Source organism: Vitis vinifera, chromosome 8 (genome assembly GCF_030704535.1).
Source record: "Vitis vinifera cultivar Pinot Noir 40024 chromosome 8, ASM3070453v1".
In the NCBI taxonomy this organism is placed as follows: Eukaryota; Viridiplantae; Streptophyta; class Magnoliopsida; order Vitales; family Vitaceae; genus Vitis; species Vitis vinifera.
In genome coordinates this window covers 11271089-11388423 of record NC_081812.1, presented here as the reverse complement: position 1 = coordinate 11388423, position 117335 = coordinate 11271089, and the positions used below count along the sequence as shown (strand labels likewise).

The window sequence follows — 117335 nt, the reverse complement described above, 5'->3', positions numbered from 1 at the left end:
TATCTCATTGCATATGTTATCTTAAAATTTTATGTATATATCCAATAATATCATATCCCATTGGAAATTATATCATGAGATATTGCATATTTTATCCAATAGGATATGATATCCTAGGATACATATTCTATCCTATTTTATCTCGTGAACCAAATATCAAATAAGAGATAAAAGGAATAAATTCATTATCGTCATTTATTTTAGATCCTTATTATTTTTCCAATTCGTTTTCCTTGCACGCCTTAGACGCAAATATATGACACCAATGCTATAGATGTGATGAGTATAAGCAAATTTAGGCTTATCGTCGACACCTTCACTATGGTTATATAAGACGAAAGGCCTCATGTAGTAGCATATTGTACCCACGAGTATTTATGACAAGTGAGGCATAAGTCTTGTTGGTAGAGGAAAAAACAATTTTTGTATTAAAGAATCACGTATAAATGGTATATATATGAATGCACAAAAAGAATAAAGATAAATGAGAAATACAAAGGCAACCCAAATGGCCACAATCAGGTAAGCACAAATCAATAAACCAATAATCATGGAATTTATCAAAAATAAATAAATAAACCAATAATCATGGGATTGGTCGACTAATTCTAATAGTCCCGCACAACAGCATGGTGGTGTTATGAAAGTCAACCTGAGTTTGGAAATACAAGCAGTGAAACGACTTGAAGTAAGGACTCGATAAAGGAATGTGTTGGTTGATCATTGCAGTTAATCAAACAAAACTGTAGATTGTCATTTTAAAGATGATGTTGCACAGAATGACAATATATCTTAATATGCCTTCTAGGTTCAAGAAAAACATCATTTGAGTGACACTTTGATTGTCATAATATGTTGTAGGCACTGACGAAAGCAAGACACCCAAATCTTCAACTAACCACCATAACTAGAGTAATTCAATTATAGTATATGTTAAGGCTTGATAATCTACTTCTCTCTTAGATCGTGCTATAATTATTTGTTTCTTGCTTCTTTAAGAAATCAAAGAATACCCAAAAAGAAACAATAACCTATGGTAGATCATCTATAACTAGGATCACTCACCCAATTTGTTTTAAAGTAAGCACAAAGATAAAGAAAGGAATCTACCTAATAATGGAGCCCATGAAAAATAAGACCTTTAATGTAATAGGATAGGATATGCAAAGAACAATTTGTTGGCATCCTAGATCGCAATAGAAGCAATACTAATTTTTCAAAAAAAAAAATCCAAAATTTCAAATATATATATATATATATCTTCAAGGTTAAAGTACTAACATTTTAGTTTAGATGTTTCCAAACCTTAAATTTCAAGTGTTGAAGATGACCTCAAAGTTATTAGAAGTCTCGTAAACCCATAATCTTCCACTCAGTAACTCAACCTTATTTTTGACACACTTTCGATGAGAAGAAAAGAAGGGCGGAGGTTATAACTCTCTTTCTCTTTAGATGGTGAAAGACAAAAAGTGATGGAAACCTTAACCCTTATGGGGTATTTATAGGGTTTTTAACTGTGCTTAAGTGACTTGAGTCCACATTGAATTGAGTCACTTAATCTAGCCCAAATTGGGTCATAATTGATTAATTAACCTAATAAGGTCTAGTAATTAATCAATTAGTTCAATCTAGAGACCTTGTTCACTTACCCCTATGCAACCTTGATGTAATTATCAAAATGCTTTTATGCACAAAAGCAAACTTAGAGTCAATCCGACTCTCATAACTCATGCCAACAAGGCATATGAGCTTAAAGCGACGACCATTGGGACCCATAGGCATATTGACTCCCTTAGAATCTAATTTTGAAATTGATATAACATCTTACTACAAATAATCAAATGAACTTCAATATCTTATGTAAATAACAACGAGACACTATGTGCTCGGGTTTGTGATATGCTATCCATTGTGTTTAATCTCTCCATGAGCTAGTGTCTATAGTCTAACAAGGTGAAAACTCTCAACATTTCAAAACTACATCTACTATCCTTAAGTTACTGATTCTTTTATTGTGTGTTCAACTAACATATCTTAGTTTGCTAAGAATATAATGTTAAGTTCTACTTAAGAAACTACTATGATCATAGTTTTCATAAACACACCTTTTTATGATATATCATGGTGCTTCTATTGAAAATACCCAATGTTTTCGGTTTCCATCAACAGTGACTTAATCCATAAGGAATGTATAATCAACTTACAATCTTACCCATAGGTCAAAGCCATTGGTAACTTTAGCATAAACTCAACATTCTCTCAAGGTTAAAAGACAACTCAATGAAGCAGCTTAGTGAGATCATGACTACTTGATAGTTTTAAGTCATGACTCACTATAGGTCTTGTCCAATGCGTAACCATACACACTAGTGCACTCAACATGAAAAATTCATCCTAATAACCAAGACTAGTCATCCCTCAAATTAGGAGGTGGTGCACTATAACCTCTAATGAGTTGTTTAGAGCTATGAACCGATTGTGAACAAGTCATTTATTTGCAAGGAACCAATGACTTGGATCTTTCGTTCAACTCCTAATGCACCCAAGTCACGTACAATGCAAAATATGCAAACAAGAATGCTCATAAAGTACAATACATAGAATAAGGATAGATAAAAGTGAAACTAAAATATCATTAAATAAAAAACAAATTCCAAATCTATTATATGACATCATGCTTTTAAAGGTTGTATCCTAACACAACTCATAATGCACGATCCAAGGAACAACCATAAATTGAGTGGCAAAGTAGATAACATATGTGATGTTTGGATAACAATAAGATACACAAGGCTTCCAACTAATCGACAATAAAGTGTGACATCTTTAAGAGGTTCACCATTTGTGTCATGTAATTTGACATTAAGCTCAATTGTATTAAAAATTCTATTATCAATAATGTTAGCTCGAGCAAACATCTAACCTAACTCAAATAGAGCCAACAAATAAGGAAAAAACTTCAAGTATTACAAAATAGCTAATAGAATTATGATCCTTTATTTGAAGTTGTTGTTTTAGAGTGCTTATAGGCTTTTGAATTTCAACAATATCATCACTAGTAGCAATCATGTCATTTACATAAAGTAGAAGAATTGTACTTCCTCACATTGTTTTTCTTAGAAATAAAAGAGAATCATAGGCACTAGATTGGTTTCTAAAAGCTACCATAACATAGCCGAACTTGGAAAATCATGCATGGGGAACATGCTGGATACTATACAAAGTTTTGCATAGGCAACAAATCTCATTCGGTGGATGTTTATATCTAAGAGGTGCCTCCTTGTAAACTTTTTTAGAAATATAACTATTTAAGAGTGCATTCTTTACATCTATTTGATATAGATTCCAACAATATCTGATAGAAAGAACCATAAGGGTTCAAACAAAAGTTAATTGAGCAACTAAAATAAAGGTTTTTGTATCTAAAAGGCATGCACAAGAGAAAAATACAAAGATAAAAGGGAACCATAGATCAAAGGGTTTCCAATCAATTCAAATAAAGTACACAACAAATATATCCATGTGAAATGGGAAAAATCATCAACAAAAATAAATAATAATGAGATCCATGCATAATGGCAATAAGGTATGGTCCCTATATTGGAATGCACTAAAAGGTGCAAAGGCGATTGATTGGGAAATAGAAGATCACTTTGTTTTCCCATTTGACAAGACATGCAATGAAAAAAAGTAGAAAATATAGGACCTAAGTGGCCACTTTATACCAAAGGCATTAAGCGAGACACCAATGCATAACCCAATTGGAAAAAATAAAGTCTTAAAGAAAGCATTAAGACACTACCTTAGTTAGATGCAACAACTGAAGAAATGATATGAAAACAACTGAGAGTGAATAAATGTCCAATCATATGCCTTGTCTTAATGATCTGATGGGTCTTTGGATTCAACATCATAATCAAATAATCTATGGAAATAAAATAAAATTTTACAAGAAAACTTGAAAATGTATTAGGGAGTTTACAACAGGATCTATGAATAAAACAAAGAAAATACTCATTCCATTCAATCATCACAAAAAAAAAAAAAAAAAATACATAGGTCTTTTGGCAAAATAATAATAGAAATACTACGACTGCAAAAAAAAGGTTAACACATCATAAATAAATATCTAAGTATGGTTATAACAAATATTTCAATACCAGTTGTTGGCATCTTAGATCTATGGACAATGGAAGGAATATCAATTTTTAAAAAAAATTGATTTTTAGGATTAAAATACTAACCTTTAGGTTTGGATGTTCCCAAAGCTTAAGTTCCAAGTATTGAAGATGACCTTGAAGACCTAGAGATCTTCCACTCGATGACTTGTCCTTAAGCCTTGACATAGATAATATGGAAATCTTTAAAGATGAAGGCTATGGCTTTCTCTAGAATGTAAGGGACAATGGTGGAAGGTTGAAACCCTAACATCATAAGGGGTATTTATAGGTTTTCTATTGGGCTTAGGTGACTTGAGTCCATCTTGGGCATGAATCACTTAATCTTGCCCAAAAAGGCTTCAATTAATCAATTGTCATAATCCAAAGGTGTTATCCACTAATTATTGTGCAACCTACATAATTACCAAAATGCTTTTATACACATAAGTGAAAAAAAAGTCAATTCAATTCTCATAAACCATGTTGTTAGGGTATATGAGTTTGAACGAGGACCACGAGGACCACGAGGACCCAAAGAATAGTACTAGCTCTCCTATAATCTAATTTTGAAGTTAATTCAACATTTCACTATAGAGAGTTAACTGTACTCTAGTACCCTATGTATATTATAATGAGAGTTAACTGCACTCTAGTACCTTATGTATATTATAATGAGACACTAAGTGCTCAAGCCTAACCTACTATTGTATATAGTTTCCTAATAAATTAGTGTTCATAATCTAACAAGGTAAAAGTTATCAACCTTTCAAGATTATCTCTACTATCCTTAAGTTCTAGATCATCCCATAGTGTGATCAATTGATGTATTTTAGCTCACCAAATATAATGTAAAGTTCCACTTAACTATGACCGTAGTTTACCTAAACATATATCCTAAGGATCACCTAAAGAGATACATTATTTTAATCTTTGAGATATCATGGTATCTCTATTGAGAATACCTATTGCTATCAGTTTCTATTAATAGTGATCAATTTTTTTAGGAAATATGTGATCATCTTAGGATCTCACCCATAAGTCAAAATCGTTGTTAACTTTTACATAACCTTAATATTCTTTTAAGGTTGAAAAACAATATACTATTGCAGCTTGCTAAAGTCATGACAACCCAATAGTCTTATGTTATGCACTCACCATAGGTCCTATTTAATGTACATACTAGCGCATTTATCATGCAAAACTCATCTTGTTAGTCATGACCAGTCATCCCTTACATAATGAGGTAATGCACTACAACCTCTAATGGATTGCTTAAGTCCATGAACTAATTGTGAACAAGTCATTTACTTGCAAAAAAAACCCATTACTTAGATCTTCTAGGCAATTCTTAATGTACCCAAGTCATGTACAGTACAAGAGATGCAAACAAAAATGCTTATAACATGTAATGCATGAAGTAAGGACAAATTAAAGTGCAACTGGAACTTTATTAAATAAATAATAAAATCTGAATTTATTATATTATGTCATGCTTTTAACAACTCTATCCTAACACAATCCTTGTGACAAATACCATAGTCAAGTACATCTCTCTTTCTTTCTACATTCTCCTTAGTTGAAACCCCTATAAAGAATTGTAGATATGATCAATGACCCGAAAATCTATTTACATGAGTTGGTGGAATCCACCACTAAACAAAACTCAGTTAAAAGTGACTGAATTATACATTCCTTTTTCTTCAAGTAGTTAAGGCATTCTTTGTTCTAATAACTCTTCTTGCCATAAAGGAAACAATTGTCCTTTTTCTTAATCTTGTCTTTCTCGGCCTTAGAATTTCTTTACTTGGTGTACTTGAAATTGTTTTTTTTTTCTTGAGGGAAGAACTTGAAGAACCCTTCACTATCATATGAATTATTATGATAAAACTCTTAAAAGTATGACATGATGTAATAAACATGTGTATTTTTATTATTTGTTTAGTAAAGTTCCTGTTTATTTTTATCTATTTTATTCTCATGTATTATATCTTGTAAGCATTCTAACCTACATTTTTTTGCATTATATGTGATTTGGGTGCATTAGGAGTTATACGAAATATCTAAATCATAGGTTTCTTGTAAATAAATGACTTGTTCACAACCAGTTCATGAGTCTAACAATCCATTAGAAGTTGTAGTGCACCACCTTTTAATTGGAGGAATGACTAATCTTGGCTATCAAAATATGTTTCCCATGATGAGTGCACTAATATATATGATTACACATTGAATAAGACCTATGGTGAGTCATAACATAAAACTATCAAGTAGTCATGACTTCACCAAGCTGCTTCATTATGTTGTCTCTCAACTTTGAGAGAATATTGAATTTATGCTAAAGTTAGAAATGGCTTTGACCTACCGGTAAGATCGTAAGTTGATCATATATTCCCTATAGATTAGGTCATTGTTGATGGAAGTCGGTAACAATGGGTATTTTCAATAGATGCACCAATGATATCTCATAGGATTGAGACAAAGTGTTCTCTTGGGATATCATAAGGAGGTGTGTTCAAGTAAATTATAGTCATAGTAGTTCCTTAAGTAGAACTTGACATTAGCTCTAGAGAGTTAAGACATGTCAATTGAACATATAATAGGAGAATTTGTAACTCAATGATAGTAGAGGTAGTCTTCAAAGGCCGATGGCTTTCACCTTATTAGATTATATATGCTAGTTCATGGGAAGACTAAACGCAATGGATAACAAATCACGGACCCGACCATATAATGTCTCATTGTTATTTACATAAGATTAGAATTGGATTATGAGAAATCCAGTACTCTTATGGGTCCCAATGGCTCGCATACCAAGCTCATATACTTTGTTGACATGTGTTATAAGGGTTGGATTGACTCTAAGTTCACTTTTTAGACATAAAGGTATTTTGATAATTATGTAAAGTTGCGCAAGGTTAAGTAAATGAGGTCTCTGGATTAGATTAATTGATTAATTAGTAGACGTTGTTGGGTTAATTAATCAATTAAGATCTGTTTTGGGTTAGATTAAGTAACCCAAGCCTTTGTGGGTTTAAGTCACTTTAGCTTAGTAGGGAACCCTATAAATATCCTTTTAGGGGTTAGGGTTTCCATATCTTTTCCTAGACAGTCGTCTTCCACCTCTAAAGAGAAAGAGAGTCATAGCTTCCATTCTCTCTTTCATCCCTATCAGAAGTGTGTAAAAATCAAGGTTTGAGTTATCAGGCGGAAGACTCCGGGTTTGCAAGACTTCTGCAACTTCATTCTTTGACTTCACCACATAAATTCGATTTGGGAACATCCGAATCTAAGGTATGTTTCTTGTTAGCACTTTCTAAATTTATTTAAAGTTTAAAAATGATTTTTTTTTTTTCGTTGTGCATAGGATTTAGAAAAACCTAAGATAGTCAAGCATGTTTATAACCTGATCTGGGTTTGGGAAACGAAAATATACAAGATTTTTCCATCATAAACACTTGTAGGATATTTAAAAATCCCCTCAACCATCCAAAGTTCCCTCATTAGTTTAGGCAAGCTTATCATTAACTTACTCATAGTATAATTGAGCTTAAACTGCTTGAAATAATTTGTAAGGTCTTTAAAATCTTATTGACTTGGGTTTTCCTATCAATCTCAACTCTAAGGGTCTCCATCTCATTAAAGAGTGCAATCATATGATCTTTAACGAGAGTCTTTCTGTCATCTAGGTATTCATGATGAACTTAAGGGTAGCTTGCTTAGCTAGCTTGCCCATGTCACTAAACATTTGCTACAAGCTCAAGAGAATATCATAGGTAGTGACATTGGTCATGTGTTACTATTGCCACACATTATCAAGTGACCTAAGTATAATATAATGGACCCTTTCATCAACCATTTGCCACTAAGAATAAGCATTTTTCTCTTTCTATGTGGAAAACGGATTAGGAATGGGTGAAGCTAATTCTTGAGTTTCGCCCTTTAGATACTATGTTATGAGCATTTTATTTAAGTTTATTTTCCAACCAACATAATTAGGTCCTATTAACCGATTATTACTAAAAAAAAATGATTGGGTTATATGACATGATTCCTATAACGAATAACAAAATTCCATACAGTAATAAAATAAAATAAACATTCAAGGTAGAATAGTAAAAATTAGCTAATATGGCGTGTTCTCAAACTACATGTACCTATGCAAGGTATCCCAGTATCATAAGGATCAATACTATTTCAAGCAGATCATGATTCTTATTACTAGGTAGAGTCCCACTCTAATTAATCAATCTGCTTCAAACCTTAAAAGGTTATCATAAGACAGTGATTAACATACCTTTTAATTTGGCCCTTAGGTTGTACAAGTGGGACTATCTTTAGGTAATTCTACCACTTCACACCCAAGTTAAGTGTGTAATCAAAATGTTTGACATTAATGTTACCAAGTAAAGAGTTTCATCTTGAGAATTGGTCATTCTCACTACAAACGTATAGAGTCTTGTTCATTAAGGATAGTTCATATAATTTGATTCCTTAGGCCACCTCATCTTCATGATGAGAATGTGTCCAAAATCAAGATAGGCTTGATCTTGGAGGCTATGGATTTACCTATGCCGTCTCTCCCAATGAATATGTTGGAATAAAAGACTCCATATATTTTTTTTTACCTTTCTTCAAATAAATTCTCCATCATGCAATTTTCCAAATTATTTTTTTTCCCTAAATTGGAACACTTGTGATACAAAGGATTGTTCTATCATTCTTTATCCTTGAATTTTCCTTATCTCATACAATCTTTCTTCTCTTATGAAAAATAACCTAGAGAACTTTTGGTGTTATCCTCATTTTCTTAAAGAGAAAAAACCTAGAGAACCATAATAGGTGTCATTGTCCTTCTCTTAAGGAGAAGAACTTGGAGAACCATAAGGATTGTTTAAAAGGAATAGAAACCTAAATTAGCAACTTCGAGTTTTCAATAAATAATATTGAGAAGTAACTTCTAATGAAAATTTATTTTTCTTAAGAAAACCCAAAATTACTTTTTTTTTTTTTAAGTATTTGCATTCCAAATACCATGCAAAAAATAAGGAAATAAAATAAATAAATAAATTTCTTATGGCCTTAGGAATCTTGTTGCATATTTGGTAAGCCTAAACATTGGGATTTTCAAAATCCAAAAACACCAAATTAGTCTTGAAACAAAATAGGCTTGATAAAAATTACAAAATCTCTAAAAACACCCTCAAACCCTAAAATTTGTCGTTGAAACTACCAGAAGGGCTAGAACCATTTCTAGAGTGTTGGAAAGGCTTATGACATTGGATGAGCACTTAAGCACTTAAAAACTGCTCGAGCGTTGTCGTTGCAACCACATATTTCAAAACCAGTTTTCTACATCTTTGACCCATTTTTCATCCAAAAACTCACTTTTTCTTGTTGATGAATCATCATGGATCCACTTTCATAAATTGATAAAAATCATACTTTTACATGGAAAACAAAAAATAAAAAATAAAAATAAAATCTTATACTCCTTTCAAATTAGAATTTACAACAAATATATAAAAATAAAAATGAGATTTTTTTTATTACATTCAACAAAAATCCTACTCTCTTTATAGGGCTTACAACCCATCTTAGAGAAAAAAATAATAATTCACACCACTAATCACAATAGATAAATAATTAATAATAATCATACATTTATCCTTGAGGTCATGGGATGAATACCAAACCCTAGAATAGTTCTAACATGCCAAAACTTAACTCAAGGTTTTGATAACAATTGTAGGGAATCTTGGATGATTCTATTTCTTGGCCCTAGATTTGATTAAGTGCATGTGATTGTCCTAGGGAAACTAGATCCTAACAATGGAACTATTAAAAATAAAACTAAATCTAGTATTACAAGTTAGATGTGCTTACCAAGGATCTAGATGTTCCTAAATTGTCTCTTGTCGGTGTAAACGTGTATTGAATCTACGACAGCCATCATAGATCTTGTTAACTCACTAATCTTCCACCCTTATGACTCCTCCTTAAAACTTGGTACTCAAATAAGGAAAATCTTAAGGGTAGAAGTGAGGGTTTTCTTTTTAGAATGTAAGAGATAATAACAAAAGTCTAAAACCCTAACCCTTAAAGGGATATTTATAAGCTTCCCATGGGCTTAAATGACTTGAGCCCACTTAAGGTTTAAGTGACTTAATTTAGCTTGAAAATGAGTCTTAATTTATTAACCTAATAGAATTCCAATTAATCAATTAGCCAAGTCTATTGATATTTATTCACTAACTCTTATGTAATTTTGTGTATTTGCGAAAGTGCCTTTATGCACATAAGTAAATTGAGAATCAATCAAACTCTCACAAACTGTGTTATCAAATAATATGAGCTTGAACGAGGATCATTAAGACCCATAAAACAAGATTGGCTCCCTTATGATCTAATTCTAAAGTTCACTTAATATTTCACTATAGAGAGTCAATTACTCTCCAATACCCTATGTAGAAAATAAAGAAACACAAAATGTTCAGGTTCGTGACTCACAATCAACCATGTATAGTCTCCCCATCAACTAGTATTCATAATCTAACAAAGTGAAAGCTATCAGTTTCTCAAGATTACCTTTACCATCCTTGAGTTATAAATTTTCCCATTATGTTAGTTGACATATTCTAACTCACAAGAGCATATGTTAAATTCCATTTAAGGAATTACTATACTCATAGATTTCATGATAACATGTCCTTAGGATCACCCAAATGGACATATTATCTCGAAGTTCATGAGATGTCATGATGTCTCTATTGAAAATACTTGTTGCTTCTAGCTTTTGTCAATAATGGCTCAATCCATAGGGAGTATATTATCACCTTAGGATCTCACTCATAGATCAAAGTCACTACAAACTTTGGCATAAACTCAATATTCTCTCAAGGTTGAGAAATAATATAGTATAATAGTTTGGTGAAGTCATGACTACCTAATCGCCTTATGTCATGACTCACTATATCCTCTTGATTAGAGTCATAATTTGTGATCCAATGGCATATATAGGAATGAAATATACAAATATAAAGGCTCAACTTAATTTGAATTATTGTTAAGACCCTAATCATAGATTTAACATATATCTTGAGTTAAACCTCAAGTTTGAATGATGAAAATGATGCAAGTTGAAGAAGTCATTTTTCAACCAAAGTAGGGAAAAGACTAAATATGCTTAAAAGGAGCTCCAAGAGTGTCAAGCTTGATCAAAGTCTCAAAAAATGAAAATGGAACAATTCATAGCAAGAAATATGATAAATTAAGGTTATGTAAAGAGTTGGAGAGCAAGCAAATGCAAAAAAGAAGGTTGAAAGACATAGCTTAAAGTTCAAACATTCAAATTGGAACCTTAAAATTTGGCAACAACTTATACTATAATTTTAGGTGAAATATGGAGCATTTCTCAAGGTTGCTATATATTTTTTTCTAAGTTCGGGAAGTTAGGAGTCTAACATTTCAAGCGATATGGAAATCTAAGTAGAAACAAGGAAGTTATGGCTATTTAAAGACAATTGAGCAAAATTGAAGGAGCATAATGGATTCAAAACGGGATTTTGTAATTCAACTTATGATTTCGAAATCACACAACCACTTTGACATTTTGCTTCCTCCACCTTAGGAATTACATCTTGGGCACTCCATATACTCTAAGTGGGTCCCATACGACTTGAAATCAACAGTTTTTTAGTCATTTTTAGATAATTATTTGAAAAATAAATGGCTAATAAGAACAAGTTACGTGTTGTCTTTTTGCAGAAACTATAAAAACTCAATTTGTAAGTTTTTCTTCGGAGCTTTTGGATTTTTTAGGGGAAAGAAGATGATATTAAAGGTTTTTTTTTTTTTTTTCTATTTTATTAATTTAATCATGAATTGTTTCCAATTTCTTTTATTCAAGATGGTTCTTTATTCTTTGTTTATGGATTGTGTGAATTAAATCATCACCATGAGAGGCTAAAAAGTCATATTGGGGTGTGAAATATGAAAACCTAGGATTAGAGCCAAGAAAAAACAATGGAAAAAATTGAGCTAAAAATGAAATGAATAAAATGTTAAGGCATAATAAATAAAAACATAAATATCATTTAATGTTAGTTTGAATTAGAGAATGGTATAATAACTCATTCTTTGATACTCTGGATTTTTAGTAATTCTTAATCTCTAGTTATCTGAGGTTTTGTTATTATTATTTAACATAAAACAAATCTACACAAAATGATAAAGGCCTAAATCTTATATCTAAACTCAAATTTCATATTCATTCATCCATTTAGTAGTTCAATAATGAAATAAAATATTAAAAGTTAGGATACGAATGCAACCTTGAGTTATGAAACTCGAGTTGATCTCGTTTGACCTCACATTCTGAATAGTTTAAGACTAACTAAAATTGATATCCTTGTTTTGCTTGAAATGCTATGCCTGAAGTTAGATTGTGGAACCCTCAATCTTGAATTATTTGAATTAAAATCAATAATTATGTTGCAATTTAATTAGGTTTATTTTAATGAATTCTGTTTTATTCATATCATATTTTATACTTACTCGATTTAAGAAATGAGGGAAAAAAAAACAATCATTTAAACCTAGTTTAACAACTTCTATAGGTTAGTCATTGAGGATGATACCTAAAGTACTATAAAAGTTGTAGTAACTCTTTCTTTGATTTTCCTTTGCTAGAATTGCTATGTAATTTAGGTTTTGTATTTTGGATAACAAAGAATAGCAGTTAATCCTATGTGTTACCATCATGGAGGAAAAAATCGCGAAATATCGCCGATATATCTTGTATCGGACGGCGGCGACACGACATATGGAGGAGAAAAATCGGGGGAGGATATTTCGCAAAAAATCGCCAATTAATCGGGGATAAATCGGCGATATATCGGCGATATATCGCCGAATCTCGATAAATCGGCGATTTTTTCATAAAATCGCTTGTGGCCGCGGGAAATCGCCGATAAATCGGCTATATTTCGGCGATAAATCGCCGATTTTTCGCTCCTCTCTCCACCTCGATCTGACGGCTTAGATTTCCCCCGCGTTGATCCAATGGCCCAGATGCGATTCCAACGTTAATAATGTGATCCAACGGCCAGATTTGTCCCAGTTTGTGATCCAACGGCCAGATTTGAATTTCAAAGGTAAATTGGTGTTCCAACGGCTATTTTGGCCCAAATTTCTTCTATAAATTGCCATTTTTCCATCAATTTCACCCATTGTTGCTTTCATTCTTCATTTGCTCTCTCGTTACTCCAATTTGAAGGTATGTTTATTTTAAATTGTAATTAATTTTGTTTGCAATTATAATTAATATGGATGATTTAATGTTATTTTTATATTCAATAGTAATTAATTTGTATATTTTTATTGAATTGACTTAGGTTAATTTGATTATTTAATTATAAATTGATATGTTTATTTTAGATGATTATTTGTGATTTAGTTTCACATTTAATTAATTTAATTAACATGCTAAATTATTTAATTAATTTAATTAACATGAACTAGTATATTTTGAATATGAAATATGTTTATTTTTATGATTATTGGGATTTTTTTTCATATGCAATTATGATTAATTTTTAATTTAGTAAATTTATCATAGAATTAGATCTAGATTTAAAAAATTAACTTAGCTAAATTATTTAATTAGTTTAATTAACATGAACTACTATATATGGAATATTAAATATGTTCAATTTTTATGATTATCATGATTTAGTTTTATATCCAATTATGATTAATTTTTAATTTAGTAAATTTTTCATAAAATTAGATTTAGATTCAAAAAATTAACTTAGCTAAATTATTTAATTAGTTTAATTAACATGAACTAGTATATTTTGAATATGAAATATGTTCATTTTTATGATTATTGGGATTTTTTTTCATATGCAATTATGATTAGTTTTTAATTTAGTAAATTTATCATAGAATTAGATCTAGATTTAAAAAATTAACTTAGCTAAATTATTTAATTAGTTTAATTAATATGAACTACTATATATGGAATATTAAATATGTTCCATTTTTATGATTATCATGATTTAGTTTCATATCCAATTATGATTAATTTTTAATTTAGTAAATTTTTCATAAAATTATATTTAGATTCAAAAAATTAACTTAGCTAAATTATTTAATTAGTTTAATTAACATGAACTACTACATATGGAATATTAAATATGTTCAATTTTTATGATTATCATGATTTAGTTTCATATCCAATTATGATTAATTTTTAATTTAGTAAATTTATCATAGAATTAGATCTAGATTTAAAAAATTAACTTAGCTAAATTATTTAATTAGTTTAATTAACATGAACTACTATATATGGAATATTAAATATGTTCAATTTTTATGATTATCATGATTTAGTTTCATATCCAATTATGATTAATTTTTAATTTAGTAAATTTTTCATAGAATTAGATTTAGATTCAAAAAATTAACTTAGCTAAATTATTTAATTAGTTTAATTAAATATATGGAATATCAACTATGTTCATTCTTTATCATTATTTTGTACATTTCTCATATATTTAAATTTAAATATTGACTTGATTTTTGTTTACATTGAAATCACATTCAAGTGTATTTTTATTGCAATAGATTTAGCATGGCTAGTGAAGGTGGTTCTGCCCTGCCAGGGCGAGATCCGGCTTGGAAGTATTGTTTACCGATTGAGGGTAACCGAAATGGAACAATTTGTAATTTCTGTGGGTTGGTGATGAAAAGTGGAGGCATCACGCGATTCAAGTTTCATTTAATGCAAAAAGACCCGCATAACAACACCAAAAAGTGTCCGAGAGTGCCGCCCGAAGTGAAAGAAGAGATACGATTCCTAGTGCATGACAAAACAAAAGCAAAAGCAAAAGCAAAGAAAAATGCAGATATTGAAGAAATTCGTGCTCAATTACGTGGCACAATGGGGACTCATCATACACATTTGGTAGACGAAGATGATGATGATGAAGATGTTGAGAATGAAGATGTGTATATGTATCCGGCAGATATGCACCCAGATGAGCGGGATGCATATCGATCTGCAGTTCGTGCCTCGAAAGCATCAGAATGGGAATGTGAACAATATGAGAATATTGTAGGAAGTAAACGCAAAACGGGGGAGTCTTCACAGTCTACTGGATTACCGTCGATGATGCGAAAATCACATAGTATGCGACATTCGCAACAATCACCCCCTATTGCCCTTTCACTTTACAAGTCTTCTGTAGCAAAACAAAAAAATATCAAAGATATATTCAAGGGTGGTGCAATTAAAGAAACGATGGGACGCTTAATTAGCAAATTCTTCATTTATGAGAGCGTCGCACCCGCAAAAGCAAAGTCTCATCACTTCAAGAATATGATTATTGGTGCACAACAAGCTGGTAATTACTAATTTTTTAAATGTTATACTGTGTTATACTTTTAGTAAGTATAGTCTTTTGTGACATGTTTTACATTTTTTTTATATGAAGTGCAGGAATGGGAATCGAACCTCCATCTCCATTTGACATAAAGAACAAGTACTTGGAAATGGAGTACAGAGAAATGGAAGCTTATGTGAACCAACAAAGAGAAAAATGGAAGACATATGGGTGCACAATAATGTCAGATGGATGGACAGGGCCCACGAAATTAAGTATTATTAATTTCATGGTTTATTCTAAAGGGAGCACGGTCTTCCTTAAGTCAGTTGATGCATCGAACTATATCAAAGACCACAAGTATATATACGACCTATTGAAGACTGTTATCAAAGAAGTCGGTAAAGAAAATGTGGTCCAAATTGTCACAGATAATGGGTCGGCGTTCATGAAAGCAGGGAAACAATTGATGAAGAAGTATAACTTATACTGGACTCCGTGTGCGGCGCACTGCATCGACTTAATCTTTGAAGACATTGGTAAAAGACCCAGTGTTATCGAGGTGATAAACAATGCTCGCAAGATAACTAACTTCATTTACAATCATGGTTGGTTACTAGCACAAATGAGACTGTATTGTGGTGGAGACATTGTTCGACCAGGAGCTACAAGGTTTGCTACCAATTATATTGCTCTTGACAGTCTTCTTAAAAAAATGGTCGATTTGAAAAAATTGTTTATGAGTGATGATTGGGCACAACACAAGCTGAGTCGAACAAAACATGGACGAGAGTTGGAGCAATTATTGTTTGACCATGCGTATTGGGACAGAATGACAAATATAGTTTCATTATATGAGCCATTATACGTGGTGCTTCGACTTATGGATTCTGAAGTTGTTCCCACAATGCCATTTGTGTATGAGCTTATGCACGTGATGAAAACGAACCTTACGCGTCAAGGAGCTGGAGATTGGATGTTCAAAATAATACAAGATATTTGGGAGAAAACACTAAAACGTCCACTTCATGCAGCAGGTACTTAAGTACTATATATCTTTATAAGTTTTTACTCTGTATTTAATTTTGTTTAAAAAAATACTAACTCTACTTAATTTTATTGTAGCATACTTCTTGAATCCAAGATTTCAATATAGGCGTGGAGTTGGTAGTGATCCGGAACTACTTCAAGCGGTCCATGATGTTTTTGCAAAATTAGATCCAACTACTGAATCACTTGGTCAATTTGGAAATGAGGTAAATAAAAAACTGTTATTTGTCTATAAAACAATAATTTCATTCATCAATTTATTTGAACGTTTACTAACAAATATGATATTAACAAATTAAATGTTGAATACATAGCTTGTGCTTTTTCGAGATGCAAAAAGAGGATTCGGTGATCGAGTGGCAATTGCAGCAAGGTCAACCATGGTGCCCGGTGAGTCTTTGTAGGAAAAAATTGATTATCATTATTGTAAATTCACCACATAAGTATTTATATGATTATCAAATTGGTTGCAGCTGAATGGTGGTTTATGTATGGGAATCAAACACCTACATTGAGAAAGTTAGCCATCAAAGTTCTCTCACAAACTGCGTCATCTACTGCCTGTGAGAGAAATTGGAGCACGTTTGCTCTCATCCACACAAAGCAACGAAATCGTTTGGCTTACTCTCGATTGGAGCAATTAGTTTTTTGTTACTATAATATGAGGCTAAAGTTACGCGATATGGAGGCAGAAAATGATCGAGTTGCTGAAAAAGATTATCTTGATCTTCTTGACATTTCAGCCGAGGTGGGTGAAGAAGAAGATAATCAGTTGTTCCAATGGGTGAGACCTATACACTTGGATGACGAAGTTGGAAATCCCGATCCACGAATTGCTGCTCATGCTCGAGAATTTGGAGTTAATGTTGAACGTGTGTTGTCTGAAGAAGTTCACTCTGAAAGTTTTAGCAAAGATACTGATGATTCCCACCAAGAGATTGACTCCACAAGTGCTGGCCATAGTAGTAGACCTAGTGCTGGAGGTACTTCTGCTTCTGGTTACGATGGTTCAAGAGGTGGAACTGATGATGAAGGTGATAATGCGGGAGGAGATATTAATGAACGTCAACATAGTCAATATCCAGTCAGCCAATTCACCTGTGAAAATACTTTCACACACTGCACACAGGATGAAGACCATGGCTCTAGAAGAGCTGGTCCAGGCATAGGAGCTATTGGGAAGCCATATAGAGGAAGAGAACGAATGATGGAACCATATAATGAGGAGTTACTTTCAGGGAGTTTTGAATCTATGAGTATAGGAACTCAATTTAGTGACTCCTCGAATGAGGCTAATGTCTACCCTCCTCATGTGATGAGTTATGGTCAACCTTCAAGTTCAACAGATGAAGAGTATGGTATGTCGTGTTATTCACCTTCTAGACAAATGTCTTACCAAGTTCCATATCAGATGGAAGGAGGATTGGGCATTAACACATGGGTGAACTTTGAGTATCCTATCCATGTAGAGGCAGTAGGCAGGACTCAAGAGATATATGCATGGCATGTTAGAATTTTTAAGCAATATTATCGAGGCTCATTGAGTTGGTACCAATACTGTCTCCAACAGCAAGACGGCGTTCCTTCATCTATCAATCCCATTGAACCACATCGATCCTCATTTTGGTATTAAAGGGACATTGTAATGTAATGTGTACGAATTATTGCTATTTAATGAAATGAAGTATTTTATGTGACTTTATAATGAGAACAATTACAAAATTAACATTTCTTTAGATCGACATGATATAATTACATTTAATATCGCAAATTATATCATATGTATATCAATTTTTTCTACAAAACAACTTTAAAATGTCTATTATACTTCTAATTATATTATTATGAAGTTTTCTTTACATTTCCATGAGTTTTTAACAATTTTAAGCCTACCGATTTTTTTTTCCAAAATATCCGCCGATATATCTCCGATATATCTGTAAAATCGAAGTACCGATATATCCGTGATTACCGATATTTTCTTCCATGGTTACCATACACACTAGTGCACTCACCACAAAAACCTTATCCTAATGACCAGGATTAATCATCCATTCAATTAGGAGGTAATGTACTACAACATCAAATGAATTGTCTAATTCCAAAAACCAATTGTGAACGAATCATCTACTTGTAAGGAACTCATGACTTAAATCTTTTATGTAACTCCTAATGCACCAAAGTCATGTACAATGCAAAAAATGTCAAGCCAAAATTCTCATAAGATATAATGTATAAATTAAGGATAAATAAAAGTGCAACTACAATAATATGAAATAAATTTTAAATTTTAAATTTGTTACATCATGTCATATTTTTAAGTGTTATATCCTAACAAGGAATATGTCACATATTAGGTTTTTTGCCCTAGCTATAAAAACTCAAATTTTAGGTTTTTCATTATGATGATTCTTATTAGATTTTTTTGGAAAGAGATGAAGAAAACATTGAAGGATCTTGGTTGGGTCTTTTTCTTCTATTTATATTAATCCAAGTATTTTTTTTTTTTAACTTTCAAGAATGGTTCTTTACTTTTCTTTAATGGAATGTGTATGTGAAAACACACCTATAAGAGGTTAAAAAGTCATATTACGGTGTGAATCATGAAAACCTAGGGTTAAAGCCCATGAAAAATAATGGGTGTAATTGAAACAAAATAAAGGTCAGAGCATTAACATAGAAGTCAAAATGTCCTCTTATGTTAGTTTGAATTGGGAGATGATATAATTATCCATTTCTTTATACTAAGAATTCTTGATAATTTTTAATCTCTAGTTAGATGAGGTTTTGTCATTGTTATCTACATTAAGGCAAATCTACGCAAAATGGTAAAGGCTTAATTCTTAGACCTAAACCCATATTTCAAATTCATTTATTTATTTGGTATTTTATAATAGAACAAAATATTAAAAGTTGAAGCATGGATGCATCATTGAGTTATGGAACTCAGGCTAGTCTAATTTGATCTTATATTTGAAATATCTTAAGACTAACTAAAATTAGTATCCTTATTTTGCCTAAGATCCTATACCCGAAGTTGGATTGTGGAACCCCCAATCTTGAATCATTTGAATTAGTAATCAACAATTCTCTTGCAACTCAATTAGTCTTACCTTAGTCAAATCTAAATTCATTCAAATCAATTTTTTACATTCCCAATTCAAGAATCTAGCCAAAAAAAATAATTATTTTGACATAATTTGACAACTTCCATAGGCCAGTCTTAAAGACAATACAAGGAGTACTACCAAAGTTATAATGACTCTTTCTCTTCTTTTTTTTAACCAAAATGTTTACATAAAAAAGGCAGTCTTTTGATACAAAAGAGATTTATGGTCATTAGGGTAGAGGAAGTCGTTAATGAACTCTTAAAGTTCATAGGAACTTGTTAGAGCATCATGATAAACTCATTAAGATTTATAGGTTAATGTCAAGGCTATGATGGAGTTCCAAGCCAAGATATTGTCGCTTGAAGGGGAAGTAACTGACAAGGGTTCTCATTTGAGGCATAGTAGATGTTACATAAACAGCCTAAACAAACGTGTGATCCCAATAAAAATAGGTAAGTTACCATTACCACTATGTACATGTTGGGTGATGCAAAGCTATTATGGTGTACCAGAAGAGTGATGGTGTTTGAGTGTTATAGACCTCAAATCAACACATAGGAGACCCTTAAGAAAGAGTTGAAGGATCGATTCCTTCTCATGTTATAGCTTGTAGGGGAGAGTATCTAAATAAACTTAAGCATATTGAATCTATCAAAGACTATAACGAGGAGTTTAGTTATTCGATCTTGTCATCAAAGATATGTCATAGGTATAACAATGAGAGAAATAGAGGAACAGAGGAAAGGGAATATGCCACGCACAGCTTCTCATTAAAATAGCATATATAAATACAAGAGATTGTAACAGATTGGAAACGTATCCCTAAAGATAAGTGTAAGTTGTAACTTAAAATAAAAATTCAAAAATTAAACAAACTAAAGCAGTTACAACAATTTATGAGAAGAAATCGAGAGACATCTTTAATATGCCCCCTCAAGATTGGGGTCATGTGACGAGACCAATCTTGGATTTAAGTGAAAGAAACCGAGACTTGGGAAAAGGTTTGGTAAGGGCATCAGCAAGTTGATCATCACTTGAAACATGAGAAACACGTAAAGTGCCATTTTGAACTTGCTCACGAATAAAATGAAAATCAATGGCGACATGCTTCATCCTGGAGTGAAAAATTAGGTTTGAGCATAAGTTGGTTGCCCCAATATTGTCACAATAAATCACAGGGGATTGAGGAAGAACAATACCCAGTTCTGTCAAGAGAGAACTGACCCAGTTAAGCTCTGCAGCTATGGCAGCTACCGACCGATATTCAGCCTCCATAGAGGATCTAGCAACTGTTCTTTGCTTCTTGGAACTCCATGAGATAGGATTACGGCCAATGTAAACAACATAGGCACTAGTAGATGTGAGATCATCCTTATTTCCAACCCAGTCAGAATCGGAAAAGGCATGTAGAGAGAGGGGGGAGTCATGGTAAAGCTGAATGCCATCACTAGAGGAACCACATAGATAGTGCAGGAGACGTCTCACAAGGATCCAATGTTTTGTAGTCGGCTGATGCATGTATTGAGAAAGCTTGTTAACAGCAAAGGTAATGTCTGGTCGTGTGATCAGTAAGTATTGTAAGCTGCCAACAATTGTTTTATACTCTGTGGAATCCTTGAAGGAAGAACCTAAGTGCAATGTAATAGGACTGGTAGGTAATGGAGTATGTACTGGTTTAGCATCCATCATTTTTGTGTGAGTAAGAAGATCAACAATGTAACTTCGTTGAGAGAAGAGTATACCATGATCAGTTGGAATAACTTCCACACTAAGAAAATATGATAAGTGCCCCAGATCTTTTAGATAAAATTGGTGAGCAAGCAGTTGCATAAACTTGTGAACCATAGTATCATCATTTCCGGTAAGAATGATGTCATCCACATAAACCAGAAGATAGAGAAGGTTACCACCAGTGTTTAAAACAAAAAGAGATGTATCGACATGAGAATTGTGAAAACCCAAAGCAATAAGGAATTTGCGAAGCTCGTGGTACCATGCTCGTGGAGCTTGTTTAAGCCCATAAATTGCTTTCTGAAGCTTGCAAACATGAGTTGGATTATCTAAATCAACAAAACCTAGAGGTTGAGACGTATAAACATCTTCAGAGAGATGACCTTGCAAAAAGGCATTGTTTACATCTAGTTGTCGTAGAGACCAACCACGACTCACAGCAAGGCTAAGAACTAAATGGACTGTAGTAGGCTTCACCACAAGACTGAAAGTGTCATGATAGTCAATTCCTGGTCGTTGATGAAAGCCTTTCGCAACCAAGCGTGCTTTGTGCCTATCAACAGAACTATCAAAGTGACGTTTAGTTCGAAAAATCCACTTACATCCAACTATATTGTGAATAGAATCTGATGGGACAAGCTCCCATGCCCCATTTCGAACAAGAGCATCATATTCTTCAGACATGGCCCGACGCCATTTTGGATTTTTGAGAGCTTGGGTCATAGTGGTTGGTTCTACATCGCAAAGGTGAGAGAGTTGTGTGGAGAGATTAAGTTTCTGGATTGGTTTTCGAATGTTGTTTTTGGCTCTAATGGTCATTGAATGTGTGGGTGGTGGTTGTGAAGTTGTGTTAGGGACAGGGATAGATGTGTTTAGTTGGGTGTTGGGTGAAAGCATGGAGGTGGTTGGTTGGATTTCAGGTGAAGGAAGAGAGATGGTTGGTTGAATAGTAGACTTATGTGATATGTGTGGGGTTGTGTTGGTAGCAGGGAACGAAGCATCACATGAGAGCTGTCCTTGAGGTTGAACTGCAGATGGTGTGTTGAATGTCCCAGTGGAAGCTTGGTTGGTTGGAACTATGATGATGGGAGGAATTCATGTGGAGACAGTGTCGGGTTGTGGACAAGTAGATGGCATGGATAAATTAAGAGATGGGAAGACAGACTCAACAAATTTGATATGACGAGAGACATACATTCTAGATGTGGGAGGATGATAGTACAAATAAGCACTTTGAGTAAGAGAATAGCCGAGAAAAATACAAGGCTTGGAACGAGACTCAAGTTTGTGAGATGAATAAGAACGTAACCATGGGTAGCACAAACAACCAAAAATCCTAAGTTTAGAGTAGTTTGGGGGAGAGCCAAAAATGTTTTCATATGGAAATGATAGATTTAGTGTGGGAGTGGGCTTGCGATTTATTAGGTAAACAGCAATGGCAAAAACATGAGTCCAAAACGTTAAAGGAAGTGATGCATGAGAGAGGAGAGTGAGACCTGTTTCGACAATGTGACGATGACGTTTTTCAGAGTACCCATTGTGTTCAAGAGTGTGTGGTAGAGTAGTAAGGTGAGTGATCCCATGGGTAATAAGAAAAGTTTGAAGAGCCAAGTATTCACCACCATTATCGGAATAAAGTGTATGAATTTTCTTTTGAAAGTGTGTTTCCACAATGGCTTTAAATCTGATTAACACGTCTTTAACTTCATATTTTTGTTGAAAGGGATAAAACCAAATGTATTTAGTAAAGTGATCAACAAATATGACATAATATTTAAAACCGTTATGGGAGATAACAGGGGAAGTCCACACATCAGAGAAAATAATTTCAAGTGGTTGAGATGAGACAACAGTAGATGTAGAGAAAGGTAATTTATGGCTTTTATTGTAGTGACAAGCCTTACACAAAAAATCAGAGATAAGAGAGGAAGACAAATCTAACTGATAATGCAAAACAATGTGTTTTAAAATGGGAAAAGCAGGATGGCCTAATCTATGATGCCACTCAGAGGAAGAAGTTTTGACACTAGAAAAGGCTACTAATGGAGTTGTTGGGGAAGAGGAAACCGGTCATTCATACACCCCATCCTTCATGTGACCCTTCAAAAGGATTGCCCCCGTGCGAAGTTCCTTCACATGAAAAGAGGATGGTAAGAATTCAACAAGACATTGTTAGATGTACAAAATTGAGAAATGGAAATTAGATTTTTTCTCATGCTAGGGACACATAAAACATTGTCTAATTTAAATGATGTGTTATGAGTGGTAAAAGATATAGAACCAGTGTGAGTTATAGGAAGACTTGAGCCATCACCAATCATAATGTCATCGGAACCAGTGTAAGGTGTATGGAGAGATAGATTACTCAGGTCGGCAATGACATGATGAGAAGCACCACTGTCTAGTAGCCATTGCGGAGTGGAAGGAATAGTGTTGGTTGCAAAATGAGCTCGAGGTTGCCATGGTGTCAGAGTGTTGTTCACTGGTGCAACTGGAGTTGTATTGGGTTGATTTGGCACCAAGCGAAAAGAGGAACATCTCTTGGCAATGTGCCCCTGTATTCCACATATCTGGCAATAACCAAGATAAGGTCAAGAAGGAGGTCGTTGGCTGCGAGAAGAGTTTTGTCCAACGTTAGGAAACGCGGGGGAGCGATTATTGGTATTAGGTGAGGGATGCCAATCTGTTCTGTTGTTACTAGAGTGTGTTGATGGACGCCAACTTGTAGTGTTACGATTTGCAGGATTTGCTGAGGCTGGAAAATAAGAGGGTTCAGATTTTGCACCTTGAAGAGACGCTTCAAAATTTAGAAGCTTTTCGTGGAGCTTATCGAACATGATCATGGTATCGCGAGCTTGAACTGCACGTATAAGCTCTTTATAGTCATCCCCAAGACCATCAAGAATTTTTTCTATGAGGTCATCTTCATTCATTGGTGCCCCAAGAATAGCAAGTTCATCAACCCGACACTTCACCAATTGAAGAAAGTCTGTAATAGTTTGAGACCCCTTGGTTAGATTTTTAATTTGATCCTTTACCTGCTTGATGCGCCCTCAAGATGGCTTGGCATATGTGTTTTCCAGGATCAACCAAGCTTCTGCTGATGTTTTGGCTCTAGCAATGAACGAGATAATTGTGGGAGAAAGAGATCCAACTAAAGCAGTAAGGATCAGTTGGTCTTGTCTAATCCAGGTATTGTGAGTAGGATTTGGTACAGTGGTGTTGTTTTGAGTGATAGTGGAGGGTGGACAAGGTTTAGATCCATCTATATATCCTAAGAGGTCATAGCTGACAAAGAGAGTGTGGAATTGAAGTTTCCAAGCGATGTAATTGGTTGTGGCGAGTTTGAGTGGGGCTTGGGCAAAGATATTGATGGATATGAGAGATGTGTTTGGTTCATTTGTATTTTGAATAACAGGTGGAGAGTTGGAATTATTGGTTGTTGTCATGGTACTGGTGGCTGGAGAAGAGAGCAACAACAATTAAATGCTCTGATACCATATAACAATGAGAGAAACAGAGGAACAGAGGAACAAAGGAAAGAAAATATGCCACGCACAGCTTCTCATTAAAATAGTAGATATAAATACAAGAGATTGTAACAGATTGGAAACATATCCCTAAAGATAAGTGTTAGTTGTAACTTAAAATACAAATTCAAAAATTAAACAAACTAAAGTAGTTACAACAATTTATGAGAAGGAATCCGGAGACATCTCTAATAATATAACAATGAGAGAAACAAAGGAAGGGTAAGTTGTTAACTTGATATTGGGCTTCAAGGGTGGGTTGAGATTAAGCTAATGCCCACAACCATGATTGTAGCATAATACGTTATTAACTACAAATTAAGTACCGTTTCTTCCTCATGTTAGAAGGGAAAAGGGGAGTTATTAGAAGCAAAAACCAAAGGAGTCGTCCAAATCCTTCGAGAAGATTACATGGAAACTAGGTAAGGAAATATACAAGTCTGAAGCCAAAGCGATGGAAAGGAGAAATGGAATGCACTTATGGCTTTCTGTTTAGTTGGGTGACTGGAAAATTATAGTTAGCTCACTCGATGTGTCTTTAGATAATTTCGACATGATACTTGGCAATGAGTTCTTCATCAAGGCCATGGTGGCTTTGCTGGCATACTGAATAGATTAGTAGTGATGGCTTCAAAATTCCTTTCTTCCAACTTTAAAAAGATTAAAAGCGATGACCCAACTTCGAAACCAGTGATGTGACTCTTAGAATTGTGGAGAAATTAAAGCCTAAAATCATATTCTATTTTGACTATTACTGGGACACATAACACCCGTTAGTGTTGTCAAAATTGGGTTACGGTACCAGTCCTAGTAATCAAAATCAATTTGCCTTGCCTCACAGGTATAATTAGATTCATTTTCTCCGAATCAAACTCAAGAATGATAGTTTTTTATATTTATAAATTACTTTTTGGAGTAAAAACAAGCTCTACCGAACACGACAACAATCAAATCAAATCTACCTCACCATGCAATGTCATGCGGCCATGCCATGAAGATGTTGTAATGGGTCCAGATCTGCACTAAGCTGAATGTGAAGTAGGAAGTATCAAGGACGGGCCAAACTGACCACGTACTGGGGAAGCCACCATGTGAGCAGGTGTGAACATTAAGGTTGGTGAAAGAAGGGCAGTCCTCATCATTGGTTGTACACTAGAAAGCCAGCATTTTCCTCGTATTTCATGGGCCTGAGATAGAAGAAATTCATTGGTTGCAAACCACAGGACGTGGTTCCCATGATTGACTGAAAACCACAGTTCTTTGAGTAGGGTGGACATGTTGGACCCTGTGTTGAGCTTTGATGAGAGCATTTGGTATTGTGAGGCAAAAACCACGCTGGCTACTAACCGGCCTGCTAATGGCAAACACTTCTATCATTTTAGTGTCGGTCCGGAGGTGCAAATCCTGCAATTGTGCACGCCCAATGCAAATCCTGTAATTTGTTGGTCAACGTTGGGACACTCCAGACAAGGTTGTGCCGGCCATTCATGATAATCTACCCCAAATTTCGGTATCATTCATAAAAGTTAATGCTTAATAAGGTAAGATAACTTCTTAAAATTTAGATGTTTCCGAAAAAAACCAATACAAATTTTGAGCGATTATCTTAAAAATAACTAATATTTTATATATATATATATATATATATATATATATATATATATATATATTTTGTCAAATATACCATATTTAATCATTCAGGTACTAATTTTAATCATTTTTGATATTATCTTTGAATGATAACTATATGAAACTTGAATTATTTTTAAAGGATTTCTATTTTGTAATTATTTTTATATGAGCGGTATGAAAACTCATTTTTTCCTTTAATAATTTATGTCTTTTAAGTGTTTAATTTGATTGTTTTTTTTTTTTTTGAATTTGAGGCGTAAATTCTTTTTCATTTGTAATCTTTGGACATGGTGCAAATTATATATAATTTTATTTTTTTTATAATCCTCTTTTCATTATAGACTTTGTGGAATGATTATGTTTCGATTAAGGGGGTTGTTTTTAGTGTTTCTCTATGACATCTTTGCATTTCTTTGTATGCTTCCTACATATATTAGAACCTTTTTTTTACATTTCTTTTTTACAAATTACTTTTGTTTACTCATTAAAAAAATAATTAATTATTTTTAAAATTGTTAAATTAACACATTTACTTTCGCATTAAAATTGAATAATGAGCTTATAAAAAAAATATGCAAAAATGAAATAGGCAACTAAGACAAATGACAATTAAGATTTCAAAAAAAATATTTATTTTTAATTGTTATTTTTAATTTTAAGTTATAATATTAAACTATTTTACCTAACATATTTAATGTGTTTAGTAGCTTAATTAAATCATATTAAATCATTAAATCAGTGTACTAAACATCTCCCTACTCAAAACCCAAACCGCTATCTGTCAACCAGCTCATCCTAAGTTGCTTTGAGTTGCATAGGGTGGTCTTCTTTTGTATACAAAATTAAAAATAAACTTTGGTGGTATTTGTTTTTTTTTTTGCTTTTTGTTGAAAGTAATTTGTTTTCAAGATATAAATTGTTTGTTTTTTTACTTTTTCATAACTTATTATAAACTTTTTACTAAATAGAAAAAACCAAAATATGTAGCTTTTTCTAAATAAAAAAAATAACATATTAGTTTTTATTTACTTTTTAATACTTAATATAAATAAAATACTATAAAAACAAACAATCTAATATTTAACACTATTAAGCATTAAGGTTCTATTTAAAAATAAGTAAAAAAACAAACATCACCTTTAAATCCAAAATCTCTTCATCTTTAAGATATTATAGTATGTAATAATTTGCTGACAAGTATTTTAATGGTTTCACAATAATTTTATTTTTTTTTATGCCAAACAATATCTAGTTTTAAATTTTCATTGCCACCTATAAGCAAAAAAAGTTCATAACATGATTAAACCTAAACTAATAGGTGTGCGCAGTTCTGAAACCCCAAAAGGTTTTAATTTAGACATTAGCCCAACACTATGGAACCAAACCAGGCCCAATTTCTGAAACGTTGGTTGGCCCTATACCCTAGGTTCATTCTAAGATGCAAAAATTAACACAAGGGTTCAATGGCCTCAGCCACAAAGCCCTCAACGACTGAGATTATATATATGCAATCCCAGTTGATACATTGAATCAATGTATTCTTGGTTTACCAGGCCATTAATTCTTGAAGGCTTCAAAAAAAAAAAACTAGAGATCCACATCACTACCCACACGATTCATTGAACTGGGAGCATAGGGACACTAAAAAGTAAAAACAACAATATTGTTTGGCTTGCTAACAGCATGGAGTTTTTGTTGACATAAACACACTACCTCACACCTCAACTCTGCAGAAATCCAGGAATCATTTTGTCTATATCACTGCAATCCCGCGCAGATTGTCGCAATTATATGATTATATAATTTATATTGTGTTTCGCCTTAAGGCTTAGACCACCAAATAGTGCTCCGGCCCCTTGCACCATATATATATGGCGCGTCATTTCACTGGTGACCTATGCGAATGCGTCATGGATAAAGAGATGGTAAGTCCGGGACTCATTGAATGGTGCCCCATCATCCCACATATCCTTAATGTTGGCCATATAATTCTATGATTATGAGGCACCAATATGGTGTTTGTGGTACAAGGAGTGAATGTTCAGACGACAGCTTCCTAAGAGAATTCAAGTATGAGAGTGAGAGAAAGTGAGCGTCTTCTACTCTTTTGTTGTTGGTCAAAGCATATTAAGAAACGAGGGGCATAACATAAGGTAGTGCCACATGAGTCAGGCATCTTTTGAAAATGTTCCAAGGCATGTGAACGCTAAACAAGTAGAATCCCCCACTCTCCCATGTCCTGAATGAGACCACCCGCCACTCATACGCGCCTACATGGGCTTGTAGGCTTGAACCCCAGCTGGTGGGGACGCACCCCACGCAATGGTTGGAATGTGTTCTCACGCGGGTGCAGGGGGCTTGGCTCTGCTGGCTGTTGCTGCCCCCCCTTTTTTTTAGTGTATGATGCACAAAAAGCAATGAAGAAAGCAGGAGATGAGAAAGTTGATAAAGTTATTGATACTTTTTTTTTTTTTTCCTTTTTTTTTGTAAATTTTGAGACTTCTAGGTCAACCTTTCTCATGTCCCCTTAAAATATTAACATGAGGATGGTTTGTCTATGTAAACGGAAAGAGATTTCTCACACAAGTTCAGGATGTTAAGAAGGGTGGCCGCTCATCCACTTGATCCCCTACCGGCCAAGAAGGGTGGCCGCTCATCCACTTGATCCCCTACCGGCCTTTGTCCACTTCATTTGGATTCTTGTAGACCCACATGACTCATCTGAATCCTGGCTTGGCTAAGTTGATGCTTAGCTCAATTACGTATAAGTGAATTCCATTGGGGGCATGACCCCACTCCGCACCAACTCCACCACAAACACTACTTGATTGAGATTGGATGCGTTGTGATTAATATTTTGACAATGCACCCATTTATATATCCATCTTCACAAAGCCTCTTGTGCCTAATTCCTAATGCCTAATGCCTAATGCCTAATGCCTAATGCCTATGCAGTATGGACTTGGTCTTTTTGCAACCACTTGTGGCACTAGCTCGATTTTCTTGATGATTGCACACCTTGTATATATTAGCTACATTTGCACTGCACATATGTCGTGTGAAAACACATTTGCGCCCCAACTTGTCCATGTGTCCTCCAAGCCTACCCATAGCGTATGTCATGTAAGGGCTTTGAACTTCTGTTTTCTCGGATTGAAAAGTCAAGGACAGGAAAATGGCACCGCCTTCCTCGATGAATACAGGGTAGAGGAAAATTAAGGCATGGTTGAATCTTAGTTGCTGAAGGCTTGTAACTTCTAAAATTCCACTAATAATGCTCAAGAGAAGGCGGCCCCGGTCCCAGACAAGTAGAATACAATTTGAGTGGGACTTTTCATTGAAGCCCTCCAGGGAAAGTGCGAGAGAACAGCTCTTTTGATCAACCTGGCACAAATTAAATATTTAGTCAGAAGTAAACAAATAGAGAACCCAAATTCGGCCCACATGAATGAGAAAAATAAATCCAGACTCAGATTGCCTTCATTCTCCCTGTAAATAATTCTGTGGCAATTGGGTCAGTACCCCTCACACCCAATAATGACCAACCCCAGCTTGGCATCTCAGCATTAGTTGTACAGATGAAATATAAAACTGCAAAAAGTCGGTTTTGATCTTTGAAAGACTCCACTGCCAGCTGTAAATAGTCACATGATGCAAAGTCCAATCACTTTCCCAATGGGTTTCGTCTCATACTTGCCAGTTAGCCAGTTACCTCCCAAGATCCTGCCTGTAATTTTTAATTCTATGTGTGGGTCAAGCGATGAAAAATAAAGATCTCTCAGCCGGTCGGCCCAACCCATCAACCCTAAGGTTATGTTTTGTCCAGAAAATTTTAAGAAAAATGTAAGGAAAAGAAAAAAAAAATTATTGAATTTTTTTTTTTACTTCAAATTCATTTTATTTATTTTAACTCATTAATATAAAAATTAAATAATTTTAAAATATATAAATTTTTAATTAATTTTAATTTTATATATATATATATATATATATTTTCATAGAACAACTAAAAATAAAAAAATCATTTTTTTTATACTTTTTTATTTAATATTTTCCGGAACCAAACATAACATAAAGCTGTCACCTCCTTTACTAGAATGATCATAGACAATTATCTTAAATCTTGAAAATCTCTTTAACATTCCATGGATGAAGATGTAGATATAGGGTCAAAAACCCCATAAAAAAAAGAAAGTTGTATGTATCAGTTGTCAATTTTGGAAGAGTCTAGTCCCAGAAAATCAAAGGTATGTCCACGTACTTTCTTAAATCCACAATACTTGGCCATGAAATGAGACAGAAATAAACACGTGGACGGCTAGCATGCGTGAATATAAAATTTGTTGAGTATTGTTTTTGAAATCAGCTTCTTAATCATTGAATTTAACTTTGTGTATAGGCACAGCTGAGTGAGACCTCGTAAGGTCACGACACACGACTCATAGCATATGCCCTTTACCAAGTCTTTATAAGCATATGCTCATTGTTTGAATTCTCGAAGCGTCGCCCTTTTCCTTTGAAAATTCAAACGCTTTGTACCCTCTTTTTTAGATTCTTCTCCTGATAATGTCTACGGCGTGATCTGTGCTTAGATTTTTTTTTTTATTCTAAAATAATTTCCATATAAAATATAGGAAATGTTTATGCAGAAAATGTAAATTTATATTATATTCTTAAATTTTATTTTAAATTTTAAAGAATTAAAACATTTCTAATATCTTAATACCACGTTTAGTTCCTGGATAATTTTCTCATATTTGATTTCAACAAAAAAAATATGAAAGAAAATATAATATAATTAAAAATTTATATAGTTTTAAATTACTTGATTTTTATGTTAAAAAAATCGTGTAAAATATAAAAATAATTTATTATATTTATTAAATCACTAAAAAATTAATACCATTGATGTTGATGATTTTCTTTTTCCATTTTGATATAACTTAAATTTCGCCTAAGTAATTGGTTTTGACATTAAGGAATATTTTAGATGCAATGAATGATATCTTTTCTTTTCTTTCTCTTTATTTTTTCCTTATTTTCCCTTGTGAAGATTCTTAATCATGAAAAACATTGAATGAAGTTTTGACTTAAACAAAAAATTCTAAATATTTATGGATAATTTCTCATTTCAATGAGTATTTGTAATTATAAAAAATTGATTCTAGCATATTGTGGTATCTTCATCCATGCAACTTGGACTTCAAGTTGGATATGTGGTATTACAAAACATTAATTATAGATTGAAGTGTTGATATCTTCATCCATGCAACTTGGACTTCAAGTTGAGCAGCATAATGGTTTCCTTATTTATTTAAGATTTGAAGAAATTTTATTCTCGTACCATTGTCCCAAAAATGTAATAGTGGGATTGTTGGTGATTTGGAGATACAATATTCCATCACATGGTATATGAAGAGGTTTTTGGAGAGAGTGCTCACCCCTAGGGTTCACTCATAGAACTTATTTCCATTGTATTAAAGGAGGCAAAGAAAAATGGAGAATATCTTCACCTTTTGAGCAATGTGATTTTCAAATTGATTAAAAGTGCATTCGATAGTCATTATAGAAAGTGTTTCTAACCTCGGGGTGCATTTAATAGTCATTCTAGAAAGTATTTCTAACATATAGAACACTTGAAATTTTTCATCTTTCAAGAATTAAAAATGTTAGAAGCATTTTTTATAATTACCGTCAAATGCACTCTAAATTGTCTGAATGTTGACTTAGTGTTTTTATTTAAAATATTTTTAATAAAAATATTTTTTTTAAATGTTTTTAGGAATATTTTCTATCAAGTATTTTTTTCAAAAACAAAAAATAAATAATTTTTCAACATTATAAATGGTTTTTAAAATTTTACCATGCATCATATAATTTTTAAAAATACTATCAAACAGACTCTTAATATTATCCATTATATTAAAATCATGTTTGGTATGTAGAAATGAAAACTAGAAATGTCTTATAAGTGATATTTCAATTTATTTCTATAAGGTATATTGATTTATTTCATGCAAGTTATTTGAAAAGGAAAAAAAAGAAAACAAAAAACGACTTGTTTGGATAAATTATTTTTAATTTTTTTATTTTATAAAGAATTTATAAATTTAATTTATCGTAATATAAACTAAATTTAATTCAAATATTATTAAAAATACTTTTTAATTATAAATAAATTAAAAAAATAAATAGTTTTTAATAAATAAAAAATATGAATATTAATATTACAATAAAATCATAAATTATATTTTTCTATAAATATTATAAAAATTATATATATTAGCATCATCCTCAAAGAATCATAACTGGTTTATTTTTAAAAAATTAAATAATAATCGCTTCATTTTAAATGAATTTAAAAACAATTAAAGTTTTATTTTTTAAGGTATAAATAAGCCAAGTTTTTCCTCTGTATACATTTAGTAAACAATTTTTGGGTAGAGTATTTTGAAACTTTTTATTTAGTTAATTAATTAATTAATTGATGTTTTAAATTTTAAATTATTCAAAGCATTAATTATGTCTCACTTGATTTAAAATATAGCTAGTAAAAAAAATTAGAAAATATAATTATGTGTATAGAAAAAATAGTAAAGTCATGACTTATATGTATTAATTTTGGTTTATTATTTTTTATAGTGATTATATATAATTTTTAAGTTTCAAATTATTTTTGAAAAATTATTTAACTCACTAGTAAATTCAATATAAAGTCTCATTTGATTTGAAATTCATTGCTTTAATGAAAAAAAAATCAGAAAAAAAATATGGTTTTATGAAAAATAAAATAAAAACAATAGAATTATTCTAAACCAATTTTTATCATAAATTTATATTTATTTGATCACTATTTGAATTTTAAATTGTTTTTCAAAATCATTAAACTCATTAGTAAATTCAACATATTAAGTTTTGCTTAGTTTGAAAATTTATCTGGTGACAAAATTCACAAAGTTATGATTACATATAAAGAAAAATTTACTGGTCATTTAAAATGAATTTAGGTTTGTTACTTTCTAGAGTTAATTTGATAGATGTTGAGTTCTATGACTTTCTAATATTAATTGAATCAGTTTTTGAGTTTCAAATTATTTATAAAAATTAATATATATATATCAAGAGTTGCTTTATTTGGAATTAATTTATTTACAAAAAAATAGAGAAATTAAAAAAAATCATTAAAATATATATAATTCAAAGGAATATTATATTTTAAGATTTTTTGTTATATTGACATTGGATGTCGAAGAGAGAATGAAAGAAGAAATATATCATGTTCTATTTTATTTATTTATTTTAAATTTCTTCATATTTTCTTTTTGTTTTTAAAAGCTAAGTGAAAATAACTTTTACTTGTTTTTTAAAAATTATTGTTAAATACAAGCAAATAGTGTTGTAAATTTTTAAAAGCAATTTTTTAAAAAATAATTTTTTTTTTCAAATCACATTTTCAACACAAGATTTTATCATTCAGCAACAAACAAAAAAAAAACAACCACTCTTAGAAGAATTTTTAAATGAAAATAAAAAATTATTTTAAGTTAAACATAATTTGAGAGTTTTTTTAAATGAAACTAAATAATTATTTTAAACCATATGTATAGATGCTATTGTTTTCTTCTTCTTTTTCTTTTCCATTGTTATTAACATTGAAATGAAAAAAAGATATCATTCCAACTTTTCATTCCTAGTGCATCCAAACATAAGAATTAAAATCATCAATTTCATTCATATTCAAAGAAAAATAACAATACAAACAAAATATTTATTTTCATTCATCATTCTTATAGATTAAGTCAACTAAAATAAGGTTTGATATTGGTCTTGATTTTGCCATCTAGCTAGAGAGTATGTTTTTAAAACCCAAGGTTTAATAATTTTTACCATTGCCTTAATTCCATGATTTCCATCAAAGTGAACATAAATGAAAATATACATCTAAATTTACTAAGCCTAACTCTAGTTGTTTCAAACAAAAAATGGGAATTGGTGGAGAGAATAAACCCTATAACCTACTCTTAGTGAATAACACTTCTCACTATGATCTCAAAATGGTAACCATTATGGACATGAGTAAACATGTCTAACACCTACAAAACCAACCTTTAACGTATTTAAAGAAAATGTGACTTATATTTGTTATTTGAATAATGTCATGCTTGGTAGGAACATTATTTGAAGACTAAGAACTTGTTTGATAACTATTTTCAAAAATAGGTTTTTAAAATAGTTTTTAGAAACTATTCTCTAATATTTTGTAAAATAAAAGTCTATTTAAAAACCTAAAATGTTTTTAACATATTTTAATACTTTTAAATATATTTTAAAAATAATTTATATATAATGTTTTATTTTTAATTATTTTACATGTTTGTATAATTATAATTTAAAACAATCCTTAGAAAAGCAAGTTAAAACAACATAAAGATATTATCTAAAAACATCATATTTTATGTTCTTAAGAATAAAAATAGAAAACAATTTTTTTATTATCAAACATGCTTTCTTGTTTTTTTGTTTTAGAAATCAAAAAATTGTTCTAAAAAACGGTTATCAAAGAGACCTTAACTCATTGCTAATGTTGTTAGCCACACTAATAGTTTTGAGTTCTTTTACTCAAAAAGTCTATACAATGCAAGGTTTGATAGTGCTCTTGGTTCTATGATCTATTTTCCAATGTCTATTATTTTTATTAGATCGTGAAGAATAAATGAGTTATTTTAAACATTTAGATAATTTTTTTCTAAACCTAGCACATGACCCGAGTCAACTTGTCAATATTTTTGTTGATCATGCTTATAATATTGAACTCTTTAATCACAAAGCTTACACATTCCAATAGCTATTAGTCTTCAATTTGTAACTAAGTTTTACTTATATTCTTTTAATCCTTTTAATTTCTACATCAATACTTCATGGTTCCAAATCTCTTTTTCTTCCTTTAAGTGAAAATAACCATTATATGACAATACTTTTCTAAACATTTATTAGTTCAATATTTCATTGTGCAATAAATAGAATCATACACACCCTATCAAGTTGGCTATTCATTTTAAATTTCTATTCATACTAATTAATATTCCCTTGGCCCCTCAACATCCACCATCAATACTCTATTGCATCTTTTATCTCAATTCCATCTATCCTCCTTTTTTTAGTTAAAACAATATCATAATAGTTACTAGCCTCTTCTTACTAAGAACCTACCATTTCATTAAACACTTTCGAATTTAATGTTTTATCGAATATTAATCAACATGAAGCTTGCATATGGCTTAAAGTTGTAGTTTTGTTGACTAATGACCCAAAAAAACCAACTATCAACACTCATTTTCATCCTTCCTTTCAAATCCCTCTTTCTTTCTTTAAGTTGTGATTAACCATTTTTTAGTTAAGAACCTATCAGATGTTTTTCTTAATAATTTTGAGTTTAATGTTTCATTGGTCGATAATTAGAGTCATACACACTATAAAGCTTTTTGTTGATCTTATATTAGCAATTAAGTTGGTTGATATTCTCATAACTCCCGATGTCCACTATTACCACTTGAATTTTGTCTTCTCTCTAATATCCTTGTATATTTCCTTTAAGCTAAAACAATAATCATAATTATGACTCAATACCTGTTCTAGTTAAGAACTTATCATTTTTTAAAACAATTTTAAGTTCAATGTTTTGTTATACATTTACTATGATTCTTCATACAGTCTTAAATTCATGATTGAACTAACTAATATTCACTTAACTACTAAGTTAACACTAACACTCTTATCTTCCTATCGGATCCCCATTTATTTAATGTAAAACGATCATCCTTACTATAACTCATTTTCTAGGTAATAACGCAAGAGAAAAAATTATATTTTTTAAACACTTTTTGAGTTCACCTTTTCACTGTAAAACTGTTTAATATTTAATTGTGCATTAATTAGAACCTTAGACATTATGATGTTGGCTATTGGTCTTAAAATTGTGATTAAGATATGCTATATTCTCTTGTCCTTTAAAGGCCCATTATAAAAGGTTCATCTCCAACCCTTTTTTTAAGCACCTTTTGTCTTCATTTAAGTTAAAACAATCATATGTTAAAAACCCACATAAAAAATATTTCTTTCTCTTTAAAACACTTTTAAATTTAACATTCGATTGTACTATATACAATAAAAATGACTTTTATGTTAAAGTCTCTCATTAAATTGACCAATATTTTCTCTAATCTCTTGACCTCACTATCCGTGATCTAATTTCATTTATACCATGGCTAAGCTCTTCCGATTAAGAGCCTAAGCCAAAAAAAAGACTCTAATAATTTTTGCACCCTAATTAGGATCCAACAAAAATCGAGTTGACAATCCATTATCAATGCTCTAATTTTATCATTTATCTCTAATCTCTTTGTTTCCATTTAAATTAAGGCAATTATTGTTATTAAAACTAATATTTTTTGGCAAAACAATTATCCTTTTCTTAAATAATTTTAAAGGTTAGGGTTTCCTTTTCATTTAATTGGTCTTGATATTATAGAATCTTCTACCAAATGATTAGAAATCAAACCACAAACTTTTAAAATGGAAAAAAATCTTCAACTTTGCTACTTTGCTATGACAATAGTACATTTGTTTTGGATTTCAAAAATAGTGATAAAGAATAACAATCAAATGCATCCTTTTAGATCTAAATTTAGACCATGGAAAGCATCATGTATCATTGCAGTGTAGACATTGGACATACTGATACTGGAGGCCTGCGTCTCCTACATCATTCATACTTCAGATGCAAGCATCTTCAATGGGAAAATGTAGGCATGTACAAGTTGTGAGCTGGTGGCATATAATGCTAAGCCGACGTCGTTGAGTCGGTGGCTTCGGTTCACTTTACCATCAAAATCAAAAGGTGGCTGGCTAAGCACACAATATGATGAAATGGGTTCCTCAAGCTCCTTGGATACCATAGGCTAGCAACTGCCACTTTATCAATCAAGAAACTTCTACCTTCCCTCCCAAATCATTCATGCACTTTTTGCCCTATTCCTTCCCCCCCCCACAAAAAAAAAAATAAAAAAATAAAAAAATCATTCATGCACTTTTTATTTATGAAATTTATGGGTTATGCTCAATTAATTGGGATTTGAAATTGTAATTAAAATATTATATTCAATGACTTGGGAGTTTGAATTTGAGTGAAGAGTGAGATGCAAGTCGAAAATTACAGACAGACAGTTAAGAGAAAGTAACAAAATATAAAATTTGGCAAATTTTGATAGTTAATTTTTTAGGAAATGATGTGTTATATTTTTAAAAATGTCAATAGCTAATAAAGGCATGGATATTTTTTAAACAGAATCCACGATTTTATTTATTTATTTTTAATTTAATTTAAGATATCCGCGTTTATTTGGGATTAATGCGATTATTTTAATAATGAGAAAATAAATCAATAAAATAAAATAAAAATGGTTAATAAGGGAAAAAAAGGGAAAATAGGCATCCAAGAAAAGGAAAAAATAATAATAATAACAACGGAGGAAAGACAGCAACACACAATGGACATAAACCCACACCCACAGCCACAGTCCTCTATTCTCACAAAATCCTTTTTCTCGGACCTCCTTTTTGCTCTGCCGCCACTTCTATATGCGCCTCCCTTCTCATCATCATCACCACCAACACCACCGCCGCCTAGGGTTTCTAGAGTTTTCGGAGGCCCACTGGTCTCTCCTCTTCGGCATTTCTAGGGTTTTCCGAGCTGGATTCGCTCTCCTTTCTCAGGCGAATCTCCATGCGCCGCTGGTTTAGCGGCTTCGTTGATTAGGTTACAAAGGCCTCCTCTCGATCGCGTGATTGCGGACAAAGCGAGGCCTTTCGTGCTTCTTCTCCTTCTTTGATTTTCGTTATGATTTTTTCTTGTTTTTGCTTTGGTGATGCGCTGGGCCGTTGTCGATTAGGGCAAGGTTGATTTCGGTTGTATCGCTTTGCGTTGGTTCTCGATTTGAATGGCATTGGGAGATTTGATGGCCTCCCGATTTTCGCAATCTTCGGTGGCCGTTTCGAACCACTTGGACGAGTGTTCCAGCCACGAAGATGGGGATTTGAATTCAAATAGGAGGGATAGGGATTCTGATGCTGCTAGTAGTAGTTATACTAATGCCACTGCGACCACTAGTATGGCCTATTTTCCTCAGAATATTGTGCTTTGCGAGCTCCGGCACGAGGCGTTCGAGGCTTGTGCGCCATCCGGTCCGTCCGATAGCGGATTGGTCTCGAAATGGCGGCCTAAAGACCGAGTGAGTAATGGTTTATTTGCGTGCCCTCTCTGTTGGATGTCCTTCCTATCGTTTTTCCTTTTATCATTAATTAGATGATAATTTCTTTCTGGGTTTTATTTGCTTGATCACGGGGTTCTCTTGTTTACTACAATCATCCCTCTGGTGGAAGATATACCTTTCACAGGAGAATGTAGGTATACAGAAGTTTGTTTGGAGGTTTAGATTTATCAGTTGGTAGGAGTTTTAGTTTTATCAGTTGTTAACTTCTGGGCAATGGGTGTCTATGACTCCTCGGCTGAAGGCAAGGATGTCACTACTTCACAGTTTTATAAATCAGGTTTGGTTGTGTGGGGAATTTAGGTTAACTAACATTCATGGCCAGCAAGCATAACCTTCTTTTGAGAAAGGCTTCAACATATTTGAGTTATCCATATAGTGTTAAACTATGTAGTTTGATCATTGCAATTGTGACATTATTCAATGGCCTTTGACCATCCTAGGCACCTTGGTAGTTTTCCTGTGTACACATCATATCCGGCATTTGAGGCATAGCACAAATTGCAATTTTTTTTTTCCTACAAGAGTCATTAATTGGGTAAGTAAAATCTACATTGCATTTAATTTTTTATGGATGAGTACAGGCTGCACCAAAAATCAAATATAAGCCCCGAGGGAAGAGGGAAGGGGGAGGGGGGGGGGGGGGGGGGGGGGATGTAGAATGTGAGAGAAGTAGTGCTTGCAGTCAACAGGTAGTTTCAACTCTTGTGAAAATCGTGGGTATGGATTTCCCATCCAATAAGAGCATAAAAAATTCTCCATGTTCACTACAAGTTGTCTGTTTGCTTTAGTGGGTAATTTTTTCCTATCTTTTTGGTGTTGTTTGGAGTCAACCAAGAACCTCCCTGTCCCCACCCCAACCCCTTGCCACTTGAGTCAGGCCTCAAGGGCGTGTTTACCATAAGTTAACAGTTACTTCTACAAAAAAAGTGGTCATTTTTCCCATCCAAATTCTAAAAAGACCACAGGACTGCAAGATGAGTTGTAATTCTTAATACATGCATCCTCCCTGCATTCCAGACCATCCACTAGTTCTCAGAAAGAAATGGGCATTGCACAAGAAAATCCAAGTCCATTTGTTAAAGTTTCATTGTGATAGAGGAGAATAGGCACAGTGAATAAATTAATGGTTGACATTTCTCCAAATTTTTGAAATTAAGCAGTTTGATGACAAAATTTTACACAATGTCATGATCCACACAATATCTGACTTCGCCGGACTTGAAGATTTGTGAATCCGCTTTGCTAGAAGAGTTCATCTCCATTATCTTCCATGGATGTATAAAATGATTTGACAGAGAAAGTACCTGATATATTCTGAGTCCCTGTGTTGACACCCATTTAAAAGGGCTCAATTCATCATTCTTTCACTGGGTTCAAAGAATTCACTCCTATGCTGGGGATTTCAGCAGAACTTGGAGACTTCTCTAACCCTGTCAGTGAGGGAAGTAGACCCTCATCCATACCTTTGTTTTTCACTGCTTTGCCATAAGGATTAGGAAATAAGATTCAAAGAATCCTATGGAACTTGCAGCACCATCCCAAAATCTTGCCCAGATTCTATTTAGAACCTTATATTAATTCATTTTATGAAGGCTCTTGTGATATGCAAATGGCTTTTGTAATCAACTTCCATAATGGGTGGCAACTTTCTGAGATTCCTCTTTTTGTGGTGTAGGCTTTGTTTTGCAAGTAACATACATCTTTCTCCATATTTGACCAACTTCCACCTTGAACCTCCATGTCTATTTTGCCAAAGTGATTTCTTGTGACTAATATGAATCAATATTTGGAGCCCCTCAATTTTCTTAATGCAGTAGGCTGTGTAGCACTTCTTGAAATGCCATTTTAATCCCTCCCCTTACTATCCACTAAAAAGACTCGATAATCTTTCTTATTTCTCTGCAATTGAGGTAGGTGCTGTAAAATAGAAAATATATTGGTAAGGTAGTAGGGAATATATATCCTGATGTGTGGATATGCTTTATATGTGACAAAAGTTCCTCATTTTTATGATCTACCACTTGCTTGCATGGAAATGCCTGTAGTATCATATGATTTTATTCTTAGGCATGTAATTTTTCTTTTCTTTCTTTTTCTTTTTTCTTTTTTATGATTGATGTTGTGTACCTGTAATCCGATCTGGTCAATCATTGTGCTTGATGCTTACAAATTCATTATTGTACGTATTTAGGTCTGCTTTGGTTTAACTCCCGAGTTTTAATGCAGATGAAGACAGGATGTGTAGCTCTTGTTTTATGTTTAAACATTAGTGTTGATCCACCTGATGTAATTAAGATATCTCCTTGTGCCAGAATGGAGTGCTGGATAGGTACATTGATCACACTGCTAACTCTTTCCTATCGTCTTTATTTGTTCTGTAGATTGATCATAAACTTTTTCTATTAGTTTTTCTGCTGCTAAATGCTAACAGAAGTTTGCACATAGTTTTCCTTGGTCTGATGTGAAGTTCTTTCTCTTTGTCACACACACACACAGACATGCACATGGAGTCTATGAGTGAGTGATAGGAGTCATAAACCATGAACACTGTTTTGTGTTCATCTTAATACACACAGCACATATACACATGTGTATACCTGGTGTTGAACCAATCAACATGCTTGTTGAACCAATTTGCTTGGTCTATGACTTTTCTTGTTCAGCTTTAGCTTTTGAAACTAGGAATACTATGGGCCTTTTATTCTATGCCAGTCCCCTTTATATTGAACGTTATTTACTTAGGAAAACCTTATGCTTCATATCCATTTGAGTTCTCAATAATTCATTCTAGATTGAAATGCAAGAAAAGCTTCTTTCTTCCACATCCATTATTTCCTATTCTTCAAATAAGTTTACTAATTTGTTTTAAATTATTTTTATTTTTTATTTTTAAACAAGAGTGTGTTCTTGGCATTGATTGAAGTGATATAATGGAGTGAAGTCTCTTGAGCTTGGGTTAGGGTAAATTATACATATGAGCAGAGACTAGTTTGGCTTTATTCATAGAAAAGATAGTCTAGCATCCCGTAAAAAAGGATCCTTTTTTTTTTCATTTTTAAATTCATTATCCCATATTATTTTTGTAATAAATAGGAATTAATTAGCAATGCAAGGTACCGATTTCAATGTCCTTGTCAGTACAAATCTCATTGCCAAACCTCTTATGAAGATATCTACTTATTTTCTAAAAAAGACCGTTGTGTGAAAAGAGGAGTGTTTAAATTTATGCCTTGTTGCTGCTTTAGTATTTTTTATGACTGATGGACTTCATTGCTCTTTCCTGCTATATTCAGTTGCTTAAACACTATATATTAATCTGCTTATGGGTGCATTATCTCCATATTAGTAATTTTACTATTTGTCTACTGTCTGTGGGTGGGTGGGTGGGTGGGTGTGTGTGGAGGTCTTATGTTTTGGCATATGTCACCTTTTAGTTTCTAGTTGGCTGCTTAAAAAGGGGAAGAAAATGCTGGAAATTTGGGAATCTTTATGCTACAATTCCTACTGAACTGAGTTCTATTTCTATTCCTTGACAACCAGAGAGTAGAGTAAAAATAGATTGTATTTTTTGAGAAACTGGATTAGTCACTTTTGTCATTTTGCTAATATTTCTCATACTTTGCAGATCCATTTTCTATGGCTCCTCAAAGAGCACTGGAGATGATTGGAAAAAACTTGAGTGCTCAGTATGAAAGGTGGCAACCCAAGGTGAGGCCATTCTTGCTTCGAATTTGTGTTTTGCATTGCTGTATCAATTTAATTTTTAATCCAAGTTGTTGGGATGCAAGCAGGCCCGCTGTAAGTATCAACTAGATCCTACTGTGGAGGAAGTGAAGAAACTTTGTAATTCGTGTCGTAAATATGCCAAGTCTGAGAGAGTTTTGTTTCACTATAATGGACATGGTGTACCAAAGCCGACTGCTAATGGTGAAATTTGGCTTTTCAATAAGGTATTTTATTACTTTGAAGTTCTGCCGTGCTATTTTATTGATATCGCCTTTAGATTTTTCTCCTATTCTGACTGGTGTATTGGTGAAGAGCTATACTCAGTATATCCCCTTGCCAATCAGCGACCTGGATTCCTGGTTGAAGACACCGTCAATATATGTTTTTGATTGCTCTGCTGCTGGGATGATTGTCAATGCCTTCATAGAGGTATTCAACAGTGCCTTTTCTGTTAAATGCTTAATTTTTTAATGTGGTGATTTTGGTTGTAATGATGCTAGAATTGATATCATTATTCTCTGATTCTCTGGATTTTAATAAGATTGGTTGATCTTCTGGCAGCTCCACGATTGGAATGCTTCTGTTTCCTCTGGATCTGCAAGGGATTGCATTCTGCTTGCAGCCTGTGAAGCACATGAAACTCTTCCTCAGAGTGCTGAATTTCCTGCTGATGTGTTCACATCTTGTCTCACTACACCTATCAAGATGGCATTGAGATGGTGACACATGTCTTCTTGTTTGGTTTCATTTTAATTATTAGTTTAAGCTATGTTTGTAAAGAGAAATTTACTGTATCTGACTATTACATTCTTTATTATGATGCTTCCTTTGAGTCTAGCATTTTAAAGTCATGTTTTTTATTAGTTTTTATTTTATTTTTTGACTTTTCCCCCCACTTGAAATATAAGAAATTGTTTGTCTCCTGTTTATTAACAGGAATGTATAACTGTTGCCAACCTATTTCTAAGAAAGTGGTATCTTGGATGAGTAAAGGCACATTCTCTCACTTTGGGGAATGATAAAACTTGTGACTAAATCAAGTAGCAATTTTCTTGTGTGCCAAGCACAATATAGGAGTGACGGTTTTCTCATTCTTTGGATTGAATATGGAATAGTTCTGTCTTTTTGGGCTGGTTAAACTAATCCTTAAAAGCATTCCTTTTAGGGCTAGATTGTTATATTAGTCACTAACTCATAATAGATATTCTTGTAGGATTTTCATCATTTCATACTTGATTTTAGATGTCATGCTTCTATTCACTATATGCTTTGTTTGTTACTTATTGTTCGTAGGAGATTTTTTTAAGAAGTTGTTTTCTTATTATGAAGTTCTATTAGTGTATTATTTTATCAGTCAAAGCAAAACACCTAAAAATTTAAATATTAACTTATTTTGTAAGAATATGATAGTCAATACTTTGTAATCTTTTTGACTAATATGTGATGTACTGTCTATGTGATTTTATTATATGGAGAACATTTCTTCATTGCAGCATTTTTTGTCAAACACTAGCCTAGCTTCTGTGCCCACTATCAATCCATGTGCAGCACCTTTTTTGGAGACTTATACTGTATATGGTCTCTTTTATTTGCTTCAAATAAGTTCTAAACAAATTAATTATGCATTATTTGTCACATGACTAAGTATTGCTTAAGAATATCCTGAAGTTCTTTCATCTATACAGACTCTGGAACAAATGCATATTTGTGGTGTGTATATATAATTATTCATCTTTATTTATACATGGACACACTCACATTTGCATAAGAGACAGATATACATACACTGTAAAATTCACAAACAAATAGCCATGTTCTTAAGATTTTAGTGAATTTTCTGGTCCCACTGCCTAGTGCTTGAGTGAGCATGCAACAATTGTGCATGCAATTACAGGTTGCAGTCTGTTATTACTGAAGGTAAATAACATTCATGTGATGCCCTTTTTCGTTAACTCTGTGTCAAGGTACATTGAAAATCATGGAAATGTTGTGAAAAGTTTTAAAACAGCCCAGAAACTAAAATCAAGACTATTTTCAATTGATCTGGCTTTTGTTTTTCAACTTTTTAACTTATTGGCTGGGCCTTTCATGGTCTTTTTGGTTCACCACCAGCTATCTAACTGCTTTCCTTGTTATTTTAATATTCTATGGCCTCCTGTTTGGTAAATGTGTACTTCCTCTTCTAACATAGGAATGCGTAAGTGTGGATATAATTCATCCCCCTGTCACTTAGATAAAATCTTAGCCTGAACTTTTGTACTGTAAGAGTTATCTGCATTAAAAGTCTACACTTTGTTTTTCTTAGGTTGAATCTTCACAAGTTAGCTGTATTTACATTCAATGTAACAGGAAAGAATACATACATGTAAGAAATTTATTATTACTTTGCAAATAATTTTGCTTTTTGCTGGGTTTTGTCAATGGGGTGAGCACAGGTTTTCTGTCCTAATTTTAAGTTTTAAATTTCTTTAATATTTTTCCCTGTATTCTTTGGAACTGTTCTTAGAATTATTGGAAATATGTGAGTGTGATATGTTAAATGGTTGAAATAATTGATGACTTTCCTTATTGTTATTTTTGTTTATGATGTTTTTTGTTAATTGATGTATTGAGTATCATAATCATCGTATTATTATGGTGATGTTTCCTAGGTTCTGTACACGTTCGTTACTTCGTGAATCCCTTGATTATTCACTGATAGATAAAATTCCTGGCCGCCAAAATGACCGCAAAACACTTTTGGGAGAACTGAACTGGATCTTTACAGCAGTGACTGACACCATTGCTTGGAATGTTCTTCCCCATGGTAATTTAATTGGCTTACTGATTTTATGCAGCATGAGCAATCAGCTGTTAAATTTTTAATTTGTTTTTATTCTCCTTACGGTGGTATATGCATATTTATTTTGTGCTGCAGATCTTTTTCAGAGATTGTTCAGGCAAGACCTGTTAGTTGCCAGTCTGTTTCGAAATTTCTTACTTGCTGAGAGAATTATGCGATCTGCAAACTGTTCCCCTATTTCACACCCCATGTTGCCCCCAACTCATCAGCATCATATGTGGTACCTACTGGAAATACTAGATAAGTAATTTTGTTAAGTGTTCAATAATCCATTTGTCTCATAATGTGCCATGCATGTGTGCTATAGGGATGCATGGGACATGGCTGCTGAAATCTGCCTTTCTCAGCTTAAGTCATTGGTTGATGATCCCAATGCAGAGTTTCAGGTGCACATTTCCTTAAGTTTGTGTTATACAATTATGAATCTCTTATTTTGGGTTTGCTTGGGTACTTGAAACGAGCATTTAGAGTACCTAGAAGAATGTTGTGCTGGTTTTATCATCTCATATGCCCAGTTACGACATTGATGTCTATACAATGTTTTTTTCAGCCAAGTCCTTTCTTCACTGAGCAGCTGACTGCTTTTGAGGTATGGCTAGATCATGGATCAGAACACAAGAAACCACCAGAGCAGTTGCCAATTGTTCTTCAGGTAGGATATTTTCCTTGATTCCTATAAATTCCAGGACTGTAGTTTGGTCTTTGTTTTTTCCCCCCTTATATTATGGTGGTTTTTAAGTATATTTTTATGGGATGTAGGTTGCATGATTCCTGCATCTCCCATCAAAGTTCCTTTTCTTTATTTTTTGATGGGTAAGGTGGGATGAAGATATTCCCTCTTTGTTGCTGTTCATTGGCTAAGTTGGTACTCATTCAGTCAATGACTCACTATTGATGGGAATTTGACTTGTTCATGCTATTTGTTAGCCGGAGAGGTGTACCTGATAGTCTGGGTGTATCAAGCTTTGCTTATTTGTAGTATTAGTGTTTATTTTGAACAAATGGAGAATATAATAGGCTTGAACAGAGTGTGAGGACATTTGCCTTGAATGCTGATGGTATGGGAGTAGCGCCTTCTGGCATAGCCATTAAGTCATGTCTGGTGACAATTGCCTTGTATGGCATTGTTGGAAGTGCCAGTTGCTGGCATGGAAGTCAGTTCAAGGTTTGATTTGGTACCAATATTCAGTGTATGATGCTACATTAATTGAGTTTTTGGACTTTTTTTGTAAACTTAGGTAGTGACCAGATAACTTTTGCTATTTGTAAATTCTATATCTACATTGTATTCTCATGCTATCGTGATCTGTGTATTTCTTCCTCCCCTTGAAAAAAGAAAAAGAAAATCTTTTATTTTTTCCGCTTTTCTTTACATAGAATAACGGATAATCCAACTGTCTGTCTTAGGTTTTACTGAGTCAATGCCATCGATTTCGAGCGCTGGTGCTTCTTGGAAGATTCCTTGATATGGGACCATGGGCTGTAGATCTGGTAGTTATTGGCATCATTTCCATTTCATTTCTTTTTCTGTTCACAATATGTGATTTATTTGATTATGGGGTATTGTTCCTTGCAGGCCCTGTCCGTTGGAATATTTCCATATGTTCTGAAGCTGTTGCAAACAACAACTCCAGAATTAAGACAAATTCTTGTATTTATATGGACAAAGATCCTTGCACTTGATAAGGTATACTTAGAAGTCCTCCATTATTTTTTTCACAATATATTTGAGTATTTGAGGATGACAAAGTTGCTACTATTAGAAGACATGCTCCATATGTTCTTGATAGTTCTCACCGATTTGGTTTTGTTGCAATTATGCTTCTATAACTCTTCAATTACCCTCTATTTGCTAAATTTCCTACAACCGTCATTATTAAGAATCCTATCTTGTGTGATAATAGTCATGTCAGGTTGATCTGGTAAAGGATGGTGGCCACATATATTTCATCAGGTTTCTTGACAGTGTGGAAGCATATCCTGAACAGCGTGCAATGGCTGCATTTGTTTTGGCTGTCATTGTGGATGGGCATAAGCGGGGTCAGGAAGCCTGTATTCGAGCTGGTTTGATAGATGTGTGCTTAAAGCACCTTCAGGGTTCAATTCCAAATGATGGGCAAACTGAACCTCTATTTCTTCAGTGGCTTTGTCTCTGTCTTGGAAAGCTGTGGGAGGACTTCACAGACACACAAATCATAGGTTTGCAGGCAGGTGCCCCAGCTATATACGCACCTCTATTATCACTATTATCTGAGCCCCAGCCTGAGGTATACCTTCTTTCTTTGTAAGTCTCTGTATTTTTATCTTTTCTTTTTTATTTTTTTGATAGACAAAAGAGCAATATAGATTAAAGAGCCAAAAAGAGAATACACGAAGTACACTGGAAGTTTACATGTGTGCTTCAAAGGAAAAACAAGAAAGCGCTCCCCTTATTGGCAATCTAACCAATTGATAAAATCAATCATAGAAGAGGACTCAAACCCTAGACCCCCTTTGGTCCATTCTAAAAAGTTACGCAGAAAATAGAACTTCAGCTCTTGATTTGAAAGCCCAACATTTTCAAAAGCCCTTCTATTTCTTTCTTTCCAAATAGCCCAAAGCAAACAGAAAGGAGCAACATTCCATGCCTTCTTTATCTTCTTTCCAATGCAGTGACTGTGCCAACTTAGGGGCACTGCTTGGACTAGGGAATGCAACACCTGAACCACCACTCCAAACAAGGAGAAGACCAATTGCCATAACAAACTTGCCTTAGACTAATGAAGAAGGATGTGATTGTAAGTTCATGTGTACATGTGTGTGTGTATTTACCAGATGAATAATCAATTGGGTTCTCCACATGTCTTTTACTTCTTTATTAGTAACAATGCCATTTTGTTTCAGGTTAGGGCATCAGCTGTATTTGCATTAGGTACCTTGCTTGATGTTGGATTTGACTCAACCCGAGAGGGTACTGGAGATGAAGACTGTGATGATGATGATGAAAAGATTAAGGCTGAAATTAGTGTTATTAAAAGCCTTTTAAATGTTGTTTCAGATGGATCCCCACTGGTCAGGGCAGAGGTTGCTGTAGGTATGTGATAAGTCAATAAATTTTCTATTAGATGGTTCCTATTATAACCAAATAGATGTGATAAGTCAACATGCTACATTTTCCTGTTAATTGTGTGCATTCAAATGTTATATTTTGTACATTTTTTCTTTTTCTTTTTCCTTTTGTTTGGTCAGTTGAGGAGTGGTTAAGGATAAGTTGTTGTTTAGGTGCTGTAATTGATAACCTCAGTGGACATTTGCTGCAAATTGTGCTTGAGTTTTGTTTTATTTTTATCTTTTAACAGCTCTCGGACGCTTTGCCTTTGGCCACAACAAGCACCTGAAGTCGATTGCTGCTGCATATTGGAAACCTCAGTCAAACCTGCTGAATTCTTTACCATCGTTGGCTCATGCCAAAGGTACTACTAATGTATATACTAATCCAAACCAATACATGCCATATGGAAGTATTGTTCCTCCAGTTGGTCCTCTGTTGAGGGTTGGCAATGACAACTCGGTAACTCGAGATGGAAGGGTCTCCACTAGCAGCAGCCCTCTTGCTAATACAGGAATAATGCATGGATCTCCATTGTCTGATGATTCATCTCAACTTTCTGATTCTGGGATATTAAATGATGGTGTTAGCAATGGGATTGTTAACCATTCAAGGCCTAAACCACTAGACAATGCTATTTATTCACAATGTGTATTGGCTATGCGTGCTTTAGCTAAAGATCCTTCACCACGTATTGCCAGCCTTGGTCGGCGAGTTCTTTCTATTATTGGGATAGAACAAGTGGTGAATAAACCTGTGAAGTCTGCTGGTACTAGTGTTCGACCTGCTGAACCCACACTATTATCCCCAACTCCTAGTCTTATTGGACTAGCTCGTTCAACTTCATGGTTTGACATGAATGGAGGTAACTCACTCTTGCTTGGTAGCACTTATTTTCTATCTTGGTCTGTTCATGAGCTGTTGTGTGTCATTACTTTATATGTGTCTAGTTAAAATTTTTTCATTCCAAGCTGTTATTGACAGGTAATTTGCCTATGACCTTTAGAACCCCTCCTGTTAGTCCTCCTCGGCCAAGTTACTTAACAGGAATGCGGAGGGTTTATTCTTTAGAGTTCAGGCCACACCAGCTGAATTCTCCAGACACAGGATTAGCTGATCCACTTTTGGGTTCAGCTGGATCTTCTGGGGTTTCTGAGCGCAGTTTTCTTCCACAATCAATTATCTATAATTGGAGTTGTGGCCACTTCTCAAAACCACTTCTCTCTGCAGCAGATGATAATGAAGAAATATTAGCTAGAAGAGAAGAAAGGGAAAAATTTGCATTGGATCACATCTCAAAATGCCAGCACTCATGTGTGTCCTTTATTCTTTTCAAAAGATTTTTGCTACAGTTTTTGCTTCTTTTTTTTTTTTGGAACTATTCTGATTATGAATTGTTTTCTTTTCAGCTGTAAGCAAGCTGAATAATCAAATTGCTAGCTGGGATACAAGATTTGAGGCAGGGGCAAAAACAGCTTTGCTGCAACCTTTTTCTCCTATTGTAGTTGCTGCAGACGAGAATGAACGGATCAGGTATGCTTCTTTTTCTGTTTACTAATATTTAAGTAGATTTCATATTGAATGTGCTGATCGCATCCTGAGGTCTACAGCATAGATAATGGCATGATTTCAGAATGGTGAAAAGCTTGCTTTGACCATTAAGTAATTCCAAGACTGCAAATATCTTAGGGGGTCATTGACCTCTGATTTGAATTTGTAAATAGTCAAAATTTTTGGATGTGGGGCTGAACTGAATTGAGCTAAATTGAAGTTGGATTTGTAATATAGTCATGGTTTTGGGATGGAAAGCTTAAGTGATGTTAAATTTGCAAAATAGTCATGGTTTCTGTGGCTTCATGCAACAAGTTGATCCAAATTGATGTTGGGTTGGGAGCTGATTTATTGAGGTTAATTGAAAGTAATCAGATCACTGCTTGAAATTCAAGGAGAAGTAAGAGATTGGTTCAGTTCTCTTTTAATTGTTTTGGTGTGAATTCTAAAAAGGAATATGGGAAATTTTGGATGAATATTTTTAAAGGTCTGACAAATTTGGTTTGGAAATGCAGCTGTAAAATTTAACAATTCATCAAACTGTGGATTCAGTAAAAAGAGAAACATTCAGAAATTTTGAATGGAAAACCGCCAATGTGGTATAAAATATACATTGATGCAAAAACTTGTATGATATGAGTGGTGGTGACAGGGGTGCAGCTTACTGGGTCACATAGTTCTGGATATTGAATGTTGATATGCTTTGAACTTGTGTTAATTTGATCAGATTTCATTTTCTTTTTAATACTGTTGTTATAGATGTTGTCTCCTTTTTGTCCCATGTTAACCAGTGATGTACCATATACAGATAACTAACTCTGCTGGACAGGTTCCATGATGGTACTTTTTTATATCACATGCCTATTAATGCTTGTAGAATCCTTCTGGAACCAATTAGGTTGTGTTACTTAAACATTGTTTTTGGGCTACAGGAGATTAGGACCAAAAAATAATTCTAATTCTGATTTTCCCAGATAAATAATTTTCCTACTTTCCATCTATGATGATAAACTGCCAAACCTGTGACTGGTTGCTTGATCTCTTTAATGGTTTTGTGGCTAGATTGTGTTGCACAAAATTGTAAAAATATTGAAAGGATTTAAGGACCTTGAGGATGAACTGATTTATTTTGGTATTACATCCCATATATAAGGTTGTAAGTTTTTTTTGAAGCTACCTGTTGGAACCACTGTTACCATAGAGATACCTAGGGATCTAAAATATTTTAATCTTTTTGAAGCTATAAAGATTGGATACCTAAGAGGCTTGTTGGATAACCCTTTGCTTATGAAAATCGAAGTGCTAATGGGCAGATTTAAGCTTGTATGTATGAGATCCTATGGTTCAAAATTGGATCATGAATGATCTTTTGATTCTTAGTTTATTGATGGTAGCTGAGAAGGTTTCAAATAAGATCATGGATTATTTTAGATCAATTGAGGATTATAGTGGATTTTTAATATCTAAGTTTAACGTGCCATTCTTTTATATCTAATCGTTGTTCCTGGCAGTATCCCTGGGAAGGGGAAGTTTGCTTCTGTTGTAGTGGGATTCTGAAACAGCAAAATTGTACTTCTGAAGTTTTCCCAGAAGCATCTATAGGAGGGAAAGTTTGCTTCTATTGTAGTGTACTTCTGAAGCAGCAACATTGTACTTCATGCTATCTCTGTCTCTCTCTCTTGTGCTTCTAAAGCAACACAGGGTATACTTCTGAAGCTTTTCATGAAGTACAATTCTTTTAGATCCCATGATTGTCATGAAAGTATCCATTGGAAGGGAAAGCTTGCTTATGTTGTAGCATGCTTCTGAAGAATCAACATTGTACTTCCATAGCTTTTGATGCTTTATGCTCTGTTTCATGGAATTTGGCCAGGGCAGGCCATTTTTTACACCTCTACTTGTAAATAATTAAATATTCTTCAGTTTTTTAGTATATATCCTTGATAATATAAATGATTTACTCCACCAATTGCTTACCTTGAAAGTGTTTCAAACAAGGTTACATTCTCCATATCAACTAGGGTTCAAATAGGGTCTTCCTGAAGCAGCACATATTGCACTTTGGAAACTCAACTTCTGACGCTTTTGATGTTTGATGCTCTATGTGTGTGTATTGTTGGGGGGGTTGTGTCCTGGCCTTTGGCTATAGGTCAGGCCTCATGCCCCTACTTGTAAACAGTTTATTATTATTTCATTGTTTGATAGATACATTTGGAAATTATATAAGCCTAAATTAGGTGTTTGAATGGCTCACTTATCATCATTTCATTTATCTTTTCTGTTTGCTTATGCATTAATTCTTCATTTTTGTTTTTCAGGATTTGGAATTATGATGAAGCTACCCTTCTCAACAGCTTTGACAATCATAATTTTCCTGATAAAGGAATTTCTAAACTCTGCCTTGTGAACGAGCTTGATGACAGCTTGCTGCTTGTTGCCTCATGTAATTTTTGTGTTGATTGTTTGGATAATGATTGGATGGAGATGTTTTTACTTGTTAGAATGCTAGATTTTTTATGAATCTAAGTTTTACTTTCCCTACATTATGTAGGTGATGGAAATGTTCGGATTTGGAAAGATTACACACTTAGGGGTCAACAGAAACTTGTAACTGCATTCTCTTCAATCCAAGGTCATAGACCTGGTGTAAGAAGTGTGAATGCTGTTGTGGACTGGCAACAGCAATCTGGATATCTGGTAAGTGCTCGCTTATTGTATGTGTGGGTGTATGGTGTCTGGGTTTGGGTTGTTTTCATATTATTAGGTGTGAGGGTTGAAAGATTTCTGGTTTCTCCTCTGAATGCTCTTCAACTTTGTATTTTTGCTACTACAACTAGTATGCTGCTGGCGAGATATCATCCATCATGGCTTGGGATCTGGATAAGGAGCAGCTTGTTTATTCAATTCCTTCATTATCGGATTCCAGCATCTCAGCACTGGTGGGTTTTTCTTCTTCCTTGAACTGGCTCTGCACCTTTTTTACTCACAACAAATTTTCAAGTCTAGTTGCCTCAAATTTTCCTTTTTAGACGTTGGCAATAGGACCTCTGATGAAATCTAGAATTATTTTTTAAGTCACAAAATTTGAAAAGCAGATTGCATTAGAAAATGAATGTAGAAACACCAATTTGGCAGTGTTGTGTAATGGTTAATGCATTATTTGTAGTACTAATTTATCAAAATGTATTGACTTCATTTCTCTTGGAAAATTGTTTGAGTTTATTTATTTATTTTTCAACCTTTTTTATTGGTAAATTTTTGTTCCCATTGGACTTGAAAATGAAACCTCTCATAAATCCATCCCAAACCCTTCAACGGCATCAGCACTGGTGGGTTTTTCTTCTTCCTTGAACTGGCTCTGCACCTTTTTTACTCACAACAAATTTTCAAGTCTAGTTGCCTCAAATTTTCCTTTTTAGACGTTGGCAATAGGACCTCTGATGAAATCTAGAATTATTTTTTAAGTCACAAAATTTGAAAAGCAGATTGCATTAGAAAATGAATGTAGAAACACCAATTTGGCAGTGTTGTGTAATGGTTAATGCATTATTTGTAGTACTAATTTATCAAAATGTATTGACTTCATTTCTCTTGGAAAATTGTTTGAGTTTATTTATTTATTTTTCAACCTTTTTTATTGGTAAATTTTTGTTCCCATTGGACTTGAAAATGAAACCTCTCATAAATCCATCCCAAACCCTTCAACGGCATCCTGCTTTCCATACTCTCTGTAAAGCTATTTTTATTTCTGAGTTGGAACATTGAATTAATGTTTAAAAAAATATATTTTACAATGTATTAGCCCAAATATAATCTTTTTCCGGTTTAAAGTCCAACATTTGACAGCATTGCATCCTCTTTTGGTGGTGGTTGGTGGTGGGGGTGGCTGGGCTTTGAGGAAGAATGTGATGGAATGCTCTTTTACAACATATTCTTTTTCTCTAGTACTTAAGGATGGGTACTTACATAAGTGATGGACCATGGTGACGATGATCTCATGAGATCTCACTTTGTATTGCTCTAGAATTAATTTTTCATTTGCTGATGTAATCTGTAATACTAGAGGCATGAAAAAGTTGATAATTCAGGCATATCTGAAAAGTATTAATAGAAAATGCTGACTGCTTTAAGGAATCTATCCATCTTAATGTTATTGGACCTTGAATTGTTTTTGCATTTTTATATTGATGTATAATGATGTGTGGCAGGATTTATAATGAAGTTGATTTGTAATTCTTTTTTTATCATAGGTAGTTTGTTATGTGCCTTACAGATAGACCTTTTGGACATTCCTTTCAAAATGTAATTGGCATTATTACTGATTAACAATTCCTGTTCACTGACTCAGAAAATTCAGTAAATATTGAATGTTGCTGGGAATCTTTCTTCTCTTCCATATCAATACGAGTAAAATCAATAGGCTGTGTGTCATGCTGTTCCATTTTCTCTTGCCTTCTTTTTGGGCAGACAATGGTCATGGCATCCATCCATTGGGAAACATTTTGAATTTCCATGCCAAAAATGATCCGTAGCTAAATATCTTGAATGGCCCCTGTTTGAGATTCTCTATTCTGTCATTCAAAGATTTGTTATCACAATATCAGCATCTTCCTTTGCCCTTGTGTATTTTTATATTTTTGGTCTCTTGTTGCCAGTTGCACTTTATTTATTGTGCCTTCCTGTTGGATGTGCTGCTTGTTGCTTGTCCTGTATTTTCTCTTGGTACCTTTTAAACGAGTATTTTGATGCTTGCTCTTTGTAGTCTGCATCTCAAGTTCATGGGGGTCAACTTGCAGCTGGTTTTGTGGATGGTTCTGTCAAGCTATTTGATGTCCGAACCCCTGAAATGTAAGTGCTTTCCACATAATTTTCTTTTGGCATGCAAATGTTTTTTGCATCAGTGAAATCATCATTGCTAGTCTCAGATGATTCATTCTGTCTCGTTCTTGGATTTCAAATATATGAGAAACATGGTACAATCTCCTAGCTTTTCAGGATAAAACCATCTTAAATTTTGAAATCAGTCTTTTGTAATATCATTTTTTTTATCTATTTCTCTGTCAATGTTTGTATACATTCATGTTTTTCATCCCTATTCTAATAATCACCCTTGTGATTTTTAGGCTTGTTTGTGCAGCACGGCCACACACTCAGAGGGTAGAAAGAGTAGTGGGAATTGGCTTTCAGCCCGGGCTGGATCCTGCGAAGGTAAATGGAGCAGCATGATGGTTACGTGCCCTTCTTTTTTCTGGTGAAAATTTGGGTTTATGATTTTCTGCAGCCTATCAAATGCGGTTATTTGATAGTCCTCATTTCTCTTGAAAAATCATTATTATAGCAAACATCTAGGTGTGATATATGTATAGTCTTACCTTGTCTTGCTTGGCTGTTTGACTGTCTTTCTCCAGATTGTGAGTGCATCTCAGGCTGGTGACATTCAGTTCCTTGATGTGAGAAATGGCAATTGTGCCTACCTCACAATTGATGCTCACAGGGGCTCTCTTACTGCTTTGGCTATTCATCGACATGCCCCGCTTATTGCCAGTGGTTCAGCAAAACAGATCATCAAAGTCTTTAACCTGGAGGGTTCACAATTAGGCACCATCCGATTCTACCCAACCTTCATGGCCCAGAAGATTGGATCTGTGAATTGCCTCACATTTCATCCATATCAGGTGCTACTTGCTGCTGGTGCTGCAGATGCTCTTGTCTCTATCTATGCTGATGACAACTCTCAAGCACGATGAATGCATATTCTTTCATGATTATATGCTTGATAACAGGCTTCAATTCGGAGGCTGCAAAGTGCACATCAACTTACATCAAGATATCACCAAAATCAGTGCACTTGGGTCTTCAGGCGTGTCACATTCTGCTGCCCCAATACCTCTTCGCACTCAATGTTTCTGGAAATGCTGTCTGGGCATGCTGTGTTGAAATTGTATGCTATATATATTCATTAGCCTCCAGTGGAGAGGATCACACATGTTGGGAAGGAATGCTGGGAAGTTCATTGGAGGCTTTGGCAAATAATCTCTCATATATATATATATATATATATATATATATATATCTATACATAATAGGTTAAGGCGTGTAAATATTTTCTTCTTTTTTTTTTTTCCTTTATTTTTTCTTTTTCTGTTTCTTTTCCTTTTTCCTCTTTTGGGGTGTGTTTTTTCTTCTCCATCTCTTGGTTCAATTTGTAAAAGCAGCGAATTTATCATTATTATAATTTTAAGTGTTGCAGGCAAGTGAAATGGGTTGTTAGTCTGTGAAATGAAGTGCGTTCAAACCTATCCATGTCTAGCATTTTGTATTGCATCCATGGATCATCTCAGACCATCTATCCTAATGATAAAAAGTAAGAGCAAGAAAGAAGAATTAGCTAATTACTGGGTTACCGCCTACTTTCTTTTTCTCGCTTTTTAAGCTGCATAGATCGAATTTTGAGCATTCCATTCATGGCATCTTTATGAATCTCGAGATAAAAAGAAAGGAATCATTCCTTTTATGCATTCTTCTGACTTGGAATTGATAACGGATGTAACATGCCCGTTAATGGTATACCTTCAGCTGTAAATATCTAATAACAGGTGTAACATGTTAATGCTATACTTCAAATGTGAGATGTCCAACTAATGCCACCGTATTCAATTTTCTTTTACCTAATTTATTCGATTAGGGCGGCTTGCCTCTTGAACATCAAACTACAAATTTTATATGCATTATGAGTTTTTCCTTCCATAACTTAGGAGTAAATTCATTAATGTTATTTTTTTTAAAGTCTTTTTTATGATTCACTTTAGTTTTCCCTGCACGCTTTAGATGCAGCAATAATTATGATCAAGTACAGACAAATTTAAGCCTATTGTCAGCAACTTGATTACATTGATATATGCTAAAGGCCTTTGTAGTAGCATCTTGCACTCATAAGTGCTTATGACAGGCGGGCAACATGTCATGTTGAAGACAAGATGAAAAACGAGGGTACTTGTGTGATTAAGTAAGGCTACTGGTGCCCAAAGATCGCAGGAAGAAAATGAGAAGTATGTATTTTCAGTATTCAGGAATCATGTGTACATGGTGCATGCACAAAAAGAGTTATGAAAAATAAAGAGTACAAAATCAATTAGGCAACTTAAGCATCCACAATCGAGTAAGAACAAAGTAGTAAAGTAAAACTCATTGGGTGTCTTGCAACTAACCCTGTCAAATCTAAAACAAAAAAGGTACAATGGTTTTTACTTCTAACAAAGTACGAAGGAAAAATAAATTTGCTATCTAATTTGGTCAATTTAGTGTTTCAAGAAGGCATAAATACTATATTATATAAAGGATTGATCCACTATTACGAGAAGCTATATATATTCCTTATAAAAACAATGACGTAGCTTGGATGTTGACGAGATTTATTGTAGATGAAGTCTATCTTGAAGAACACAAACACCATAAGACGAGCAATGATGACAAATTTTGTGCTAAAAAGAAACACGAGATTAGAGATTGATAACTTCTTTATATTCCACATAAATGCCAAGATTTGGGTTTTCATTTAAAATGTGAACTCTTTTTTTCTTTTCGAGATAGTTATAATTTAATTAATTCACTATTATGAGAAGTCATATATATTCCTCGTAAAAACAATGATATAGCTTGGATGTTGATGAGATTCATTGTAGATGAAGTTTACCTTGAAAAACACATAAATGCCATTAGACGAGCAATGATGACAAATTTCGTGGTAAAAAGAAATTTGGGATTAGAAATTGATAGCTTCTTTATATTCCATATAAATGCCAAATTTTGGGTTTTCATTTAAAACATGAAATCTTTCTTTCATTTCAAGACAATTATAATTTATTCATTTCAATTATCTTTATAATCCACCATTAACAATCCATCTAGACTCTTTTATGGATTTGAAGCATGAGTTAGTGAGTTTTATTTCTATTGTCTTTTGTATTTAATCTCCCCACCGTTTTGACTTTATTTAATTCCTTGTAGAAGAATAACAACACATAGTGGTTCAAAGGAGAATAACAAACTACTACATTTAACCAAAATCAACAATTTCCCGCCCAAATACAAACAGGTATAGTCTCTCTAGACAATTCTTAATTGAAGCTTCCTTTCAACAAAATAGTAAGCTTGTTGTATTTTGAGAACAACATTTTTGTTTATGTTTTCAAGTTTTTACAAATTTTTATAATTTCATAAGGATTGATTTTAATGCTCTTTCTAGCTAGATGACACTTTCTATTTCTTAGCAGTTAATATTAGTTTGTTCAAAATTTATGTAGCTAAAATTACATTTTTTTTAAAATGTTATGATTTTATGGGATTTAGAGATTAATTCAAAGATGTACAAAGTTTTGTAAGTGGGTATTTGTAAAAATTATGTAATTTGGCAACATCAAATTTTAAAGTTTCACAAGATTTAACATAACTTTCTTTTTAAAAACAATTATGGACCATATAATAAAAAATATTGTCAATTTTTTTTTTAATATTCAAATACTAAAATTCCATTTTGAATGGTATTTTCTAAGGTCAGGTGCATTGTATGTAGGCACTTACTAGTAATTGATAAATAAAGAGGAAGGCCACTACAATTGATAGATTAAAAAAAATGCATAAACTAACATTAATACAAAGTATTATAAAGCATTTGGATATAATTGTTATTCCTTGAATGATACTATTATTGATTGCAATGCTAGTATTAAAGAAACTAAATTAGAAAAAGAAGAGAAAAAAAGAAGCTAAAATTGACACTATTCATAATGATAAGTAATTAATTTGGTTATTATAATTTTTATTTTTATTTTTTATTTTTATATGCTTTTATTAGTATTTTTTATTTTTTGAGATTTTTTTTCTTATTATTATTATTATTATTTTGTTTAAGTTAGATTTATGCCTTACTTCATCTCGAGGCTTACACCTCATGTCATTTGGGAGTCTTGCTTTTAGCCTTTCAAAATATTATTTAATGCATAAAGGATGTGATACACTCGCATCATGGAAGCCTAAGAAAGAGGTTGTTGGCGCATCAAGGTGATCATACTTGGCATGAGATGTGGTAAGAAATTTGACACCAGGACATGGTGATTGATATGCTCACTAGACATATAATAAAAGCCAAACAATTTACTGCATTAATGGGACGGATGATATGCAATTGTCAAACTAAGATAAGTAGCATCACTAAGAAGAATAAACTATTGAGCGTTATTCATGTAGCATGAGCAGAAGTAAACAATGCAACAATCGCAACGGAAGACAAGAGTAGGAGCAAGGAATGCAACTCCTAGGACTTAGGACAATGACCTAAGCCATGGGTTGAAGCACCACCTAGAATGTGGATTATGATAGTGGAATGATTATGCTCTACATCCACTAAGAAAAGAAAAGTAGTGAAAATCTTGTTAAGAAAAAGCTTTAACCATTTTCTTGTAATTACTTTAAAGGCCAAATATAAGTTAAGCATAGATTTTCTTATAAAGAGTTCATTTTTTTTGTAATATTTTTAAAATTAGATCGATACCAATTCACGATTTATTGGTCGACGATGAAATCGTGGTTGAATCGATGACATCATAAATATATAATTTATAAATTATTTTAAAATTTAAATTTTATTTGAAAATTAGTTTCAAATTAGAAATTTAAATTAAAACCATAATTTTAATTTAAAAATTGAAAATTGAAAATTTATTTTTAAATCAAAAACTTATTTTAAAATAAAAAAATTATTTAAAATTATAATGTTTTCATTAATTTAAATTAAAATCATAAGTTTTAAAAATCATAAAGTAAAATAATAATAATAATAATGAGATGGTGGTAAAAAATAAAAAAAATCCGAAAAGGAAGGGAGGAGAGGGGGACCAAAAATATAAAGAAGGGGAAGGGAGTGGGTGTTTTCCAGCGGGGGGGTTCTGCAGGTGGGGGAGTGACATCCGATTGACCAATGGCCAGCGACAACAGCTCGATGCCGATGACAGTGGGAGGTAGCAACTAGGGCTGTCACGTGGGAGGGGTTGTTGGAAAAAAAAAAAAATTGATTGAACTTCGCCCCGTTGGATCGTTGGTTTAATCAGTCCAATTCTGATCCCACTTCGATCCGATTTTTAAAACTTTATGTTGCTATTAGTGCAGCTTGTGGAGGGCTGGCTGTAAGGGCTTCTAAGTGCTGCACAATAAAAAAGAATTTGGGATTAAACTTTATGCTTGTGATGCCGTCTATCAATTTAATTTGACTATTTTTTTTTGTCACTTGAGAATCAATACAAAATTAGGTGGGTTTGTACCCTGTAAAAAGTTATGTTTGGTGTGCTTTGTCACTTGTGCATATCGTGACACTCCTAAAAGGCTGGCTTAGAAAGCCTTCTAAACATCACATAAGCAAAAAATTAAGAGGTAAAACTTTGTTCTTTAATTTTAGTGAGCAACGCAATAAAGCATGAATTCTAGTCATTCCTTGAAAGGTCATACAAGAGGCATGCTCACACAATAAAGCTCATCCAATTTGCAATCTAAGAACTTTGGCAATAGAGTAAGACAAGGCTGCAACATGGCCTAGGAACAAGGGCAACCGTGGCTGCCAAATTCAAAGAACAAGTATTCACTGGCAGGAGCCACACATGGATGGCAACAATGATGGTGATAGACGACAATGGAAAAACCTATGATTGTATCAATATAAAGGACTTTAAATACATTCCAAGTTTATAAAAGAAGCTGATATACACCATATTCACATGTATCAAGTCCTGTTTGCACAAGCTCTAGCATTCATTATTTGAAGAACTCATTTCCTTCCACCCACCATACCTTGACTTGAAGTTCCCGACAAGCTTGGAGATGCACTACTCGTCATCTTCAGCCTTCCATCTGTATTGCCAAGAACATTAAGATCTTCAAATAATCTGTATGAAGGAATAAAAGGTTTGTTTCCTGATGCAGGGACAGGATTCCTAGGACCAGGCACCCGTCCATCTCCATTCATCGCCAGCCCATTGTTTCCTTTTGAGGAAAATGAATTATACTGCTGCAATGGTCTAGGCCCTTGCATTGGCATATAAGATGTATTTGTGTTGACTTGCAAAGTTGAATACATGTAACCAGAGGATGAAGGATTTTGGTTAGAATAACCAGGGGTAGCAGCCCATGGAGGAGGGGGGTAGCCATATGAGTACTGTGGATATTGAGTTCGAGGCTGAATTTGAGGCTGTGGTTGTGGCTGAGGCTGTGGTTGAGACTGTGTTTGTTGAGGCTGGGCCCAAGGAACAACATAATTGCTGTAGGGAACCTGTCCTTGATTTCCAGAATAAGCCGCAGAAGAATAAGGATACTCCTGCGTTGTTGTAGAAACAGGCACTTGCTGCAAGCTTGGGTTAGAAGCTGATGAAGGAGGTTGTGTCTCGTGAGAGGTTGATATTGTTGATAAGGTGAGACTCAGAAGGTCAATCATGTCTTGCTCTTTTGTGGTCTTAACTGGTGCAGGAGATACTGGAACAACAGCTAATGCATTGCTGGGATCAGAGGTTGAGCTGGCTGGTGTGATTGAAGTTGTAATGTTGGTACTATCACTGGTTCCAGTAGAGGTGCTCTGAGAAGGTGTGGCCCGGGTTTTGGAGTGCCTGCATTTATAGGAGAAAATGAGCATTGATTAAGAAACAAACTGTAACAGATTAAATCTGTCATTCTAGACCAAAGGGTCAGAAGAACATGTCCATGAGTTGGTAACATAGCTCCAATAGTGATCCACCAGGCCAAAAGTAGTTATCATCTACCTACGTCTTCAGCAGTCTCCTCATTATCTACCAACCATCTAAGGCTAAAGTAACAATATGCCTACAATCAACTGATAGGGCTATATTTTCTAGCATGATCTCAGATCATCATATTGTGTGATGGAACTGCATCATGTTGTAAATGTTTGTGACATGCACAAACCAAAAAAGGGTAATTCTACCATCCCTAGAGGAATATCAGATGAACTACTGGTTATTCATGAGCTACCTTCTGGCCAGCTGTGCAAAATCATCTTCCTCATCTTCCTCTTCTTCAGCCTGGACCTTTGTCACAGCAGCAACTGGCGTAGAGGGGTCAGCATTTGATCTTGGGAGAGTCTCTTTTAATTCAGCCGGTTTGAGGCTGGAAGAACCTATATCCGGCTGCTGAGGGCTGAAATTTGTTACCAGATTTGGCAAGGGGGAACCAGAAAGGATAGCATCATGCTTTGCAAGCAAACTTTGGAGGCCATCATTTAATTCAAGACCTCGACCAAGAAGTTCCTCATCCCTGCCACAAAACCAGAAATACATTCTAAGAAATGAACATGACATGGCACCATTCAAAGAGACGAACATGCATACATGTGCAAAGACACATTGATTTCTTGAATGCCCTAAGCTCTGAATTGTAATAAGAACAAAACACGTATAATAGCTGAACCCTTGCCAAATGGGTGGTGAAGAGAAGGATATCTGAAAGCACTTACCCCGTTGAAGTTAGCATCTGCATCAGCCTTTTTTGGTTAGCACGGCATTGATTAACAAGATCAACTATCACTTCATCTTTTACAGCCTACAAGCATTAAACAAACAATAGGCAACTAAGCAAGAATTTACTTACAATTTGTTAATGACATTAAACAGCACTGCACATACCTGATGATCACTTGGGTCCACAGCTTGCAGCATATCAGCTAGGAGCTGCATAACCTCCTGCATGGAATCCATGCTTGCTAAACTAAAAGGGTAGAAGAGAGAATATCAAACAATAAAGTGAGACACATATTAAAACCAAAATTAGAACAGAAGCCCTGCCCACCCAAAAAACAAGGAAAAGAATGAAGCAAAAAAACAAAAGCAAACAACAGAGGAGCAGCCAATGAAGTGTAGATCAAAGTGAAACCCCCACCTGACACTTTCCATCTCTGATGCCATTGCTTCATCAAGCCTTCTGGTAGAATTGCTCGGCATTCCGTATCCTGATTGAGGATGTCTTACAATTGGATGGGTAACAGGTGGTGTAAATATTGGAGCAGCATCTAATGAACGCTTGGGAAATTCTACTCCAGCACGCTGGAATCAATACAACCATTGATCATAAAGCAATTATTACCTTGTTGTCCATAAAAAAAAAAAATGTATATAGACAACCTTCCTATTCAATATCAACATAGAGGCTTAGTAATAGAAGGGGGAATGAAAAATCTGTCAAGGCACATCACATGTGACAGTGTTCAATACAATTAACACAACAAGATGGTCCCATTATCTGAAAGATACATCTTGAATTGGCATGATGACAAGGAGAAAAAAGTCACATTTGATTACTGATCTTGTGGTTGTGGGTTGAACAAATGCTTATTAGAGTAGATGGTCCCCCCACTGCCAAATTTCAAACAGGCAATGACCTAAAATACTTTAGTTTTATTAAGGATCATGTTAGCTTATCATGTCATAGTCTGATACAAGAAAAAGGTGTCAAACCCATCCAAACAAACCCAGGCACACTAGCAACTGTTTATCTCCAACCTGGAGAGAGAAATAATAAAGTAAAAAGAATGGAACATTATTGAATGTATGCTTACTCTTAGCTCCTCGTATGCCCAATAATATTGAGGATGTTTTCCTCCTGGCCCACCAAATGCTTCTTGCCAAGAGTCTAGCAGGGCCAAGATTTTCTCTCTCACCTGCATATCAGCCTGAAAAATCCATCCACCAAATGTTTGTGTTTTAAGTTGAGATGGAAGTTGTTAACTAGAAGAGCAATTAAAGAAACATCACATAATTTGTTTTTTTTTTTTAAAAAAAACAAAATAACAACAGAAATTGACAATTATTAAGAAAAATTTAAGAAACAAATTAGATTTCCATCATAAAATTGTTCAACTGTAAGAGAACCTTAAATGAAATCCACATTTAAGAGAATTAGAGAGGTAAATGATAAAATCTATCATTTGAGAATGGGCATAACTTAAACATATCTGTAGGACAGACCAGGCCATTACCAATGCATGTCATTGAAAACTCAGAATTTTCATGAAAGAACAATTGAGACCCATTTTACCTCCAATGTGGTACGACCAATACAACCATCATTTACAGGAAAGCCAAGCGAGTCACTCAGTGGTGTCTCGTCAAATCCACCACTGGGTTCCACCTTCATGGCAGTTGCAGCGATACTGACCTTCCATGAATAATTCCCAGGCTACCAGTTGAGGAGGGCCAAACATGACCACCCCTACTTAAACATGATTTCAAGTATATCAGTCCACAGGTTATTGGAAACAGATAGTACTCATCAATTCCAGAAAGCCAACCAATCGAATGATTTCCTTTTGAGGAATTGGAAATTTTATTTCATCCTTTTTTATCATCTATAATGAGTCTCCATAACTCTGCTGCCCTTTTTTACTTCATGATGCCTCTGGACATTCAACTACTCCTAGGGGATGTCACAGGATACTTTTGGCCAGATAACCATTGGCAATTCAAGCACAAAAAAATTATTCCATTTGCAATAGATGTAAATATACTTAATATAACATTTTAGTAAGTTTGGTTTATTTATGATATTAGACTGCTAATTTACAGCATCACACCAACAATACCTGTGGTATGATAAACAAGAACAAGTGCTTTTTTATGATGGATGAAACCAAAGAATGCAACAAAGGACTCCAATGGAAACTAAGACCTATAAAAGTTTGAATCAGAGTAATCATACATCTAATGTTGAAGTAATTACAAAAACTGTTGCAGAATTTTTACCTTTTTCTTCACAATTTTTATCATTTCCTGTAGAATAGCCCTCTCAGTAATTTGAAAATGGACATAATCGCCGCAGTTCTTCACCATGGTTTCCACAAGCTGCAAAGTACATGTGATGAAATTAACTAAATCTAAAGCCAAATCCCAGCACAGCAGCATCATAAATCGTGAAGCTAAAACAATAACATACTATGATCTTGCACAATGATATTGTGGTAAGAATACATCAAAAGCATTCAGTCTAATTTGTTTCTAGAACACAAGTTCACTTGCGTGAACAAAATGGAAAGATAGCATGTTCCAATTAACAGTACCGTCAATGCGAGTAGTTGAACTTTAGGATTCTTATGCTGCAATCTTCTTTTCACAGCTTTAACCACCTCTTTAGCCTGCCTGAGGGATTCAACATAAACTCATTAACAAACCAGAAAATATTTTATTTTACTTTCAGTTTTTAGAAATTAACATGCTGCTAAAAAAATTTCAAACAAAGGAGGCACAACTAAAACGAAAGCTCACCAATAACTCCATATCCCATGAAATCTTAATTTTTTTTCTTATTTTTCTAAAGCTAATAAATGAGTCAATTAGTTAGCACCGGCGACAGAGACTTTTGACTTTTCACAAACCAAACCAACATAAAGCATAGAGTTCAATTTTTCTCATTTTTTTCCCCAACTATCTCATCTACCAATTCGAGGGGAAAACTAAATTCCGTTTTCCTACTTCATAAGCCTACAGAGAGCTTCATATTATAACATACAAACATATTACGAAAAACAAAAAAATTAAAAAATAAATAAGTAAATCACAAAAAAAACCAACAAGTAATCGTTTCAGATTGAAAAAATAAAGATATCATCAAACACAAACATCTCCTTCTTTTGGATAAAACAGAAACCCTAAAATGAAAAAAGAAAGAAAGAAACACAAAAACAATAAGTCAACTCATACATATTGAAGCTTAAAACTAAATAGCGTACCAATGATTAGAATTGATCGTATCACAAATATCGATGTTCATAGTCCAATCAGGACCGATGAGAAGGTCGCTGGTCGCCTTCTCGACTCGCACAGTAGCTGAAGAAGAAGAAGAAGAAGAAGAAGAAAACGGAGACGACATCTCTCACCCTACCTTTCCCCTTCTGCGACTACAAGATTAAAAGAAAAAAAAAACAAACAAGAACAGAGATAACAGAAAGTTTGTTTGTCTTCAGAGAAAAAAAAAAAATTAAATCCTCTACGCAGCCCGAACACTTATTTTCCTGAGAAGAAACATCGCCATTAATGTTTGGACGGATCGAAAATTCAGAAACCCTTGAAAAGTGCGACTCTCTCTATTCTTCGTTCCACCACTCAATCGCTCCCCTCTCGTCTCTTTCCTTTTCCCGGAAATTTCTTTCTTTTTCCCTTTCTTTCTCTCTCGTGTCCTCGTGGTCCTACTCGCTCGTTTTTATTCAACCACTGTACCGCCACGCGGCTTTACCTAAAAGTTTCTCTCCCCGAGTGGGGCTCTATGATGGGCGAGTGTGCTGCTTTAATATAGGGCGGCGAGTGGGATTGGTTTTCCAGTAAATCTTTAGACAATTTTTTTCTTTTTCTATCCGATTAATATTAACTTTTACAACGATTTTCTGGCTTAGGTCCGGGCTTTAGGATGATGAGATTTCATGTTACGTGTCCTTATCGGGCGGCTTTGTCCGTTTTCCATAGGGTTATAGCTTTATCACATGGACCGTCTCATGTTTCAATTTATTCACTAGGTGCTAGAAAATGATAGTCTCCTTGAATTACTGTCCAAATTATTTAAATATAACTTTATTACTCAATGTAGAAATCAAATGCTACACGATTACTAACAGGTCCTAATTTTGAAATTTGAACAAATAAGAGGATTTTATGCTATAATTTTGATGGTAAGAAAAGAGAATTAATTAGAGGGAAGAAGATGCCAAAAAAAATTATGAAATAGAGGTATGGTTTCCAAGCATATGAGGGTATTCTATGTTAAGTAACAATCATTGATCATAAGTGCCAGGTGGGGTTGGGGTTTTTAAAGTGTGTATAGACGAATCCCATCCTAAACTTTCTTAATCTTTGCATAAAGGATAAATCAAAAAGCTAATTATATATATTTCCATCATAGTATTTATTTAGCAAGTGCCTTAAATTTAATTCTTCAAAGTTAGGAAGTTTTTGTCCGATTAACCCGACTGATTGAACTGTTTCATATTTTAGCTAAATGAAAAAAAGGAGATTGAGCTTATCTTCTCTGAGTTCTTTCTAAGAATTTTCTCACATTTTCTTGAGTCAAAGCTTCAAAAACGGCCGAACCTGGACTCTTGAGGGCACCTAATTTGAATGATTGAAACACATAATTTGACCAAATGACACAGGACACCACATTTCGAACCATGATTTATGGAAAAGTCCTCACGATGCCCCACAACCAGGGCTCCCATGGCATCATTCGAGCCATATTTAATTCTAGCCACCACCCCAAATCATATGCATTGAGAGCCCAAGAACAAAAGCAGGGAAAGAATTAAAATTCCACCGGCAAAACTATAAAAATCAAGCTTGTGAGGGTGACACTACGCTCAACATTACAATACCCTGCAGAAGCAGAGGTTTGCTATTGTTATAAAATACCAGAAATGATAATGATATGTTGGAAAGAAGGATGAAAAGGTGGTTTCTCCAAATTGGTTCCACACTATAATAATGGGAAGCGATGGGGCCTCAATGAGTAGTTGGAAATACATACTTTTGACTTGAGCAGTGCCATCATCGCTGATAAAAATTCCAAATTATAAAATCTTCTTCGGCACCCTGTCACCTGTTGTCTTTCAATTCCTACTTGCTCTTTATCCACTCTTCCCCCTGCCTCTGACAACTTCCACTTTTCAAGCATAATCCACACACAAAAAGAGGCCACGAGCATGGTCTTTTCAATTAAAAAGTTTTTAACCTTCTTTGCCTCTGTCTGCGACACCGTTTTGTGAGGGAATCCTAGGATCAAAGTCACAGCTCTAGGGCATTGAAGAATACAAGGTGGAGGGAGCTCTTTTTTCCTCCCCAAACCCCCCTAGCTCCCCCTTCTCAAAAATGGAACTTTTCCTTTTGATGTTTTGTGTCGCTGGGGCTATACTTGGAAGAGAATAAGATTTGAAAATGGGGAATCTCATTTTCATGGTTGTTATGGGAGTTTGACACTAATATCTTGCTTTTATGTTTTTGAGAATTAAAAAAACTCAAGAAAATGTGTTTGATAATAAAAAACTATTTTATATTTTGTAATTCTTAATAATATAAAATAAGATGTCTTAAAAAATTATTATTTTTTTATTTTTAATTATTTTCATTAATTTTTAAATAAATTTTTGTTCTACAAAATATTAAAAAATAAATTTTAAAAATCATTCTCAAAAACTTTTATTTTTATTTTTATTTTATTTTTTGCCTAGTTGACCTCAATTTTTGTGAGACATGCAAATTAAAAATTGTGGTAAGTAGCCGTGCACCCGTCAAAAGATGAGCATCTTCTTCGGCTTTGAGCTTTCACAAAGAGGAACAAGAATCAAACTTTTGAAAGAATCTGGTTCATCCCATGGAAAAAAGACGATCAATTAATAAACTTTCGAAAGAATATGGTTCATACTATGAAAGGGATGTTAGCTGACTGAATTAAATCTCTTCCCTAAAAATTTAAGCTTTTAAAGTAATAATTATTAGCCCAACACATGATAAAATCATAAGGTCTATAGAAGTTGTTGGGTTTTTCTCAAGATTTGTGGGACCCTTAAAACTGGGAAATCACAAGACCACCAAATTGAAGGATATATACAGATCTCTAAAATTCCCTATGGTCGCAAAATCTGTATTATCCGTATTATTGCTCATCCATAACGAGTACCATAGGCCAGGCTTGGAGGAGCAAAAGTGGCAGCGGCATTACATCCCGAAGGACGAATTATTGCATGAACAGGCCCCACCCAAGTGCTCCATAATAGTGATTTCCACTTCTCTTTCTCACCATTGCCTTGAGTCCTTTGACTCAGGTGTAGAGGGAGTGGCGTTTGGGCAGTTGATCTTGGTTCAGAAACATATGATTGTATGTCGGTATAACGAATCCGAATAGGGATAAACATGTATCACGAATCATAATGCATATCCCTATCAGCCCCACCCACTACTTTGATGGCAGGCCCTCAGTGGAAATACCCATCATTCTCCATCTGCTGCCAAGGCAAATTAGCTTTAAGAAGGGGCCTTTTATCCTTTTCTGGTTCTCTCGTAAAGTGCTCATTTCTTGACGTTGATGGCAAGAGTCAAGAATGACGGTCATCGTGCTGGGCCAACATCAAGTAAGAAAAACTTGAGGTTGGGCTTCTGGGATCTGACCAAAACTTCTCCACCGAGGCCCAGTCCTTACACTATGATGCAAAATAGGTGAAAGTTGGATGGACCTATCTCCAAGCCTGTCCAAAAACACTGGGACGGAGTCACCCCTATTGCGGGTGCGACGACCTGGTCTTACATAAAATGCTGCTAAAACATAGCTAATCCTCCTTCTAATCCATGCCCCAGCATACCCGGGGAGGATATTCAAAGAATAGGATTGTTTAAGAGAACAATAATTCAACACGTCAGCATACCATTCTCTATTACAGAAACAAATTAATCAAATAAATTTTGAAGATGGTTTTCTCTCCGAGCAATAATATATACGTAAACCTTGCGCACAGCCAACAGATGGTTTATGGAGAATATCATTTATTAAACTTCAGGATAAAGAGCCCTCCAGAGGATCCTGGGATTATTTACTTTTGACTTCTTAGCGCATATACACCAAACCTAGTAGTCCAACAGACTAGAAAGACACACAGCCCCTTGGCATAGAAAGGGGCTTTCAATCCTTTTTATCGTCGTTAATCTCGTCCAAAATCACGATAAGAGCAACTATGAAGGCATAGTCGACGTTGGGATACACAGTCACAGCAAAAGTGTCTTTTCCAAGCACAACACTTTGAACGTTGTGTTTCTTGTGCATCTGCATTCACATTCACCACTCATTGATTCAACATCAAATGTTGTGTTAGGAATGGAAGAACTTTGATATGATTTCAAATTCAAACCATCCTTTAAAAAAGGGGGGAAAATTAGTTAGATTAAAATAATATTGTCTTGAAATGATCTTTGATCTTACTTGGGCAATGATCGTATTAGAATTGCCAGCATAAACAGTGCAGGATCTATCGAACCAGCTTCCCTTCAGCTTGAAATCACAGATCTCTTCTTTTGTATTGGCTGCCAAGAACACATCTAGCCCTGTTTTCAATTGAATGATGGACGACAGCTTTGTACTGAACAGTAGATCTTTGGGGTCTGAGCTTTCTCCTCTAAACACTTGCCACCTCCTATGCATCGACAACATCTGAATCAACCAGTAACTAACATCAAACCGTCACGTATTTTGCAGAAAAAATGTTCCTATACGAAGGAAAAACAAAGAAATAATTGATGGGACCTTGCTTTGGAGAGAGACGATCGGCTTGCCAGCGGCGTCGAGCAACACACGGTGGTCACGGAGGCTCAGGAGAGTGCCTTTGACTTTGAAGATGACAGAGCCATTGACGTCAGTGACGGCGAAGTTACCGTCCGATATGGTCATCATCTTCTTGACGATGACGAGATCCACTGGGTATTGCGCGCAGAATTGCGGCCCCACGACGGTCATTGGGTTTGGTAACGGCTGGTAGGCTGCAGCGGGCACTGTCACGGGACCTGCGGCGGTTGGATCGGTGGCCATGGTGAAAGGATTGAGATTTAGGGTTTGGTTATTGCTCGAGTCTTGTCTGCTGGGCGTGAAGGTCAGGGGTACTTGCTTTAGTAGAACATCTGGTTATTCCCTCTTGGCCGTCTGACACGCGTGCATGGTTAGCTGTCCAAAACCAAATGATTCCTATTTATCTATTTCTAAAAAACGAAACAATTTCATAAAATTTCCTTATCCCTTTAAATTTTTTAGAGAATTATCTTTTGCAGGTAGATGGACCCCCAAATTAACAAAAAATCCATATAATTCTTCAAATTGAGTTGAAGGATATGAAATAGTAACGGACAAATATACCCTTTAAGAACACATATAAAATATTTTATAAAATTAAGTTAAATAATTTTTTTTCAATATTTTTTTTCAAAAATACTAAATTAAATAAAAGTAGTTTTCAAAAATATTAAATTAAATAATTTTTTTCAAAAATATTAAATTAATTTTTTTTCAAAAATATTAAATTAAATTAAAGTATTTAAAAAAATATTAAATTAAATATTTTTTAAATATTAAATTAAATAAATTTATTTTTAAAAAATATTAAATTAAATAAAAGTATTTTAAAAAATATTAAATTACATAAAAATATTTTTTAAAAATATTAAATTAAATCAAAAATATTAAATTAAATAAAAGTATTTTTCAAAAATATTAATTTTTTTTTTCTCAAAATCAACAAAGGACATTTTTGGAAATACTGAAGGATGATATCCTTCAACTCAATTTCCATACTTTCATTGGATCTTGGGCTCAATTTGAAGAGTTACATGGACCTTTTGTTAATTTGGGGGCCCATCTACCCCCAAAACATAATTCTCCCTAAATTTTTTATAATTAAGATAGAATAAGCCACTAAATGTTTTTTATTAATATAACAAAAATAGAAAGTGCAAATATAAGTGCTAAAACGATAGCAAAATAATCACTCTTTCATATTTTTATATAGTTAATTAATTATATGTAGTAATAAAATACTTCAAGAGTAATTTAAATACCTTATATAATATTTATATTATTTAAAAAAAATTAATTTTTTTATTATTTTAAATTTATAAAATAAAAGAAAAAATCATACTTCCATACACCAATAAAAAAAAAAAAAGAGGCTTTTAAGAGTTGTAACTTTCACATTTTATATCAAATATACAATAGGTAAAATTATTCTTTCAACGTGCACTTAGATAATATTCATGATAAGAATTCTACCATTACCCTTTTTGATGTGACAAAACATTAAAGAAGGTATCATCTTTTTAATTAAAATAAAAAATAAAAAAATCAAAGAATCACAACTCCTCCTCGACACTTTCACTTTTTATATCATTTAACAATATTTTTCCCCTCCAACCACCACAATTTTCCTTCTAAAACTTTTTTTTTTAATTTCAATTGAGAACAAATAAAAGATAACCTAAAATACAATAGACAAAAAGTTGAATTTTTTTTATAGGTTTTTTAGTATTCAACTTATAATTTTTAAGAATAGAAGAGTATATAAATACTCTACAATAAAAAGATAATAATTATTTTTTTTATTAGAAAACAAGAACTTTTGTTATTTTTTTTATGATTAATTTTTTTTTTAATTTCCTCGATTTTTTATATAATCTATAAATCATATTTCTTGTTGTGAAATTTCTTTTTATTATTATTATTTTTGAATTTTACAAGTTACGGATATTTGTCATAATCTCATAGCAATAATTAAAATACATATTAGATATAACTTTTAAATTTTTTATGTTTGATATATGGCTAAAGATTTTTATTTTTTATTTTTATGTTATACAATATATTTTTATTTAATATAATTGATGATTTCAATATAAATTTAGAAGTAATATATTAATAAAGTTCATCATGCGGCTACATGAAATAAAATATTCAAAGAATATTAAATTTTAGATGATCTTGCCACTAAATCTAATTTCAAACTTCATATACATTCTTAAGGAAAATACATACATTCTTCATCAAAATACGTATGTTCTTCATAAAAAATACATACATTTTTATGGCAAATCTGAACCTTAATAACCCTTATTATGTCCTAAATAGTCATTTAGGGGACCTTGGGGGAGTAATTTGCGACTCTATCCTACCTCGAAATCAAATTTCGAACCTCACATACATCCTTAAGAAAAATACATTCATTCTTTTTAGGGTGAATTAGGACCCAATCACTCTTATTATGTCCTAAATAGTCATTTGGGGACCTTGGGAAGCAATTTGAGGCAAAGAAATATATATATATATATATATATATCCTAAATAGTCATTTAGGGGACATCGGGGAGTGATTAGCAACCTTCCTTCACCCTGAAATCAAATTTGGTATCTCATGTACATTATTCACGAAAGTACGTACAATCTTCACAAAAATGCGTACATTGTTTAAGGCAAATCAAGACCTCAATTGACCTTATTATGTCCTACCCAGTAATTTAGGAGACTTTGGGGGGTGATTTGCGACTATACCCCACCTTGAAATCGAATTTTGAACCCCACATACATCCTTAAGAAAAATATGCACATTCTTTATATAGTGAATCAGGACCTCAATCACCCTTGTTATATCATAAATAGTCATGTGGGAGACCTTAACCAGTTATTTGCAAGCTTGACGCACCTTGAAATAAAAATTTCAAACCTAATGTACATTAAGAAAAATATGTATATTTTTTTTAGGGCAAACTAGGACCCCAGTCATCTTTATTATAACCCAAATACAAATTTGAGGACTTTGGGAAGTGATTTATTACCTTACCCCACCCTGAAATCCAAATTCGAACCCCATGTACATCCTTAAGAAATATATGTACATTCTTAAGAAAAATGTGTACATTCTTTTTAGGGCAAATCGAAACCCCAATGACCCTTATTATGTCCTAAATAGTTAATTGAGGGACTTTGGGAAGTGATTTGTAACCTTTCCTCATTCTGAAATCAAATTTTAAACCCCGCATACATTCTAAAGAAAAACATGTACAGTCTTAAAAAAAAAAAAGTACATTTTTTACAAAAATATGTACATTTTTTCTAAGGGGAATTAGGACCCCAATCACCCTTATTATGACTTATATAGGACCCTTGGGAAGTGATTGAGGCATTCCCCCACCCTAAAAAGGACTTTGGAACCCTATGTACATCCTCAAGAAAAATAAGTACAATTTTCATAAAAATATGTACATTTTTTCTGAGGGAAACTAGGACCTCAATCACCTTTATTATGACCTATATATTTCTTTTAGGACCCATGGGGAGTGGTTTGAGGCATTCCCCCAATACCAAATGAACTTTCGAACTTCACACACATCCTTAAGAAAAATAAGTACATTATTTTCAAGAGGAACCTAAACCACATTCACCCCTTATTCTGACCAATATATTTCTTTAGGGATTCTTGATAAGTGATTTGAGGCTTTACCCTACCCCAAAATGAACTTTGGAACCTCACATACATTCTTAAGAAAAAATAAGTATATTCTTCATAAAATACATACATTTTTTCAAAGGGGAGCTAGGACCCCAATCACTCTTATTATGACTTACATATTCATTTAGGGACCCTTCGGCAGTGATTTGAGGCATTCCCCCATCCTAAAAAAGATTTTGAAATCCCACATATATCCTTAAGAAAAATAAGTACATTTTTCACAAAAATATATACATTTTTCACAAAAATATATACATTTTTTACAAAGGGAACCAGGAACCCTATCACTCTTATTATGACTTATATGTTCATTTGGAGACTCTTGAAAAGTGATTAGAGGTCTTCTCCAACTACAAAATGGACTTTCAAACCCCACTTACATCTTTAAAAGAAATAAATACATTCTGTCAAAGGAAAACCCGAACCCTAATAACCCTTATTATGACTTATAAATTCATTTGGGGACCCTTGGGAAGTGATTTGAGGCGTTCCCTTACCTTGAAATGGACTTTGGAACCCCATGTATATCCTTAAAAATAATTACATTTTAAAGAAAAATAAATATATTCTTTGCAAATTAATGTAATTTTTCTCTTAGAGGAGTTGAGTCCCCCATCACCCTTGTTATGACCTACATATTCATTTGCAGATCCTTGGGAAGTGATTTGAGGTGTTCCCCTACCCTGAAATAGACTTTGGAATCCCATGTATATCCTTAAGAAAAATGTATACATTCTTAAAAAAAAAAAATGTACATTCTTCACAAAAATATGTACATTTTTTTCCAAATGTAATAAGAGTTTGGATCATCCTTATTATGATCTAAATATTCATTTGGGGCCACTTCAGAACAAATGTACATAGGGTTCTAAAGTCCTTTTCTAGGTGGGGGAACATATTAAATCGCTTCCCGAGGGTTCCCAAAGGAATATATAGGTCATAATAAGAGTGACTGGGGTCCTAGTACTCTATGAGAAAAATGTACTTATTTTTGTGAAGAATATCCTTATTTTTCTTAGAGATGTACATGGGCTTCCAAAATCCATTTTGAAGTGGGAGAACGACTCAAATCACTTTCCTAGAGTCCCCAAAGAAATATATGTCATCATAAGGGTGATTAGGGTTCGACCCCTTGGAAAAAATGTACTTATTTTTCTTAGGGATGTACTTATTTTTCTTAAGAATGTATGTGGAGTTCCAATGTCCATTTTGAGGTAGGGGAACACCTCAAATCACTTCATGAGAATCCCAAAAGGAATATATAGGTTATAATAAGGGTGATAAGGGTCCCAGTTCATCTTAGAGAAAATATATGTATTTTTTTTTAAGAATGTACTTATTTTTTTTTAAGAATATACATGGGGTTCCAAAATCCATTTCAGGGTGGGGAAATGCCTCAAATCATTTCCTATGGGTCTTGAAAGTAATATATAAGTCATACTAAGGGTTATTAGGGTCTGGGTTCCCTTTGAAAAGAATGTACTTATTTTTTGTAAGGATGTACTTATTTTTCTTAAAAATATACTGGGGTTCCAAAGTTCATTTCAGAGTGAGGGAATGCTTCAAATTATTTCTCAAGTGTCCCCAAAGGAATATATAGTTCATAATATGGGTGATAGGGCTCTCGACTCCCCTTGGAAAAAATGTATGTATTTTTGTGAAAAATGTACTTATTTTTCTTAAATATGTACAGATGGGAGAATACCTTAAATCACTTTTCGAGGGTCCCCAAAGGAACATGTAGGTCTTAATAAGCATGATTAGTGTTCTAGTTCCCCTTGGAAAAAATGTACATATTTTTGTAAAGAATTGACTTGTTTTTCTTAAGAATGTACTTATTTTTTTTAGAGATGTACGTGAGGTTCCAAAGTCCATTTCAAAGTGGGAGAACACCTCAAATAACTTTCCTATGGTCCCTAAAGTAATGTATAAGTCATAATAAGGGTGATTAGGGTTTGGATTCCCCTTAGAAAGAATGTACTTATTTTTCTTAAGAATGTTCATGGGGTTCCAAAGTCCATTTCAGAGTGGGGGAACACCTCAAATCACTTCTTGAGAATCCCCAAAGGAATATATAAGTCATAATAAGGCAGATAGGGTCTTAGTTCCTCTTAGAGAAAATGTACTTATTTTTGTGAAGAATGTACTTATTTTTCTTAAGGATATACCTAAGGTTCCAAAGTCCCTTTTGGGTTAGGGTCCACAAAGGAATATATAAGTCATAATAAGGGTTATTAAGGTTCGGTTCCCCTTGGAAAGATGTATTTATTTTTTTAAGAATATACTTTTTCTTAAAGATGTACATGAGGTTCCAAAGTTCATTTCAAGGTGAGGGAATGCCTTAAATTACTTCTCGAGGGTCTTCAAATGAATATATAGGTCATAATAAGGGTGATAGGATTCCCAATTACTCTTGGAAAAAAATGTATGTATTTTAATTTTGAGAAAAATGTACTTATTATTATTATTTTTTAAGGATGTATATGAGGTTCCAAAGTCCATTTTGGTGTGGGGGAATGCTTCAAATAACTTTCTTAATGTCCCTAGAAGAATATATAGGTCTTCCCCCACTTTGAAATGCGATTTGGAATCCTACGTATATGCTTAAGAAAAGTACGTACATTATTTACAAAAATGTGTATATTTTTTGTGAGGCCAATCGAGACTCCATTAGGCCCATTTGGGTTAAAATGTTTATTTGGAGAGCCTTGGGAATGGATTTGAGGTGTTTTCCCACCTTGAAATGTGATTTGCAACCCTATGTATATTATCCATCCTTATGAAAATACGTACATTCTTCACAAAAATATGTACATTTTTTGGAGGCCAATGAGACCCCATTAGGCTTGTTTTTGGGTCTAAATATTCATTTAAGGAACCTTGGAAATGGATTTGAGTCATTCTCCTACCCTGAAATACAATTTGGAACCCTATGTACATCCTTGAAAAAAATATGTATATTTCTTACAAAAATACATGTCTTTTTGGAAGCCAATTGAGATCCCATTAGGTCCTATTTGGGTCTAAATATTCATTTGGGTAATCTTGACAATGAATTTAAGGTTTTCGCCCACCCTAAATTATGATTTGGAACCCTACATACATTTTAAAGAAAGATACGTACATTTTTTATTTTTATTTTAAAAAAGGTATATGTATTCTTCACAAAAATATGTACATTTTTTTTGGTGGGCAACCATGTTCCATTAGACCCTATTAAAGAATGTATGCATTTTAACAAATACAAGAAAAATTAATTAAGAGAAAATTAATTATTCCCCTTTATGTTTTCTCTTCCAGCAATTATATATACGTAAACCAAATACATCAGCAAACAATTGCGCACAACCAACAGATGGTTTATGGAGAATATCATTTATTAAACTTCAGGATAAAGAGCCCTCCCAAGGGTACGGTTCCCGGGATTATTTACTTTGACTTCTTGGCGCATATACACCAAACCTCGTAGTCCAACAGACAAGGCACAGAGCCCCTTGGTGGACATAGAAAGGGGCTTTCAATCATCTTAATCTTTGTTAATCTCTTCCAAAATCACGATAAGAGCAACTATGAAGGCATAGTCGACGTTGGTATACACAGTCACAGCAAAAGTGTCTTTTCCAAGCACAACACTTTGAACGTTGTATTTCTTGTGCATCTGCATTCACATTCACCACTCATTGATTCAACATCAAAATGTTTTGTTAGGAATGGAAGAATTTTGATATAATTTCAAATTCAAACCATCCTTTAAACAAGGTGGGAAAATTCAGTTAGATTAAAATAATTGTCTTGAAATGGTCTTTGATCTTACTTTGGCAATGATCGTATTAGAATTGCCAGCATAAACAGTGCAGGATCTATCGAACCAGCTTCCCCTGAGCTTGAAATCACAAACCTCTTCTTTTGTATTGGCTGCCAAGAACACATTCAGCGCTGTCTTCAATTGAATGATGGACGACAACTTTGTACTGAACAGTAGGTCTTTGGGGTCTGAGCTTTCTCCTCTAAACACTTTCCACCTCCTATGCATCGACAACATCTAAACCAACCAATAACTAACATCAAACTGTCACGTATTTTGCAGAAAAAATGTTCCTATACGAAGGAAAAACAAAGAAATAATTGATGGGACCTTGCTTTGGAGAGAGACGATCGGCTTGCCAGCGGCGTCGAGCAACACACGGTGGTCACGGAGGCTCAGGAGAGTGCCTTTGACTTTGATGATGACAGAGCCGTTGACGTCAGTGACGGCGAAGTTACCGTCCGATATGGTCATCACCTTCTTGACGATGACGAGATCCACTGGGTATTGCGCGCAGAATTGCTGCCCCACGACGGTGATTGGGTTTGGTAACGGCTGGTAGGCTGTAGCGGGCATTGCCACGGGACCTGCGGCAATTGGATCGGTGGCCATGGTGAAAGGATTGAGATTTGGGGTTTGGTTATTGCTTGAGTCTTGTCTGCTGGGCGTGAAGGCCGCCAGGGGGTACTTGCTTTAATAGATCATCTGGGTCTTCCCTCTTGGTCGTCTGACACGTATGATAGCATGGTTGACCTGTCCAAAAACCAAATGATTCCTATTTTATTAATTTTAAAAAATGAAACAATTTCAGAAAATTTCCTTATCCCTTTAAATTTTTCATAACTAAGATAGAATAAGCTACTAAATATTTTTTTTTTATTAATATAAGAAAAATAGAAAGTGCAAATATAAGTGCTAAAACGATAGCAAAATAATCACTCTTTCGTATTTTTATATAGTTAATTAATTATATGCTGTAATAAAATACTTCAAGAGTAATTAAAATGCCTTATATAATATTTATATTATTTAAAAAAAATTAATTTTTTTTATCATTTTAAATTTATAAAATAAAAAGAAAAATCATGCCTCCATACACAATTAAAAAATACCAGGCTTTTAAAAATTCTAACTTTCACGTTTCAAAGAATCACAACTCCTAACAATCATTTTCACTTTTAATATCGAATTTCCTTCTTTATCATTTAACATGATTTTTTTTCCTTCCAACCACGATAATTTTCCTTCCAAAATTTTTTAATTTCAATTTTTTAATCTTTCATATTTTTATATTTATTGGTTTCAATCATTTTATTGAACACATTAAACATAAAATGATAACATACAATAAATAATCATTGAGAACAAATAAAATGTAACCTAAAATACAATAGACAAAGAACTGATTTTTTTTTAGTTTTTTTAGTATTCAATTTATAATTTTTAAGAATAAAAAGTATATACAGTAAAAAGATAACAATTAAGGTTTTTATTTATTTATTGAAAAACAAGTACTTTTGTTATTTTTTATGATTAAAAAATCATATATACTTGATTTTATTTCATTTTTTTATATAATCTATAAATTATATTTCTTGTTGTGAAATTTCTTTTTGTTATTATTTTTTTGAATTTTACAACTCATGCATATTTGTTATAATCTCATAGCAATAATTAAAATACATGTTAAATATAACTTCTAAATTTTTTATGTTCGATATATGATTAATTTTTTTTTATATTGCATAATATATTTTTATTTAATATAATTGATGATCTCAATATAAATTTAGAAGTAATATATTAACAAAGTTCATCATACACCTTCATGAAATATAATATTTAAAGAATATTAAAATTTAGATGATCCTATCACTAAATCTAATTTCAAACTTCATGTATATTTTTAAGAAAAATACATACATTCATCAAAATACGTTCATTCATCATAAAAAATACATACATTTTTTTTACGGTGTATCTAGACCTTAATCACCCTTATTATGTCTTAAATAGTCATGTAGGGGACCTTGGGGAGTAATTTGCAACCCTACCCTACCTCAAAATCAAATTTTGAACCTCACATACATCCTTAAGAAAAATATGTTCATTCTTTTTAGGGTGAATTATGACCCAATCACTCTTTTTATGTCCTAAATAGTCATTTGGGGGACTTGAGACTTTTCCCCACCTTGCAATTAAATTTGGAACCCCATGTACATCTTAAAAAAAAAAAAAAAAACATACATTTTTAGGGAACCCAGACCCCAGACCCCAGACCCCATTCACCCTTATTCTGACCTATATATTTCTTTAAGGACCCTCAATAAGTGATTTGAGGCTTTACCCTACCCCAAAATGAACTTTGAAACCTCACATACATTCTCAAGAAGAAATAAGTACATTATTCACAAAAATACGTACATTTTTTCAAAGAAGAACCAAGACCCCAATAACTCTTATTATGACTTATATGTTCCTTTGGGCACTCTTGGAAGGTGATTAGAGGCCTTCCCCAACTACAAAATGGACTTTCAAATGCCACGTACATCTTTAAAAAAAAAACATTCTTAAGAAAAATAAGTACATTCTTTCCAAGGGAAACCTGAACCCCAATAACCCTTATTATGATTGGATTCCTTTGGGAACCTTTGCGAAGTGGTTTGAGGTGTTCCCCTACCCCGAAAGGGACTTTAGAACCCCACGTATATCATTTTAAAAAATAATTATATTTTAAAGAAAAATAAGTATATCTTTTACAAAACTATGTAAGTTTTCTCTAATAGGAATTGAGTCCCCTATCACCCTTATTATGACCTACATATTCCTTTGTGGATCCTTGGAAAATGATTTGAGGCGTTCCCCCACCATGAAATAGACTTTGGAACCCCATGTACATCTTTAAGAAAAATGTATGCATTCTTAAAAAAAAAGAAAAAAAAGAAACGTACATTTTTTACAAAAATATGTACATTTTTTTCCAAATGGAACAAAAGTCTTGATCACTCTTATTATGATCTAAATATTCATTTGAGGCCACTTCGAAATAAATGTACATGGGGTTCCAAAGTCTTTTTTTGGGTGGGGAAACACATTAAATCACTTCCTGAGGGTCCCCAAAGGAATATATAGGTCATAATAAGAGTGATTGGGGTCTTAATACTCCATGAAAAAAATGTACTTATTTTTGTGAAAAATATCTTTATTTTTCTTAAGAATGTACATGAGGTTCCAAAGTCTATTTTGAAGTGGGAGAACAACTCAAATCATTTCCCTAGAGATCCCAAAGAAATATGTAAGTCATGATAAATGTGATTAGGGTTCGGGTTCCCCTTGGAAAAAATGTACTTATTTTTCTTAAGGATGTACTTATTTTTCTTAAGAATGTATGTGGAGCTCCAATGTCTATTTTGAGGTGGGGAAACACCTTAAATCACTTCTTGAGAATCCCTAAAGGAACATATAAGTTATAATAAGGGTGGCAAGGGTCCCAGTTCATCTTAGAGAAAATGTATGTATTTTTTTTTTTTTAAGAATGTACTTATTATTATTTTTAAGAATATACATGAAGTTCCAAAATCCATTTCGGGATAGGAAAACACCTCAAATCATTTCCTAAGGGTCTTGAAAGTAATATATAAGTCATAATAGGGGTTATTAGGGTTCCATTTAAAAATAATGTATTTATTTTTCTTAAGAATGTACTAGGGTTCCTCCCGAATGTCCCTAGAGGAATATATAGGTCATAATATGGGTAATAGGGTTCCCGGTTCGATTTGGAAAAAATGTACATATTTTTGTGAAAGATGTACTTATTTTCCTTAAATATGTACAGGTGGGAGAATGGCTCAAATCACTTTTTGAGGGTCTCCAACGGAATATATAAGTCTCAATAAGCATGATTAGAGTTCTAGTCCCCCTTGGAAAAAATGTACATATTTTTGTGAAGAATTGACTTTTTTTTTTTTTTTTTTTAAGACTGTACTTATTTTTTTTAAGGATGTACGTGAGATTTCAAAGTATATTTTGAAATAGGATAACACCTCAAATAACTTTCCTAGAGTCCTCAAAGTAATGTATAAGTCATAATAAAAGTGATTAGGGTTTGGGTTCCCCTTGGAAAGAATGTACTTATTTTTTTTTTTTTTAAGAATGTATTTATTTTTCTTAAGGATGTACTTATTTTTTTTAAGAATGTTCATGGGGTTGCAAAGTCTATTTCAGAGTGGGAGAACACCTCAAATTACTTCTTGAGAATCCCCAAAGGAATATATAGGTCATAATAAGGGTGATAGGGGTCCTAGTTCATCTTAGAGAAAATCTACGTATTTTTGTGAAAATGTACTTATTTTTCTTAAGGATACATGTAGGGTTCCAAAGTCCCTTTTGTGTTAGGGTAACATCTCAAATCACTTCTTGAGGGTCTCCAAAGGAATATATAAGTCATAATAAGGGTTATTGGGGTTTAGGTTCCCCATGGAAAGAATGTACTTATTTTTCCTAAGGATGTCTTGAAGTTCCAAAGTCCATTTCGGGGTAAGGGAATGCCTTAAATTACTTTTTGAGGGCCCCCAAAAGAATATGTAGGTCATAATAAGGGTGATAGGATTCTTGATTACTCTTGGAAAAAATGTATGCATTTTTGTGAAAAATGTGTTTTTTTTTAAGGATGTATGTGAGGTTTCAAAGTCCATTTTGGCGTGGGGTAATACTTCAAATCATTTTCCGAGGGTCCCCAAAGCAATATATAGGTTTTTCCCCATCCCGAAATGCTATTTGGAATCCCACATACATGCCTTTAAAAAAGTACGTACATTCTTTATAAAAATGTGTACATTTTTTGTGAGGCCATTTAAGACCCCATTAGGCCTCATTTGGGTTTAAATATTTATTCGGACAGCCTTGGGAATGGATTTAAGGTATTTTCCCACCTTGAAATGTGATTTTCAACCCTATGTATATTATCCATCCTTATGAAAAAATATGTACATTCTTCTAAAAAATATGTACATTTTTTTGGAAGCCAACAAGACCCCATTAGGCTTTTTTTTGGGTCTAAATATTCATTTAAGGAACCTTGGAAATGGATTTGAGTCATTCTCCCACCCCAAAATGTGATTTGGAACCCCATGTACATCGTTAAGAAAAAATACGTACAATCCTTACAAAAATACATGTTTTTTGGAAGCAAACTGAGATTCCATTAGGCCCTAATTGGGCCTAAATATTCATTTGATGAACCTTGACAATGGATTTGAGGTCTTCGCCCACCCCAAAATGTGATTGATTTGGACAAACATTTTTAAGAAAGATACATATAATTTTTTTTTTATTTAAAAAAAGGTATATACATTTTTTTACAAAAATATGTGCATTTTTTTGGTGGCCAACTAGGGTTCCATTAGACCGTATTAAAGAATGTTTGCATTTTTCTTAAGGATGTATGCATTTTAACAAATACAAGAAAAATTAATTAAGAGAAAATTAATATACAATGTTAAATACAATTTTTTTAATGAAAAATATACTTTATGTTAATAAAAAGTTAAAGATTTTAACCAAGTAAAAAGTTAGAATCACAATCAAGTTAAAACCCTAAGAAAAAAGATAAAAACATCATCACATACTATGATTCTGACATAAAAAATTTAGAATAAAAAGAAAAATAATATAAATAATAAAAAATATTAAAAAAAACATTTTTACTTTTGCATATGATAAGATTTACAAAATAAATATTTTTTATTATTTAGCATTAACATAAAAATGTTAAATATTTTTCTAATGTCCCACATGCCACGTGTATGGCTTTAGTCTTTTATTAAAATGGAGTTATCTGATCTAAAATCTAAAATAATCGTTATACAATTAGAGAAGTAGTTTCCTATTTTTTACTCATTACTTTGATGGGAAGTGGAGTGGTGGTTACTAAACCGTTGTCAGTTACCAAAAGGAAATAGATCATCTTTCTACCCATTTAAGTAGCATTGTACGGTTTTCATCATTTTTTATGTGGAATGTAATTTTTCATTTAAGAAAAAGGGCTAAGAAAGAGAGACCTATCTCTTGGAGAATTCTACATTTTCAGATCAAGAATTGACTGAAGAAATTGCTATGGATTCGGGTATGTTATTTATGTTTGTGAAAATCATGATAGTCAAGATCTTGGAATTTATAAAGCATTAAGTTTACGTTTAAATTTCTTTAACATGTGGTATCAGAGCACTTGTTAAGACTTTCATGATTTTCCATTGTAATCTATTTGCTGGAATCAATTATTTGGGGAAGATTTCATTTAGATTTGCTTGGTTATATTTGATATGATTTAGTTTTGATTTCATTTTTTTTTATGTTGCGACTATTAAATTTTTTCACAAAAATAAATTAAATCTCTTTTTTATTTACATTATTTATTACTTATTATTTGGTGACTAACTAATTCCTAGATGAGTGGGATTTTATTTTGTTGGGTGATTCGTATATGATGCTATGATGGTTTGACCATTTCCATGAGAATTTCTAGTAATTCCGTTGGCTTTTATTGAACAAATCACATATTTTCGTGCATTTTCTTTTCCGTGTGATGCTATATGCCTATATTTTAGTAAATTGTTTTGCGAAGTGATTATTTCAACTCAAAATCCTATTTTATGAAATAGTTTGGTGATCACCAAAGTGAACCAACTATAAAGTCATCGGTTTTAAGTTGTATTTTGTATCTTAATACTCATATCCCAAGTATTAAGAAAATGGCTTTGCAAATTTTTGAATAGGTATTTATATGTATCTTTGATCATGAGAATATTTTGGCTTGGCCCAAATATCCACCACTTTTCTTGTGATTAATATACTGAGGTAAAATAATTAATGTGTACCCTTAATTGAGAGTTGGAATCGGATACCCAAAGGTAACGGACCTATCGGATTATGGATATATTATTAATTATTTTTGATAGGTGAAAGGGAATCACCATAATAGTCAAAAGTTTAATTTTGTATGCTGTAATTTTCATCCAAAGATGTGTTACAGTAGTACTATTTATTATTTAACTCAAAACATTAATGTGTGAGCATATATTTAATTGTAGCTTCAGTTCCTATTTCACTTCATTTGCACGCTTCATCTATTCCGATCCTTAATGGAACAAATTTCTCAGACTGGTCTGAGCAAGCCCAGTTTCACCTAGGTGTACTGGATCTTGATTTGGCACTTCGGACTGAGAAACCACCTACTATTACTGAGAAAAGTAGCGCGGAAGAAAAAACTTTAAGTCATTCTTGGGAAAGATCGAACAGATTAAGCATTTTATTTATGTGAATGAGTATAACGAACAACATTAAGTCAACACTTCCTGAACGTGACACTGCTAAGGAATTTTTTAAGACTGTGGAAGAACGTTTTCATTCAGCTGACAAGTCTCTTACTAGGACATTAATGGCTGAACTCACCACCATGAAGTTTGATGGTACTCATGAGATGCATGAGCACATCCTTGAGATGTCAAATCTAGCTGCTAAACTGAAGGCTCTTAGGATGAATGTGGATGAGTCCTTTCTTGTTCAATTTATTTTGAACTCCTTGTCTCTTTAGTATAGGCCATTTCAAATTCATTACAACACTATTAAAGACAAGTGGAATGTAAATGAATTGGCCAGTATGCTTGTTCAAGAAGAGACAAGAATTTAGCAACAAAGACATCATTCAATTCACTTTATAAGTAAATGAGCCAGTAAGAAGTGGAAGAAACCTAAGAAGGGTAAAAGGGCATAACCACCTAAGATCAATGGGCCTCCTCAAGGAATAGAGTCTCATGAAAGGAGACAAAACAGTATCAAGTGTCATTTTTGTAAGAAGTTTGGGCATGTTAAGAGGGATTGCCACAAACGTAGGGCATGGTTTGAGAAGAAAGGTAAGCCTTTAGCTTACGTATGTTTCGAATCAAATCTTATTGAAGTTCTTTCTAATACTTGGTGGATCGACTCAGGTTTCACTGTTCATGTTCCTAATTCGATGTAGGGCTTCCTTACAATCCTGACTTTAAACCAAAACGAAAGTTCCATAGTTGTGGGAAATGGAGTCAAAGTTCCAGTGGTTGCTACTGGGACATTTCGTTTATTTCTAGACACTCATTTTTGTATAGATTTGTTTCAGACTCTTTATGTTCCTTCTATTTCTCGTAATTTGGTTTCTATGTCTAAACTCGACCTTGAAGGTTATTTCTTTTCATTTCGTAATAGAAGATTCAGTTTGTTTAAAAATTCTTCTTTTTTTGGTTCCGGTAGTTTATGTGATGGTTTGTATAAATTGAATCTTAATAGTTGTTTTGCTGAAAGCCTTCTAACCCTGCATCATAATGTTGGAGCTAAATGTAACCTGATCAATGAAAGTTTTTCTTACTTGTGGCACAGACGTTTGGGTCATATATCCAAAGAAAGAATGAAGAGATTAGTGAAAGATGGGATTTTATCTAACCTAGATTTTACTGATCTCGATGTGTGTGTGGATTGTATTAAGGGAAAACAAACCAAACATACAAAGAAGGGTGTTACAAAAAGTGGAGAATTTTTTGAAATCGTCCATACGAACATTTGTGGGCCGTTTGACTCGCCATCTTTTGGTAAAGAAAAATATTTTATCACTTTCATTGATGATTTTTCACGTTATTGTTATATCTATTTATTGCATGAAAAATCTCAAGCAGTGGATGCCTTAGAGGTGTACATTGTTGAGGTTGAAAGACAATTAGATAAAAGGGTGAAAATTATCAGATCAGATAGAGGTGGTGAATATTATGGTAGATATGATGGATTGGGTCAATGTCCTGGCCCATTTTCTAAACTCCTAGAAAAGCATGGTATATGTGCACAATACACTATGCCAGGTATGCCTCAATAGAATGGAGTGGCTGAAAGGCGTAATCGTACAGTGATGGATATGGTTAAAGAGTATGTTAAGTAATTCCTCTTTACCCATTTCATTATGGATGGAATCCCTTAAGACCGCTGTTTATTTATTGAATAGGGTTTCTACTAAAACAGTTCCAAAGACTTCTTTTGAACTATGGACAGGAAGGAAACCAAGTTTGAGGCACTTGCACGTTTAGGGTTGCCCAGTGGAGGTTAGGATTTATAATCCACATGAAAAGAAATTGGATTTCAAAACCATTAGTGGTTACTTTATTGGCTATCCAATGAAATCCAAAGGGTATAGGTTTTATTGTCCTAATCATAGTACGAAAATTGTTGAAACGGGTAATGCCAGATTCATTGAGAATGGTGAAATCCATGGGAATGATCAATTACAAAAAAAAAATATTCAAGAAGTAAGGGTGCAAGTCCCACTACCCATAACTTCTAAAGAAATTGTTGTTCCTACAATTGTAGAATCTTTTGACAATGTTGAACAACAAATTAATGATCAATCACTCTCCAATGAGATTATCACTAATGAACCAATTATGGAAGAACCACAACAATCAACATTAAGAAGGTCTCAAAGAGAACGTAGACCTGCTATTACTGATGATTATGTGGTTTATTTACAAGAATCTGATTATGATATTGGGACAAGTAAAGACCTGGTTTCATTTTCACAAGCCATTAGTTGTAGTGATTCTGATAAATGGATTGATGTCATGAATGATGAGTTGAAATAGATGGATCAAAACAAAGTCTGGGAACTTGTCGAATTGCCTGAAGAATATAAAGTAGTTGGTTGCAAATGAGTCTTTAAGACCAAACGCGACTCAAAAGGCAATATCGAAAGACATAAAGCCAGACTTGTGGCCAAAGGTTTCACTCAGAAAGGAGGTATTGATTATAAGGAGACATTCTTTCCTGTATCCAAGAAATACTCACTTAGAATCATTATGGCATTAGTTGCTCATTTTGATTTAGAGCTACACCAAATGGATGTGAAAACTGCTTTTCTTAATAGGAGTTTAGAAGAAAAGGTTTATATGGATCAACATGAAGGTTTCTCCATAAAGGGAAAAGAACAGATGGTTTGAAAATTAAATTAGTCAATATATGGACTTAAACAAGCTTTTAGACAATGGTATCTTAAATTCAATGATACTATTACTTTCTTCGGATTTAAGAAAAACACTGTTGATCAGTGTATATGCCTGAAGGTTAGTGGGAGCCAGTTTATATTTATGATTTTATATGTTGATGATATATTGCTTGCCAGTAGTGATCTTGGTTTATTGCACATAACCAAGAAATTCATCTCTGAGAATTTTGAAATGAAAGATATGGGTGAGGCAACTTACGTGATTGGAATAGAAATATGCCATGATCGCTCACGTGGTTTGTTGGGGTTGTCTCAAAACCAATATATTGAAACAATCTTAGAGAGATTTGGTATGGAGAACGGTTCAGCTAGTGTAGCCCCAATTTAGAAAGGGGATAAATTTAGTCTCATGCAATGTCCACAAAATGAATGGGAATGTAAACAGATGGAAAGAATTCTTTATGCTTTTGCTGTAGGAAGTTTGATGTATGCACAAACTTTCACTATGCTAGACATCAGTTTTGCAGTTGGTATGTTGGGCAGATACCAAAGTAATCCTGGAATGGATCATTGGAAAGCTGCGAAGAAAGTGATGAGGTACTTAAGGGGAACAAAAGATTATATGCTTACTTTTAAGAGGTCTGATAATTTGGAGGTGATTGGCTACACTGATTCAGACTTTGCTGGATGTGTTGATAGTAGAAAATCAACTTTTGGTTATGTATATCTGTTGGCTAGGGCATCAATTTCATGGAAAAGTGATAAACAAACTATTATTGTTGCATCCACAATGGAAGCTGAATTTGTGTCATGCTTTAAGGCCACGGTTCATGGTTTATGGCTGTGAAATTTTATCTTAGGGCTTGCTATTGTCGACACTATTGAGAAGCGGCTTTATTGTGATAATTCTGCAACTATATTTTTCTCCAAGAACAACAAATACTCTAATGGTGCTAACCACATGGAGTTAAAGTATTTTGCCATTAAGAAGGAAGTTCAAAAACAACGGGTGTCTATTGAACATATTAATACTGAGCTCATGGTTGTAGATCCACTAACTAAAGGGTTACCACCAAAGACATTTAAAGAACATGTTAAAAGGATGGGTCTTGATTGTAACCCTTGATGCTTATTATGTTTGGATTGCAAATGTTTGTTTATGTTATTAGACATTTTGAGATCTCATTAATCATGTTTATGATTTTTCTTGTTTTCCATTTTGTACGTACATCTATGAGATTGGATAACTGATAACAGGAAGTCTTTTACAAAGACAGTTTTTGTTGGACCAATTTTGGATACTTCTCATTTATGAACCATGGTTGATTGGATTGCTAGTGTTGTAGTACATGGAAGGGACTATGTCGCCTTATTGATGTACAACCGCCATGACTCATACTAGTGATTCATTTGACCATAGTATTTATGATGACCAATTTGAGTTAGAAATGGATTAGTGTTTTATGCGCATAATGTTGACTTCATTGGGGCTAAAATAAAGTTAGTCATATGGGACAAGTGGGAGAATGTTAGATATTTTTCTAATGTCCAACATGACACGTGTATGGCTTCAGTCTTTTATTAAAATGAAGTTATCTGATCTAATCTCTAAAATATTGGTTATACAATTAGAGAAGTAGTTTCCTATTTTTTACTCATTACTTTGATGGGAAGTGGAGTGGCGGTTACTAAACCGTTGGCAGTTACCAAAAGGAAATAGGTCATCTCTCTACCCATTTAAGTAGCATTGTATGGTTTCCATCATTTTTTTATGTGGAATGTAATTTTTCATTTAAGAGAAAGGGCTAAGAGAGAGAAACCTATCTCCTAGAGAATTTTACATTTTCAGATCAAGAATTGACTGAAGAAATTGCTATGGATTCGGGTATGTTATTTATGTTTGTAAAAATCATGATAGTCAAGATCTTGGAATTTATAAAGCATTAAGTTTACATTTAAATTTCTTTAACAAAAAAATCTTATATCATAAACCTCTAAATAATAAAATATAATTTATAAATTTAAACCTTAAACTTTCAAATGTGTTATTATAATAATATTTAAAATCATCAAGTATATTATTTATGAGATAATATATTTTTATTTTTGTTCATTATATATTTATGTTTTTATCTAAAATTTTTATTATTAAATATTTAATATATATTATCATTTTAAGTTTAACGCATTCAAAAATGATTAAAATAAGTAAATATGGAGAGATTAGACAGTGAAAAAAATTGAAATTAAAGAGGTTTTATGAGAGAATAAATGAGCATATTAAAAGAAATGCTGAAGGAACAAGAGAAAATAACAATAAGAAATATGATAGGTAGTTAGGGATATGGTGGTGAGAGAGAAAAAAAAAAAGGAAAAAAGAAAAAAAAATGTGACAGGTGAATTGGAGAAGATCTGAGATAAATAAAAAAAGTGGTAGGAGAACTTGTTTAAGGGTAATTTTGGAATAAATTTAAAAGCATTATTGAAGTGCATGAATAAGTATTTTTTTTTCCCATTTCACAGTCATGTTGAAAAGGTAAAAGTAAAGTTATTAAAAACTTATTTTTTTTTCTAAGATTAGTGTATGGTTCCCCCTCATAAAACTCTTATATGAAACTCTATTTATGATAAAAAAAAAACTTATTTCTATATTTTTAATTATTGTTGTAAGTAACAAAGAATATTATTTTATTATCTTATTTACACATCCACTTAAAAAATAATTAATATAACCTTCTTATAATGTTAAAAATACCCAAAATATTTTTCTCATTTTTCCCTCCTAAACTCATGTTCTTTTATTTTTTTCTCTCAATTTATTTCTTTCAAACCACGCCTAATAGAAAATCATTTTCTCTCTAAAATACATTTGATGGAAGAGTATTTGAAGCTCATTCATAATGCTTAATTGTAATTTTTTTAATACATTTGAAATTTTTTTAGGGCTTATTCCTTATGTAATTTTTGAACAAAAACTTATTGCAAAAATAATTAAAAGGATTTTAAAATGATTTAGAAATAATAAATTATGCAAAAAAAAGTTTAATATAAATGGAAAAAAAATTATTTTGTGGTGTCCATACTTGAAAGGTCAAACACCATGGAAAGGTCCAAACTAGATGTCCAGATAATGAGGAAATATTTGAAACTTGAAGGTCAAACACAATAAAAATGTCCAAAACATATAAAGTCGAACATAGTTCAATTGTTTAGAAAGTATAAACTTTCTAAGCATGTTCAAAAGTACAACACAGACATTTATAAAACATCCAATCCTACAACAACGAACATTATTTGCAACACCTCATCCTTTCAATTTCAAGAATGTAAAAAGAAACACAAAAAATATATTATAAATGATATGCTAGTGCACTTGTACCATCATTGGAGATGATTATTTGTTTATTCATTGGCGAGAAATACAACTTTCTTGATAAATTATGTTAAGATTATATAAAAAGATAAGGGAAGAAGAAGTGAAGGAAGAAAAAATGTAGTTTTTAAAATTTTATCAAGAAACATTTTTATCTTAAAAAATCATTAAAATAGTAGATGCAAAGAGAATTTTGATTGGTCGAAAGAAAACCAAAGATAGTTTCATTATCGTCTTCTTAGTTTTCTCCATTCACACGAGATAAGATATTTTTGTTTGGTGTTCAAATGGGTGTGTGAATCATTGGAATTTGGCAACACCAATGTGTTTGGCTGGCCAAGTGTTGGCCGCGGGAATATTGGCCGTACAGAGCTTCCGTGCTTCACATCAACTTCTTTGTGTTGGCCTCTCCTCAAATTGGAATCATTCGGTTCTAGACTAGCCAAATCCAGCGTCTTAAACGTGGGTTTAATCCTAAATTTGATCCAAACTCCATTCATACAAATCTCTTTTCTAAGTTAGTTTCCCGTCACTTCAAATATGGAAACTGTTTATACAATTTTATTTTTTTTTCTTTTTCAATTCGGATGATTTTATTTTATTTCATTAAACATGGATAGTTTTTAAAACTCAACTCAAGGTAGAAACTAATTATAATTTTATAATTCATTATTTGTTTTTATTTATTTTAAAATATCAAAATGTTTGAATTATTTAAAGTGGATGTTTAATATTTTTCTAAAATATTTCAATTTTGTTTCTTGGTTCATAAAATAAATTGGAATATCATCTAATTCATTGATCATTTTATTTTATTTTGAAACTCTAGTTATTAGTGACCAATCAATACGAGATAAGTTGTTGGTATTCGTTTCCTTATTAACCTCCATTACTTTTGTTGACATTTATCATTTTTGATGAGGTAATGATGCAATATAACCCTAGCTAATAAGGGTCTTTTTGGAGTTCATAAGAGTGTTTTTGGCTTATGATATACTATTGATTGGAAATTGGTATGTCCAATAGAAAGATAACCAAATAAAGGCTAGCCACTTAGTACAAGTTTCATTATTTGTACATATATACTGTTTTTATTATTGGACTAAAATAAAATATGTGATTATGAAATTCTTTTGAATATAAACTAATTATGTAGTGAATTATGTTGTTTTATCTTTAAATTAAAACAAATGACGTCATTTTCTGGGGAGAGTGACTGCAGAAACATGGAGAGAGCAGCCACACTCCTTGTGTTCTTTATCTTCTCATTTTGTTTTCCCAATTTGGGGTTTTTGATTGCAAAGAAAATCCACTTCTCTTAATGTTTTCCAAACTGGTTTTTAATGGATTTTCTTGAGCAACAAATGGGTTGATTCCTTCCTTCCTTCATACCTCAATCTCTCATTCTATTTGGGTTTGTGCAAAAACCCATTTTCTTCTTGTGTGGATTCAAGAAGAGGCCGAGATTGAGCTTGGTGCGGACTGCAAGTGTGCTCCAAAAGGAGAAGCTGAAAATGAAGGTACTAGTCAAGTATTCCAGGAAGGATTGGTTGGTTGGAGCTAGGTAAAACCTTGTATTTAGTTTTTATTCTTCATAGTGAAGTTTTCAATCGGTGACAGGCCCGTGGTTTTTTATCTTTTCGAAGGTTTTCCACGTTAAAAATCCGGTGTTCATTGTCTTTTTTTCTCACTCTATATTTTGATTTATTTTTTAGGAGTGTTGAAGCATTTGCATGTGTTTTGCATTTATAAATTGTTGGGAGAGTGTTGATGCATACATTATTGCTTGTGGATGTTTTGCTTTGTTGAAAAGTTATTGGAAGAAAAATTTCTTGACATTAAGATAATCTAAGGTTAGGTAATCTTTGTTGGGAGAATTTTTAAATTGTTCTATAACACCTATTCACCCCTCTCTAGGTGTAGTTCATTATTGAGATTCACATTTTCAATTGGTATTAGAGCAGATTTTTAAAGGAAAAATCATTTTTGGTCCTTGAATCTCAATCATGGAACCTCATCAAGAGGGAGCTTCCATTGGGAGACCACCATTTTTAACCGGCGAAAATTATTCTCATTGGAAAGTGAGAATGCAATATTTTCTCAAAATGCAAAGTGAAAAAATTTGGAACACCGTTGAATTTGGTTGGTCTCCACCTAAGGTGTTGGATAGAGAAGGTAGACCAACTAATATTATCAAGCCTAAATTGGAATGGGATAGAAATGAAAATGAAGCAAGTGAGAATAATGCTAGAGCCATGTACTCCATATTCAATGCCATTAGTACAGATGAATTCCGTAGGATTGCTACATGTACTTCGGCTAAGGAGGCTTGGGATATTCTCCAAGTGACTCATGAAGGAACTAATGCCATGAAAGTGTCCAAGCTTCAAATGTTGACATCTAGGTTTGAGACCATTAGGATGGATGATCATGAAACTTTTGGAGAATTTAATGCAAAACTGATGGACACTGTGAATTCTAGCTTCAATCTAGGTGAACCCATCTCTAACTCTAAGGTGGTTAGAAAAATTTTAAGATCTCTTCCTGAGAGATTTAGAGCTAAGGTCACCGCCATTGAAGAGTCTAAGGATGTGGATTCCTTGAAGATAGATGAACTTGTAGGTTCCCTCCAAACCTTTGAGATGACTCTTGTATCTCCTAGGAAAGCTAAGGGAATTGCTTTAAAAGCTATTAAAGAAGAGTCCCTAAGTTCCGAAAGTGAGGATGATGAGAAAATGTCGGAGGGTGAGCTTACTAAGTTTGCTAAAAAATTCAAGAAGTACATGAAATTCAAAAAAGCCAAGAAATAATCAAATAATGGTAAAAAATAGAAGAACTCAATTGGAAAAGAGAAAAGGATGGAGAAAGGTGTGAAAAAGGAGTTGAAAGTTGAGTGCTTTAAATGTGGGGGAAAGGGTCACTATGCATTTGAATGTCCCTCAAAGAAAAAAGACAAGAAGGCCATGCAAGTTACTTGAAGTGACTCCGAGTCTAATCAATCAAGTGAAAAAGAAACCAATGGAAGTGAAGAATGCACTAACTTCATAGCCTTTGCTGCAAGTGTCAATGAGGAACCTCTTTTAAAAGAAGCTTCAAGTGAGTCAAGTGAGTCAAGTGACTCCAATGATGATGACATGAGTTTTGACACAGCGTATGAGACTTTGTATAAGGAGTGTTTGAGCCTTAAACAAGAACAAGTCAAGTGGAAGGCTTCTAAGAAGATTTTAACCAATGAGGTTGATGTTTAAAGGGAGAAAATAAAGCCTTGCTTGATAAAATTGCATTTCTTGAAAATGAACATTTGGAAGTGAAGGAAAAATGTGATGTGTTGAAAAGTGAAATTCAAATGTTCAAGGATGAGTTAAGTCTTAGGAAGGAAGAGTTACATCCTAGCTCTAAAAGACTTAATGAGTTGATTAATTCAGGGCGTAAATCTTTTGATAAAAGAGGCTTAGGATTTCTTGGTGAAAATGCTACTCCAAGTAGTAGTAAAACGGTTTTTGTTAAGCCTTGTGAAAAAGAATCTCCTAAGAAAACTCAATCTCAAATCAAGTTTCATTGCAATCATTGTGGAAAAACGGGACTCACTTTTGATAGATGTTATGCAAGATTGTTTGATAATTTTCAAAGGAGGTTGACCAACCTAATGAATGAATGTCATGCTTTGAAGAATAACTTGTTGAATGAGAATAAGAGAGTGTCCAAGAAGAGCTCAAAGATCTCTCATAATGGTGAGTTGAAAGGAAGCACTTTGAATGAAAAGACAAAAATCTCAAATGTTAAACAAATTTGGGTGAAAAAGAATGAGTTGAAGTGTTTCGTTGTCCATACCGCACTTAGATCTATTGAGTCACACTCATGGTATCTTGATAGTGGATGTTCATATCATATGACTGGAAATAAATCTTTGTTCACTTCATTCATTGAATTTGATGGAGGAAATGTGACATTTGGAGATGGTAATATGGCTAGAGTGAAAGGCAAAGGTACCATTTGTGCCCCCAACATTCCTAATCTTGAAGAGGTCTTATATGTTGAAGGTTTAAAGGCTAACTTAATTAGCATAAGCCAAATGTGTGAGAATGAGTTCAATGTCCAATTTTCACAAAATCTTTGCAAGGTGTTTGACTTGAATGATGTTTGTGTGATGATTGGCTTAAGAACTTGTGATAATTGTTATGTTGTTAGTAAAAAATCTCCTTCATTATCTTCTCTTGTGTGTGGAAGTTCTAAAATTGCACGTGTTAATCACTTGTTGCAACATAGATTGTTGCAAAATGAAAAAGAGCATCCCATTGTAAAAGTTAGGATTGATAGGGGGATAAAATTTGATGATGCCAATGTTGTTGATAGGTTAAAGAACCATGTTCTTCATTCTAGATCAAAACATGTGGACATTAAGCATCACTTCATTCAAGACTTGGTAGAAGACAAGATTGTTTCACTAGAGTTTTTCCTTATGGAGGGTCAAATTGCTAATAATGTTACTAAACCTTTGGATGTTTCTAGGTTTGAATCACTTAGGAGCCCCATGGGTTTATATACTCTCTATTAACTACCTCTAGAACTTGTCTAGGACTTTCTTCTTGAATATCTTTGAGTCCTAGGTGTCTTCTCAAGTTCCAAAGTGTCCTTGTGGTGGTGTTCTTTTTGTTTTGGTTCAATTTTTTTCTTCATTTTTCATAAATTTTCAACATTTGCTGAGTTCATGACAGTGACATGCTTACATTTTTGTTTAAAAGTTAAATTGACTCATAATGATCTTAAAAGCTTCAAGATGTTTTTATCTCCATGGCTTGATTGATAAACATGATATTGAATCCTTGCTATTTTGATTTGATTAGATAAACCACAAAAGGTTAGTTTCATTTATTTTAAGTGAGTAATAGCTCATGGTTGAACCCTGAGATTACATAAATGGTGAGTAATGCTTTTTGTAGTCTAAATGCAAACTTATGTTTATCTAATGAGCATTAAAAAGTGAGTAAAGTCACCCGGAATATCCTTGAGTGTTTTAAGATTATTCTTCCTTGATTGTTTGCCCTCTCTTTGAAATTAAAAAAAAAAAAATGAAAAGGGAAAAGAAAAGAAAAAATATATATTAAGCTTCCCGGAATGGTTATGGCTCATTGGCAATGCTTCAAGAGTTAAAAAGCCTCCATTGCAAGAGTGAGACATCCCTTATGTTGTTATGTTGTAAAGGCCACCTTAGTGATCGTCAAGTAAAAAAAAAAAAAAATTGATCCTAAGGGTGAAGCTCATGTTCGTGTAATAATTTCAATGCTCAATGTGAAAAACAAATGATGTATGAATTTTTTTTTGGGATGTGAATAGGCCGTGTTAAACAAAAATCTGGCCAAGAGAGGTGCAAATTGACTTCTTGGAACATTATCTTGAATTTCTCTAGGAAGGAAGTGTGTCTTGAAAATGATTTTTCACTTTATGGGTGGATATAGGTTTATAAGTGGAAAGAAATTAACATTCTCACTATTTTATGATGTCATGAGTAAGTCTTCTTTGAGCTTAAGCTTCCTTGTTAGAATGTTGATAATCATTTGTTTTTTATCTATTCATTTGATAAATTTGGAAGGTTCTTCAATCTTTATGTTTATTAATTTTGTCTAAAGTTAAGCTCTTGGTAGCATCCTTGTTAAATATGAATCAATTCTAACTCCTTGATTGAAAGATAAGTATGTCATTCTATTGTATTTTAGCTTTGGTGAATCAAAATTTCAATTTTTGGAAAGCTTGTTGGAGTATTTCTTGTGTCTTATCGTCAATTTTTTCATCTAAGTCTTTTTTCAGTAGGGTGTCGATCGATCTGCTGAATTTGTGGATCGATCCACTGTGTGCACAGTCTTGTGACCGAGAGCCCTTGAACGAATTGAGGATCGATCCACCAAGATCGATACCACTTGCTCCAACACTTAGAAATTTTCGTGAAAAGTTTCCTGCACAGTTTTTTCCACTGAGAGCTCTTGAACGAAACTTGGATCGATCCACCAAGATCGATACCACTTATCTCTTAGTGAAAAAATAAAAATAAAAAATTCCTGTTTTGTCCTTGGTCTTGTGAGTTTTTTAAAAGAAGATATGAGGGGTAAAATTGTCATTCTGTGTAAAAAAAAAATCAAAATCCCCAATTTTTAAAAACCCCTCTTCTATTCTCAATTGAACCCTAATTTCAAAATCTTTCAAAATGGGTCTTCATATTCTTCTTCTTCTCTTCTTCATTGCATAAGCTTCCACCACCATGGTTGTTGAAATTTATTTTTGATGAAGTCCTCATTCGTCATCATTCTTTTCAACATTGGAAATCTCTACATCAATGTTTCATTGGCGCCATTTCTTTTCCGGAGTGGCTCATTCACGGGTTTCTTAGCTTAAGCTATCTTTTTCAGGAGCCTTGGGTGTTCGGTTTGTCCATCTTTCTTTCCTCTATTAGCTTAATCTAGATGCTTTCTTTGTGTGGAATCCTTTCACAACAAATTTTTTTTTTGAAGTTTCATTTTTGCCTTGGATTGTTTTTGCTTTCTAGCAATGTTAATCCTAGGCTTTGTTTGCTCATTGTGAGTGCCCTCTATACATTTTCATGCTTGGAATCTATTTTCATGGTGATAAAGCATTTTTTGGAAGTTTTTAAATGAAACCATGTGATGAGATTTAGGGGGAGTTTCGTATATCTTATGATGGGAGTTAGGAGGAGATTCTTGTATCCTATATTTTTTTTTGGGATGTTGATATGGATACTTGGTAATATGTGAATACTTGATTTTTGAGTATTTGACATTTTGTTGAAATGTGGATGTTTGTTGATTTGGATGTGAGATATTCTGCTAATTGAATTGTCATCCATTTGTCTTTTTTCTTGGATAGAAAGGGGAAGATTGTGGACATTTGTCTCTTTCTGGGACAAAAAGGGGGAGAGATATTGTAGTTATTATTTTGGTGATTGGATATATGTGGATATCTATGTGTTAATTCATTCAAATCTTGTGGAAGTGCCTTGGAATATGTACATGTGCTAATATGTACAGGTGCTACTAATGTTTTTCTTGAGATTTTTTTTGCAGGTATTGTAGTACCTAGGTTGTGGTTTTGAGTGAGTGAGTGGCCTTGTATGAGAGTTGGGTGGGGCTTACTTACTTGTACTCATTCATGTTGTAAAGGGCTTTGTCCCAGAATTGCCAAAGGAGGAGATTGTGAGTGTTTAGCTAGGTTGGCAATTCCGGACAAAATTCCTAAGTGTCCCCTAACTCTGCTTTCCTATTCCTATTCAGACTACTTGACTTTGAAGACTAAGACTTTGCTAAGAGGCCGAGGTATGTAGCCGAGTGTGTGGTGATTGGATGTGAATCAACCCTATTTTTAAGCTTTAAATGTGTTAGAAAGTTAGGAGAAATGGTTTTTGGTGCAAGACTATCATTTCCCTGTTTCTGGATCGATCCAAGTGTAGGGGTGGATCGATCCAACTAATGTTTTTTTAATCAAATCTCAGCCATTAGATTAAGGGCTTTTTTTTTACACTTTAAAAACCAATCTTCTCTCATTTTATGGGGAGAGTGACTGCAGAAACGTGGAGAGAGCAGCCACACTCCTTGTGTTCTTCACCTTCTCATTTTGTTTTCCCAATTTGAGGTTTTTGATTGCAAAGAAAATCCACTTCTCTTAATGTTTTCCAAATTGGTTTTTAATGGATTTTCTTGAGCAACAAATGGGTTGATTCCTTCCTTCCTTCATATCTCAATCTCTCATTCTATTTGGGTTTGTGCAAAAACCCATTTTCTTCTTGTGTGGATTCAAGAAGAGGCTGAGATTGAGCTTGGTGCGGACTCCAAGTGTGCTCCAAAAGGAGAAGCTGAAAATGAAGGTACTAATCAAGTATTCCGGGAAGGATTGGTTGGCTGGAGCTAGGTAAAACCTTGTACTCAGTTTTTATTCTTCATAGTGGAGTTTTCAATCGGTGATAGGTCCGTGGTTTTTTATCTCTTCGGAGGTTTTCCACATTAAAAATCCGGTGTTCATTGTCTCTTTATCTCACTCTATATTTTGATTTATTTTTTAGGAGTGTTGAAGCATTTGCATGTGTTTTGCATTTATAAATTGTTGGGAGAGTATTGATGCATACATTATTGCTTGTGGATGTTTTGCTTTGTTGAAAAGTTATTGGAAAAAAAATTTCTTGACATTAAGATAATCTAAGGTTAGGTAATCTTTGTTGGGAGAATTTTTAAATTGTTATATAACACCTATTCACCCCTCTCTAGGTGTAGTTCATTATTGAGATTCACATTTTCAAGTACTTTTTGGGGCTTGAGCTTGCTCACTCAACAGAGGGAATATGCTTCTCTTAAAGTAGGCATTCACTTGAGATCTAGGCAGATACAAGTTTTTTTGGGTGTTAAACCACCCAAGTTTCCCATGGAGCAAAACTTGAACGTAATGAGTGTAATGGAGAACATTTGAAGGGTCCTTAATCATATTGAAGACTTAATTTATTTAACCATTTTCTCTGTTAGATCTGGCAAATGTTGTACATGCATTAAATCAATTCAAGGACAAACCATGTACCCTACATTTAATTGCAGTACATAAAGTATTGATATGTATCAAACAGGCACTAGGTCGAGGGATATGTTTATCAACCAGCAGCTAGGTCCAATTAAAGGCCTTTTGCGATGCAGATTGGGCGTATTAATTGTAGGGATACATAATGATCGATCATAGGATATTGCTCATTGCTTGGGCAAGCGCTTATTCCTTGGAAGACTAAGATGCAAAAGACCATCTCTTTTGTTGAGGGAGAATATATATAGATCAATGGTGAAAACTTGTTACGAGATTACTTAGTTGAAACAATTATTAAAAGATTTAAAGATCTAACATACAAAACCGATGTTGTTACATTGTGACAGTCAGGTGGCCATCCATATTGCAAGATTTTGTTTTGTATCTATTTTTCTATATATTTCATACTGTTTATCAAATAAAAAATAATAAGCAAAATGTTTAGACTTTATTTGGAAAGTGTTTTTGAAAACAATTATGATAAATAATTTTTGAAAATTGTTGTTCGATATTTTATAGAATAAAAGTTTGTTTTAAAAGTTTAAAATATTCTTAACCTATTTTTTTTTTTGTTTATGTTTTTAAATATGTTTTTGTAGACCCCCTCCCGGGCTAGAGCAGTTTTGCATTTTTTTTTTAGGTTTTTACTTTTCTATGATGATTACTCTGATGACCCCGGGATGAGGGCATGAGGTGACAAGATAGGACAGGGAGGACGATTGAAAGGAAAAGAAAAAAAAGGGTGACAGGGGGGAGCTGTCTGGAAAAGGGGGAAGGGTTTTGAGCATAGCAAAGAAAAAAGGAAGAAAAGAGAGGTGCTCAGGGGGGGACAGGAAAGCTGTGCTCGAGAGGAGACTTCGTCTTGGTAAGCTTCACATCTCCTCATTTTTTTAGAGGATGCTACTACTTTTTTTTTATACATTCCTGGAAGTGTTTTTTTTTTTTTTCTTTTTTATCATTGATCGATTTGAGCCTTAAGGATGGCTAGCCGGATTAGTTGAATATGTTTGTGGGCATGTATGCCCTGTTTGTTTTCACTTCAATTTCCCAAACCCATTGGTGTCGTAAGAAAATGGAATTTCCATCTACAATATACTCTAAGAGGCTTTCCTTACAGCTGAAAAGGTAGCAATATGCAACCCATGTTCAGTACGCTTCCATGCATGGCCGCGCACTGCTCACCCTCATCACATAGCCAAGTAGTTTTAAACCTCATCTCTATCCTTTCTCATGCGCCCAAGGATCCGTACGCGTACGAAGGAGCCATGCAAACCCGACCACCTTCCCCATAAACCCATCTCATCTTTCTTTTCTCTTACTAGCTTCTCTCTCTGAAGCAAGCCTTTTTTTTTTTTCTCTATTTTGGAGCTCAATGTCTCGCTTCCATTTTTGCTCCGCCGGAGACAACATGGACGCTCGCGAAAGGGTGCAGAACTGGAGCTTAACAGCACAGAAGATCTTCTCCTATTCAGCGGCAATGCAGCTTTGGGTCGTTAAAAAAAAAAACCTCCGGTGAAGGTGTTGAGACAGCATGCAGCTCACGCTCAAGAGCACGGGCTGCTGCATTAAGCTCCAAGCAGCACGCGCCGCGCGACAGCCCACGCGCGCCCCCATGACGTCGGTGCTGGCGGCGCCATCCTCACGGTCCTAGCTTCGGCGGCCATGGCATCCTTGCTGGGGAGCTCCTTGTTGAAGACAATGCCCAGGTGGATCATTTAGTCTTGATTGCTTATGAACTTGGGCTTGATGGAGATGGAGCCCAAAGCATTTAGTCTTGATGGGTTATGGACTTGGGCTTGAGGCAGATGGAGCCCAAAGTTTTTTTAGTCCTGATGGGTTATGGACTTGGGCTTGAGGTAGATGGAGCCCAAAGCCCTTTTGCTGATGGACTTGGACTTGACTAAGTTATTATTATTATTATTATTATTATTATTATTAATCCAACTTTTAAAATCTTATCCTTATTATTATTATTATTAATTCAACTTTTAAAATATTATTATTATTATTATTATTATTATTATTATTTCAAAATCTATTATTATTATTAATTCAACTTTCAAAATTTTATTATTATTATTATTATCATTATTATAGTTATTAATTCTACTTTCAACATTTTACTATTATTATTATTATTATTATTATTATTATTATTATTAGTTCAACTTTCAAAATCTTATTATTATTATTGTTATTAATTCAACTTTTAAATTCTTATTATTATTATTATCATTATTATTATTATTATTATTATTATTATTAAAAATCTATATTCTAGCTGTTCAATTTCCTGAAGTTCATTTCTTATTATTATTATTATTGTTATCATTATTATTAAAAATCTATACTCTAGCCGTTCAATTTCCTGAAGCTCATTTCTTATTATTATTATTATTATTATTATTAAAAATCTATATTCTCGCAGTTCAATTTCCTAAAGTTCATTCCTTATTATTATTATTATTACGAATTCAACTTTCAAAATCTATATCCTTACAGTTTAATTCCCTAAAGTTCATTTTTCATTTTCTTTGGCAAATTTCATTTTAATAACCGAAGCTCTAATCTTTTAAATTTAATTCCCAAGACTCCAATTTTCCAATAAACTCCAAGAATCCAGTTTTCACTCAAAAAGTTTTAATTCCATTTCGGTTCTTAAATAATCTTCTGATCTCCTTGATTCTACATAAGCAATAATGATTTCTTCATAATTCTAAAACACGGGATTTGTGAGATTAGCTCATGAACAATAAATTGGGTTTTGGTGCGGGCCCTGTGTTTGATCCTTTTTTATTGTCAATTGTCGTGCTTAATGTATTTTGCTTAAGCCTCATTTTGCACTTCGATATGCATGAGCTATATTCCGTATTCATTAATTGTGTGCTAACCCCGTTTCTTGATGGCGCATTTGTGGCTCATGGTCGAAGTACGCACCCACTCCCATTCTAGTCAGTCTCTACGCGTGTTTTGATTCCTATATGTGTATGATTGATTTGAGCATCCATTGTTTTTCTTATTGATTGTCACATCAGCTTCACTTTATTAGTAGAGACCTGACTTTAGGGACTTAGAGGGGTGCTACGGTTCATACCGTACCTTCCCGATAAGTAACCTGACCCCCGAACCCGATCCGGTTTTTCACAGACCGCCTTTTCTAAAATAAGGAGTCACACTTAGGGTTTTCTTTCTTATTTTGTTTACCTTTTTAAAAATAAAACAAAAATAAGTGGCGACTCCAAGTCCATTTTTCTTAATAAATGAAAATCATAATTTTTCAAATAAAAATCGAGCTCGCCATTCGAGTGGGGAAATGCATGAGCCGAAATGCGGGGTCCACAGTTTTAAAATAATTTTTTTTGTAGTTTTTAAATTTTTAATCATTCCATGTAATTGTATAATTATTTTTTAAAATAGTCATAAGAAAATAAGTAAAAACAATTGAAACAAATTAAAAGATGTTATGTAAAAATATCATATTTTTAGTTTTTAAGAATATAAAACTGTTTTAAAAAACAGTTGTCAAATGAAGCATTAATTTTTTATATTTTAAAAATAAAGTATTAATACCAAAAGCTTTGAGTTTAATTTAGTCATTCGACTTGACCTTTTCTTTAATATTATAGAAAAAAAAAATGAGATAAAAGAAGATGAAAAATAAAATAAAAAAGAAAATGACAAAAAAGGAAAATATGAAAAAAAAAATCTAAATGTTATAATATTATTCTTTCACTTTTATGATGAATTATATTAAAGAATTTGAATTTATATATATATATATATATATATATATATATATATATTTCTTATCATTTTTATGATTTGAATAGGACGTACAATAATAAAAGAAAGAATAATAATTACTTAGCATTGTAAAGTCTAAAATTTGAGGGCTTTGATTCAAAATTGAGCTCCAAGTGACCACAAGCTACGCATACTTTATTTATAAAAATTCTTCTTTTTAATCAGTGGGGTGTGATTATCATGACGAAAATGCCATTAAAAAAAATTGTCTACGAATCCAAAAAAAAAACTATTATAAATATGTCAAGTGCTTCTTTTCTTATACAAATATTTTATTTACCCTATTTATAGATGGTAATGAAAAATGAGGGTTGGGTAATTTTGGGTCTATTTGGAAACTATTTTCAAGAATAATTTTTTTGTCCAAAATAAAAAAAGCAAAAAAACATTTTGGCAATTAGAAATTGTTTTTTTTTTTAATTATTCTTAAGAATATAAAACAATGTATTTTTAGATAATATTTTTTAGTTGGTTTATATTGTTTTCACTTGTTTTTTAATGACTATTTTAAAAAATAATTATACAAACATATAAAATAATTAAAAATAAAATAATGAATATACACATTATTTTTAAAGCATATTTAAAAATATTAAAAACATGTTAAAAAAGTTTCAAGTTTTCAAATAAACTTTTATTTTACAAAACATTACAAGACAATTTTTAAAACAATTTTTGAAAATAATTATCAAACATGACCTTTAAATTTTGTTTACTTTTACCTAAAATGCCATTATAGAGTGGCTTCAATAAAAGGAGAACTGATTTTACTAGAATAATGATATATTCGATAATAAGTCATTCCATGCCTATTCACACTCATTCTTCTTCATATATCCAATTACATACCCCATTATTCACATCTATAAGTTAATCTTTATTAAATCATTTTTCCTTGAGGTCACCTTTGGTTACGGGAAAGTTTGAGGGGGAATGAGAGGGAAAGAAAATAGAAAGGAAAAATAGAAGGAAAAAAAAGTGAAAAAAAATAAAGAATAGATTTAAAATTAATGAATTATTTTTATATACTATTTCAAATTCATTTCACTTATTTATTCTATATATATATATATATATATATAAATGTTAAATAATTTATAACCTAAATATTTGTAAAATGGGTAGTTACTATGAAAAAGAATATTCTTTCTTGAAATTCTTATATTTTTCTTTCTTAATTTGTAGTCTCCCATCTTCAAGTTTCAAGAAATCACTATCTTTACATTAGAGGAAAATCTTCACTTTTTTCTATTTTTTTTTCTAAACAATTAGAATATAGATGGAAGAAAGTCGTCTAGGGATATTCCACTTTACCCTTGAGGGAAGTTCATGGCGCGCACTTTAAAGTGGTTGATCAACTTGCCCCAAAATTTTCAAAAAAAATGCATCATGTGGGCGACATGTCCTGCCCTAGCGAACCCAAGGGCAAAAGCCTAAGAAGGGATATGTCTAGCTCTTCCCCGGCACGCACACTAGCTATCCCATAACTAACATAAAATAAAAGCTCTCATTTAAGCAAATTTTCAAATTATGTCTTTTTTAAAAGAAAAGTATTCTACAAAGCATCAATTTCTAAATAAAAACTCTTATGGTTTGTTTGATAATATTTTTTAAAACCACTAATAAAATTATGTTTCACAACTTTATTGTAAAAACCACTTTGCTTAATTTTTTTAAAAAAAAATGAAAACACTTCAGATTTATTCTTAAGAATAATATGTTGGAACAAACTTTTAAAAAACATTGTTTTGTGAAAAGTTTGAAAAACATGTTTTCTAAATTAAGAAATTGTTTTTTAATTCTAAATAACATAAAACTGTTATTAAAAAAAACTAAATTTTCTTATTAACATTTTCATTTTATTTTCTATCTATTATCTTTTATATGATAGTATTTTCAAAATTTGAATACCAATCTTCAAGATTCTTTCTTTGACCACTTTATCATAAGCTCTCATGATAGTTAATTTGATTGTATGATGTTAAACTCACCATTGTTTCTTATGTCTTTCCTCCCTAAATCAAAGGGATGAAAAATTCCTTCTAGGTTGCCTGCAATATCTATCAACTGTCTTAAAGTTACTATATGTAACTTCCATTCACTACAAGAAGAAGGATTTATGGTTATAGCTAAATGGTCGTGACTAAAGGTCACAAGAAGGTGTGACTATAACATATAGTTACATAATAAAGTGAATGCCACAGAGTGTGACTATAGGCAGTATAGCTATATCCTATAGTCACAATCATTTTTTATTTTTGTGACTATAGGTCCTCTTATAGTCATAGTCAATTGGTGACCGTGACCAAAAGTATATGTGGACCCACATTTTTTACGTGCATTCTCATTCAACAGCGATACTCGTTTTCTTAGTGAAAAATTGTTTTATAAAGCTGAAGTTGCCACTTATTTTTATTTATTTTTAAAAGAAAAAAATAAAATAAGAAATAAATTCTAAAAAAATGACTCATTATTTTTGGAAAAACGTGTTTTTGAAAAACCAAAGTCAAGGTTTGGAAATCAGGTTACTTATTAAGAAGGTACCATAAAGGTAGCACCCCTCTAGACCTTGAAAACAAGTCTCTATTGAATAGGTTGAGGGAAGTATGGTAATTAATTGCTAAATCAGGGATACCAAAGATAATAAAGGTGATTATTTCTAAAGCCTAACAACATGCTATTTACATCAAAACAAACATACCAATGGAATCAATCACATAAGAAAAAAAGATAAGTGCACCTAAACTGCAACCCAAAGTGTTTGATTTATGGGTTAGACATTCTTCTTATTTATGACCAGAGTCATTCTTAGCATTTAGAGCCTTGAGCTCACGACCTAGAGTCGTTTTTCTTATTTATGACCCAAAGTCATTCTTAGCATTTGGAGCCCTGAGCTCATGACCTAGAGTCGTTCTTCTTATTTATGACCTAGAGTCATTCTTAGCATTTAGAGACCTAAGCTCACGACCCAGATTCGTTCTTCTTATTTATGACCCAGAGTCATTCTTAGCATTTAGAGCCTTGAGTTATCCATTCGTTCTAGACCCTAAGTCTTAAAGCCTTGAGCTATCCATTCCTTCTAGACCCTGAGTCTTATAGCCTTGAGCTATCATTTCCTAAGGGCCCTGACTCTCGTAGCCCTAAGCCTGATAGCCTTGAGCTATCGTTTTCTAAAAACCCAGAGTCTTTCTAGCCCTGAGTTGAGCCTTCATCATTTGGTTGCCTTTCATCATTTGGCTGCCCATGAGTAGTTTGACTTAGAGATTGTGTATCACACTCTCCTTCTAGGCGATCAGTCATAGAGCTTGGAGCTCATAGCCCTAAGCTATTCCTTGTAACCCTGAGTTACTCATTGCATCATGACCCAGAGTCATTCTTAGCATTTAGAGCCTGGAGCTCACGACCCAGAGTCGTTCTTCTTATTTATGAATCAAAGTCATTCCTAGTATTTAGAGCCCTTAGTTCACGACCCAGAGTTGTTCTTCTTATTTATGACCTAGAGTCATTCTTAGCATTTAAAGGCCCGAGCTCACAATCTAGAGTCGTTTTTCTTATTTATGACCTAGAGTCATTCTTAACATTTAAAGCCTTGAGTTCATGACCTAGAGTCATTCTTCTTATTTATGACCTAGAGTCATTCTTAGCATTTAGAGCCCTAAGCTCACAACCTAGAGTCATTCTTCTTATTTATGACCCATAGTCATTCTTAGCATTTAAAGCCCTGAGTTCACGACCTAGAGTCATTCTTCTTATTTATGACCCATAGTCTTTCTTAGTATTTAGAACCTAAGCTCACGACCTAGAGTCGTTCTTCTTATTTATGACCCAGAGTCATTCTTAGTATTTAGAGCCCTGAGCTCACGACCCAGAGTCGTTCTTCTCATTTGTGACCTAGATTCATTCTTAGCATTTAGAGCCATAAACTCATGACCCAGAGTCGTTTTTCTTATTTATGACCCATAGAATCATTCTTGGCATTTAGAGCCCCAAGCTCACAACCTAGAGTCGTTTTACTCATCTACTACCCAAAGTCATCCATACCATTTAGAGCCTTGAGCTCATGACCCAAAGTCGTTTTACTCATCCACGACCTAGAGTCATCCATACCATCTAGAGCCCTGAGCTCTCGATCCAGAGTCATTCGTAGCATTTAAAGCCTAAAGCTTCTGACCTAGAGTCATCCATATCATTTAAAGCCTAGAGCTTCTGACCTAGAGTCATCCATATCATTTAAAGCCCTAAGTTTTTGACCCAGAGTCGTCCATACCATCTAGAGCCCTGAGCTTCTAACCCAGAGTCATCCATAGCATTTAAAGCCCATATATTCTGACCTAGAGTCATTCATATCATTTAAAACCATGAAATTTTGACCTAGAGTCATTCATAGCTTCTAAAGCCCAGAGTTCCTAACCTAGAGTCCTTTATTTCATCTATGACCTAGAGTCCTCTTTTATATTTGGGGTCTCGTGCTCTTGACCCAGAGTCGTTTATCCTATTTCTGACCTAGAGTCGTTCATCTTGTCAATGACCCAAAGTCATTCATCTCATCCATGACCTTGAGTCATTCTTTTCATCCATTTCCATCTTTATGCTACTTATCATACACTTTTCTCCCTTCATTATCATCCATCCACGTAGAGTCATCTCATCCATGTCATTGCGATCCCATCTTTTGACCCTACCTCTTCATGTGCTAGGACAAAATTTATGGTATTTTTCTTTTAGTTCTTTGGTATAGTTCACTTCGCTGCACTCATTATTCGTATTTCTACTCACATTCTCTACCCTCGTGATCTCTACCGAAGAGGGGCACATTTGTAGACCCTCCATTTTGTTCTTCTAGCACATGTCCTATTATGTGTTCGTTTGGTACTTTACAAAAATTTCCTAGTGGCCCATTATTACTCATGTAGCTTATCTTTTATGAGCCACCTTGGATATTCTGATTGAGAGATTTATCTAACCCCATTGTGACCCTTGGCAGCCTTGATTTAGACTTAGTCATTGTCCTAAACATCGTAGACACCTTCCTGCTTGCACACATTCACCCTAGGTCACTTAGATATTTTTTTTTAGAATAGGTCACTTGGACACTTCTTTTGGCATAGTTCACTAAGTCATGTTCTTGATTTTGGTTACTTATTTTTTGAGATAAGATGAGTATTGGCTTGACTTTTTATCACATGAGATGAATTTTCTGATTTTTGATGGTTTGAGTTTGACATTTAAATTATTTTAATATGTTGCATTAATTTAATTTCTTTATTTTTTTCTAATTGTATACGTCTAATATTTATTTTTATACCTTTATCAATTTATTTATTTACTTATTTATTCATTCTTTAATTCCATGAATTGATATCTTGGATTTTGTGGCTATGTGATTTGACATTTTATTTTATTTTATTCTATTTCATTTTGATCTTGACTTCCAATTACATGATTTCTTATTCCAATTTTATTTTTAAATTTGTAGAGATTATCATGCAATAATGGTAAGTGGTCATCACGTATGTGAAGGATCTTGATAGTCCACATATTGAAGGAGATCGCTACAGTTGCAAGGGAGGAGAGAGAAAAAGAAAGGAATAGATTTTTTTTTTAGGATGGATCTCGCACATCATTTTGGAGGGCTGCTGCCCATTGAAAAGGATATAGAAGCTTCCAACATGATGAAAAAATGGAGCATTCTCCAAGGCTGCGATTGACGCGTAGGAAAGAAAATAATGACCAACGTTAGGTCTCTATTCTGGTCGTCTTCTTCGATGGGGAACGGGAAGTCAACATCAGAGATGTTGTTATGTTTCCGTCGATGGAGTTTAAGAATTTCCAATAATTCTTAGCCAGAAAATTAGAATCTCTCCACACCAGATCTCCATCTTCCTTGACTGTCAAAGAAATCGTGATCATCCATGGAAACTTGTCGGAGAAATCCTACGATCGATAATGTGAGTTCCTCTATAACTCCGCGAGAAGGATTGCTTCTTTTTTATGGTCTTGGAGCGAACAAGGATAAAAAAAAGTGAAAATCGAGACTTCTAACATGAAGTGGAAGAAGAAGAAGACTTACATGCACATGCCATGCCGCCTTGAAGGATTTCCATTGTGGATGCCATTCACAGCTGCACTTATTTTAAATAGGAACACCACGTTGCTTTCGGGAGAATGAAGAACATAGCCGCATTATATTTATAAAGAAAAGCAAGGGCGACCGGATTTGGAGAGGAGAAAGGATTTTAGATAGCTAGATTCACGCACAAACCAGATTCTTTTCAAGAGAAGCACACATTATAAAACTAAAAGATACACAACCACGTACGAAGAGCGACAACCAGCACGCTGTCATAGGAATCTCTACATACTAAACACATTGCGACTTGCAAAAGGATGTTGCACCATTCAGGTATCCACAACAACCACACCACTCTTAAATTATAATCTTCACAGCTCTAGCGGACAAAAATGAGGATTTGAGGGGAAAACAGCAGTGGCACACAATTCCATGAGGAAATGGGAGGAGATTTCACACAATAATTTTAAAAATGGGTTGCATCTTTCAAAGCAACATGCAACAAGCAACTTTAGGGAGAAGGACCACGCACAGTCCATTATGACAACCCACACGCACAAGAAATTTCCGCACCATCAATACGCAATTGGAAATGAGATTTCTTTTCTCAACAAGCAACACACACCACACATTCTCTTGGGATTTTTCTTCTCCACACACTACCATACATAAGGTCCATCACGCGCCATTGCATAAGCGATTGCCATTGAGTGGAGAAGATACACTCAACAAGACACACATCAGATATGAGAAATGGATGGTTGTATCTTGAATTTTTTGGGGACTCAAGCATAAAAGAAGGTTGTCATGTTGAGGAGCTGCCACTTTTAAACCATTGTCGGTATCTCTCCATCACAAAGAAGAATTCATCTCAATTGGGACACACCCTCCACGAGAAAATAAATAGAACTAGCCGCCATCCACTTTGGAGAGAAACACGATCTGCACCTTTGGACTTCGAAGCAGCCCCATGCATTATTGAAAAAAGTAAGTTAGAACTTTTTTATTTAATTTTTGTTGAGTGAATAAAAAATAATTTTTTTTAAGAATGATTAGTTAATTAATTTAGTGAATCTCGTGTTTGTGTTTGTATGTTTCCGATTTCGTTAATTCTGATTTTAATCCATTAATATTCAATTTTGTAGTTGATTATAATTTTAGTTAGTTAATTTAGTTAATTACATATTATTGTTTTCATGTTTTAAGTTTAGTAATTTTAATTTTGATCTATTAATATTTAGTTTGAGCTTTCTGGAATTTTAGCTAATCAATCTAGTTAATTACATATTATTGTTTTCACATTTTCAAGTTTGTTAAACTTTGACTTTTAATTCATCATATTTTGTTTGAGTGTTAATTTACTTTAATTGATCCCATGTTATTATTTCCATATGTTAAGTTTGTTGGTTTTAATCCTTGATTGGTTTTTATCTTAGTTCATACGCTTCTTGAATTCTAGATGTTAACCTTGGTTAATATTTTTGTTAGTTTGTCTGACTTGAAAGCCCTTAGTTTGTTGCCTTAGTGATTGTTGGTCAAATCCCTTTTTTGAAGGCCAATGGAAACCCATGAAGGTTGTCCTCTACTCTCACCACTTTAGTCGGCCTGTTGTCTAAAATTTTATTTTGTGATTTTGTTTTCTTCTGGGTTGCCTATGTTTGATCCTTGAGTATTGTCGTTTGTAAATTATTTCTTTCCTTTTAAGAAGAAACCTTTTCTTAAAATTTTCCTCATTAAAATGCATTTCAAAAATTCATTTAGAGTCCTTCGAATTGAAATCTCATTTTTTTAAAATAACATGCAACCATGTCTTGATCGGTTCGCATCTTTATCAGTTTTCAATGAAAATTCTGGTTTTGAGTAAGACACGAATCCAAACTTGTGATCCCAAATGAATGGGATAATTCTAAACTAGATTTGTGTATATCAATTGGGGAATTGGGGGAACTCTTACATAAGAAAATTTTTCAAAACTCTTCCTTGTTGCCAATTTTCACTCGACCACTGACCCTTTAGCTTTAAAATTCATTTTAGCAGCTTCAGAATATCTTTAAAAAATTTTCAAAACTTGAATGATTTTCCTCACTTATTGAACTTGAATTTAAAATTTTGTTTGAGTTATAAAGCAATTTTGGAATAGAAGATACAAATGAGTCTTTAGGGGGGTTCTGTTTTCATCCTGCTCTAGACACTCGAAATCTTTTTCTAAAAATAAAATAATAGATGACTTTTTAAATTTGATTCAATATTTTTCCTTAATTTTATCCTGAAATTGATCTTAGACTTATAAAATATTAAAAAAATATGCATTTTTGAGGGAGATATGATTTTTCAAAGTCGTACCCACTGTACATAATGGAATCTAGACATCTGATTAGTTGGAGTGTTTTAAAAATATTTTTGAGCACAACCCAACCCTAAATTTATTTTTCCTATGATATAGACACTTTGAAAGATGTGTGTGATTTTTTGTATGATTTTATGTGATCTCTTATTATTTAAAAAAAAAATTGTTATGCATGTCACTATTTTTCACCTAATCTAGACTTTGTAGAACTTTTAGGTATCTTTGCAGCAATCTGTCATGTGAATGAGTGCTTGGTTTTTGGTATCTTGTTATATATGTGTAAGAGTTGTCTCCTAAATTTTTTTGTAATTAAATTCCACTCCAATACATTTTTTTAGAAATTGTTTTATGATGCTCCCTTTTTTAATTGCATGTTGATGATCCTGTATATTGCTTGAATTGGTTATTTATTTTTAGAGTCATTCAACTTATTTTGGCTTTGATTCTGTATATTAGACATAATAAAGATGTTATAGAATGTATACTTGTCCTAACCTTTCTAACATTTTCGGAGGAATCTCATAAATTATGCATGCTATCTAGGTACACTCTCTATCACTTACTTTTTGGAATTTTATGAGCATGCATGTTGTTGTGAGCCTTCTCCATGTTTAATTCCATCCTTAGGTGCTTAGATGTCTGTTCAATTTACTCTGATTAAATACATGTCGTGTGCTATATTTATGTGCTAACTTTAATGTCTTATGATAGTGATTGAGAAGTAGTCCAAGTACACATCCTAACCTTTCTTTGTGATTGTGATTTGATTTCTTTTTTTAGCATGATAGTTTTGAAATCACCTTAGCCTACCTAGGTACCTTCAATCAATTGATTAATTGCCACTTTTCCCTCAACTTAATCATTAGAGACCTCTTTAGAGCTTAAAGGGGTGCTACTTCTTAGAGGTACCTTCCCAATAGGTAACCTGATCCCTGGACCAAGACTCGGGTTTTTCAAGACTTGTTTTTCCTAAACTATGGAGTCACTCCTTTAGAGTTTTCTTTCTTGTTTTATTTTCCCTTTTAAAATAAAATAAAATAAGTGGCGATTCCAACTTTTCCAAAACTAATTTTTCACCAATAAAAATGAGTCTTGTCGATTGAGTAGGGACGCACATAAAAAATGCGGGTCCACAGATATTTTTGGAAAGTTCAAGCAAAGAAAAACTATGATTGAGAAGTAGAGAGGAAAACAGATCAAACACTTGAGAATTGATAATGACATAGAATTCTAGAGAAGAAGTTCAATGAGTTTTGCAAGAATAATGATGTTGTGAATAACATAGTTAGACATAGTCCACTGTGGACCCGCATTTTTGCACAATGCATTCCCACTCGATTGGCGAGACTCGCTTTTGATTAAAGTGAAGAATTGATTTTTATAAAAAGTTGGAGTCGCCACTTACTTTTATTTATTTTTAAAGAGGAAAACAAGTAAGAGCAAAACCCTTAAAAGGACTCCTGATTTTTTTGGAAAAGCTGTCTGTGAAAAACCTGAGTCTGGGTCTGGGGATCATGTTACCTATCAGGAAGGTACCTCAAAAGAGGTAGCACTCCTCTAAGCCCTAACAAGGTCTCTTCTAACTTAATTGAGGGAAGTATGACAATTAATTAGATTATTACAGATACCTAAATGGATTAAGGTGATTTTGAAACTCTATTGTAACTAGCATGCCAAAGAAAAATTCAAAACACAATAATAAAGAATGATAGTATACGTACCTAAATCATAACTTAAGCGCTATCACAAGATCAACAAAATTAGTTCAGATATTTAACATGCATTTTATTAGAGAAAATCAATCAAACATTGAGGCATGAAACCCAATTAATGCATTTATTCAAAGCCAATTGTCAAACAATTTTTCAATGCTTACTCAAATAAAAGAATTTGAAGAAAAAAAAAATAACTTAATCTCAATCATAATTTATCAAACAATCAACATTCAATCAAACGAAATCCTAAATGTTAAACCTAACAACACTCATGTGTGACCCGATTTGTCCACACCCAACCTATTCTAATGTATTCAAAACAAAATAATGAGATCAAAAGAAATAAATAAATAAGATATGGAACGATAAATCAGAATTGGGACAATTAGATAATTCATCTCAAGGTGTCCAAAATTCGATTAATGCCTTGATATTCTCTCAGTTGTGTTTGACTCATCTCCTCTATACAAACCAAAAAGTCTTCATTTTTATTGAATTTCTAGCCATCGAAATCACTTATATGCAGACACTTAAACTTCAGGCACTAATAATAGATATAGCATTAACTCATCTCATGCATTGAAATCAGTTTAATCCATTACACAATTGCCACTTTCAACCATTAAATTTTCCATGATTCAGCTGCACAAAGCTCCATTGACAGCTGCATATTCATCCATTAAAATCAGCCTCTTATACCTCCATTTACAACTGCATGTTCAACTATTAAAATTTCAACCTCATTCTCCATTAAGGCCACACCTAAATCATGAACAATTTCACTAGAATTTCAGCTATCAACTTTCTTCGATGCAACCTTCAAATTTATTAAAATTCAGTTATATTTCCATTTGAATTAAAGCAAACTTTCAGCCATAATTTTCAGCTCACTTATCAATGGTTCTTCACCAAAATTTCAACATATTTCATTGTGAATTCTCAGTCATGAAAAGGCTTCTATCCACATCCACAAATTCAGCCCTGAGATTCAATGCTCCTATGCTGTCTTATATCCTCATTTATCCACTCAAAGCTCACTCCATCCAAAGCACACTCCGTTGACATTTGAGCCAAAAAATTTACATTTGCTGCCACTTTCTCTACAACCATTAACCTATATTACGCAGCCACAACTTTCAGCCCTTAAACTCCTTTATATACAGCCATCAAACTCCCGTATTTCTACCACAGGAATGCAGCTACAATTCTTACATATACAACCATTAACTCATGTGTACGCCTCTGTAAATTCAGGTATGAAAAGAACCATATATGCAGCCACCTTTATTCTATGATTTTCCACTAAATTTCACTATGAAATCAGCCATGAATTCTTCATTAATTCAGTCATTAGATGTCTGCCACTTTCTTCCATTATGCTTTCTAGATAGTATCTACTTTAAACAACTATAAGACACCTCCATTGCAATCACTTGGAAGCCCCATACACATCCACACATTTGGCCGTGTAGCACCAAATTTCAGTCATGACATCACCAATACAAGGCCACTTCCTTGATTTTTCATATAAAAGAAATTCAGCCATGTATTTATCATTAAATCCACATTGAATCTTACTATTTCTCCGCTTTGAGTTCAACTACCAATATTTAATTACAAAGCCACCAAATTCCATTATTTTGTCCATGAATGGTTCAGCCACAAAGTTCTCCACATGCATGGCTACAAACTCCATTTCCATTTGAATTTTTTTAACTGTAAAAGATTCATTTTTCTAGTTATGTTTCCACACAATTCCACCATAAAATTACCAAACAAATTCAATGCATCATTCCACTAAATTCAAACACAAAATTTTCCACCCAAATGAGTTTTCTTTCACTTAAATTTTAGAATAAAATAAAGCTTAATGTACAACCACATTCATCCTCAATTAAGTCGCTGAATTCATTCACTTAAAAAAAAAAACCAAAATATCAAGATTCTAACTTTCAATCCACCATTGAAAAATGAAAACTAAGAGAAGAAACTAACTTTAAATCCTATTAAAAAAAACGAAACTAACACATAAAAACTCTAACTTTGAATTTGTAACTCAACCAAGGTATTTCTCAATTCCTTGTTCTTTATTAGAGGAATAATACTTATATATATATATATATACAATTGAGAGTCCTAGATTAGGAAGGTATTATCCCTAAGGAAACAACCAAATTATGGTATGTACAGATATATACAGCTAACACTCCCCCTCAAGCTGGAGCATAGATCTTGATCATGCCCAGCTTGTTACAAAAGTACTCAACTCGAGTTCCATTTAGAGCTTTTGTAAAAATATCCCCAAGTTGCTCTCCAGTCTTCACATAGCCAGTAGAGACTAGATTTTCCTCAATCTTTTCACGAATAAAGTGACAATCGACCTCAATGTGTTTGGTTCTTTCATGATAGTCTGGGTTCGCAGCAATATGAAGAGCGGCTTGATTGTCACACCAAAGCTTTGCCGGCATTGTGCACTTCATTCCCACTTCACATAAGAGTTGATGTATCCATATGATTTCACAAGTAGCTTGTGCCATGGCCCTATACTCATAATCTGCACTCGAACGGGATACAACACTCTGCTTCTTACTTTTCCAAGCCACTAGATTCCCACCAAAGAACACACAATAACCTGTAGTGGATCTTCTATCAAACTTAGAACCTACCCAATCCGCATCAGAAAAACACTCAATGCGAGTGTGTCCCTAACTACTATATAGTATGCCTAGACCAGGAGCCTTCTTTAGATAGCACAAAATCTGCTTTAAAGCCGCCCAATGCTTTAATGTAGGCGCAGATGTGAATTGACTAACAACACTTACTGCATATGCAATATCTGGTCGCGTCACGGTGAGATAATTCAGCTTCCCTACCACTCTCCGATACCTTTCAGGGTTGTAGAAGGGATCTCCATCATCTGGCATAAGTTGTACATTAGGAACCATCGGGGTAGTACATGGCTTTGCTTCTATCTTACCGGTCTCTTTAAGCAGATCAAGCACACACTTCCTTTGTGATAAGAACATCCCTTTCTTGCTCCTTGATACTTCTATTCCCAGGAAATACTTCAGTTCACCCAAGTCCTTTGTATGAAACTTGGAATGCATGAATGCCTTAAGATTAGAGATTCCTGCATGATCATTTCCTGTAATAACTATATCATCGACATAGACCACAAGAAGTATGATACCAGCAGCTGATTTCTTGTAGAAAATGGAGTGATCTTTCTCGCTCTTGTTCATGCCAAATGCTTGAATCTCCTTATTGAATTTTCCAAACCAAGCACGGGGACTCTGCTTCAATCCATAGAGAGCTTTTTCAGACAACAAACCTTCCCATACTCCCCCTGAGCAACAAACCCAGGAGGTTGCTCCAGATAGACTTCTTCCTCTAGATCACCATGAAGAAAAGCATTCTTGATGTCTAACTGATGTATCATCC

At 33.5% G+C, this 117335-nt stretch overlaps 6 protein-coding genes across 6 annotated transcripts; 3 read left to right on the top strand and 3 right to left on the bottom strand.

The window, feature by feature from the left end:
• Positions 1-15414: 15414 nt before the first annotated feature.
• LOC132254203 (uncharacterized) lies at positions 15415-16998 on the top strand. Its single transcript, XM_059739353.1, has 3 exons — positions 15415-15565; positions 15661-16522; positions 16935-16998. The coding sequence occupies exons 1-3, from the start codon at positions 15463-15465 to the stop codon at positions 16996-16998; spliced, it is 1029 nt and encodes a 342-aa protein (XP_059595336.1). The 5' UTR covers positions 15415-15462.
• Positions 16999-38126: 21128 nt separating this feature from the next.
• On the top strand, positions 38127-56413 carry LOC100261889 (regulatory-associated protein of TOR 1). The gene is made up of 23 exons (XM_003632539.4): positions 38127-38884; positions 41153-41255; positions 42552-42634; positions 42718-42876; positions 42965-43081; positions 43214-43371; positions 45304-45458; positions 45570-45714; positions 45802-45880; positions 46045-46146; positions 46902-46985; positions 47071-47181; positions 47399-47761; positions 48378-48567; positions 48833-49447; positions 49567-49896; positions 49992-50115; positions 52452-52576; positions 52685-52830; positions 52971-53072; positions 54896-54981; positions 55257-55341; positions 55542-56413. Exons 1-23 carry the CDS (start codon positions 38594-38596, stop codon positions 55878-55880), a joined length of 4092 nt encoding a protein of 1363 aa, XP_003632587.1. The 5' UTR covers positions 38127-38593; the 3' UTR covers positions 55881-56413.
• A 4402-nt stretch (positions 56414-60815) lies between these two features.
• LOC100267076 (TOM1-like protein 6) lies at positions 60816-66433 on the bottom strand. The gene is made up of 9 exons (XM_002267111.4): positions 65909-66433; positions 65240-65318; positions 64926-65024; positions 63743-63856; positions 63067-63230; positions 62814-62895; positions 62645-62730; positions 62164-62445; positions 60816-61781 (listed from the first exon to the last, which is right to left on the bottom strand). Exons 1-9 carry the CDS (start codon positions 66046-66048, stop codon positions 60950-60952), a joined length of 1878 nt encoding a protein of 625 aa, XP_002267147.1. The 5' UTR covers positions 66049-66433; the 3' UTR covers positions 60816-60949.
• Positions 66434-69684: 3251 nt separating this feature from the next.
• Positions 69685-70876, bottom strand: LOC100244761 (protein LURP-one-related 10). The gene is made up of 3 exons (XM_002266921.4): positions 70456-70876; positions 70135-70362; positions 69685-69978 (listed from the first exon to the last, which is right to left on the bottom strand). The coding sequence occupies exons 1-3, from the start codon at positions 70735-70737 to the stop codon at positions 69838-69840; spliced, it is 651 nt and encodes a 216-aa protein (XP_002266957.1). The 5' UTR covers positions 70738-70876; the 3' UTR covers positions 69685-69837.
• A 6680-nt stretch (positions 70877-77556) lies between these two features.
• Positions 77557-78682, bottom strand: LOC100249885 (protein LURP-one-related 10). The gene is made up of 3 exons (XM_002266759.4): positions 78333-78682; positions 78012-78239; positions 77557-77855 (listed from the first exon to the last, which is right to left on the bottom strand). Exons 1-3 carry the CDS (start codon positions 78612-78614, stop codon positions 77724-77726), a joined length of 642 nt encoding a protein of 213 aa, XP_002266795.1. The 5' UTR covers positions 78615-78682; the 3' UTR covers positions 77557-77723.
• Positions 78683-88462: 9780 nt separating this feature from the next.
• On the top strand, positions 88463-88864 carry LOC132254202 (secreted RxLR effector protein 161-like). Its single transcript, XM_059739352.1, has one exon. The coding sequence runs from the start codon at positions 88463-88465 to the stop codon at positions 88862-88864; it is 402 nt and encodes a 133-aa protein (XP_059595335.1).
• Positions 88865-117335: the final 28471 nt, after the last annotated feature.

Bases quoted from the DNA above. Each gene is read 5' to 3' on its own strand.
- LOC132254203 (XM_059739353.1), top strand. From the start codon at position 15,463: ATGGGACGCTTAATTAGCAAATTCTTCATTTATGAGAGCGTCGCACCC. The intron at 15,566-15,660 runs GTAATTACTAAT...TATGAAGTGCAG, and splicing joins TATTGGTGCACAACAAGCTG to GAATGGGAATCGAACCTCCA. The intron at 16,523-16,934 runs GTTCAAAATAAT...AGATGCAAAAAG, and splicing joins CAAGGAGCTGGAGATTGGAT to AGGATTCGGTGATCGAGTGG.
- LOC100261889 (XM_003632539.4), top strand. From the start codon at position 38,594: ATGGCATTGGGAGATTTGATGGCCTCCCGATTTTCGCAATCTTCGGTG. The intron at 42,877-42,964 runs GTATTTTATTAC...GTATTGGTGAAG, and splicing joins AAATTTGGCTTTTCAATAAG to AGCTATACTCAGTATATCCC. The intron at 46,147-46,901 runs GTAGGATATTTT...TGTCTGTCTTAG, and splicing joins AGTTGCCAATTGTTCTTCAG to GTTTTACTGAGTCAATGCCA.
- LOC100267076 (XM_002267111.4), bottom strand. From the start codon at position 66,048: ATGTCGTCTCCGTTTTCTTCTTCTTCTTCTTCTTCTTCTTCAGCTACT. The intron at 63,231-63,742 runs GTAAGCATACAT...TATTGATTCCAG, and splicing joins GGGCATACGAGGAGCTAAGA to CGTGCTGGAGTAGAATTTCC. The intron at 62,446-62,644 runs GTAAGTGCTTTC...GTTTTGTGGCAG, and splicing joins CAGATGCTAACTTCAACGGG to GGATGAGGAACTTCTTGGTC.
- LOC100244761 (XM_002266921.4), bottom strand. From the start codon at position 70,737: ATGGCCACCGATCCAACCGCCGCAGGTCCCGTGACAGTGCCCGCTGCA. The intron at 70,363-70,455 runs GTCCCATCAATT...TGGTTGATTCAG, and splicing joins TCGTCTCTCTCCAAAGCAAG to ATGTTGTCGATGCATAGGAG. The intron at 69,979-70,134 runs GTAAGATCAAAG...ATGTGAATGCAG, and splicing joins CTAATACGATCATTGCCCAA to ATGCACAAGAAACACAACGT.
- LOC100249885 (XM_002266759.4), bottom strand. From the start codon at position 78,614: ATGGCCACCGATCCAATTGCCGCAGGTCCCGTGGCAATGCCCGCTACA. The intron at 78,240-78,332 runs GTCCCATCAATT...TGGTTGGTTTAG, and splicing joins TCGTCTCTCTCCAAAGCAAG to ATGTTGTCGATGCATAGGAG. The intron at 77,856-78,011 runs GTAAGATCAAAG...ATGTGAATGCAG, and splicing joins CTAATACGATCATTGCCAAA to ATGCACAAGAAATACAACGT.
- LOC132254202 (XM_059739352.1), top strand. From the start codon at position 88,463: ATGGAAAGAATTCTTTATGCTTTTGCTGTAGGAAGTTTGATGTATGCA.